The sequence below is a fragment of the Gordionus sp. m RMFG-2023 genome, chromosome 1, assembly GCF_954871325.1.
Source record: "Gordionus sp. m RMFG-2023 chromosome 1, tfGorSpeb1-WG-v2, whole genome shotgun sequence".
Lineage (NCBI taxonomy): Eukaryota > Metazoa > Nematomorpha > Gordioida > Chordodea > Parachordodidae > Gordionus > Gordionus sp. m RMFG-2023.
The window spans coordinates 41,529,953-41,674,131 of record NC_088775.1 but is presented as its reverse complement, the minus strand read 5'-3'; the positions used below and the strand labels follow the sequence as shown (position 1 = coordinate 41,674,131).

Sequence of the window (144,179 nt, the reverse complement as noted above, 5' to 3'; positions counted from 1 at the left end):
CTAATGATATTATTGAAAAAATAAATATGTGTATAAAACAATTTGATTCTGAAATCAAAGTTATGGGTAGAACTCAGTGGGATGTTCTTTTTCATGATATTCGTATAATTTTGGATTTATGGATAGTGGAAAAAAATGTTGAAGCAATTATGGGTTGGGATTGGATTAGCAAACTTGGACCTAGAAATAATTATTGGGATTTATTTATAATTGATAGCGAATTGGCTAAAGATAATGCCGAAAGAAAAATAATGATTAATGAAGTCAGGGAAAAGCTTAAAGAAAGGGAAATGAATAAATTAATGAGTGAAGTGAAAGAATCTATAGTTAATGATAGATTCAAATCAATATAAGATCAATAATGAAATTGATAATGATAAAAAAATTAATAATGAAATTAATGAATTAAATAGAGTTAAAAATGCTATACCTATTTTAGTGGAAAAATATGGTATAATTTTTGAAGACACTGGGATGTCTAAATGATTATCAAGTGGATTTGAAATTAAAAGAGGGATTTTCACCTATTTTCTTAGCGTGTCGTAGAGTTCCTTTTGAGTGGAAAAAGGAAATCAACGAAGAATTAGATAAATGGGTTAATGATGGTATTATTATTCCTGTGGAATATAGTGAATGGCCTTCACCATTAGTACCCGTTAAAAAATCTAATACAAAACTTAGATTATGTGCAGATTTTAGAGTAACACTTAACAAATGGGTTGTGGAAGTGAAATATCCATTACCTCGAATTGAAGAAATTTTGGCAAATTTAAAGGGAGCCAAATATTTTTCAAAAGTTGACTTTTCATCAGCATATTTACAATTGCCTTTGAAAGAAGAAATTCGTAAATTGTTGACAATAACCACGCCTAAAGAATTATTTGCGTTTTGTAGATTACCTTTTGGGTTAAGTGTATCTGCACCAATTTTTCAGAGAACAATGGCATCAGTTTTCCAGGGTTTGGAAGGCGTATTTTATTAATGGATGATGTGTTGATAACTGGAGTGACGGCAGAACAACATAATCAACGTCTTGAAGAGGTTTTCAAGAGAATTCAAGATAAAGGTTTAAAAGCCAGTAAAGAGAAAATTATTCTTGGTGTCACCGAAATAGTGTATTTGGTTCATCAAATTAATGGAATTGAAGTGAAGCCGCTTGATAAAAATTTAAAAAATATTTTAAACATAAATCAGCCTAGTAATAAAGCTGAAGTGCAGTCTTTTATGGGCATGATAAATTATTATCATAGATTTGTGGTTAATTTTGAAAAAATAGCAGCTCCATGATATGACTTATTAAAAAAAGGTGTTAATTTTGAATGGAAAATTGAACAAAGGAATTCTTTTGAAAATTTAAAGAGAAAAATTGGTGAGTGTTTTAACAATGACTTGGAGATAATTCTTGCTGTTGATGCATCAAATAAAGGTGTCGGAAGCTCAATATTACATGTCATTGATGGTTTAGAGAGGCCAATTATTTTTTTACACGAATATTTCATGAAGTGGAAACTAGCTATTCTGTTATAGAACAGGAGGCTTTAGTGATTATTTTTGGGTTGACCAAATGTCGCGAATATTTAATCGGGAAAAGATTTGAGATTTATACAGATCACAAGCCATTAATTCATTTGTTCAAGAAAACAACAAAGAATTAATGATGTCCCCGAGGTTACAACGGTGGTTGTTACTTGTGGGAAGTTTTAATGTGGAAATAAAATATAGGCGAGGAAGAGAAAATCATTTGCCAGATATATTGTCGAGATTAGGGGCAGGTTGTGCTACTCCTGAAATTACTGATAACATGATTATAGATAGAGAAGATGCATTGGTGCGAACTCTATCAAATATCTTAAAAGGAGGTCCCACAGATTGGGAAACTCTTAAAATGAATACTCTAAAAGATAAAGAATTGAGTCAAATAAAATTATTCTTGTTGGGTAAAAAACCGTGGGGTAATAATTATAAAAATTATAAAAAAATTGAAAAAGAATTGTCCGTGGTGGATGATTGTGTAATGCGAGGAAATAGAGCTATAATTCCTTTGAAATTATGCATTAAAATTGTGAATTTATTACATGCCGGACATCAGGGTCGAGATAAAATGAAATCTTGAGCTCGTGAATATGTATAGTGGCCTGGTATGGGTAAGGATATTGAAAAAATTACAAGGAAATGTGTTCCATGTAATACATGTGCAAATATGCCCCGCAAAGAGTTAGGGCAAATATGGCCTAGATCAAAGAAACCGTGGGAACGTATTCATATAGATTTTTTTGATTTGGATAAAAGATCATATTTTTTAGTGGTGGATTCATATTCAAAGTGGATAGAATATGCAGAGGTACATGGTTATACAACTAAAATTGTTAATAATAAATTAAGTGAATTATTTGCAAAATTTGGTTTGCCGGACAAAATAGTGTCTGATGGAGGTCCAGCTTTTATAAGTGAAAATTTTAAACATTCTGTGATAGTACAACACATACTTACTCCACCTTATCATCCTAGCTCGAATGGGTAGGCTGAAAGGATGGTAGCTATTGTAAAAAATTGGATAAAAAGGCTAAACAAGAAAAAAGTGATATTTGGTTAGCACAATTATTTTACAATAATTCAAAAAATAAGGAGGGAGTTACTCCTGTAGAGTTATTTTTGAATAGGAGAACAAGATTTCTTTTGGATTTTTTAACACCAAATGGAAGTAATAAAATATTACCTTGTGAAAAGGCCATTATAAAATTTCCGGTGGGAAAATTAATATGGGGTCGTATTTTTGATAATAAAGATCAGAAATGGGAGAAAGGTATTGTACTCGAAAATTTTGGATTAAAAATGAGTAAGGTTAAATTTTGTGACGGAAATATTGGGATACGCCATAACGACCATATGAAAGTAATATATTGATTGTTATTTTTATTTATTATGAATACCATATAAATGTATATATTGGTTATAAATCATTAATATTTAAAAAATACTCAATTAATTTAGATATATTTATTATAAATTATTAATTATTGGGAGAATATTAGTGAATATAGTTCCAATAAATGCTTAATTATTGAGAAAAATTAATTTTAAATTGATGGGGAATTTAATTAGTGATTTATATATATTGTGCACATATGTATATAAATTATAAAAATTTCTTAAATGTTCTCCATTAATTCTAAATTATTAATTATTGAATATGAGTAGATATAGTTTCAATAAATGCTTAATTATTGAAATTTATATAATGTTTTCCATTAATTATGGAATTATGTTTTTAAATATGTGATTTAAAATTAATTTCGAGAAAAATATGAGTGGATATACAGTGAAACGATACACATGTTTAAATATACTATAAAAGGGGGTAAACAAAATAAGATTTTATTTTTAATAGAATAAAGATTGAAATTAAATATGGACAAGCAATTAATTAAGAAGATTAATATAGTTGATTAATCATTATAAAAAAAATGTGTTAAAATTTAATTCAAAATAAAAAATTAAAATACTTACATATTAATTATTTTTAATTTTTCTTAAATAATAAAAAAAAATGCTTAATATAGAATCTTTATTATCCAATAGTAATACTAATTTTTCCAATTTAAATGAAAACTCCCAATCTTCGTCGAGAATTCAAAGACCAAAAAGAATATACAAATATTGGAATAAAGAAAAATTAGATATAGTTACCAAAATGTTATCAATGCCGGAAAAACAACAAATGTTTGATAAATTATAATTATATTTTTTATGTATTAATTATTTAATCGAAATTATTATAAAAGTTTATAGTGTTATCATATTTTTATCGAAATAAATGGATATACAAAATAGATTACATTTAAGAAATTCTAAAATATTTTCAAATATTAAAAAGACTTTTTACAAAAAATGATTTAGAATTTTAAATGAAATTTAATCAAATATCTTACTTGAGCATTCTCAAAGAAAATAAAAAAAAAATTCATTTTTCATCACAAATTAGATATATGTAACACATTTCTTTTTATAATGATTAATCAACTTAATCTTCTTAATTAATTGCTTGTCCATATTTAATTTCAATCTTTATTCTATTAAAAATAAAATCTTATTTTGTTTACCCCCTTTTATAGTATATTTAAACATGTGTATCGTTTCACTGTATAAAAAATACTTAAAATACAAACTTTTAAATATAATTAAATTAATATTTTTTAAAGTAACATGTGCAAAAATGAGTTAAATAAAAGAAAAATTTTCCAGTGGGAACAGTGAATTTAGTGAGATAAAAATTTATTATTATAATCTTTGATAAAACAGTTATAATAGAAAATAAAAAAAAACTTTAATAAGATAATCGATCTCCAGTGGTGTGAAAAGAAATAAATACGAGTGTATATTATTTTTGTTTTAAAAAAAAAGAAGTTGTGTTCATAATTGGTTTAAAGGACCAAATGTGAAAGAAAAGAAAATATTAAAATGTATTTTATGTTAACAAAATAAGTGTAGTATATATGTCATAGAATTGTATTTTCAAATGTTAACAAAATATTATATATATGTCACAAAATTATATTTACATATTATTATTAAATTGTACAATATTATATTTACATAATTATATTAAATTTTAACAAAATAATAGCGTAGATCACAAATTTATTATAATATGTAGTTAGTATAATTATGTTAACAAATGAAAATTCAAATTTCCTTTGAGACCAAAATATTGAGTAATTATGTTGGGAAAGAAGTTATATTTAGAAGTTTCATATATTTTGATTATAATATTTTGAAAATATATTTATCTTATATGTTACATATAACCCGGATGTGTTGGAATATAAGAAAATGATTGAAATATGGGAGTATAGATGACCAAGAGCTATGACACAAATGTAAGAATTGAGGATTATGAAGGAATGATATCAAATAAATGAAGAGAATTTGGAGATTATGAAAATGAAGCGAATATTATAAATTATATGAAATTATATTTAGGGATAATGAACACGTGGCCTATGAAGGGTGGGCGTGTTGTAGTTTTGTACTATTATGATATATATTTATGCATATATATTATAAAATGTCAATCAAAAATATTATTTTTATTGTTAAAAAAAGAAGAAAAATTATGTAAGATATATATATGAAAAATAGAAATTTTGAAATAAAAAAATTGAAATTAAATAAATTCAATAATATGAGAAATATTTTAATATCTTCAACTGAAATTTTAATTTAACAAGTTAACAATATATATATTTTTACCCATTTGCTTTAAAAAAATTAAAAAATAACCATTATGACAATTATCACTTTCCTATAGTACATCTTCACTGAAATTTTAATTTAACATGTTTACAAATATATATTTTTACCCAATTGTATTAAAAAAATCCAAAAAAGTTAACGATTATGACATTTTAATTTAATATGTTAACAAAATCTATTTTTACCCATTTGCCTTAAAAAATTTTTAAAAAGTTCAAAAATAACGATTATTACAATTATCACCTTCCTATGGTACATTTTCACTGAAATTTTAATTTAATAAGTTTACAATATATATATTTTAACCCATTTACTTTAAAAAATTTAAAAATAACGATTATGACAATAATCATTTTCCTATGGTATATCTTTACTGAAATTTTAATTTAACATGTTTAGAATATATACTTTTACCTATTTGCCTTAAAAAAATTCAAAAAAGTTCAAAAATAACGATTATGACAATTGTTACTTTCTTGTGGTACATTTTCACTTAAATTTTATTTAACATGTTAACAATATATATTTTTACCTATATGCCTGAAAGAAATTCAAAAAAGTTCAAAAATAACAATTATGACAATTGTTACTTTCCTGTGGTACATCTTCACTAAAATTTTATTTAACATATTAACAATATATATTTTTACCTATATGCCTGAAAAAAATTCAAAAAAGTTCAAAAATAACGGTTATGACAATTGTCACTCTGTTGTACATCTTCACTGAAATTTTAATTTAATATGTTAATAATATATATTTTTACCCATTTGCATTAAAAAATTACAAAAGAGTTCAAAAATAACGATTATGACAATTGTCACTTTCCTATGGAACATCTTCATTGAAATTTTAATTTAACATGTTAACAATATCTATTTTTGCCCATTTGTCTTAAAAAATCCAAAAAAGTTCGAAATGTCACTTTCCTGTAGTACATCTTCACTGAAATTTTAATTTAACATGTTAACAATATCTATTTTTACCCATTTGCTATAAAAAATTTCAAAAATAACGATTATGACAATTGTCACTTTTCTGTGGTACATCTTCACTGAAATTTTAATTTAACATTTAACAAAATCTATTTTTAACCATTTGCCTTAAAAAAATTATAAAAAGTTCAAAAATAACGATTATTACAATTGTCACCTTCCTATGGTACATCTTCACTGAAATTATAATTTAATAAGTTTACAATATATATTTTCACCCATTTACTTAAAAATTTTAAAAATAACGATTATGACAATAATCATTTTCCTATGGTATATCTTTACTGAAATTTTAATTTAACATGTTTACAATATATATTTCTACCTATTTGCCTTAAAAAAATTCAAAAAAGTTCAAAAATAAAGATTATGACAATTGTCACTTTCCTGTGGTACATCTTCATTGAAATTTTAATTTTAACATGTTTACAATATATATTTTTACCCAATTGCTTTAAAAAAATTCAAAAAAGTTCAAAAATAACGATTATGACAAATATCACTTTCCTATGGTACATCTTCGATGAAATTTTAATTTAACATGTTAACAATATCTATTTATACTCATTTGCTTTAAAAAAATTCAAAAATAACGATTATGACAATTGTCATTTCTATGGTACATATTCATTAAAATTTTATTTTTACATCTTAATAATATAAATTTTTACCTATTTGCGACACAATAAATCAAAGAAGTCAAAAAATAACGATTGTGACAATTGCCACTTTTCTGTGTTATATTACATCTTCATTGATATTTTAATATAAATTTTTTTTTAAATATAAATTTTTACCTATATATGTCAAAAAAAGTTTAAAAAAAATAACGATTATGAAAATTGTCGGTACATCTTTATTGAATTTTTATTTTAATTTAAATAATATCATAAAAATAATAATTAACTATAACATTATAAAAAATGAAGATATTTATCGTTGATCTAAAATATTTTTAGATCTCTGAAGATTGCTGCTCAAAATTTTAAAAAAATAAAAGATCTTCAAATTTTACGATTTATTTTGAGCAAATATATAACTTTGGAAGGAACTATTCCCTAGCATTTGCGAAGAAATATAAATTCCAGTATACAAGGGGAAAAATGATTCTTTAGATTGCGAGAGCTATTAAACTATTGGAAAATCAATGAAAGTATTTAAGAGGGTGTTAGAGAAGTGGATAAAAGAACCAACCAAAATTGATGAAATGCCGTTTGGTTTTACACTGGAGAAAAGCACAACAGATGCTCTTTGTGATGAGATAAATACAGGAGAAGTCAGCGTCTACATGAGCGGGAGGGGTAGGAACAGTTTGCATCCTATTTTTGAGGGGGGTAGGCTGCTTTAATGTGAGTAAGATAAATTATTTGGGGGGTTATCTATTAAATTTTTTAGATGAAATAGAACAAAATTTATTGCTGAAAAAATTAATACTTTTATCATAGAATTATAGTAATACAATTCATCGACCAAATCTATATATTGCAAACAATCATACACATTGTTTTCCAGGAAATTTTTTTTTTATAGCACATTTATAAAATTGCCAAAGATTGTTACGTTGGGCCCGAATACTCCTAATTTTAATAGGGACCCCGCTAGTAATATGGATCCTGATGTCGACGCTTCTACATGAGCCTTAGGAAGCCAGAGATAAAAAATGTAAATAGGTAATTTTACTAAAAATGCCAAAATGATAAGGATTATTGTCCCTGAGCCTCAACCTCTCAAATTATCAGATATCCCTAGTTCCGATCATGATGATAATTGAGGTTGAGGCTCAAGGACAATAAAAGTAAAAGCAGCGGCGTTCATGCTAAAGATTTGCAGGGCTCCCCATTACACAAGGTACTGGAGAACCCTGAAGTCTTGCAAGACTATTCTTTATTATCTAATAACCATATATAATACATAAATGATATATACTATACAAACAATATATGTTTACATTTTTAATAAAATGGCGGTTATAAAGATGGCTGTTAATAACACACTATGATATAATAATCACTATATCATGTGACAACAATCAATTAGATTTGTTGTATGAAGGCGAACTAGCCTTGCCCAGGAAAAAATCATAGGGGTGAACACCGTCTACGCTAGGGTAATGTTTCTTTAAAATTAATTTAATTAAAATAACAAAAAAGTAAACATTTACCCTAACGTATCCTATTTATAGGCATAGGACATTATTTCTGGAGGTGGTCATGTAGCCCTGTGATATTTTATCCTGGGTGGGGGATATGTATATATATATCCGGAGCAGATAGGGGCCATTATCATGGCGCCCGTCTCCAGTAGACCTATCGGTCTGTATTGACTATTTGTCATGTTAGCGATTAATTTTATAATTTTGGTTTATTAATCGATATAATTACAATATATTTTAAGACATATTTATGGTGAATGTGTGGGAGGGATATGTTCCTTGGGGCCAATCTCAGCTTGTTGATCTTCTTGGATTATTTGTTCCTCGATAGCCGTTAGATCTAGAGTTCTTTCGAATATCGATGGGTCAAAGTCCTCCTCGATATTGTTGAGGTTAGCTGGAATGGGTAGGAAAGTGTCATCTTCTTCCGTCCTAAACGGGGTTGACGCTCTCACCCAAGGTAGTCCCAGTTCGACTGGGGGTAGGCCCTCCACGTCGATATCGTGTAATGTGTCATGGGCTTGTTCATTGAGGATCCAGTCACGGCTTGGCTCGTCCGCCCTGTTATTTTCTGACTCGATTCAGGTTAGGTTACGCGCTAGATGGACGAAACTCTTGAATCCAATGGAGAGCATGATCTTTACTAATACTTCGCAAATCGGGGATCTGGAGCCTCCCTTTTTGATTATAGTATATGCAACTTGGCTATCCGTTACGATGGAGGGGATAGATCCGTATTTATTTAGTCCATACTTACAGCCGACCCATATTGCGAGGTACTCCTTTTGGTTGATGTGGGAAGCTGTGTATTCTGGTATCCCTAAGGATAGCTTGGCCTCACCAAACGTAAAGGATGCTTTATCGTTTAGTCCCTCGGCTACCCTTATATGGGTATCTGAGGCATCCACATAGATGATGGCATTGATAGGGAAGGTAAATGGGAAAGGTTTCATCATTGCTGAGATTGCCGCGACGGCTTTAGGGTACGCCCTAATGTAATCCAAGGGTGGCATTCCTTCTGTGTCTAGCATCGTATGGTAGTATGGTACGAACACTCTTGATAAACCCGTGATAGAGTACGTGTAATGGTTTAATATGCCGAGGACTTCTAAAGCGATGTCTTTTTCGAAAGCCATGGCCTGTAGAGTGTGCTTATATAATATGAGCTGGCAAAAACGTAGTCTCTTTTTGTTCTCCGGGTCTACGGTGGCCGTCTTGTCTTCGATATTAATGTCAATCCCTAAATATCTTATTTTTCCGGTAGGTATGGTGACTGACTTCGTGACACTCACTGTTAATCCCCATGCAGCTGCCATGTCAAGGAGGTTCATCGTGTCTTCGAATACAATCCTCTCATCTGCATGAAAGACTATCACGTCGTCGAGATATACTGAGTAATTAGCTCTTTTGACAGTCTTAGCGCATAGGTCCAGTACTATGTTTTGGAGGGCAAAGGGCGAGAAGCCGGCCCCCATTGGGAGGGTTTTGTATCTGTATATATATTACTATTAGCGAATCCAAAGAACCTCCTTCTTGATTGCGCAAGCGGTATGAAATAAAAGGCCGATTTCAAGTCTATCTTTGTTGCCTTTCTAGCTCCTGCCAGCATGGGCGCGATCATTGGGATGGTTTTTAATTTAAAGGGATACTTAATAAAATTTTTGGATACGTTGGAAAAATCTGAGATGATGCGCGGAGTATTATCATTTTTAGGAATTAAGAATAATGGAGAACAGAATGTAGTGTCGGTTTGCTCTATTACCCCTGCGGTGACCAGCTGATCAATGATGGGCTAGTATTTGGAGGCTAGCCTGATAAACCTGTTCCTAAAGAATCCGCCGTGATCCGTTACCGCTTGATTGTTGAATTTTGGGCAGAATCCTCTAAGGGCGATTCGTCTTGTAAAGGGCGATTGTAGAGGGTGAGGTTTTAGAATAAAAGTTGCCAAGTCTAACGATGCACCTAGATTGATTGGTACCGCGTCCGTTGTATCGATACCCATAAGCCTGAGGAATCTATGGAGCGCAGACGGAGGCAAGACGGCGTTGGCATAAGGGGAAATCCTATCTGTGAAGACGTTCGCCAGGATTATCGGCTCCCCTTCATGCTCAAATTGCTCGGTTATAGGTAGGTCGAATATAGCGTCACTGTCGTCATCGTTGGCTTCTTCCTCTGCTTGATCCTCTTCTGGCACCCCACCTGGGGAATACTTCTGGCGCCTCAGGTCTCTAATCCATTGTCGGATGTGATCCTTGTCCAGGGTAGAGATGCAGGTATCGGCCCAGGGTGCCAGAGCCTCTGAAATACCCAGCTGCTGGGCTGAAGGGGGAAGTGATCGAATAAAAACATTTACGGTTTCTACCGTCACTTCGCTTGCCCTGGATCTTATAGGCTGCGACAAAGGTAGGCTCGTCGTCGTCGGTGGTTCGTGGCTTGTGCCTGGTAGCGGTTCCCTGTTACGTCCACCGCTGTAAACAGGGGGCTGACGAAAGGGTTGCTGTTCAGGAGGGCCTCCGCCGACGAATTTGCATATGGAGTTTTGGGATTCATATTTTATTTTATCCCATCCCCAGGCTACCGACTTTGCATAATTCGTACACATCTCTGCCTTCTAATTGAAAATAAAATTAGGCATGGATTCGGCCAGACAAATAGCATTGAGGACAGTGGCGTAGCTACGGGGGTGGTTTTCGGGTTTGGACCCATCCCAGAGCAAAAATTAATAAATATTAAAGTAAATAAAATATTTAATGAATCTAAATTTATTATCGTGTTGGACCATAAGTTTATGTTTGACAGGGAACCAAAGTTTGCAATACCCCTGTCATTATTGTTAAAATAGGTAGATGTGACAGAAACCCGATAAATGGGGTTATAAAGAGGAGGGATACTATCATTTATAGTGTCTTCATCCTTCCTATATAGGAAGGATGAAGACACTATGAAAAAAGTGGAACTTTTTGATAAGTTAATAAGTATAGTAAGAGATATAGTCGCCTCGATAATTATCATAATTAAAATAAATAAAAGAAAAATAATAGATAAAGAAGTTCCTATATAGTTATTAAAGACTATTAAAATACCTATAATTGATAATATTTCTATAAATAGAAGTATTTTAATGATTAAAGGGAAGCTTATTAAAATTTTAATTATGATTAGTACTGTGATTAATCTAATTATGTGTGGAGTATATCATAGAATAGAATAATATAGAAAATTTTCTATAGATATAAATTAGCAATTTATAGGATAATTATTCTAATATTATTCTTTTAGGGAGAGTCGTCACGTCTTAAGTAACAATTAAGTATTCTGATTTTAAATTACCTAAAACTAAGGACACGTTAAATGTTGTCTGTAAAAGAGTCGAAATCTTAGATCTTAGAATTTTGGAGTATTAGAAATTTTTCTAAAACAATACATGCAAGGTATTATAGTATACCCCAGTTTAATAAGATGTTTACTTATATCAATTAATATTGTGATAGATTCACTCCATAGTAATACCTACAGTTAATACTAAAAGTATTAAAACTAAAAAATTGATCTCATTAAAAGATTTCATTAGTGGTAATAAGACGATAATAGCAATTTCAAGATCAAAAATAATAAATAAATATGTAATATATATAAATTTTAAGGAGTAAGGTATTCGGGATATCCAAAAAGTGTCAATCCCGCATTCAAATGTAGATCTAAAGGAATTAATTTTTAATTTTGTGGGCATAAATAAAATTTTATATAGATTAAACAGAAAGTAAGAGATTAGTAAGGATAAAGAAATTAAAATAGTAGAATGAAACATTGTAGTCTACTATTTTAATTTCTTTCTAATTGGAAATTAGATGTACTTAATTATACTAAAATATTAAAGTGTATAAGACTTTACACGCACGCACGGGCGGGGGGGCGGGTTAATCCCCCCATCAGTACAGACACAGGTATAAAAATAGTCATACCACGTCAACAAAATGTCAGTATCAGGCTGCCAATTCAAAATGGAGCATATCTAGTATGGAGATTAATCCCATTATGATTCGGGGGGTTACAGATAGAAGAAAAAGGGATCCAACAATGATGTGAAACCCATGAAATCCTGTTGCCACGAAAAAAATTCTACCAAAGCAAGAGTCATTAATTGAAAAAGGTGATTGAAAGTACTCTTCAACTTGAAGGTATGTAAAGTATAGCCCTAAAATTACAGTGATGGCAGTGAGGTACAACACTGAGCTGGATTTTTTCACTGAAAAAAATGAGTGATTAGCTCAAGTGATTGAAATTCCTCTTATTAATAAAATAATAGTGTTCAACAGTGGAGTTTCAAAAAAGGGAATAGGTATTACTCCTATAGGAGGCCAGTTATTACCAATCTCAGAATCAGGGCAAGTCTAAAGTGAAAGTAGGCCCAAAAAAAAGAGACAAAAAATATAATCTCTGAAACAATGAATAGTTAGAGATCGTTGATAATATATCCCCTGATATAGAGGATTCACGTTGTAAGTCCCTTCCTCACAGGTAAAAAGTTATTATTATAGTAACAACTGCAAAAAGAACAAAAATAATATTATTAGAAGTTTTTCATATTTCACCCAATAAAGCTGATATTGCTCCTAGCGCTGAAAGTGAGCCTAGTAATGGTCAAAATGATGGATTGATAATATACAAAGGATTTTTTATCATGAGGTAATATATTTAGGAATTAGAAGATTCTCTATTATATAATGAAATAAGAGATATATACACGTATGCTTGAATAAAGGATACTATTAATTCTAATAGATTTAATAGAACTCTAGGGATTAATATTATAAAAGGTTTTATGGAGAATATTCTTATACATAAATATATAAGAATATGTCCTCTTGTAATATTAGCAGATAAACGTAATGATAAAGTTAAAGGACGGATTAATAAAGAAATAAGTTCAATCAGGAATAGGAAGGGAGATAAAAAAAATCGGGGACCCTAAAGGAATTAAGGATCATAAAGATATATTTTTAAAGAAAAAACTAATTGAAATTGTAAATAGTGAAATTGATAATATAAAAATGTTTAAAGTTCTTGAAGTAGGAAAAGTGTATGGAAAAAGTCTAAGAATATTATATGACAGAAGCCGCCAACAGAGTTAAACCCTTCTCGGTAGGTAGATATACAGTGTCAATTTCTATATGTATTTTCTCATCTGTTTTGTCATATAGTAAATAATCATCCAGATATGACAAAACAGATGAGAAAATACATATAGAAATTGACACTGTAAGGATCAAAAGATGAAAATAAATTTATTAACATTTAAATTAGTTATTTATTGGTGAGAACAAATTTTAATGAAGAAAGGACGAGAAATATTATAATAAAAAAGAATGAGATTGATAGCAGATTCGGATAAGAGTGAGGGATATATAGATCTCAGCAGGTAATAAATTGAGTATTATAGAATGACAAACTATAATTAAATATCTATATAATTTAAGTTACTAAAGTTTTAAAGAACATCTTCAACTTAAGAAGTTGATGCTTGATGGGTCGGATAAGCTATTTAGCATAGTTAAAATGTGTTGTAAGATAAAAATATAGTTATTGTTTGTTAATTCAGTTAATAAAGTTCCTAGTTGATACAGCTTCTAGACAAATTGGCATGAATGAGTGGTTTACCCCACAGATTTCAGAGCATTGACCATAGGTAATTAAAGGCTTTTTGGGCAAATAAAAATTTGATTTATACGTCCGGGTACAGCATCTATTTTTACTGAAAATTGGGGTAATGAGAATGAGTGAATTACATCTCTAGATGAAATTATTATTCGAGTTATAATCTTATAAGGGATAATTACATGGTTGTCAGAGTCCAAAAGTCGTTGACTGTTAAGAGTTAAATCTGATTCTTGTGTTATGTAGGAATCAAAATTTAAATTTATAAAGTCTGAATATTCATAATTTCAGTATCATTGAGATCCTATAACTTTAATAGTAAGATCAGGTCAATGGGAATCTTCGTTAGAGTAAAGTACTTTTACTGTGGGTAATGCTATAGCTATTAAAACTACTATAGGGGTGGTGGTTCATAGAAATTCAGTTATATTTATATGCGTAGTTTTGATGACAAAGGTTTTTGAGATTGTTACAGCAACGCATATAAAAAATACTATAATAGTTACTCCCACGATAAATCTTATTGCAAAATGGTGTAAAATAATTAAATGTTCAGAGGATGAAGAGAGCATATCTTGTAAGAATAAAGCACGTCAGGGGTTCATTTTTAACTATAATATTATTTATAAGTTAAATGTTGTTAAAGAGAGATTGAAGATATTTCATTAAAAGTATGTGTAGAAGGAGGAAATCCTATAGAGTACTCAAAACGAGTTGAGTAGGCTGAAGTAATAGAGACCTTTCGGTGGGAAGAAAGAGTGTCCCACAAAATTCAAATAAATATAATTAAGGCTACCTGCTAACCCTAAAAAATGGTGTGGAAAAAAGATTAAATTTACTCCAATAAAGGTTAAGAAAAATTGTGGTAGACTAATTTTTATGGAGGTTAAAACTCCTATTACTAATAGTATAAAGTGTATAACCCCAGCAAAAATAGAAAATACAGCTCCCATAGATAGGACGTAATGAAAATGGGCGACTACGGAATAAGTGTCGCGAAGGGTGATGTCAAGGGAGGAAGATCTCAAAACAATTCCTGTTAAACCACCTACGGTAAATAAAAATAAAAATCCTAATGCTCAAATTTGAGAAATAGAAAAATTATTAGGAGATCCTGATATAATTGCTAATCAACTAAAAATTTTAATTCCTGTGGGGATAGCAATAATTATTGTGGCAGATGTAAAAAAAGCCCGAGTGTCAACATCTAGTCTGACTGTGAATATATGGTGTGCTCATACAATAAACCCTAGCCCACCAATTCCTGCGATAGCATAGATTATTTTAAGATGGCCAAAGGTAAATTTTTTATTGGCGTTATCTGTTAAAATATGAGAGATAAGCCCAAATCCTGGTAAAATTAAAATATAGACTTCTGGGTGCCCAAAAAATCAAAATAAATGTTGAAATAAAATAGGATCACCCCCCCCCCCCCCCACAGGGTCAAAAAAAGAAGTATTAATATTTCGGTCTAAAATTAATATTGTTAACAGCGTCTACATGGCAGAAAATTTGATGGAGGCAAACCCCTCCAAAATCTACCCATACCCACCTAAAAAAAATCCTGCGGCCTTCGGCCGCGAAATTTACAGACCTACGATGGTATAGTGATTTTATTTAAAAAATCTTATCTGCCACCATTTATAACCTTACAACATAATTCTATTTACAATCTTTCAAGCCTATTTAGGGAAAAAAAATTTAAAAATTTGTAAGTGATAATGAACTTTTATTTAAATAATGCAATCTTTTCATAATTTGGTATTCACTTTATTTTCATAAAATATATATAAGTGAATAATGAGATAACATATTAATATTTCTATGAAAAAGATCTAAAATATTGTAAAAAATATAAGACGAATAAATTTAAAGAGGTAAATTTAGCTTGATTCCACATAATTAAAAACATGTATTGTAAATAGAGCTATTATATAAAATATTAGAATAAAATGAATTATAGTATATTTTGCATTGAAATTATAAAATGTTAAATTAAATATACATTATTTAAAAGCCTATATATTCGCTGTGAAAAAGATACATTAATTATTTTATTAATAATTTGAATAACCTTATTGATGTTAAAGCAAATTGTGTTATAATATCATCAATTGTAAATTTTTCAAAAACATCAATTTCGCTGGATATTAACAGTAAATTTTCCAAAAATGGGTCCGAAATTTTATTCCGCATTCGAGTTTTGTTAATTTTTACTTTACTCATGGCTCTTTCGGCTGAACAGGAAGTTGTAGGAAGGGTTAATAAATATTTATATAATAAATTTAAATTTGAATAAGAATTTAATTGATAAAAAAAATTTTTATCCATTTTTTTATTTTGGTCATGATTTCGCTGTTGATATTTTCTTTGGTAATTTGATCGTTTGCAATACCTTTAATTATATACAATTACAAATAAATTATCAATAAATTACTTTCATCAATATATAACGCGTCATTCTTTTTAACTTTTAAAAGATCTTCGCAAAAAATGATTGATTGAGACTCCAAATATAAAGAGCGAAAATCATTATATTCATCAACAATGTTTTGGACATCCAATTGATAAGTATTACAAATTTCGGATATTTGCCATCCTTCTATTTTTTCTATTATCCATAATTCCAGCGGGAGTAAAAATGGATATCTGTGATAAAAAATTTAAACAATCATAATTAAATCGATCATTTAGGTGATTAATTATTGCATTTAGAACAGGGAAAAATATTTCCGTTCTATATCTATAATAATAAATAATAATTTAAATTTTTTTAATTTATTCAACTTGTTTTTTTTTGTTCAACATAATTATTGAATTCTGTTTATCCAATTTGAATATTGATTTCATATTATACAAATCAGTTATTACATTATTCTTTTTCAAAAAACTATTAGATAATGAATGTAATTTTAAAAATATATTGTCTCCATTAGCGATATTTTAAAATTATTTATAGAAATAGTAACTAATATTAACCTTTTAGTTTTTGTAATTTATTTTTTGTATGTTGTATTAATTTGGTTACCAAAGCCAAATCATTACCAACTGCCTGCATTTCAATACAAGCCTCATGTGTACATTTCAATATTTCTTTCAAAATAAAAAGACTTAATATAAAATTTTCATCTTTAATTCTTGATAATAACCCATCGGCAATGGAAGAGGTGCTTGGGTCATTAGAATCTTTTAATTCAACTAATGATGCTAAAATATGTTCATAAACATCTAAAAAGATTTCTAAAGATTTGTAGGATGATGACCAATTTCTGAAAATATATAAGTTTCAAGTTTCATTAAAAATATTTTATTTACCTTGTTGTGTTTTTAATTCTTTTAAGAGATTTCTAGGACTTTCTCATTTGATATTTAACAAACACACCTTGACGTCTAACTCCATTCATAAAATTATATAACTCATCTAATATTCCCATTGCCTTTTTCATTTCAATTTTGCATCCACAAACATGAGCAACTACTAAATTTAGCCGATGTGCATGGCACCAAATATAGATGGCTTTTGGAGCCTCTTTCAATATTAAAGCCTGCATTCCTTTGTATACTCCTCTCATATTCCCTGCACCATCCATACTTTGTCCAACCAAATAATCAAGAGGAAGACCAAGATCATTAAACTTAGAAAAAACATGTTTCTTTATATTTTCCCCAGTGGTTTCTGATGTTGTAAAAACATGTATGATCCTTTCTACAGGATGTGGATGCAGATCATCTTCTATATACCGTACAAGCAAAGCTATGCATTCTTTTTAAGACACATCATATGTTCCATCTAATATGATGCTATAGGCACGATTCTCTTTAATTGTTTGAATAATGCTTTTTGTTATTTTTATCTTAATAATTTCAGTTATTTTTTTCACGTGGCCATATGACAGTAAATTTATATAAGGTCTCGAAATTTTATCTGATTTTTTTCTCCGCAATTTTTCGTTGTTATCCATGTATGCACGTAAAGTTGGAACCGTTTTTGCCATTAATTTTATGAGACACATAAAATTACCTTCATTCGAATTAGAACCCTAAAAGGCTATATTACATTTTATAAGGTACATAATGGCATTGATAATATTATGAACTATATTACGATTTTCCATGATTATATCAAGCTTATTTGATAGCAAATGATCTTGAATGCGTTTATTTGCAAGCCAAGTCATGTTTGCATATTCACAATCTTTATGAAGAGAAGATGCTTCGTGTCTCTCTAAGTCACGCTTTATGTTTTTCCAATTATTTACCCCATGTTGAGTCCAAAAAGTATTGGACTTAGGGCCACCAAACATAATACAATATAGACAAAAGACTTTGTCTAAAGTAGTGCTATAAGATAGCCAATTTCTGGGGTTGAGGGAACCATCTTTATTAACCTTTCTATAATAAGTTATATTCATGCTCCTGTTTAAAAAAAATATATTGGTATAGAAATAATGGATGGGTAAAAATTAATGAAAATAAATATTATTTAAAACCTCTTGTTAGTAACAGGATATTGAAATTTATTTGTACATGGCTGACAAGGGCCTACAGCAATTATGAAATTTATCAAAATATTTGTCATCCTAAATAATATAAAGTGAAAAGGGTCATTTGGTTCCTTTTTTTTGTATAGCTGAATAAGACTTGGACTTTGAATATCCTCATAATTTATTCCCTTCAAAAGTCATTATATAAATTTTATTTAAATATAATGCCTCATGCAAAGTAAGTGCCTCACTAGAACCGGGGATTGGATGAGGAGATAATACAATTTGTGAATCTTCAATATTGGAGATTTGCTATAAATAAAGAGTATAATTTGTTTACTTATGAAAATCTATTTTTAATATAATTTCAGCCAAATGGTCATTTTATTCTTAGCTACATTATAATTAAGTTAATCAATAAATGTTGGAAATATTTAAATGTCCTAATTTATTTTCTTCAAAAGTTATCATATAATTCGTATTTAAATTAAATACCTCATCATGCAAAGTAAGCGCCTCACTGGAACTGGGGATTGGATGAGAAGATAATACAATTTGTGAATCTTCAATATTGGAGATTTGCTATAAAGAGTATAATTTGTTTACTTATGAAAAACTATATTTTTAATAAAATTTTAGTCAAATGGTCATTTTATTCTTAACTACATTATAATTAAATTTTTAATAAAGGTTGGAAATATTTAATTAACCTCATAATCATAATTTATTTCTTTCAAAAGTTATCATATAATTCGTATTTAAATTAAATACCTCATCATACAAAGTAAACACCTCACTGGAACTGGGGATTGGATGAGGAGATAATACAATTTGTGAATCTTCAATAACTGAGATTTTCTATAAATAAAGAGGAGTTTAATTTCTTTCCTTATGATAACTATATTTTTAATAAATTTTTAGGCAAATGATAATTTTTTTTAACTACATTATAATTAAGTTTTTAATAAATGTTTTAATTCTACATGAATACATGATTGAGAAAACAGGTATTAAAAATATTATGAAGTCCAACATAAAGTTATCAGGTTACAATGGAAAGATGATACAAGTAATAGGTAAAGCACAAGTGAATGTAGAATACAAAGGGAATTCACATATTTTGAACGCAATAATCATAAACATCAATATGACTTTGTTAGATCATGTAAAAACATTTTTAAAATATACTTGAAAGATTCATAGGCATGATAGATGCAGATTAATATAAAACTGCAATCACATGAAGAAATCATAAAACAATATTATAATGACTATAAAAATAAAAACAATATTAAGTATAAATAAAATAGTGAAATTCATGATGAAAGTATATTATCTAAAGAAATTCTAATAGCTAAATAAAACAATGATAATAAACATACCTAATATAACACATAATGTAAATAAAGGGGATGAAACTCACACATATAACATTTTGAAAATAGTTGATTCCAAATCATATTTTATAAGATTTATATTTAAAAAAAGTAAAAGAATTTGAAGTCTTAATTCAATTAAAGATGAAAAGATTTAAATTTAAAAATTCCTAGAAATTAACATTACCTTATATTACTACATTATATTAACTTAATAAGTTTTTTTAATACTTTGGTTTTAAATTATTATTATTAACTTATTAAACATATTGTTAAATTGAACTTTATAAAGTATATATAGATATAAAAATAGTGTGATAAACAGTTAAAAAAAAACATTAAATAATAATATATAATTTATTTTCTCTATACCCTGACTACTTTAATATTAATATTATTCTGGTAAAATTTTAAATCAGTTTCTATTAATTCACAAATTTATAGTTACAATAATAAATAAAAATATTACTTTTTGGAAGTAAGATGTTATTGTCTTTTTTTGCAACTGGGTTTCAACTCCATTTGTGATATTATATGGAATATCACAATTTAAAGATACCCAATTATTATTATCTCTTTTGATGGCTACCTTTGTAAATTTCATATCAGCTGGCTTGACATGAGGATGTTTATGTTTATAATGTTCATGTATCTTGTCACTTCTTATTTTAGAAGTTTTGCAATTTTTAATATTGCACTTAACTTTAAATATGGTTTTGTTACTTGGCATCTAGAAAGAAATAATTATTATAATATAATTTTTTACATATTATGTTTTTTATTATTCTTTGCTTGCTGATATATGTTTTTATGCATGACTCAAAAAATTACCTAAAATTTATCCTGCTAAAATCTATAAATTTATTAAAAAACATAATATAAATATATTAACCTCTAAGAAAAGTACCAAATAGGAAATGTGTAAATATTAACTTGATAAAATGCTAAATGAAAATAGTTGACAAAGAAAATTTATATTATTTATTAATTGACAAATATCTTATTGACATTTTTCAGAAAATCAAACGATAGCCATCATAATCGTATCAATTAATGGATTAAAAAAAGATTATAATTCAAATCAAAAATTACCCACCAAAAATCAATACCTACCCCCAAAAAAATAATGCCTACCCCCAAAAAATTAATATCAACCCCTTAAAATCGATACCTACCCCCAAAAATGCTAATATATTTTGGAGGCATTTGTCTCCTACCCCCCCCCCCCCCCCGGCCATGTAGACGCTGATTGTTAATGCTCCGGCTAATACAGGTAAACTTAGTAAAAGAAAAAGGCGGTAATTAATGAAGATCATAAAAATAATGATAGTTTTTCTATAGGTATACCGGTTGGGCGAAGAGTAATGATTGTGGTGATAAAGTTTATAGCTCCTAGTAATGATCTAATTCCTGCGATATGCAGTCTTAGGATTGATAAATCTGTAGATGGTGATGGATGACCAATTAGAGAGGAGAGGGGCGGGTAAAGGGTTCACCCGGTTGAACAACCTGATTCGGTTATACTTCTTGTTAATAGTATAATTATTCTAGGTGGAAGTAATCAAAATGATATATTATTTATTCGTGGAAAGGCTTTATCGGGAGATGAGAGTATTAAAGGAATTAATCAATTACCAAAACCTCCAACTAAAATAGGTATAAAGAAAATTATAACTAGGGCATGAGATGTAACGATTATATTCAGCAAGCTCATAATGCCATAATAATTAATTCATTGTAAATGATGGAGGTTTTAATTGAATTTATTATCTAAAAAATAAATTCTTTATATTCACAAAATATCGATAGTTGGTAGTAGAGATTGATTAATTTAAGATATCCTTTATAAATTCTTTGAAAAGAGTATCAATAAATTAAAAAGGTAAAAATAATAATAAATTAGGGGGGTAGGCAAAGGTTTTTGAAGGTGGCTTGCATCCAGTGAAAATCCTGTCATGTAGACGCGAGGAGAAGTATCTTGCAAAGGAAAAGAAACTGTATTATGCGTTTGTTGATTTGGAGAAGGCATTTGACAGGGTGCCGCGCGAGGTTACTAGATGGGCCTTGAGAAAATCTGGTGTGGAAGAATGGTTGGTTATGGCAGTGATGGCAATATATGTGGGAGTACAAACTGCAGTACGGATGGATGATGGAGATAGTGAAAGCTTTTAAGTGAAGGTAGGACTTCACCAAGGATCCGTGCTGAGTCCTTTATTATTTATCTTGGTAATGGATGTGGTGGCTAGAGAAATGCGTGAAGGACTTCCCTTGGAGCTATTATAAGCAGATGACCTTGTATTAATGGCAAACAGTGAGAGAGAATTGAGGGATAAAATTAGTAGATGGAAGATGGCTATGGAAGCAAAGGGCCTGAAAATGAATGCAGTAAAGACAAAGATGATGATTGGTAGAGATAATCTGAAAATGGAGGAATCCGGCAACTGGATTATGGTGTATAGGAAAGGAGTTGCTAGAGATTTAATCCAAGGATGCCAGAAATGGGTGCATAAAAGATATAGTGGGATAAAAGGAAATCTGATGTTAGCAAGAATGACCTATAGTTGTAGAACGTGCATAAGAGGGGTACATAATACTGATAGAAAATGGTGATTTGGATATTGACAATGGGCTAAATCTGGGAAAAGTTGAAGAGTTTTGCTATTTAGGTTCTATGCTAAGCGTAGATATTGGCGTAGATTCTGCTATTGTAGCAAAGGTCAGATAAGCATAGAAAAAGTTCAGAGAGTTGTCGTCTATTCTGACAAATAATAACGCCTCTCTGAAGTTAAAGGGGAAAGTTTATGTAAGCTATGTGAGGAGTTGCTTAGTTTATGACGGCGAAACATGGGCAATGTAAGCGGCATACGAAGCTAAATTGGAAAGAACAAAAATGAGGTGGATTATATGAATGTGTGGAGTATCTCTGAGAGAGAGAGAAAAATTAACAAGGAATTGTGAGCAAGAATGCATTGAAATGATTGGAGTGGTAATGAGGAAAAATAGAGTAAGATGGTTTGTAAATGTGGAACGTAAGACAAATGATGCCTGGGTAAAGAGATGCACCTTGATGTAAGTAGGAGGATCAAGATCTAGATGAAGGCCCAAGATGACGTGGATAAAGGTGATGACTGCGGATAAGAGAAAGATGAATCTTAAAAATACTGATGCTGAGGACCGTCAAAAATGTAAAAGAAAAATCAGAGGGAAAACTGGCCAATCTGGGTGAACCGGAATTAGCCTTTAAACGGAGAAGAAGAAGAATAATAAATGTTCCCATTTCAAAATTGTCACGATTCCGTGTAATACTGTTGAATGTGAGCACTGTTTTCACTTTATGAATGTTATTATAAAGAATTTGTCATCAAGTCTGATAAAACCTATTTCTAGTTTTTAATGACAAATGTTAACGGGTTTCCTCTCATTTAGTGGAATACTCAATATATTAATAAGTGGCCCACTGGTCACAGGTCTGTATTTTGCAAACGATACCCAATCAGCGAATTGTGTGGAAATTATTGAAAATATTAAAAAAGATTTGCTATGGCGAATATTGTAGTTTTTTTCACCTATTCCGATTTATGCATATTATAATATAATTATTTCTATATAATTATGCATTCTAATACGTCATTTATTATCCAATTTATAATTTTTGCAATATATTTCAATTTTTATCTAACTTTTTAAATGGCTATTTTTTACAATATAATGTGTTTTATATGAAATGCTTCGATATTAATTATTAGGAAAAAAATTTTTTACCTCAAATTCTTGTGAATAAAAAAATTTCGCCTATATTTTTTACCCATTTTAGAGTCCCCTTATTCAATCAAATTGAATGTAAGAATGATAGACTTAATATTTAAAATATATAATACGGAATTATTTATTTTTCAAAAGATGATTTCTCAAATGCATGTCTGCAGCTGCGGGTGAAGGAGGTTGTTACTACACGAAGGGATTGTTTGCAATTTGTAGTTTGCCATTTGGATTTAATGTCTCAGCTCCTATTTTTCAGCGAACAATTGTGGCCGTGTTTCAGAGAATGGAGGGGGCATTCTACAATTTGGACGATGTATTGGTAACGGGAATAACTCCCGAACTGCATGAAGGGAGATTGAAGATATTTCAGCGAATCAAAGAAAAGGAATTATGGGCGAGTGCAGAGAATAGTGTTGAGGGTGACGGAGGTGATATATCTTGGGCAGAAAATTACGGAAAAAGAGGTGAGACCATTGGATAAAAATATGATAGGAATTACCAGTATTGAGACCTAATAATAAATGAGAGCAATCCTTTTGGGGATTGGTCAACTATTATCACCGGTTTATGAAGGGAGTTGTTCAAGTAGCAGCGCCATTATATCAATTACTGAAGAAAGGAGAAATATTTGAATGGAAAGAGGAACAAGAGGATGCTTTTGAGTTGAAATACAGAATTGAAAAACCATTTTAGTGTGCTTTAATAATGATTAGAGGTGCTATTAGCTGTGGGTGCATTTAGGGAACCAACATTAAAAACTCAAGATTAACAAAATATTGGTATTGGTTCAAAATATTATACTGGGTATAAACAATATCTTATATTTCTTGCTTTAGTATAGCTATAGGTTTAAATTCAAATTGTTAATAAATTAAATTAATATATTTTTAAATAAATATATATAAAACAATATTGTTTTAGAGAAATGAACCTAGATATTTTTCCTGATTCTTTTTTAAATGACAATTCTGAAAGATAAGAAATTAAAAAATTATCTTTGACAATTATAATTTCAATTTTTAATGTTTTCCTTGACAATAAGCTTAGTGAGGGATTAAAAATGAGATTAAATTTTTAAAAGATTTATCTTCAATTATTGAAAAAGCTAACTTATTTTTAATAAAAATTTAGGAATTAATATTTTATTAAAAAATAATAGACTGTACATTCCTCAAAAATGAAAGAAATTAATGAACATTTAAATAGTAATAAAAAAAACTGAAGCCAATCAACTCACACTCATTGAGATGCGAATTCATTTACATCAAAGATAAAAATAGCACTTTAATTTTGAAATTGAAGAATTACAACCATTTTCAATTGTAAAAAGGACTGCATTTATTAATATTATTAATTTCAGCCTACTAAAAATGTGATGTCTAGGCTTACCCTTGTATTAAAAATTAACAAAGCATATGACACCATGTCAAAGAAATTAGTGGATATTGTGTATCCCAAAAATTATCTGTACAACGAATTCTTGCTCAGCTTATCATCGGTATATAAAATATATATTTTATAGATTGATAATATTAGGGATTACAGTACAGTACACTAGCTAAACCCAGAGATTCTTGAGCCTGCTTAGCCTGTAAAAGGCTAAACCAAAAATACACATTTGATTATCTAAAAATAAATTTTGAAATTTTTACCACATATAAGATACAAAATAAAGTGACCAAATGCAAAAGCGACAATGCTAGAAATATATTAAATGCTTTCAAGTAAAAAAATTATAATATATTTATTAATATTAGATGAACATGTAGAGGAATCGGATGATAAAATAGTTCCTCTGTCATTATTTGATCAAAATACTAATGATAGTATTGTATCATTCCTGTTCAGCATAAACTTTAAATCTCATTGCAAGTCTTAACATTGATAAGGCAGATAACGATATCCATTTTAAAACCATATCAAAAATTACATTTTCTAAGTATATGCTTGTGGAATAAACATGGGCAATCTTCAAACTGTGCAGCCATTTTTAAGCAAAACATGAAGGAACTCTTATAACTACGTGCAATTAAAAAAATAGTCTTATTAAGAAGAATTGTCAAAAATTTGACGAATTGTGATAATCTGAATTAAAGAGATTTTCAGATAACGACAAGTCGTTCATGAATGAATATTAATTAAGAAATGATATGTATATAAATGATTTTGCAGGTTATGGAACCGATTGCTACGGGTCTTTCAATTTTAGAGAGCAAAGAAATAATACATTTTGGATATCACACTCCCACGATAACTATTAATGGCTTTAAATAATTTTAAATTTTGTAAACCGCTTATTAATTCAATCCTGGAAGGCATAGATAAAAAATATAGTTCAAATATTGCTATAATTTATATTTTGATTATCTTTTATTTTGAATGGATTCAAACACATCTATAGAAATGAATATATACTATCCACAATAATTCACCAGCTATTTAAATTAGATTGGCCCTGGATAAAATTGTAAGTCAACAAAGGAAGAATTATTTCCAGTTTGAGAAAAGATTTTGATAAAGAAAGAGCAGACTTAATTCCTTTATCCAACTCACATACCAGAATATTTTCTGATAGATAAAAAAAATTTTTGATGAGGAAATGAAGATCCTTGTGAAGATAATCTATTAAGTTTTTTCAAAATAAAGATAATTCTTTAAATATTTTTAATAAATTACCCGAATTAAAATGTTTATTTATTAAATATAATACAACTCTCCCATCCTCTGCGCCTAACGTGTGTTTAGCATGACGAAAGCTATGTTGAGCATTAAGCGCTCTTGTTTGTTTGATCAAAATTTTGAAAATCAATTGCTAAAAATAAATAAAAAATTGTTACAGAAAGATGTTATCCTATATTTTGTATAATTTTATTTATATTATAATTATATATATGAAATTTCTTTTTATAAAAAGATCTTATCTTATTATATATTCTTTTTGTACAGATTTGCTGAATGTGACTCGTTAAAAAATTTCTTTTCTTGTTGCAATAATATTTATTTTAAATATATAATTTTAGCTACTCATTCTTTTAAAATAATTCAATTTTTTTAACATTACAAATAAATTGAATTATGTTTTCTTTTATTCATTTATCCATACCAAATAGTAAATATTATATAATTATATTTACAATCATAAAAAAAACAAATATCGAATTAAATCTTTTCAAGATATCGGCCCGATCCGATTTTTTTAAATGATAAATATTGGCCCTGATACGATGATAAACAAAAAAAAAATTTATTTTAAAAAAACATAGCCAATCAACTAAGACTTAAAATAAATGATTTGTCTGAAAGAAAAAAAAACTTTAAAAAAGGAAATTTATTTTGACTCCTAGCAATAATATACAATTTGTTTGGACGATATAATTCAAACATAAAAAAATAACCATTATTTATAAAAAAAATATTATGTTTATATAATATACAATACATTATATAAAATTTATGAACATCATATGAAATAAAAATCAACAAAATAATTAAAAAAAATAAATATGAGATTAAATTTGAAAATGTTTTTTTTAGCATTTTAATCTTAGTATCCAATTTTATGATTAATATGTTCCTTTTAACTTTTAAAAAAATCAGTTACCGTAAAAGAGGATACAATTAGCTCTTTTATACCATATTTGTTTTCACATATATATGTGCAGTGACTATAAAAAAACAACAAAATATTTAATTCTGAATAAAAATTTCATTTAAAAATATTTATCCTTGGAACCAACTGACCCAACTTAAGCTTTTCGATGCTGCGCGTAATACAATTTTTTTAAATGCATTGTGGATTTTTTTTTGTAAATAAGTATAAATACTAAAATTAAAGTTTACAAATTAAAAAAAATCCCGTATGTTTTGTTTTTTTACCTTCTATTATTTATAAAAATACAATTTAATCACATAGAATACAAGAATTCACAAGTAATAAATTTCATACATAGCATTAATATATTTCATTTGTACATAGTATTAATATATTTCATACATAAAATTAACATGACAATGCCCCTCCCCCCTCTCTCTTGCTAGTTGGAAAGTAAATGCTTGTGAAAGACGTTAGGGGTAGCGGATTCTGTCCTCGGGGTGGATAATTTAACGTTAAATAAAAACAAGTGACATTTTACAATTTTTTTTATATAAATGGTATACAACGGGTAATTTGTTTGTGTAAAAACCTAAGAAACAATCATTTAGTAAAACAAGACATATAATGAAAATAAAAGGTTATGTACTTTATATTTAGTAATATAAAATTGCATGCATGAGATCCTACGTTCATATAATTTAAAAAAAAACAAAAATATTGCGGAACTTGGTAAAAAAAATATTTATTTTACTAGCAAGTTTAAAGATCATCACGATTTATGATTATAACGTAGTTAGATGGATTATTTTCCAGGTTCATATTTCTGTGTAAAAATAAATATATATATATTATATATTAAACAAGTTAAAATAAATGTGATAACCAAGCTGCCCAAATTAGACACTATAACTATCAAACATTTATGCCCGGTCCAGATTAAAAATATTTTAGAGTCTTTTATTTTTAGGCCCTACCCGGATTTTTTAAATTCTGATTATTTTTAGGCATGAAAATATAAGAAGCAAATATAATATATGATTTTCCAACTGGGTAATAAATCTCAATTATTATAGGGCTGGTTCGCCGGCGCTAATGGCAGCTTTTTGGCGATAATTATATTTTTAAAAATTAGAAATATAATTATCTAATATATATAATCTTCGTAATCGAAATATGATCGTTTTCCTATCATCCTAATGTATTAAAATTTAACGAGAGTGTGTAAACTAAAGTTAATTTCTCAGACCTGACTAAATCCGATCGGTGATAACGGATTAGATAGAGACCAATTCTAATTCGGAATCGGTTTAAAATGAAAATTGTTTTTAAAAAATTTTAATTTTTTTTTCCAACTGCCAGGTTTGCAATTTACCCATTTTAAAAGTTAGGATGAAAGGTTTTTATTAATTTTTTCAAAATGAATGAAACTTGCTTGATGGGTATCTATGGTGTGAATTTTAATAAAATTTAAATTTCAGAGCTTTAGATTAACCATATCCAAATATAAACCTTTAAAGTTGAAAATCATGCAAATCATGTTATCATCAAATCTCACTTTTTCAAAAATATTCATTCTAATCATAAATTATATATATATAGTATATCATTGTGTAACCTTTAAAATTTTATTTAAGAAAATATTTCTTTAGGTTGAAAACCGTTAATGACTATTACCTTTATATTTAACTGTTTAATTTAAAAAATCGGTAGCAAATTACCGTTTCCTTAAAGTTATATTAAAGTCATTTTTTTAAGTTATTTTAAAAAGTCCTTATAATATAACATACTTTAAAAAATCTATTGTGTAGAGTACTATTGTTAAACGGCCTAGTTTGTATCAATTTTTAAAATTGGCCCGATTAAGATTTTAGCCAAAATAAAATTATATAAGTATTAAGATTTGGCAGAGGTCAAAACATAGGCCATCTATGAGCAAAATCTCCAGGCTTACATAATGTTAGTTTGACTAAAATTTTAATCGTATTTAAAAATCGACCCAAATTGGGCTGTTTAACACTAGAATATAGCCTATATCCGATTTGCAAGTCCGCAGCTCATAAAATCGGCTATGCTAATTATTTGGACACTATTTAAAATATTATTTAATTATTTTATTAACTAACCATTATAAAAAAAAATCATTTGTTTTTATCGCATTCCGTTTTACACAAAGTTATAAAATTTCCGAGGCGATAAATTGTATGTCTTTCGCTGTTATAACTTACACTATCATTATTAATTTATACATTTTTATCAATTATAGGGTATAAGATATAGAGGTCTTCAAAGCCCACCAGCTTTGCCCGTTAAGAATTTTAATACAAGCCTGACCCGCTAAATTTTTTGTACGAATTTTCCTGTCATCACATTTATATTATCTATAAATTTATTCCCAATGCCAATTAAGGCGCTTATATCTCTCCTCAATGGCTATCTATTTCCACAACAACCGTTCTATAAATCAATTGTGTTTGGTATCTGTATTGTGCCTTTGTAATTAGATCCAAACATAAATAAATTGTTTAATTTTTGAGAATTTACTATATCATTTATAGATTTAGTATTTTAGTTAGACAGCTCTTGAAATACAAAGAAATTAGCATATTTTAATCAAAATAATAGCTTGAACTTCAAAAAAATATATCAAATTTTAATGCCCGAGCTAGAGATTTATGAGGTCGTGCCTGATATTTTATTTGAAAATTGTCGGGCCCGGTCCGAAATTTTTTTGTGGACGAATTGCTAGGCCCATTATTCTAAAAATTTTTCCCCGCCCGCCCGGCCGTTTGATTTTATTTTAAAATTTCCCAACCCGGCCCTTAAAGATCCCAATAAGAAACATGTTGTCCATGGGGATATAAAAAAAATATATATCATCGGTAATATTATTCTTCTTGGGTATGGGGCTAATCACCATAAATCACATGACAAATTATTGATATCATCCAAGAGCAAATTATTGACAGTGGGATATTATTAATTTTAAAGTCTTCAGATAGTAATATAATCGATCTAATTCTACTCAAAATCAAAAAAAATACTGCGTGCATTTAAAAAGGTTCTTGATCCGTATGATATAATTACTAAAATAAAACTTTTTTCTTTTATTTATTAACAAAAGGTCTTCCAAAATCCTACCTTAAGCCTCGGCGTGGTGGGTAAGTGGCAACGTCTTTTGGCGCCTAATGGAAATCTTAAAGGTTCTCTGTGGTCTGGGTCTAGAATAGGATCACCGTCCTCAACGAGCTGTAAAAACCACTTAAAGGGGTTGATGTCAGGAATGGCATCCGATTGTAAAAACATTGCTATAAAATTTCATGATTACAAAGCATGGGTGAGGTACAGCCCAAAGTACCTCATGGGCCTCCTCATCCGCCTACGACAAAAAAAGATGGGAACTTGGTGGGACCATCGTGAAACGAACATAATAAGTGAAAAAAGTGAGGAGATGTGTATAAGTGCATACTAAAAAATGTGAAAGCGATATCAGAGGGAAGAATATATTGATTAGCACCGACTAGTTATAAGAGGTCTCACTTTTAAAGGCGCCAGGATCACTAAAAGAAAGTTAGGCCAAGGCTAAAGGTTTGGAAATTGAAGGAGAGTGCTAGACGTCAATTCAATATGTCATTGGCGATAAGAAAGGCGGAGGTGGCACAAGCATCTGTGGTAAATTACAAGTGGGCAGTCATGAAGAAAGCCTGGGTAAGGTCAACTGAGGAGGTATGTAGGGACAAAAGGGCGGCGTAGATATAAGGAGACATAATGGTGGAATCCAGAGGTAGCGAATCGACGAGAAAGGGAGGTGTTTCAAAGAATGGTATAATAGTAAAGAAAATAGTGATAACGATATTTATAAGGTGGCGAAAAGAAATGCCAAGAAATTAATAGCGAAAGGGCTATTTGTTATTCGAAATTCGATTCGTATTTTACGAATACGAATAGCATAATTATTCGATTCGAATGAGGAAAAATATTCGTAGAATAGTAAACTTTTTTTTATTCGAAATTATTGCTTTATAAAATATTTGTAATTTTTCGTAAATATTTTATTTTTTCGTTAATATTCGTAAATTGTTAAATAATAAAAAGAAGTAATTAAATTTTCCTAGTGGATATTATTTCGCTTTACTTTATTTTATTTCCTATTTTTTATATATTCATAAATAAAATCATAAGTTATACTTTTTGATAAGAAGCTTAATGGAAAGGGAAATGCCCCAACAAAATAATAAATATAATTATATTATTTTAATGGTTAGATTTAGAAATTCTAGCTAAATAAAGAATTCCCAATAATGCCTTGAATTCTGTTTCATCAACTTCTTTAGTAAAACTTTCATATTTGTCCGTATAGTTTTTACTTATAATTTAATTTTTTCATTGGTATGATAAATAATCTCTTCAATCATTTTTTTTATAAACAAGTCAAAAATTTTTTCTAGAGTGTCTGCTTCTTTTACTGCAAATGAATAACTAAATTATTCTTTGATTAGGAAAATCCCTTTTCCATTTAGGAACCTTATGGAAAAGGGATTTTAAAGAGAAATATACTATGATAGATTATCACATATTTATCGAAATAATATTTAAGTCTATTGTCTGTTTCAACTAACATATTCTTCATCTATTTCAGATTGTGTATCACGATCACTATCATATACAAAATCTTCATCCTCACTATTACATTGTCATAATCACCTCTAATAAAATGATATTACATCTTAAATAATTTTATATTCAATTTTAAATCACTATAATTTATGTATAAAATTAATATAAAATTGTCAAAATAAGAAAGGATTTATTTAAAAGAATTACTAATGTTCTGAAGGTTTAATTCTACTGTTTCTTAAGTTGTTTTAAATTTTAAATATTGTTTCTTTCAGCTGCTAATGTATGATTGGTCTGAAATTTCAAGATGGTATAGATTTTATAATTAATATAATTTTAAATATATTCAAAGATCAATTTGAAAATCATGGAGAAAGAGGCAATGATGAATAAAACCAATCATCAACTAGTTCTAAATTTATATTCATTCAATCAATATCTGATGAAGCTGAACCTGTTAATGCAAGGTTAAAAAAACCTTTAATATGGATTCATTAACATGATTATAAAACAGAAACTGCTAAATGTAAAATATGTAAGGTAGAGATTGTAAAATATGTAAGGTAGAAATAATGTGTAAAAAAACCACCTCTGCACTAATTAATCACAAAAAAAGATTTCATCAAAAGATTCAAAATAATGATACAATAGAAAACTATTTGAATAATTTAACCAAAACAAATATTGATGATAAACATTATTTATTAAAATTTTTGCTAAGTAAAATATATCATTTAAAATTCTTGCCACAACTGAATTTAAATAATTTGTTAGAGCTTTAAATCTTAATGTAAAAATTTGTTCAATACCCTCAATTAAACTATATATGAATGAAATTTATAATAAAGAATTTAATAGTTAAAATAATTATAAATGATTCAAGTGCCAAATCAACTTTACCACTAACATATGGCCATGCCCTACTAATGTACTATTTTTAGGGTTGACCTGCCACTATATAGATGTAAAATGGGAAATAAAGTAATCGTTATTAGATATAGCACCATTTACTGATTCACATTCTGGTTAAAATATATATGGAGAGTTTTCTCAAATTATAATATCGAACGTACTCAATTTAGTAGTACAAGATATACTCAAGAAAGTAATTATCAAAATTAAGAACAATCATTAAGGCTGTTAATCGAGATTGACTTTTTAAATTTTGTTTAACTTAAATTGTTTTTATTTTTTAGTATCATTTTAGAATAAATTTTTTATAAATAAAAATCACCACCGTTATTTCTATCACCACCGTTTATCTCTATATAACATGGTGCCCGCTTTGTATGATAACTCACGCACAATTATATATAAAAAAAATCTCATATATATTGTGCATATGCCGATAAATATAAAAAATAAAAATTTTTTTTTTGGAATTATGTAATAAATTATAAAAATTATTTATATAAAGGACACACACAAGGTTAAAAAAATTCTTTTTATATGAATTTACAACAATATATATCTTTATGCTAATGTAAATAAAGTTTTAAAATAAAAATTTGCTATTTGGATAAAAAAAAAGTTACATGACTTTATAGTGACAATATATATTTTTATGCTAATTTAAATGAAGTTTGGAAATAAAAATCTACAATATGGATGATAAAATTAGCATATCCTCCAACAGGGAAGTTAAGTTTCCAAAGTTAGAGGGATGCTTGACGGACATATATTTGGAGAGATTTGACGATTATTTCTCTCAAACAATCAAAGATTATAAAATTATTATTAAAAAATTAAAATTTTTATTACCCAGTCAAGATGTTTGGATATGACGGAAGTTTAACCTTGCTTCACAAGGTGTTAATGAATCTTTTTTGGATTGGTTTTTTAGACTGTCTAAATTAAGTAGATAATGTAATTTTATTAATGATGATCGCATAAAAGAAAAATTGAGAACATCTAGTGTAAATGACAATATAAAAAATAAATAAAAATATTAACTACACATTAGATGAAATGATTGAAATAGGAAGAAAATTAGATAGTATTAACATTAAATCAGAAAGTGACAATGTTAATTATGTTTTTAGTAGTTATAAAAAATTTTTAAAAAATAATGACAATAATAGAAATAATGATAAGAATTTAGATATCCAAAGTACTTCTAATAGGAATGAGATTAATAGTAACTATAATAGACCTAATTATTATTCGAGGCAAAATTTTGAGTAGGAATAGAAATTATGGTGATAACAATTTTAGTAATGTTAACGACAACAGGAATAGGTATTTCAGTAACGTTAGAAACAATAACAATTATAATAATAACAACTATAGAAATAAATAATCAGTATAATGATAGTAACTATCAAAATTTTATCGGTATAACAATAGCAACAGAAACTTTCATAATAATAATCATCAATCTTATAACAACAACTATGGTAGGAACAACGCCTGGTTTAATTATAATCAGAGGAGGCAGATTCAATGTGACGATCAAAATCATAATAATTACCGATCTTATAACAACAATTCAAATAATTATGAAGGAAACAACAAGTGGCATAATAAGGATAACCAAAGAAAACAAATCGAATATTACGATCGTAATCGGTGGAAGGATTTTAATCAAAGAAAACAAATCCAGTATGATAATCAAAATTCTACGATAGAAATAATTGTAATATGAACATTGAAGAAGTTGGGGGAAATAAGGTTGGCACTGCCAAAGACAATAATGAGAATGATTTCAATGTCAACAATCTGGCTGAAAATACAGACAAAGGTGATGACAGTGCTTTTATGACTACTTTAAAATTAAATAATGTTACTACTACTATGCAGGTTGACACTGGATCAAAGTATACCATCATACCTCATGATATGGCTAAAAAAATTGGTATAAGAGAAATGAAGAAATCCAGTTTGCAAACTTGATTAAAATCATCGGGACAACTCAAGTTAAAGTAAGTTATGAAGGAATCACTAAATATTTACTAGCAGTAGTTGTAGAGTCGAGAAAGAACGCGTTATTAGGAAGAATCTGGATCAATGACTTTAAAAATATTTTCATAGGAAATGTCGACCAATTATGAAGACGAAATCAATAAACTTATTAAAGATTGTGAATCCAAATTGACTAGCGAACCAATTAACAAATTAAATGTCAAATTACATTTAAGATGTGACGCCCAACCTAAAATAATACCACCAAGACGTATACTGTATTCAAAGATTGACCTTGTGGGCGAAGAACTGAATAGATTGATACACGAAAAAATTATTGAGCCTGTAAATGACGTGCGAGTCCTATAACCGCCGTATACAAAGATGATGGGAGCATCAGGCTTTGCGCAGATTTTAAAGACACTATAAACCCAGCTATGGAAGACTTTAGATGCCCACTTCCACGTATAAATGATCTTATAGCTAAACTTTCAGAAGAAAAAAATTTACCAAAATCGATTTCAAAAATGCTTTTCTACAAGTTCCGATCGATAAAAATAGCAGAAATTTTTTGACTATATCTACACATAAGGGATACTACCAATTTACCAGACTTCCTTTTGGGTTGAAAACTTTGTTACATTTGAATATTTATTATTGTAAGATATATTTTAAAAGGTCATGTTATATATTTTAAAAGGACGTTATTTGTATATTATATTATATTATAACTTTCCGACATGTAATATTATATTATCGAGGTTAATCAAATTGCATATTATTAGAAGTTAAATTGGATAATTATATAAATGTATATATACAAAAGAATTACAAATAAAATTCGTTATCGTTTTTTATTTAATCAATTTAATATTTGGCGACGAGGTAAAAAATCGCGCGGTTTTCGGTCAAGTTAAATATTATATAGAATTATAATTTTTTTTTGTTAAAAAATATAAATAAATTGATTTAGAAATTATGGATAAAAGATGAATGAGATAAATGGGCTACTGACCACTATAGACACATAAAATATCTTCAAAATTTTCTATTGATTTCATTAAGTCGCGGCCCTACTGAATCCATAATAAAGAACTAAAAATTCGCGATCAATTAATCGCCGGAGAACTATGTTTACTAACCAGATACTACCAACCGTTAAAACTTAAACAAAATTATAGAATTTATGATAAAGGCACGATGCAGCCTATTTATGGATTATAGAATTTATGATAAAGGATTAATGCAGCCTATTTAGATTTCCATGGATTATAGAATTTATAATAATGATAAAGGGCACTATCAAAATGATTGATGCAGCCTATTTAGATTTCCATGGATTATAGAATTTATGATAATGATAAAGGGCACTATCAAAATGATTGATGCAGCCCATTTAGATTTCCATGGATTAAAGAATTTATGATAATGATAAAGGGCACTATCAAAATGATTGATGCAGCCTATTTAATTTCCATGGATTATAGAATTTATGATATAACGGGCACTATCAAAATGATTGATACAGCCTATTTGGATTTCCGGGGATTATAGAATCATCCTATTTGGATTTTCAGGGATTATAGAATTTGGCTTATCGTTACCAATATATGTAGAAATTAATATGATCAACAATATAATGATATATTGACAAACTATATAGAGTAACCTGGAGTACTCCAATGGTAGTGGTACATAAAACTTCAGGTGAACTACGATTGAGAATAATTCTACCAACGAATCGCAAAAATCGCTATAGATCTACAGATAAATGATGATAAAATAACAAGCGAAAATAAAACAGCGATGGTGGGAACAATTGGTCGAAAAACTAGAATCGCCATCACAATCCTGGAAAAGGAAAGAAGAAAAAAAAATAAACGTACAAAACCGTATTAAAACATCCCGACCAACTACGAATAAGGGAAGAACCAGACGTAAGCAAATCAATAATAACAATTGAACCAAGTCAAAAAGGAAGGCAAACGGGTTATCCAACAAGGGAACTAAAGACAACAAAAAGATTAATAGATGAACTTGAACTTGGTAAATAAAAAGATTGGTAGACGATCTTAACTTGGTGGAAAGAAGATATGTTACATTTGAATATTTATTATTGTAAGATATATTTTAAAAGGTCACGTTATATATTTTAAAAGGACGTTATTTGTATATTATATTATAACTTTCCGACATGTAATATTATATTATCGAGGTTAATCAAATTGCATATTATTAGAAGTTAAATTGGACAATTATATAAATGTATAATACAAAAGAATTACAAATAAAATTCATTATCGTTTTTTAAACTTTAATCGATTTAATAAACTTCATCTGCTATATTCCAACAAATCATGGATCAGATTTTCGGTGATATGAAAGATGTTATATTTTATATTGATGACTTATTAGTTATTAATAACTGGAAATAACGATGAAGCACATTTAAACAACATCAAAAAGGTGTTTGAGAGAATATTATCGTACGGGTTAGTACCTAACTTCGCCAAAAGTTTATTTTTTAAAAACAAAGTGAGGTTCCTGAGTCATGATATTGACACCAAGGGGATTCATGCTAATCACGAAAAAATTGAAGAATAATTAATATGCCAGTTTCTGGGAATGGCTGGTTATTATAAAATATTTTTGAATAACTTCGCTGATATTGTTGATCCGTTGTACAAAATGGTCAACAAAGAAAGATGGGAATGGAACTTAGAACATTCCAGAAGTTTTTATGATTTAAAGAAGCTAATTAGTCTCCATTACCTATTGGGATTGCGACTGATGCATCCAAATCTGGATCAGGGGCTGCACTATTTCACACTGAGAAAGATGGCAAAGAAAAACCTATTGCTTTTGCGTCTAGAATCTTAGCAAAATCTGAAATAAATTACACCAATATTTAGTGTGAGGCTTTTGCCATAATGTTCGCAATTAAAAGATTTCAAGAATATTTGGTTGGGACTAAATTTACTATCATCACGGACCATAAACCACTAGTCCACATTTTTACCAAGGGACTCATGGACAATAGTACCATGTCCTTAAGGTTACAAAAGTGGAATATCACTTTGGGGGGGGGGGGGGTTACGATTTCAACATAAAGTACAAAGCAGGTAAATACAATGTTGTTCCTGTCTGCCTCTCGAGATTGCCACAAGAATGTCATGATGAAGTTGTTGAAAATATACTATAATAAATGACTATGAAGATTTACCTATCAATTTCAATCAAATTCGTGATGAAACTTTGAAAGATATTGAATTAAAACAAGTCATAAATGATATTAAGAACAACAGGCCTATAAAGAATGATATCTATAAAAACATTAAATTGGAATTAAGTATAATTAAGGATTGTCTTTACAAAAGCAACAAAATCATAATTCCGTCTTCTATGAGAAAAAATGTACTACAATCATTAAATGATGGTCACTTGGGAGCAGGAAGTTCAAATCCTTAGCCAAAGATCACATGTGGTGGTCTGGTATAAATAATGATATAGATATGGAAGTGAAAAGTTGCAACGATTGTAACATATATCATGATAATCCTAAAAAGATACAAAAACCATGGGTTTCGGCAACCAAACCATTTGAAAGAATACACATAGACTATGTGGGTCCGTTCTTCACAAGAAATTGGTTGATAATAGTCGATGCTTACAGTAAGTTTCCAATCATTGTTCCTGTTAAAATTATTACGACCGATGTTATTTTAAAAGAAATTTTTAAAATTATTTCGTTATAAGGAATACCCGAAACTATAGTCACCGATAACGGCACTAACTTCACAAGTAGTGATTTTGAATAATTTTGCAGTGATTATGGTATCAAACATGTGCTCACATCTGCTTATCATCAGCAATCCAATGGCCAGGTAGAACGCATGGTAAGAACGTTCAAAACACATATGAAAAGGATTATCAAAATTGACTTAGACATCGCATTTGACAAATATTTATTTAATTACAGAAATACGCGTAATGACACTACAGGAGTTACACCGTCTAAGAGAATGTTCAACCGTGATATTAGAGTTAAATGGGACTTATTGAGACCGTTGGAGGAGAAGGAGAATAAAATAAACGTTACTTTACCACGAAATAGAACCTTTAATATAGGAGATTTTGTTTGATATAAAGTACAAGGGAATGTGACACGTGGGACAAAGGGACAATTAATTTGAAGGAAAGCGACACTATGCTCCAAGTCTAAACAGAAAAAGGTATTACAAGGAAACCCCTGGACCAATTAAGAAAGAGAGAATGCTATACCATGACTCTCATAAGGACAGAAGTGAGGACAAAAATATTAAAACTAAAGAGTAAACAAAAACCTGTTTATCTAAAAGATTATATAACTTAGAATATTAAACATGTAAAAATAAATTAAATACTAAAACACGAAAAATTAAATTAAATACTAAAACGCAAAAAAAAAATAAATTGGAAAAGGCAAAATAAAAATAAAAACGCTAAAAATATTATCTAACAATCTTGTTGATTTATCATCCTTTTATTATAACATCCAAATTTGATCAATTCTCTGATTATTTATATATCCCAACATCCTATTTGATAATAATAATAATTTTAAAAAATTGATAATAATAACCACTGAGATATGAAGCTTACGATTTAAACAAGTCAACAATTAAGACGACATATGCAACAACTTGACAATCAAAATGATAAATCATTTGGACGACAAGCTTGCTATGACAGCTCAGATGGATTATGGGAAGGCTTTTCAGAAGAAGGGGAATGTTAATCGAGATTGACTTTTTAAATTTTGTTTAACTTAAATTGTTTTTATTTAAAACATGTTAGCCTTTAACTATGTATTTCGTTTGAATTGTTTTTTTATAATACATATATATATATATTCCTTATTTTATATTTATTTTTAGTTTTAAATAAATTTATTATAAATAAAAATCACCACCGGTATCTCTATATAACAAAGGCTATTCGTAATTCTTTTATAAAAACAAATATTATGAAAAATGTATACTCTTGAAAGATCACTTCCACCGATGAAATATCTAAAATCAAAATTAGACACATCTATAAGATGAAATACCTCTTATATAATAGTCGAAAGAGATGAGAAGGGCCATTGATGAAGTTGTGACTCAGATATATGATCTGATACCGAAGAAAAACAAATGAGTGAAGTAATTATATTTTATTTACTAGTTATTTTTTACCAGGATGATTGGAAGATTTTAATAAATATATAAAACAAATTAAAAACCTCTTTTGATTTTACCGAACATACCTGTGGTGACATATATCCTACTTTAAATCTTGTCATCCCATTTTGTTTCTTTAATGGAACATTTAAATTTATTTGACCGCGATTTCATAAACACTATCAGTGCTATTGACAAAATAGAAAATTATAACATAACAAATATTGAAAACATAAATATGAACCATATTAGATCCTAGACTAAAAGTGCAGTTTTTTGAACAATTATCTGCGTCATATAACATAGATACAACAACAGTTAACCCAATAGTACAATCAAATATGGATAGAATCTTTAAACAAAATATCTCATCAATATGTGAGGTTGAAACATATCTTAATGAAAGAATCATTTCTAATGAGCTCGCTAGAATGGTGGAGATTGCATGTGGATCGTTTTCCAGTGTTGTCAAAAATGGCAATTGATATATTGTACATTCAGGGATCTTCGACTTCATGTGAGCGGTTATTCTCAATAGGAACAAATATGATAATGAAGAATAGAATGTCTTTGAAGGAAGAAACTATTAGAAAGACTTTATTCTTACTGGTTATTACCAAATTCGTATGTAACATTGTTATATTTTTTCTGTATTATATTTCGATGTTTATAAAATGAGATCATTGTACATTTTTAGAAAATTCTAATATTAGAATGAAGAAATAATTTAGATATCTTCATAAGCAATTCTATTTCTAGAAATCGGGTATTTTTGGCCAATTTGTTTGGATAACGTTATATGAAATCATTGGGTTTTATTTCGTTTATTTTTTGTAAATTTTGATATGCTAATGTCATTTTTAAACATTCACATCTGTTTATAATTTTTTTATGAGCTATTATTCGATTCGTTTTTTTGTAGGCCCATTGGCAATGGGTTAATCCTGGGAAAAGTGAAAAGTTTTATTATTTGGGTGATATGCTAAAAGCAGATGGTGGTGTAAATTCTGCTGCTGCTGCAAGTGACAGACAAACATGGAAACAGAGAGATGTCGTCTATTCTAACAAATGAAAACGTCTCTCTGAAGTAAAGGGAAAAATTTACGCAAGCTGTGATGAGTTGTTTAGTTTATGGGGCGAAACATGGGCAATGAATGCGGCCCACGAAGTCAAATTCGAAAAAACAGAGATGAGGATGATTAGATTGATGTGTGTGGGGTATTTCTGAGAGAAAGAAAAACTAGCAAGAATGGGTAGAGAAGTGATTAGAGTGGTAAGACGAAGAAATAGACTAAGATGGTCTGGGCATGTGGAACGTAAGAGAAAAGATGACTGGACAAAGAGATGCACCTTGATGGAAAATAGGAGGATTAAGACCTAGAGGAAGGCTCAATAGACGTGGATAAAGTTGATAGTGGCGGATATGAGAAAAATGAATCTTACGAAAGAAAATCAGAGGGAAAACTGGCCAACCTGGAAATCGCCATTAAACGGTGAAGATTTATTAACAAAAGGAGGCAATTTTTAATTTGCATTCCGAACGTATATTTTTTTTCAATGTGGTAAAAATAGTATTAATTCTTTAAAGTATAAAAATAATTTTATTTGAGAATTATTTTATGAATGATTACGAAAAGCAATGTTTCTCTTGCTTCTATGGACGCTTCATCACTGATACAAATACTATTCCAAATGGATTGTGATTTGGACTAAATATACTATTGGCTAGGTATAAAAAATATTTGATTTGAATGATTTGTACTTGTGGATAGACGAATACAAAAATATTAACACATTTGTATTATAAATATATAAATGGTAATGTAGTAAAACAGTCTTGCAAGGGTGGCCTGATTGCCAAATAATTTAATTTCATAAATAACATTATAATGAAAAACGGTATTGAAGAATATTAAATTATATTTTTAGTTTGAATTTGAGATATAATTCCTAATTCTATTTATAAAAATCTCGAGGCTTCAGTAGCGAGCTAAGCCATAGCCAAGGCTGACGATCTACCACCGGGTCATAGGGCTGGCTAATTTAACATACTCTAGAGTGAAATATAACTATAATATTTCATTTTAAAAATTGGAATAATTCCTTTAGATTCGATGAAGAATCTGTAGAATTTTTATTTGATATTTATCTTTTAGATTATTAAAACATCCTTCGTATTATATCTTAATCCACCTTATTGATTGATTTATGACAATCGATACTAAATTATTGAGCTAAACCGAATCATATACTGCCATTGAGTGGGAAGATAATGTCAACTGTGTGTGAGCTACTAGTTGAAGAGTTTATTATGCCACCTTATCGATTTTATACCCTAATGTGCAAAAAGAATTGGAAATTAATTATCTATTTCTATTGTGCCATTCAATGATCAAAAATTATTCCTTTGGCATACTCCTAAAACATAAGCAAAGGTTTCAAACTCGCGATCACAAAGTCTGTAACTATGGTATTTACATTGGAGTGCAACAGAAGAGCTCTTATCGCATTCACAATTCTATTCATATCGATTGTAGCGAATAATTAGCAAATAAAGTACCTCCTTGCTCGAGGTTAGGCAATTTGGTCCACTTTTAGAATTCACGATTCCTTTATGATTAATATCGTCATTGAATGTTTAAATTTTGTGTTATCGTTTTTTTCCTTAAATAACTGCTTATCAAAAAAATTAGTCAGTTTAAACTTATCTATATCAAATTGAAAATACTTATACTTCATAAGATTTTTCTAAAAAATTATTAAATTATATCATTCTATTTTTAAAAAAATGTTTTAACAATATTAATATTAAAACAATGAATCGAAAACTTAATTTAATAATAAGAAAAAGGAATAAAATAAATAAATTTTAAGGAAATATATTTTTGAGATCAAATCATTTTATTAATTTTAAAAAATTTATAAAATTTTAAAAACAAAGGAATATGCTTTGATATTTTTTAAAAAATGTAAAGGATAAAAAGGTCATCAATGAGCTCCGATGAAACCTAGATACTTGTTGGAGCTATTTGGGAAGATTGTAAAATTTTAATATGAACATTTAATCCGAGAATGTTTTTTTTACTTAAAATCTCTTAAAAAAATTGTAGCCTAGAAAGACCTAAGGACCCATTGGTAGAAGTCCTTTACCATCAGACAGGGATTGGTAAACTGGCTCAGGGTTATTTGAATAATTAGTCAAATCCAATTTATTCGAGATTATTAACTCATCTCTGCGGCGACTGACGCCCTTTAGAATATAAGCAAGCTAAGCCATATGTAGTCAGGCTTTTTCCCAAACCCTTTGCATTTATGAGGTAGACATATGTTACAGCTAGTCTCTACACCTTGTTATTCACAACTCCTAATCTGATAGCAACAAGATTGGCCCTTGGAACTTCTAGCCATTCAATGTCCGAGTTTTGTCCCAAATATGAGAATGAGAGTGTTGCACCAATTTCTTTAAGTTAGCCTGAAGGGGATTGAGAAAGTCTCTTACATATTTTTCCTCCATGATTCACAGGCAGTTTCAAATAGACTTTCTTTTCCTCACAAGCTTGCTAATAATCTTCTCTCACTGAAAACGGGATTAAAAGAAGGACAAAGATACTATGAGAGGGAGAAATCCCAAGTTGACTCGTTTGATGGGAAGTTTGACTATGGCTCAATTAAACTTGGAGAAATGTATGTTAAGAAAAACTTTTATGAAGTTTTAGAATTTAACATTTAGGGGGGAAAGAAATGGAAGCATGTAAAATTTTTGCAAACCTTAGCGATTTCATGATCAAATACATTGATTGATGGTCAGAATATTTCATATTATGGCTTCCAATTTGGTGGGCAAAAAGTTGCTTTCATGCAAGTTATTATGGGAATCGCATTATTTAATAGAGACCCTAATAAGAAGATTAACTCCAAAACTTAAAAGCTGTTACATTTGTCAGTTGGGTATCCATTTAAAAAACATAACTCTGTTTTATCTTTATTTAATACAAAGACCTATAGCTTTTCATTTTTAACTATGAAATCGATCGCTTACAGGTCCACCGTCCAACCAAAAGGTTAAGGTCTAAACTTATTAAAAACGATATCATAAATATCTAGGCAAACGAGAAGGTGGCTTAAAGAATCACCTTGTTGAATATCCTCCTTCGAATTCAAAACCTTATCCCCAAATAGTAAAAAGGAACTTGGCCCATAACAAGAATATATATAATTGGAATAGTCAGGAAATCTTTCAAAGAATTTCGAGAAGGCACGTCTATACAATGTATTTTTAAAGTCAATTTCCATAATACTGAATTTGAAGGAGGATTTACAATGTAATTTCGGAGGAAATAGTCAACTGCCTAGCACCCTCTTTGACCCTAACTCTATTGGTAATCTTTGCCTCGAATCTTTATTACCCCACTTTGACCCCAATGCCAACTTGGTAATCTTTGCCTTGAATCTTTATTAGATTCATGATTAACTTGTCTGTTAATTTATGGAAGAAAGAACAACTGCTATAAGCCTCATATTACTATCTGATTTCGATAATGCAATGACCCCTCCCTCGTAGAAGATAGGTGTTATTGGAAGGTTTCATTAATTATTCTATTAAAAAGAGTTAATTGTTTATAAAAGGTTCAAAATTAGGATTTTTAAGGGTAGGTATTGGTAAAAAAAAATTAATAGGGTCGATATGAAGTTAAATCTTTTTTGGCTGCAAAAAATTGACAAAAAATAGCTTAAAAATAAAATTAAATGTTAAAATATATTGCTAATTGGCTCAAAAATGCTATAGTATAAAAAAATCCATACCCATTTTCTCCAAAACAAAGGTTTTAGTTGTTTTAAATAAATTGGACATGCTAGGTGAAAAATCATTTGCCATCAATCGTGCTGTCGTCTTTTCGCATATCGCTGTCGTAATCGTCGTCTATTTTGCTAGTGAAACTTTTCTCGTAATCGCTTAATTCTCGACTACCTTAATAAATTTTTCCGCGATATAATGTATATTATGATTAAACCAGAGTTTTTAATTAAATATAGTTAACGAGATTAATGGTCAGACCTGTTCTAATTAATGAAAATGCCTAATTTTTCCAAATATAATTTTATAGTCAGTCTAACTATGAAATACGCTCTAAAATGCAACCTAAATACAATATCTGAATCGTTGGGTATCTACAGCGTTGACCACTAAGGGCTTACAAATCAGAGGTCTTCAAGTGCTGGGCCAGCGCGCGGTAATATTCTATTTTCTAGCAGGCTAGGTTTTTGAAAATTTTTTAATTGAAATTTAGCTTATTTAAAACAGTTGCTAACTTAAAATTTTCTTCTAATAATAATAAATTCAGTATTGTAAACAAATTGAGTGCCTATATACCAGAGTTGTTAAAAGATACTTTTTAAATGGATCTAGATACAGATACATCGTCTAAAAATTTATCTAGATACAGATACAGCTTCTAAGAAGTTATCTTGATACAGATACTATTTAAAATGTATCTAGGTACAGATACATTTTTTATTATACTCTTAGATAAGGTTTGAATAAACCTAAATTAGGATTCTATTGTGAAAATTCATGAAATGATCTAAAAGATTTATTGACTCGATATCACATTTATCAAAATACGATTTTTAGATATTAATATGATATATGATTAATATAAATAATTATTATATATCTTTAATAAAATAATATAATATATGATTAAAAATAATTATTAGATTTCAGTAATAAAATATTTTCAAAATTTTGGTTTAAAACTTCCTCGTTTATCTGTAAAGACATTTTTAACTATGCTAAAAAGTCTTTCAACAGGGGCGCTGGAAGGGATTGTGGTGTTATATTTAATGAATAACATTTTTATATCAGGATATTGTTTAAAAATATTAAAATCTCGGCATTCATTTTTGAAAAAACTATTTAAAATTTGTTGATTATCAGAATTTAAATCATTAACAATCATATCTCCTGCTGTGGGATACTCAAAAAAATCGGATATTAAATTATGGGTTTTTTTTTCACAGGTTAATTTGCACTCATTTGAAGACTTTGATAATTCCTCAACTAATATTTGTATTGTTTTTTTTATTAAAATTTTCCATTTGCAACTATGTCCAATCTAGTTTAAAAAAAGGATGAAGCATAGTTGCCAAAATATTTTCATCTTCAAAAATTGTCCCAATAAACCTAGAATTATACGTGATAAAAGCGTTTTCGCCCTCTGGTTGTGGATACAACAGAGCTACGCTAGGTTTTCCTCAAAAATCCATCAAACTGGATAGTTAATTAAGGGGAGAAAAAATGAGGAGCCCTTCACACGTTTGTGGGCAAGCCGCACGTACTTGTACGCGCAACAGTCCGAGAACTGTTTCTAAACGTCTATAGGCTAATAGACAAAAAGAAATGGGCAAAACAAAAGCCTATACCCAAGAACTGCAAAAATAACTTAATTACTTTAAGAGAGGGTGGTGGCTAAGTTTAAGTTTAACATCTTTTATGTAAGCCTTGATAACTACTATCAATAATTGAGAATGTGTTCATATCAATTGAAATTAGAATTTATTCATGAAAATAAGAAAAAGCTAATGGGTTTACCGCAAATTGTTTAAACAGGTGAATTATTAAATACTGATTAATTTATTATTAATTTACCTATCTTCAATCCCTTTAAGTAAGGCATTTAAGAGTGGTAAACAAAATTTCAGGTTCATTTGTTTAAAATTTTTCAATTAAATAATGAGCTGGGAAATAGTTGCACAGTAATAAGCTGTGAACATATATTTATCTCCCTGCAGGATATCAAGTGAACTTGCTACCGGTTTCATTATGAACTAAAAATTAACATTTCTTAAAACTGCTCAAATAATTTGTTTGTAATTAAATTATTATACAAATTTAAATGTTAGCTATACCGGCGATTAGGCCTAAAACGAATTATTTGTTATTTGATATTCGATTCGTATTTTATTTGATTCGAAATATCGAATCGAATATGAATAATGAGGAAAATTATTCGTATTATTCGAAATTATTTATATATAAATATTCGTAATTATTCGCAAATATTTTATTGCAAGTAAAATAAAAAGAAGTAATTAAATTTTCCTAGTGGATATCATTTGGTTTTATTTTATTTCCTATTATCAAATCATAACAAGTTATATTTGCTGAAAAAGTTTAATGGAAGAAAGGGAAAAGCTTCAAAGTAAAATATAATTATTTTATTTTGATTGTTTCTCTTTAATCATTTTTGATGTTATGAACAAGTCAAAACATTTTTATAAAGTGTGCCTCTTTCCCATATTCTCGAGCTCCTGGCAAATAAATAACTAAATTTTTTTGACTAGTTCTTATTATTTGATAGGAAAATCCTTTTCCCATTTAGTAACCTTATTTTTGGCAAATTTTAAAGATAATCTAATTCAGATAGTGCATTATAATATCTTCATCCTCTATTACATTGTCATAATCACCTCTAAAAATTATATTAATAATTAAATAAAGGAAATTTATGCTACTAAAGTATTTTAATAAATAAAATCTATAATGAAATACTTTCTAAAATTTTGTTATATTTTATATGCAAAAATGACAATTAGTTTAGAGAATCCTTAAAAGTGTCATCTTTAAACATTTGTAAAATTTTTTTTGCAAAATATTTTATAAGCTTTAGAAATTTTTTTGAATCGAATCGAATATTCGACGAATCGAAACGAATATTGATTTTATTATTCGTACGAATACGAATAGCGCAATTATTCGATTCGTTTTTTTGTAGGCCTACCGGCGATAGGGACTTCAACAATCTGCTGTTGTGCATATTAACGAGGGTTCTATTAGACTTTATATTGATTTCTTTCTTTTTATTCTCCCATCTTTGGGAGATTCTAGCAACCACTGTCTGCCGGCAATTATATTTTTTGTGGAGCTAATGTTTTGATCATTTTTATGAATTTCAACAATTGAAAATGGCCGAATGCTATCTAAAATAAAATCAGTTATTAAATCATCTAAAGTGGTTTGGAAGTCTGAGGTCTCTTGGAAAAAAATCAATGGACGATGAGTCTAGTCCAATATTTTCTTATAGTTTTTTTCTCCTTCCCCTTTTTTATTTGGATTAAGAGTGTTTGATGTTTTCTCTTAAAATTTAAAATTGTAAACATTTATTTAGTATCTATATCCTTAAATATTTTACAATGTTACAAGTTGAGATAATGCTAACTGAAATTTGTATATTTTTTGGTAGACATGGCAAACATTTTACTAACATGTTTTCTTTATTTTGAGATATTATTTTAAAATATGGTCTATAAATTGTCCATAGAAGAATGTCGTCATTTTCGTCATCAATATTAATCTTAAAAATTAATATAATAGAATAAAATTAAATACCAATTCCATTGCTATTAAAAATGGAAAATTCCTTGAGATGAATTGTAATATCAGAATTTGCTTGTTATTGATAACTAGGACATAATATTTAATTAATATTTATATATTCTTTTTATATATAAGTTTGAATATTTTACATATATATAATTTTTTAATATATATATTAATATTAAGTTATATGCTCATATGAAATAAAATAAATTTTACATTCAAGTATTTTTAATTATAGTATGAAAAAGAGATAAATAGAAGTATATCAAAATGTATCTTAAAAAGTATCTAAAAACAGATACCTCTAAAATAATAACTATATACAGATACTTTAATCAAAAATCTATCTAGATACAGATTCCACATTTTTATATCTAGATACTTTAACAACTCTGCTATATACATTAAAATATTGTTTATTTTCATTATACAATAAATTTTTGGATAGGGTTTTGAGAAAATTTTATGAAATTTATTATTGGCTTTGGAATTTTTTTTAATAATAAATATGGGCCGGGTCTGTACCTAAAGATTTATTTACTGCGGGACAGGACCGTGCTGATCAAAAAATTAAGGCCAATTATGGTCTCTGATAAAAATAAGAAATTTGTAAGGAAAAAATCAAAATACGATATAAAATTTCAAAATTTCATGATATTATTACACCTATTAGATACAAACAATGATACTTTTTCCATATTATAATTTTTTTAAACATTCATTATAGATTACACCTAAGAAATAAAATTTGTATTATTGGCATTCGATTCGTATTTTCGAAACGAATAATTGTGTTATTCGTATTAGTATAAAAAATAAAAACAATATTCGATTTGATTGGTCGAATATTTGATTCGAAAATTTATTTCCATAAAAATATTTCCAAAAATTAATACAATTAAAAATAAGTGCTATATAGATGTGGAAAAAAAATAAAATATAAAGTCTTGCAAGGAACATGTCAAATATTTATGAATAATTTCAAATATTTACAATTTCGAATAATACTAATAATCTTAAATTATACAAATAATTTTAAAATAAATGAATAATTTTATTTTATACGAATTAATTTCAAATAATAGATAAAAAAATTATTCGACAAATAATATTCATATTCGATTAGAAAATTCGAATCGAATAAAATTGAATAATTCATTCTAGGTATACAATGAATAACACGTTTGACAAGATGTGTGGCGACGACAAACTTTATACAATTGTCTTATCTATTAGTAATTAAAGCATTTCCAAATGTTTCAATTAGTAAGAAAAGCCAACTATGCGATACTGTAAATGTAACGACTTTCTAAAGGGATTTTTATAAACGTCTTAGTCAGGGCTGTAAACCCGAACTCTCAAATTTTACTGAACCAGAACCCCGAACCTTTTTTTAAATGTAGCAAGGTTCAAGAATTTTTTTAAAATTTTTATTTATTTTATTTTTCTATTAAAAATTTATTTTATTTAATATATTTTTTAAAATTATAAAAAATTTGAACAGTATTATAAAATAAATATTAAAAAATAACATGTAATATCGAATGTTGTTAAACTCGTTTTGATTCAATTTTTAAAAACGGCTGGAATATTTTGCTAATAGATGTCTAGACATTTGTGCCATCTATGAGCAAAATCTACAGGCTTACACGTAATATTTTTCAGGATAAAATATTGTCGCCGTTTTTAAAAATCGGTTCAAATCGAGCAGTTTACCAACACTAAAAATATTTATATAATAAAAAAATATATTAAATATTTAAAACATAATTGTTAACTCGTTGGCATACCCCTAGACGAGTTGCTATTTTTATTATTTTCAATATTAAAAACATTTTTCGTGGAATCGTTTTTTTATATTAGATTATTCATTTTATGTAAACTTACGATTCTAAAATTTTTATGGACATAGAGCCCTGAACCTGGTTTAGAGATTTTTCACTGGACCCAAACCGGAACTTGAATCATTTTTTAGGAGGGTTCACTGCCCTGGTCTTAGTTATCTCCTAAAAAAATTTGAGCAATGACTTCTTATCATCTAAATTAACTCTATTCGATATTTCAAGAATTTATGACAGTGACATTAATAAAATGACTAAAAATGAGTCGCCACCATTTTTTTAACTTATATATTTATTAAAATATACAACCCTGAAAATTATGGATTATGAATTTTGCAATATGTAAAAAAAAATTCTATACAAAATAAAATCTGAAAATAGTTTTTAAAAAAAAATCGAATTATTGGCTTTTCATATTACGAATAAATTTATGAATAGAATACAAATATTTTAGATAATTTTCAGATTATTGTCTATTAAATAGGTGCCAATATTTACCGTTTTTTAGATCGGGCTGATAAGATCCGGTTTGGATTTTGGTTCAGTTAAATATCTCTGAACCAGGTTCAGGCTCAGGGTTTGTGGTCCAGAAATAATAAAAGTAACAGAAACATCAGTTTTTTATCAACTTTATTTTTACTATATTTAGCCCATACCATAAAAATAATTTATTCCTATATGCGAATTATAATTATATCATCTAAAATCGAAATGTTAAAATTAAAATTTGAATTTTTCATACCTAACATTGGCAGTTCACTGTACCTGCATTTAATAAAACTATTTTACTTTGTGATTATGATTTTACTTTGGTCTTACATCTAATTTAATCATCCAAGAAACAATAATAAATATTTAAAAAATATAAATAATAGATTACCTGTTATAAAAAAAGTTAAAATATGCTGGAAAATTTTTACATAAAATGGAGTACTCTAAAAAATAAAAAGGATTTCACCCAAAATAATTTTCACCAAAAAATGTTTTTATAATGAAATAAAAAAATTGTGATAATTTATATGTTTTTTTATAATTGAATTTTAATAGTTTTATATATGTCAGAGACCTGCAGGCCCAGCCCTAAGCCCTGGTACCCAGGCCGAACCGTATTTTAATTTTTAAAATATGACTGGGCCGGGCTTTTTTTAAATACCCGGCCGGGCCTGAAAATTTTTTTTAAAAATACCCGGGCCGGGCCGTAAAATTTAAAAAAATTTTTTATACAACATGAATTATTATATTCGTCAATTAGATATGGTTATAATGATTATATATAGTTATGATTAATATAATGTTGGGTTGCCATGGAATAAACAAGCAAAGGATTAAATACATTATTATATAATATATAATATATTTTATATTTTTTATTAATTAAAATAACATTTTTATTTTTTTTATAAATACATAGTATATTCTCAAAATATTATTTACACAAATTTTTTATAGTATCAATTTGTAATATACTAAATATGTGTTTAGAATAAAAAAAACTATGTAGTGTTGTTAAACGGCTCGTTTAGTATTTTATCCAGAAAAATATTATGCAAGCCTGAAAATTTTGTTCATAGAAGGAGCAAAGGTTTAGACATATAGTATCGAAATTTCGAGGCTTTCTTAATATATTCTTTATAATAAATAAAAATTTAATATTTAAAAAGAGTTATTGAACCCTGAACTATGAATTAAAAAAAGTTCGGGCTCTGCAAAATATTGATGGTTCGAAGGATTCTGGGGTTTAGGTTCACAGTCTTGTTTTGAAGTAAAAAAATTTAAATATAATATATGATTTTTCTTAGACTGATTAATTTAAATATAATATAATATGGCAATAAAATTAATAATTATTTATAAGTAATTGTATAAAATTTTATCAAGTTTTATTCATTATTTTAAAAAGGCCAACAAAAGTTTAAAAAAATTTCTTAGACTCTTTTAAATTTATAAGTTCCTTTTAATTTTGACTAATTTAAAGATAAATGAACGTAAAATAAATTTAAATTATATTTTGCTGAACGAGAATTTGTATTATTTTTCATTCAATGAAATTTTATAAGACGGGTAAAAACTGTTGTTATACGGAAGTTTTTTTTGTTCGCAAAAATTATTTTTAAAAAGAGAAAATATATATTATAATTTTAAAATTGCAAATTTATATTCATAAAATATCAGAGTTGTTAGTTAAAGGATCTAGATACGAGATCTAGATCCTGTATCTAGATATAAAAATATCGCACATGTATCTGTATCTAGATAGATTTTTGATTAAAATATCTGTATCTATGATATTATTTTAGACGATGTATCTGTATCTAGATCCATTTAAAAAGTATCTTTTAACAACTCTGTAAAATATACATAATTTATTTCCGTGATTCACGGGAAATTTATGTTCACGTCTGGTTAAATTTTGGGGAAGCCCGTCACCCTAATAAATTAAAAATTATTCACACACACGATTGTCGTGTCATGGTTAATTTCCCGGTCCGTGCCTATCTCTAGTTCAAAGAAAATAAAGATCAATCTAATTGATTATCGGATCGATTTTACATGAATATATCAGAAAATATCGGTTATTTAATTTATCAATCGGTGCATACTTATAATTTATAAAATGTGTTTTGGTTCGTATAAATTTTAAAATTGGGTTTCGGAATTATTCGACTAGATATCGTATTATTTGATTTAATTTTCAGGAAGCCAAATAATAATTTGGAAAATGTAAAGGATCATTCAGCATTCATGTTTGACTATCTCTTTAAAACAAATTATAAAATAGAGCCAATATATATAAGTAAATTTTCTAAAGCTGAGTAGAGCTTGATGGAATATTTTTTTAAATCCAGACCAAGTCTATGAATTAACTGCTGCAGGTCTTAAAAAATGGGATTCATATATGTGCCATATGGTTATATATAGTAGTTGCTATAATTATTGAGAAACTATTTTTATAGTAAATCTTGGACAAGTGATGTTCCTAATTAAATATTAATTTTTGGAAGTAGAAAAAATGCCCCTGATAGAAGGCATGAATCCAATACCGCTAATTCAAGAATAATTTTCATTACATTGGTCATGATATTACCTGATGCCTCTATATTTCCGTCAGTTTCCGTTAACGACATCTTATTCATTTTTGATGTAGTACTTGAATTGAGGTCGCGGTTGGAGGCCGAGGAGATGGAGAGCAATCGCTTGGTCTGAACTGGTTGTGGGTTTCGTTCGGAGACCCTATCCGAAGGAGTTTTGGTGGGGTCATCACCGCGGCGCGAGAAAAGCCCCCAAAACAGTCTGTCATCTTTGCGGTCTCGCGAGGTGGCAGTGATTGTAGAATTGGATGTAGCCGCATTCAAATCTTTGTTCGTGATAGCTATTGTAGAGGAAGGGAGGATGGGCCAATCGGCGGAGATCTGGCGGAAAATATCGGAGCCAACCGTGTCCGTGTAGTCAGGTCGATCATAGTGGTAGTAAAGATCCTCATTGCGACCAAAACTTTGTGGGTTCAGAGAGGAGGCGGATGATTGTAGAGGTAGTTCCCCGTTAGGTTGGAACGATGAGTCGGGCTGGAGGAATGCATTCATATCCACGGATTTTTTGGCTTTATTGACGGGAGACGGATGAATGGTCGGCTTGTTGAAACGGGTTTTGCTTTTTTAAGGTATATATTTGTATTGTATATAATGAATATGAGTAAAACTTCCATATAAAATGATCTATGAATGATAAATGTTTTTGGTCACCTTAAAGTGGAGATACATTATAGGGAATTTTTGAGAATTAAATTATTTTTCTAATCAGATTCCCAAAAATGATAAAATAGGTATATCCTATTCGCATAGCCTTTAAAACTTAAAATGTTATTTTTTCAATATTGAGTTAATTAACGAAATCTAGAGGTGCACGTAATATTTTTTGGCTAAAATATTGTGTTAGCTGCTTTTAAAATCGAGCCGTTTAACCACACCAGTGAATCCAGTATTTTTAAGTCGTTTTAAAGCTCGTCGCATTGGATGAATATTTCCTGGAGAATTCAGGAATCAAACTGATGCATTCCAATTTTTCTTCTTATAGCATAGTATAAGCATAAGATATTCTATTGATAACATTATTAATTTTCAAAAATATCGTTTGATTTTTTTGGGTGTTAATAAAAAGCGTGCATAATAATATTGCGTGAAAATTTAAATACTTTTGTTAAGAATTTTTGAAAAAGGTGAGAGCGCTATAGTCAAGAATATTGAGTATTTTTTTAATCAAATTTTAACATTTTTGATCTTCCTTTTCTAAAAACCGACTATAATATTATGTTAACTACACACTTTTGATAGGAATATCTCCGGTAAAGCTAATGCTCAATCTATACACGAAGTAGGATTTACCAAAGCCGCAAAAAGATAAAGGACAAAATCATTTCTTGGTAGTCCCGAAGAAAAGGAAAATAGAAGTAAGGGAGCCCGTTTGTATAAAAATCATAATAAAAATATATTTTGAGAAAAAGGCATTATTAAAAAAAGGGAAATGATTTATTGTTTCAAGTAAGGTCAGTGAAAGGTTCCATAAGAATAAACTTGGACCAGATTAGAAAAAAAGACACCAGATTCAATAATGAAGAGAACCAGGTGTAATGGAAATAATAAAAAAGAGGTAGGCAATGAATGACGAACTAAATAACACTATACACCTAAACTAGATAAGAAAAATAAAACATGAAAGCATATATCTAAACTACATATAACAATATAACATGAAAGACAAATATCAATAATAACAAAAACCATTGCGCACACCCAAAATATCAAGCATACAATCATTTTTTTATTCGCTCCACACCCCCTGAAGGAGAGAGATGTTAGATACATTGTCAGGTTCTTTTTATTAAATATTTATGACTAAAGGTCAACATGGATATCATATAAAAATGCGATTTTACTCGTGGACAGTATAGCTAAACAATATCATGTCAACGTAAATAGACATCCGTGTATACAACATCGAAAAATTCGTTTTTGAAGACCAGCTTTACTATATAGAAGTAGTGGTTTTAGATAGGAATCGAACTGATCTTATTTTGAGGACCATAGTTTGGATGGGTCTTTTTATTTTTCACGGTTTGAAAATCGGTCATTTATTAATATTTAAGTTTGTTTTACTTCAATTAATAAAAAATTTTTTTGTATATTTTATTGTTATTCTTTTAGAATAATTATTTTAGTTTTTGTGAATTTTTAGCTCATTTTTATTTTTCAATTAATATAAAAAATTTTTACCTAATTTTTTTGTATATTTTATTGTTATTCTTAGAGTAGTTATTTTAGTTTATGTGAATTTTTAGTTCATTTATATTCTGCAATATCAAAACCATAAGTTTGTCACAGAAGTATTTAACCATTAGTCCCAATAAACAAGTATTAAATTAAGTAAAAAGGACAATATTTTTAAAATAACAAAAAAAATTTATCATGGATATTAAAGATGAGGTATCGCGGTCAAGAAACCCACTACAAAAATAATAACATGGATAATTTTAACAACTTCATCATGTATAGCTTCTGGTACCACTTTTAACAATTGTAGAGAATGCATAAACACATAGATAAGTTTGTACTATCTCTGAAAGATTTGGCCTCCTATACTTAAATACCTGCTTTAAATGAACAATTCTAAACATTTATGCCCCATTATTATAGATAATCTAGAAAATTTAGTTAACTCTTTACCTTGCAGCCGTAATATAATCATTTTAGGTGATTTGAATCACCCCGACCTTCAAAAGGAACAACACAAAATTCCAAATAAACTTCTTTATTTCTAATATCAATGGATGGTTGGTTTAATACCTCAAACCAGCCCATAATCTTCCGAAGAAACCTCAAATACCTATTGTCCTAATTGGCGTTTTTTTATTATTGTATTGGGATATATTTTTTTTTGTAAAATCATTATATGTATTTTTATTACGCTCAATAATCCGGTTTGTTAACCTTAGCGCATTGGTTTTTTGGGGATTGTAAGACTCACAATGAGTCATGTTATTCGGATTTGTAAGAATTATTCTTTTATTTATTTTATTTTCATCAATTTTTTTGTGGAAAATTCAATAAAATTATTATACTCAGAGTTTTGCTTTCTATTCTGACCGGACTTTTTACGGCACAACGTAATAGTTGGTGCCGTGACCAAACAGATAAAAAGTAAGTTTTTTTAAATATTTATATATAAATTTTTTTTAGGTAAAAAAAAATATAAATAAAAAGGAAAAACTTAACATTTGCTAAGGGCACAGTGGGTTAACTGTGATATTGAATTTATATTTTAAAGTCACAGGGGTTCTGTGGAATATTTTTTTTTTTGAGGAAAATTCGGTAGAGTACCGTGGTTGTTGTTAAAGTCACAGGGGTTCTGTGGAATATTATTCTTTTTTGAGGAAAATTCGGTAGAATACCGTGGTTGTTGTTAAAGTCACAGGGGTTCTGTGGAATATTTTTTTTGAGGAAAATTCGGTAGAGTACCGTTGTTGTTTTGTTGTTAAAGTCACAGGGGTTCTGTGGAATATTTTTTTTTTGAGAAAAATTCGGTAGAGTACATACAGGAATTATTAACAGGTATAGGAAAAATTGTAATTTGGGTTACAGTTGAGTTTAAAAGGGTTTAAAGAGTCTGATGTACTGTTGTGTTATTTCGGTATTAATTGTATCATATTGTTTAACTCTTCAGGTAGTTAAGATTTTTTTAGTTAAGTTAATTATTAACTTTTTGTAGGTAATATTTTGAGATATATTTTATTTTGTTAGGATATTAAATATAAATTAATTAATTTAGAAATATTTTTGAGTTAATAGATATATTTTTTTTTCAATAATTTGATTAATAATTTTTTTTTATTAAGTGAAATGAAGGGTTTTAAATTAACTAAATATGTAGAAGTACAGTATAATATATTAGGAGCGATAGTGGTATTGCTGATTTGGTTGGGTAGTTTATATTTCGGCAGGAGAGAACGCCGGAAAAGAAGTATTAAGATACGGGGGCAGACGTTATTGATTGAAGGACATAACGGGGAAGAAGATAGGTATGGAAAAGTTACGTGGTTGCCCGTGCAAGAAATGTTGCAGGGATGGGCGAGTAATGAGGATTTAAAATGGAGCGATAATGAAAAAGGAATTGGAGATGGAAGAATAGGAATATATAGAGGTCGGGAAGAATTGGCAAGGTCGTTTAGGATGGAAGGTCAGAGGAATAGGACTATTGTGTGTTTTAAATGTGGTATAAAAGGGCACAGCGCTGTAGACTGTAGGGATATTAAATGTTTTGAGTGTGGCCATAGTGGTCATACTTCGACGTTTTGTCCTGGTAAGCATAACAGTAAAGGGTGGCGGTTGAGAAAAATGGATCATGGTGCGTTGGGAGGCCGGCTGAGAAAAATGGCTCAATGTGTGTTGGGGGGGGGGCGTTTGAGGAAAATGGCTCAATGTATGTTTGGGGGACCCGGTTAAGGAAAATTGCCAAAATATGATAATTGTTATTTTTTTTTTTTCATTATTAATTTTTATATGAATATATACCTGAAAGTCAAATTTTTAATCACATAAATAAGAAAATGTTTTAGATTGTATCTTATTCTGATTGTCTTAGCCTGATTAGTCAATTCTTAATTTCGCAAAGTAATTTGATCTTATAGTCGAAATTATGTTTTTATTTCGTAAAATGTTATATCGTTTATATTTCAGTGAAGGCTTTATTTTTGTAGAAATGTTATGCAAATCTAAGTCCCGAGTAAAAAGAAAAATTGTTTATTCAAAAGCATGTACCGAAATATATTTGTTTGTAAATTTATAAGGGAAAGGTGAGTAAAATGTTAGGGTTATTAGGTCATTTTTTATAGTTTTTGTCAATTTGTGTAAATTTTTGTAAAAAGGAAAAAATAATAATAAGAGATATAAAATAATCTAATGTTTAATGGGTATATAGGTAATGAAATATAAAATGATAGTTGGTTTACCTTTTTTTGGTTGTTGTAAATAAGGAAAAGAGTATAAAAATGGGATATGATTGTATTTTATATTTTTTTTAAAGAAAAGGAAAATATAAATTGGATCAGATTTTAAAAAGGGGAAAATATATATTTTTATAAAAGATGTTTTCGTTAAAGAAAATTTTTTTTTTGTAATTGATAAAAAAAATATGATTTATAATGGAGGAGTGTTGAGATTGGAAAGGAAATAGTTGTTTTATAATGAAGTTTTGATAAACGGAAAAAGTTGTATATGAAAAATATTATGGATGAAAAGTGTTTAATGAAAATCAAGTTTTATGAGAAAAAAATGTTTTTATTTAAATTAAGTTTTATGTGGGTGCCCTTGATTATTTGTTTTTTTAGGTTAGGTTCATATTTTTTTTGATTTACCCCGTTGACTTTTAGAAGACGAAAGAAGAAAAAGGGTTATAAAAATATTGCGGAACAAAAGAAGAACAAATGTTCCGCTGAAAACAACTACTATGGAAATATATGGCCGGGAATCATGCAGCATTCAACAGTAGGGGCAGCAATTCGGTCGTTTGTAAAAGGGGGAGATGTCCTAATTGGCGTTTTTTTAATTATTACATTGGGATATATTTTTTTTTTTGTAAATACATTATATGTATTTTTATTTCGCGCAATAATCCGGTTTGTTAACCTTAGCGTAATGGTTTGTTTTGGGATTGTAAGACTCACAATGAGTCATTTTATTCGGAAATGATAAGAATTATTCTTTTATTTATTTTATTTTCATCTATAAAATAGCCGTTTGTGGCAAATTAAAGAGAATTATTTTTTTTTGTGGGAAATTCAATAAAATTATTATACTCGGAGTTTTGCTTTCTATTCTGCCCGGACTTTTTACGGCACAACGTAATACCTATAACTACCGGATGAAGTTGCAATTAGATCAAAATTTAAGTGGTAAAGCGGCAAATATTTTGGCAACTTCTTATAGGAATGCTGACCGTCTTTAAATAACGATCTATTCGAGGTGTCATTTACCTTAAGAAATGAATGGTTTAGACTCTTTAGAAGGGACAGTAGGATTTTCACTGCAAAGAAGGTCTTTGAGATAAGTCATGAAAGAAAATAGAAAATCTAACGCTTACAAAAAGTTTAACTACTTCTATAAACCCAATACCTTCAAGAGACTTTCATTTATTATACTAGTATAAAACAATTGCTGACCAAGATGAACATATGGCAGTGTGGTTAGACCATTATATGGGTATTTTTAATTCAAGACCAACTTTAATATCATCCATTAGGCGAAACGCAGGGCAAACTTCTGCAAAGTCTTATCTGAAGAAATAATAGCTGCAATAAAAAAACTTAGGAATAGCAAATCCCCAGGGGCTGGATTACATTACAGGGGAACACCTGAAGGCTGCTTCTACAACGATATCGCAGTTTTCTAGTAATTTTTAATAAAATATGTTTCATCAGGAAAATGCCTACCGGCTAAAACATGTCAATCTTCTATAATTTTCTCAAAAATCATTAAGATGTTTGACTAGGAAGTTACCCTCCCTTCCACAATCAATCTTATCTCAATCCAGCATATTGCATTTCCATTGCTTTCTTTTAAACTAGTTCTTCCCTTGATTTATTTCTAACTAGTGAAGGTCAATGGCTCGGTCTTAGGTCTTACACTGGGGCCGGACTGGACCAATTTTTTTGAGGAACAGTCCGCAACGGTCTTTTTATTTTTTACGGTCCGGACCTATTAATATTTAAGTTTGCTACATTTTTCAATTAATATTATTTTTTTTACCTAATTTTTTGTATATTTTATTTTAGTTTTTTTTAAATTTTTAGTTCATTTTTATTTTTATGAAAACCATAAGTTTTTCAAAGAACATTTTACTTATGACTGTTCTAAATATTAAAAAAAACTATTTATAAATTTAACAAATTAATAAAATTATGAAATATGTCCGAAATCTTATATTTTATAAAAAAGGTTTTGTAAAAAAAAGAAGAAAAACAACCAAAAACAAAAAAAAGCAGAGACCTGCAGGCCCAGCCCGGGCCGGGCCTAAAAATTTTTTTTAAAAATATATCCGGGCCGGGCCTAAGATTGTTAAACCAGGGCCGGGCCTTAATATTTTTTATAAAATTTTTACATTATGAGTTAATGGTTATAAGATTATATTATATTATAGTTATGATTAATATAATATTGGGTGATGGTTAACATTACCTAACACACAAAGATCGATCTAATTCTTAATTTCCTGCAAATTTAATCAAAGTATTAATATATTTTTTTATAATTCATATCTAAATTTTTAGAATATATTTTATAATAACAATCAAATAAAGGAATATCACTTTTTGAAGTTTGTAATACCTTTCAAAGCGAAAAAGGAGAAATAAAATTGATTTTACTTAATATAAAGCATTTTTTAATTGAAAAATTTGTTTTACACAAGTATCATTTTATTTCTCTTTTTCTCTGTCCCAAATTTAAGCAATTACGTATGTAGTCAGGGACAGATCGCAAGATGACGGAAAACTATATAAAAGATTATATTAAATTACAAGAGGCTCAGGAAGTAAATGAAATACCATCGACCAGTCAAATTACGACTGTTGTTAAACAAACTGAATCGTTTTATGACAAATGGGGCGATGGTAATTCTGGTAATATGTCAATACCCGATGATGAATATTATAATTACATAAATAAAAAAATAGATGAAACAATTAAGGTGGATAATTTGTTAGAGTGGTGGGCGGCTCATCAAAGCGAATTTCCAATTTTAGCAAAATTGGCAATTCCTGCTTCAAGTGCAAGCTGTGAGCGGAATTTTTCCACTACTGGGAGAATTCTTGAAGAAAGAAGAAGTAATCTTCAACCTGAAAAGGTAGATATGCTTCTCTTTCTTCATGATAATTTGTGAATTTTTAATATCTTTCTTGAGTATAGGGTTTCCAATCATGCTGGTTTTTTACTTTGCAAACTGTCAAATATTTATTGTATTTATTATATTTACCTTGAGTCATGAAAGTTTTTAATCCAACATTTTTCATAATTTTTTTTTACAATATTATATAATACAATTATCTTCTTTTGTTAAAAATTTATATTATAAAATAAATTATATTAATATTGTGCAATTAGATTATATTTTCAAAATACTATTTATAATAATTTTTTTAAATAGCGATTTATTTTTATTTTATAAATTAAATACAATATATTATATTCTCAAAATATTTTCCATTTTTATAAATTAAATATTAGTTTTATTTTTTTTAAATGCAATATAAAATATAGTATATGCTCAAAATATTATTACCATTTTTATGGATATTAGTTTTATTTTTATAAATGCAATATAAAATATAGTATATGCTCAAAATATTCATTTTTACAAATAACAGTTTTATAATTTTTATAAATTCAATATAATATTCTCAAAATATTCATTTTTACAAATAACAGTTTTATAATTTTTATAAATTCAATATAATATTCTCAAAATATTAGCTTTTTACATGTATTTTTTAAATAATAAGCGATAATACTCGCTGAAAATATGGTAAAATACCTCATAGGTGAATTTTTGTATATACCAGGTCGAATATAATTTTAAAAAATTCCGAGCCGGGCCTGAAATTTTTAAATCCGGGCAGGGCCGTAAAAATTTTTTTTAAAAAATATCCGGGCCGGGCCTAAAAAATATAAAACCGGGCCGGGCTGGGCCGTGCAAATGGTACCTCTGCAGGTCTCTGAAAAAAAGTGAATAAAATACGAAAAATAACCTTGCCACCAAATACTTTAAGATTACCTACTAGTTTTTTTTAAAAAAAATTATATAAATTTCTGTAAATGATGAAGAATGATTTAAGAACACTACTTTATTTTTAGATTAAAAATAGCTTATGTTATTTTTTCCTTCAAAATTATTAAATATATTTATTTATATTTTTGATATTTAGGACGCAGGCTATAGTCTCAATAAACAAGAAATTTAAAAATAGGGCTGTGCTGATATTAAATATCGGATAGGATCGGCACCGGTATTAAGCGTTTTCCAAAAATATCGGATCGGGCTGATACCTATAAAAACCGATTCAATCTTTTTACTTTTTTTGTTATTTAATGTAATATATATTTACATAGTTTATTTTACATTATTATTGATAGAATTTGGCATAATGGTATAATTTATTTAGCATATTTTGACTGTGTTTTAATTTTAAGATTTATTTTAGAGAAAAAAGTGAGAAAATATTTCGAAGTTAAGCTATTTAATAGATTATGTAAGGAAGAATTAGATTAGAGGCGATAACCTTATACATTATGACGAAGTGGAATATTATATATTTATTGATATAATGGATTTGAGAATGAATGTAAGAAAAAGTGATAAAATATTTCAGAAGTTATAAAGGGTTAAATAGATTATTTTAGATAGATGTAGATTAGATGCGATTACCCGAGACCTTAAGACAAAAATCAAATGAGAATAAAGATATCTTAAAACAAAGTCGATATCCTGGCAAGTGCAAACTCTCGTAGAAGACATGGAAATCTAAAGATCGATGCGGTTACAAGAATTAGATAGGAGCTAATCAATTACAAGAGAACTTTGGGAACAAGAGATTAGATAGAACAGATGTTCGAGACGTTCATGCTGCAATCGTTAATCGCGTACCAATATCGCCAATTGTTACGGAAACTTAGTCTAAGATACGAAAGTTGACGCTCATAGAGACCAGAATTCTTGGAAACAATCGTTAATCGCATACAAATTATAGTCAATCGTTTACCGAGATATAGAGCCAATCGGTTAATGTAAGAAAATATTAGAAACAAGTTACTAACTAGAACAAATTGTCAAGAATTTCAAGCTGCAATCGTTAACAAAGGTCATCAATCGGTTACAGAAATAAAGCGTTAATCCTTCACTACCAGAGAACGTTAGAAAAAAGCAAAGACTAGAAGAATTTATCTAGAGAATTCTAAACGCTTTAGAAGAAGCAAAGATGGTAAAGAAAGAATAGTTTCAATCGATAATCGTTGACTAGCAATCGTGGATTGTTTAAAAAGCAAGAGTTAATATGGTTCGTCGATTACTTACTGACATCAATAGCTATAACAGAAGCTAGGATCCCAGAATTTCATGCTGTAATCAGATATAAACGGACGTAGAAGATAAGAATATTAGACAAGGGACAACCATTGTTAGAACTTAGAAGACATTAAGGACTAAGAAAGATAGATTGGTGTAGATGCAAGATCATTAAAGTCGAGATCAAAAGAAAGGAGGTCATTCGCAGAATGGTGGGTCTAATCTTAGTGGATATTGTCATATAAAGAAAATTTTGAAACCTAAAAATAAAATAAAAATATAAAGAAATATAATTAAATACTAAAATATAAAATTCAAGTCTTTATTAATTACTAAATTAATTATAATTAAATATAAAGTGAAAACTTAATCAAAATAAAAGAAAAATAAAAGATTAAAAATTATGTTCGCAAAATAATAATATCGTAACAAGTAAAAATATCCTCAATTATATATCCTTTTCTATATTATTCATTTACATCGTCTGAACTCAAATAATATAATAATTTGTTTCGTTTTTCTTGATTTTGTTTAAAGTAGATTTGAATATTAAAACACATATTATACAACAATTATAATCAAAAAGAACAATTCTAAATAATTTTTTATATGTTTTTAAAACAATAAAAATGCACAACACCCTGAATTTTATTTATAGATTTAAAATATATTACAAGATTTTTTATAAAAATGTAAAGCAACACCCAAAGTTTTATGTTATTTAAATTAGAGATCTGCAAAGTTAGGCCCGGCCCAATTCTATTTAAAATAATCGGGTTCGGGTCGGGTCGGACCTTGGAATTTTTTTAAAATATATCTAAATTTATCAATTTTATATAAATTTTTTATGTAAAATAAAAATATTTGATTTTATTTATTGAAACTAAACGATATATAACATATGTCTCTTATTTTGAGTAATTATAAAGATTAATTTCTATATTTAAATAAATTCGGGCCGGGCTGGGTCGGTAAATTTTTTAAAAAAAATTTCGGATTCGGGCCGGCAAAACTTTTTTAAAAAATTTCGGGTTCGGGCCGAGCCGGCAAAACATTTTTAAAAAAAATTTCAGGCCCGATGCAGATCACTAATTTAAATCTCTTTAAATAACAACGTCAATTTTATTATTTATACTTTAAATACAGGAATTTTTTTAAATATGGCATCTGAATTATGTTAATATTTTACAAAAGACAAAGATAATTTTGCAAAATGCGTCATCTGCGGAATTCTAATTTCATAGATGAATAAAAAAAAATTCATTTAATACTATTAATATCCGTATTTAAAGCGATTCCATCAAACGGCGTTTGAAGAGCTCTGTCAGCCATTCTTAATAAAACTAGTATTTGGAAAGATTCTGCTAAATCCATAATAATTTCTAAATTTATAGGGGAAATGATAGCCTGTGACCACCAGCCGATTTTCATCTTGGAGGATTACGGCTTTAAAAGGCTTTTACATCATTTATGTCCAAATTATAAAATTCCCAATAGAAACTATTTTTCGCAAGGAGTAATATGAAAAACTCTCCAAAAAAATTCGTAAATAAATTTTGGTTGAAGATTCTTATTTTTCCGTTACCAAGATATATGAAATTGAAATTCAGGTGGCGATTCTCATTAGAGATCTCCAAAAGTAGGCCCGGTCAGTACCCGTTACGGCCCGATCGGGCAGTGCCTAATATTTTTTAAGAAAATTCGGGCCTGGTCGGGTCTTAGAAATTTTTTAAAATATATCTAAATTTATCAATTTTATGTTGAATTTTTTATGTAAAATAAAAATATGTGATTATTTATAGAAAGTAGATGCCAAATAACATATATCATTTATTTTGAGTAATTATAAAAAATAATTTCTATATATATATAAATTCGGGCCGGGCAGGCAAAATTTTTTAAAAAAAATTTCGGATTTTGGCCGGATCGGGCAAAACTTTATAAAAAAATATCGGTCTAGGCCGGGCTTGAATAATTAGGCCCGATGCATATCACTAATTCTCATATCTTATTAACATGCCATTATATAAACCAAAACTTTAAACAAACTAATGGAGTTTTATATGTAAAAACATTTAATGAATCGCATACAGCAATAAACATTGTTCAAATTTTAGATGAAATGATTAATTATTGAGGGATAAATAAAAATAAAATATACCTAATCATTAGAGATAATGCACCCAATATAGCTTAGGGTATGGAAAACGGGAAATTTCAAAGCGTTTCCTGTATTGCCCATGGTTTGCAATTAGTTGTTCAGGCAGCAATTTTATCACAAGATCTATCATTTAAATGCTTGTTTGTGTAAGAAAAATAGTAGTCCACTTTAAACTCTTCTATTTTACAAAATAATCTAAAAGAAATCCAAATTCGATTGAGTCTGAAACTAGGCACAAATTAAACCAGGACGCGCCAACCCGTTGGAATTCTACCTATTACATGCTAACGATTGATAGAACAAAAAAGGGGGAGCTGTTCATTATTGATAATCCTAATTTGAGAAATCTCTCATTATATGAGTGGGAATTAGCAGAAAAGGTAATTAATTTTTTGGAACCAATTCAGAGGATAACAAAAAAAATAAGTGCGGAATCATGTTCAATTAGCAATGTTATACCCTTTATAGAAATTCTGAAAAGTGAATTAACGATTAATGGGGACACACTAACCAGTTTCAAGAATGATTGTATCGCGATTAAATAACAACCTTTTTTTTTCTCTTTGTTTCAAAAATTATAAAGGTTGGAAAAATATTTTTTTTCTGCAGATATATTTTTTATGAAAGATTTTTCTTTTTTTGTGAAATTTAAAATACCTTTCTTTTATGAATAATTATTGTGCGTAGTTTTATTATTTTGTGAATTGTGACATTTAAACAATAAAGTAAATTACTAAAATTATCCTGGATGATGACCAAGATAAAAACCGGTCCCAACGTCAACCAACCTGAAAATCCCGGTCCCACGATTTTTTAAATTTACTTTTATTTATAAAATCTTTTTAATATAGCTTACATTTTATTTATTTATTGTGGTTTTCGTTTTCAAAAAAAATTAATGAAAGAAATTAAATGTTTATGAAAAATTAAGCGCGAAAAAAAATAATTCTTAAATATTCTTAAATACATCTAAAAAAGATAAATATTAATAAAAAATATGAAAAAATTACCAATTATTGCATTTTAAATGAATTTTGCTTCAAAAATGCTCAATTCAAAAAGAGTACAAATTAAAAAAGTGGGTACAGATATCTGATTTTGGTATAAATTGATCATAAATGCATAAAATATTACTAAATACAACTAAAAAAGATATATTACCTTAATTTTGCTTTAAAAATGCTTTATGCAGAGATAATTCAATAAAAGTGTACAAATTTAAAAGTTCGAAAATATCTGTACCGACTTTTTTAATTTATAGATTTTGGTTGAATTTTCATGGCATAGAGTACTTTTGAAACATAATTAGAATTAATATATAATCTTGAGCATATTTGAAGCAAAATTATATAAAATTTATCTTCTAAAGTTAATAATTTTGAAAGTAATTTAAATTGAAAACTTAGGACCCCTAAAACGAAATTCTTTACCATTTTTCTCAAAAACCAATCGATAAAAAATTATAAAAAATTAGTAAATTTATAAAGAAATATAAGTTTAACACTATCACCAATTTTCAGAGAATTTTATTCGATACTTTTTAAAATATATAATTTTACCATTTTTGAGATTTCGAAAAGTTGTCTTTATACGATAATATTTTTAAAACTTGACGTGTAGGGAAAATTTGGAAAACGGATTCGAACTCAGCGTCAAATTCTGCACCAAAACTTTTTTTTATTTTCTTCTCCCATTTTTCTTGTCACACACTGTAATTTACAAATAATCGAAAGCGTCCGATAGGTTTTAAAGGTAACTTGCTCATGTCCTCTCTTGACATAAATGGCTTAAGGAGCAAATTAACAATCTTAGACTTATGAAAAATAGATGTAATAGCAGTATAAGAAATCCCCCCCCCCCCGCAATAATAATATATAACCACTTTATCATATATAATTCCGGTACTTCTAATAATTAATCGGGGGTTGCCTTCCTAATCAGTAAGAGAATACATAAACACGTTGATAAGTTTGTACCCATGTCTGAAAGATGTGGTTCTTTTGTACCTAAATACCTGTTTTAAACGTACAATTCTAATAAACGTTTATACCCTTCCAAACAGGAGTGACAGACTTTCATTTATAGATAGCCTCAAATAACTAGATGCAGATTTCGCAACCTAACAGAGATGATAATAGAAAGATCCTGGCATGTGCAGAGCAACCTCAAAATCGGGAACAAAAATCAAATATGATTCCATTTTGGTTTATTTTATAGGTAAGAACCAATAAGATTCACCATTCAAAATTAATAATAGATCGATTAAATTTTCTATTTAATAAAAATAGTGTAATCGTTTTTTAAACTTAGATAAATTAGATATATATTATAACAGTGAAAATAATACCATGACTTTCAAAAGGAACAACACTAAATCACAAATCAATTTCCTCATCTCAAACATTCATGGTTGGTTCACGGAAGTGAAAGCAATACCAAACATAAATATTTCTGATCATAAGTTAGTTAAAGCAAGTATTACGGTAAGAAATATATGGGGGAACTCTCAAAATATCCTAAACCAGTCCATAAACCTCCCCTGGACCAGAAATGCCAAAAACATACAATGACCAGAAATGAAGTTGTAATTAAGGCAAAGTTTAAGCGAAAATGCGGCAATATTCCAAGCGTCATCTGTCAACTTCTGTTGAAAGCTGGATGCCCTTTAAAAACAATTTATTCGAGGGCAAAGACCTCCCCAATAATAACTCTATTCCGAGGGTGAATGGTTATCCGAGGACACGTTTAGTATTATATTTTATATATTAGAAAAGGTTATAATATTCAACGATATTTGAATAATATATTTGTCATACAATAATATAGCATATTTGTATTTAATATTATATAAAAGGTCAGTTAAATTGAATTATAGAAAAGTATATATACATATACAAGAATTGAGAATAAAAAGTTACCATTGACCATATATTATGAGTTTTCTTCAAGATATAAAATTGGCAACGAAATAAAAAAAATGGGTGATATTTCAAAAATTACATTAAACGAATTTCGTAAAGAGGAAGCTTCTTTAGATGATTTTTTGGATTATATTAAATATATTTTGAAAGTAAATAATATTCCTCAAACAGACGCAACTTTTCATAGCATATGGAGGAATAAATATAATAACAGATATAAAAAAATTACTATTTCCAAGGAAAATTGATGATGTTGTATGGGCAGATTTATAAAAAATTGCAAAACAACTTTTTAAAGACGAAAGAACTGTCTTAGCATCAAGAATTGATTTTATTAGATTAAGTCGCGGACCAACAGATTCAGTAATGAGTTATTTAAAAAAATATAAATCTAGCCCGTAGATGTGAATTTGAAGATAATATAGAACTAGGAATTCAAAATCAATTAATCGTTAGATTAAAGATGCCAACTAGATAGAGAACTACAGTTAAGATACCATACTAGAAACAATGAGCACCCGTTAAGTTTAAACAAAGTATAGAAATGGCTTTAGCGATGGAACAGGGGTCGACTTAGAAATAAATAATACTAAAATGGTTTATAAAATCCAAAAGACGACTAAACATATTGATAATAATAAACGATTAAATCAAAATGATAATAATAATCGGCTGTATCAAAATGATAATAAAACATACGTAAAAAACAGTTCAAGGTTATAATAACTACCACACGAATAATAATACAAGAAAACCATGCTATTTTTGTAATCGTTTTCATGCTATTAGGAATTGTCCAGCATACAGAAAAACGTGCAGCAAATTTAAGAGATAAAACCACTTTGCCGTGTGTGGAAAAAATGGAGGAAAAGTTTACGGTATAAATTACAATAGTAACGACAAAGATTCAAATTTCTCGATAAATAAAAGTCTATAAATATGGACAACACCCAACAATTATGGTATTAATAAACAACCAAAATTAAAATAATATGATACAGATTCAACAGTAACCATTAAAAAATGTGGAATAAAATTGGGAGGCCAAAACTTAGAATGGTTAAAGCTCCAATTACATAAGGAAACAGTACAAAAAAATTATGAAAGAAGCTTATGTAAAGGTTCAATTAGATGATAAAATAAAATGGCTTCCGTTATTTATTACAAAAACAAATCATGCAGCGTTATTTGTATTTCCATGGATTATAGAATTTAAATCGTTATCAACAAAGGTAAAAGTCAATATGATCAACAATAAATATAATAATAATGGTAATGGAAACGTGAATATTGAAAAACTATATAAAAAATTTGCTATTGTGTTTGTTAATAAATTAGGAAAATGTAGAACCAGTAAAACTACAATAAGAAGAAAATACAAAAGCAAAACAAAAAGAATACCGTTGCCTTTAAAAGTAGAAATTGAACTGAAACGTTTGGAAGAAAATAACATCAAGAAAATAGATTCATCAGCAGCAAGAATAACCTGAAGTACTCTAATGGTAGTGGTATGTTAAACTTCAGGTGAACTATGATTATTTCAAAGTAACATTAACATTGAATATATTTTTACTAGAAGACTATCACATTCTACGTTTGAAGAATTAATCGCAAAGATCGCTAATGGAAATAAGTATACAACATGATCTAAAAGTATATCTACATATGAGTATTGAAGAATCGCAAGAATTTTTAACTATGGTAACACCAAATGGATATTACCGTTATTACGATTATTTGATTAGCTCACGAATAATATTTCAACGATATATGGACGATTTACTGGGTGACTGTAAAGATACAGCAGTTTATTTAGAAGATGTTATAAGCACAGGAAAAAATGATATAGAACATGCAGAGAATATAAAACAAGTCCTTACAAAATTTCAAAATGCGGGATTAAAAGTCAAAAAAAGCAAAATAAATTTTATGAAAGAAAAAGTATCACATTTTGGATACATAATAGATGAAAATGGAATACACCCAGATAAAAAGAAAATAATAGCAATACAAAAATATCCAACTCCAAAAGATAGACATGACATAAAATCATTTTTAGGTATACTAAACTTTCATACACGGTTCATACCAAATTTGCATGGAATTATCGCCGAATTACATAATAAAACTAGTAAAAATGTTAAATGGAATTGGACTAAAAAAGATGATACATTATTTGGGAAAGCAAAAGGAATTGTAACAGAAAATAGATGTATCTAACCAAGGATTTAGAGCTGTACTCCTGCAAAAATATAAATTTCCAATAGCGTACACCCAAGATTTTACAAGATGCTGAAAAGATTTTTCTACAATTGACAAAGAAGGCAAAGCGATAATAAACGGTGTAGAAAAATTTCATAACTATTTGTATTGACGTAAGACAAACAGACCATAAACCTCTAATAAAGATAAATGGCAATAAAAGATATTTAAGTTTGTTAACAAATCAAAGATTATTTTGTTGGGCCTATAAATTATCCGTGATTAAGATATTATGTACATGAAAGGTGCTAATAATATAATTGCAGATGGTTTATCGCGAAATCCAATAGAGAAAAATGATTATAGAATAACAATTGAAAATAAAACAGTGATTTATATAAGAAATCTTACTTATACTCTATCTAAAAAAAGAACTTAGAAAATAAACCGCAAAAAATCCAATCTTAAGAAGAGTAAAAATATTAATAAATGGTACAAATATACAAAATAAAGCACCAGAATTATAAGCTTTTAGAACAAGAATAGATGAAATATAAAATGACGATGGTACTTTGTTTTTGAATGGCAGATTAATCATTCCGTACTAACTTCAAAAAAGAGTTTTACATATATTGCATACTGAAAAACTAGTTAACAGCTGTATAGGATGTCAAAAACAACGCAGAGATATACCAGGTGTTGCCGTATACCCGTGGAATCCGCCAGCACAATCGTGGGAAAGGGTACATTTAGATTTTGCCAGACCACTAGACGGATTTTATTGGCTAATAGGAATTGATGCATACTAAAATGGATCAAGATCAATAGAATTAAAGACAAGAATTTAATAGATTAGAAAAATCAGTTACTCGATATGGTATTCAACGTCAATAAAACCGACAATGGTTCACAATTTATTTCAAATGAATTTTATAATTGGTGTAAAAACAAGAATATACAACACATAAAAACTACACCGTTTCATCCGAGAAGTAATGGTTTAGTAGATGCATTATCAAAAATCGATATTTCGGAAATAGAGAATAAACGAATGATTGGGAAAAATGCTCAATGAAGTGATATTTACATAGAAATTCAGAACACCCATCAATGGGGCGAATACAAAGAAAACTATTTATGGGGGAGACTAAATACATTATTGGACTGGGTCAAAACCTTATATTATTGAAAAATTAGAAACTACTGTAGTGAAATCTAACCAGTTGGACAAAGGAATACATAAATATTTTGGAGAAAACCATGTTTGGATAAAAAAACCCAATTAAAAAAGGATTGCATGAAGGAAAGATAATATATCAAAAGCTAAATTCTATTATAAGAAGAAAAAAAAATAATAGTATGAAAACATACTGAAAAACTAAACAAGGGAAGATGACAATATAAAGCTAGAAGATAAAATAGTAGAAACAATTAAACCAAGTCAAGAAGTAATTAAAAATCGATATCCAACGAGGGAACGAAAGCAAACAAAAAGATAATAGACGAACTTTAATTTGGTGGTAAATAAGATGTTATAATTTATAAAGGTTATAATATTCAACGTTATTTGAATTAGAGATCTACAAAGTTAGGCTCAGCCCGTATCCGGCCCAAGCCCGTTCGGGCCTAATTCTATTTAAAATAATCGGGTTCGGGCCGGGCCTAATATTTTTAAAAAAATTCGGGCCGGGTCGGGTCGGACCTTAATATTTTTATAAATATATCTAAATTTATCAATTTTATATTGAATTTTTTATGTAAAATAAAAATATTTGATTTTATTTATTGAAACTAAACTACTTATAACATATGTCTTTTATTTTGATAAATTCGGGCCGGGCTGGGTCGGTAAATTTTTTTTAAAAAAATTTCGGGTTCGGGCCAGGCCGGCAAAACTTTTTAAAAAAATTTCGGGTTCGGGCGGGCCGGCAAAACTTTTCTAAAAAAAATTTCGGGCCGGGCTTGAAAAATTAGGCCCGATGCAGATCACTAATTTGAATATATTTGTCATACAATAATATGTATATTTATATTTAATATTATATAAAAGGTCAGTTAAATTGAATATAGAAGTTAAATTGAATAATTATAGAAGTTAAATTGAATAATTATAGAAGTTAAATTGATTAATTTTAGAAGTTAAATTGAATAATTATAGAATAGTATATAATATGGTGAATTCCATATCAAATCAACCAAGATTTCAACCCGACCCCCTTTAATTTTTCTTAAATTTTGTATACTGGTAATATATACTATAACTAAGAAAAAAAATGAAATTTTACCTTCCAACACTGTTTACCCGCTAAGATATGGCCGTTTAAAGCGCGGAAAAATGGTACATTTTTGACAAAATGCACCTCATTTATTTTCAAATATCTCGAGAAATAATTAAGTTAGAAAAATAATTTATATTTTATTTTGTAGCTTAATAGAAGTTCTTTAAAATGACATAAAAATAAATATGATAGACATTTGATTAATATCGAAAACCGGATGTGTAAAACCGGTTATGGCCATAGGAAAAAAAAGGAATTTTTTTCAAAAATTTTTTTCTATAGATAGAATCACACTGCTTTATATTTGTACAAAATCCTAGACTAGGATGAACATGGGTTTAGGAGTTATCACTTTTTATATGGCTAAAATTGAACAAATTTAACATTAATATCATCATATTTTAATTATTTAATATTTTTTAATCAATTTTCCTGATGTCTTAGATCTTCAATCGATTTCTATTTTCATAAGAATATTAACCCAAATCGACCTATTTCTTTCTAAAGAAGAAGTAGAACTAGGAATTGTTAGTCTCTTAATGGGCATGGTGGACAAAGTTTAATCTATTAACTTGAGGTCGGAATTGATTGTTTCTGGAAATTACTACTTTCCACATAGATTGCTATATTAAACATGCTGTTTTTTCTTCTCAAATTAATTATATAACTTAAAATATTTTGGTCATCACTATCTTGTAAAATAGCTAATTCTTGAATTATATCACATACTTCATTAATTTCAATACTAGTGAGTTCTCCTCTTGATATTGTGAACACAAAAAATAAGCAAACATTGTGATCACATGTATTTACATCGTTTTTCCTTTAAATTTTTTAGAGTATTTGACAGGTCAAATACTCCTCTTGTCAATTGACCGACTTGCCAACTCTGTATATAATACAATCAAAAATTTATAATTAAAATATATCATATATTATAATCATCCAAGGAATTTTAATAAATTATGACTTTTGTTTTCGTCTAGGGGAATAAAAGTTTGGAACTTTGTGTTCCAGAAATTCTCTTTGCTCTCAAAAATCTGCTTTCAAGATGACTTTCTATCTTCATATATTCATTATTGCTCACAAATATATAATTTACCCCATAGATATCATTTCTTGCATAGTTAAATAAATCTATTGTTATCAATATGTGATGTTCATATGGACGTTGCAAGTTTGCTCGAGCTGCTAACCGTTTAGTAATGGCCCCCAAAAAGTCGCATGGATTTTTACCTTGTGCGGTTTCAAAAAATGTCACTCAGCCTTTATCCCAAAATCATTTTCATGATTGTAGAGATTAATGAAATCTTTTATTTTTATATTGGTTACTGCTCCATCAGAAAAATAATAAAGGATCAATTTTTAAAATAAATAAAATGAACATGTGTTGTGCTTTAAACAATCTGATATAACCACTAAATTTACATGTTTTATTATGTTGTTCTCACGGTAATAAATTATAAAAGAGTTGATAGTGGCTTGATTATTGGTCTGATTAAATCCTTGTGCATGGTACTGCACTACAAATGCATAGTTTTCTGAATAGTCTGCAATAACTAAGAATTCGCCATCATTTAAAATAAATTTTTAAAAGTTTCGAATTAATGATTATCGTGAAGCTATAAACAAATGAGGAATTAAATTGTCAATTAAATAATCTACAAATTCGTCAGCGGATTTTGTCAGTGTTTCGAGGGTAGTTCGATCAACTGCTATCCATTGTTTGAATGTTTTATAATCTATAGAATTCTCGTCAAATAATATATTAAGCCTTTCTTTTAATTTTGAATATATGGGGGAAAATTTATTGTGGAATTTCAATTTTGGTATATTATTTTATGCTAAATAAAATATTTAAAATTATTTTGTCAAGTAATTTTAATTTCGAGATAAAATTTAACTAAAGTTTTAAACAGCTCATTATCCCAGCCACCTATATCAAATTTTTTTTATAACGATAAAAAAAAAGTAAGGGCCTATCATTTAGACATAATTATTTCATAACTATTCATTAAATTAAAATATGATGATATTAATGTTAAATTTGTTCAATTTTAGCCATATAAAGAGTGATAACTCCTAAACCCATGTTCATCCCAGTCTAGGATTTTGTACAAATATAATGCAGAGAAAAAAAAATTTGAAAAAAAATATCTTTTTTTTCTATGACCATTTCCGGTTTTACACATCCGGTTTTCGATATTAATAAACTGTCCATCATATTTATTTTTATGTCATTTTAAAGAACTTTTATTAAGCTACAAAATAATATTTAAATTATTTTTCTAACATAATTATTTATCGAGATATTTGAAAATAAATGAGGTACAATTTGTCAAAAATGTACCATTTCTCCGCGCTATAAACGGCCATATCTTAGCGGGTAAACAGTGTTGGAAGGTAAAATTTCATTTTTCTTAGTTATAGTATATACTACCAGTTAGGGGTGGGACCAATACCAATATAATATTGGTTTACAATACCAATACCAATATAAACCAATATATATTTAAATATTGGTATTGCTTTTACAACCAATACCAATACCAATTACCTAAATATATTGGTTTTGATATATTGTTTAAATACAATTTTAACCAATACCAATACCAATATTAAAAATATCATAATTATTTGGGTTTATCGTGGATAATTATATCGTGGTATTTTTTTTACTTTCATTGCAAAAACTGATTACATCTGTTATTTCTTCCAAATACTACTGTGATATCAATATTTCTGTTATTTATAATTATAGTTTATTTTTTATTATGGAAGTAAATTTTTTACATGATATCTATCAATTTTATCTATTTATTTAGGATATTATAATAAATGAAGACCAAATAGAGTTAATAAATATAGATGCTGTTGGTACTAATAATAATAGCGATAAGGAACAAGAAGAATTATCAATATCTAATAAAAGACGAAATTCAGCAAAAATCTGGGAATTTTATACTACTTGTGATAATAAAAAAAAGGCAATTTGTAATAAATGTAAAAAAAAATATCACTTCCCAATTTTGGAACCTCAGGATTATGGACACATCTTAAATCCATCCACCCAACATTATATAAGAAATGTGAGCAAATAAATATTGGCAGTAAAAAAATTAAGACAATAAAATCATTTTTACTTAATAATAATAATAAAGCTAATTTAAATAATTTAATTATAAACTTTTTCATTCAAAATAATTTAGCCTTTTCAATAGTTGAGGATATCACTTTTAAAAATTTAATAGCATATTGTAACCCTTCACTAACATTAGTTTCTAGAAAAACACTAAAAATAGAAATTATGAAACATTATCATAGTTCTTTTATCAATTTAAAATCTGTACTTTCTAACATTACATCTAAATTTTCCTTAACAATAAACATTTGGTCCTCTCCAAATAAAATACCCTTTATGGGCATAACAATTCATTATATTGATAATGATTTTAAATTAAATAATCATTTATTAGATTTTGATACAATTTGTAATTATAAAAAATACAATACAATATAAAATGTAAATTTAAAAATATCGATGGCTCTAAAAAGAGCTTATAGTAAAAATGTACCTAAAAACATGTATAATTATGTTTAAAAATTTCTAATTGTATTTTTTGTTTATTCCTTTTAAATCAGCACTTCTATTAATATTTTTAATATTTTTAATTCTGTATTAAAAGTAAAATTTGAAATTGATTTTTTTTGCATTACATTAGACAATGCAATTAATAATTTAGCATTTCTAAAAATTTTAAAACAAAAAGATAATTTTGATAATGTGTGTGTGCAAATGCTTTTGCCATATTATACATTTGGCTGTCATGGCTGCATTGGAACCCTTGAATACAACTTTAAAAAAAATAAGAAATTTTTTAAAAATTTTTAAACTTTCTATATCTAAATTTAATAAACTCGAAAAAATATATCTTGAAAAAAATCCACACTTAAAATTTCCTCAAATTTTGGATATACCAACACGTTGGAATTCAACATACCAAATGCTTGAAAGAGCAATATTGCTCAAACCCTATTTGACAACATATACCAATCATTTACAAAATACCAATCAAGAAAATTATATTAGTGCCTTAGCCTGGAATAATATAGAAATATACCGAGAATTTCTGGAACCATTTAATTTTTCTACAGAGATGGCCTCATGTGCTAATACTCCAACAATTTCAACAATTATTCCTTTATATTCCAGTATTTTTGAGCATGTGGAGAGTTATATCCTAATGCTATTTTAAAATAGCTTCTTTAGCTGCCTTAACAAAACTTAATAAATACTATAATTATAATAAACACCTCTTTATTATTTCAACAATGATTGGCCCAAGATTTAAACTATCAAGTCATTTATTAAAGCATAATAATATGGAAACTCTTATTGGATATCTTACTAATGAATACAATATTTATAAAATAAATAATCAAAAATTGCCAGAGATTATCTAGCAATTCCGGCCACCTCATCTAGCTCTGAAAGGGCTTTTTCAGAAGGACGGTATGTTATAACAGACCAACGTTGTTCACTAGATGAGCATACTATACAAGCTTGCTTGTGCCTAAAAAGTTAGATGCGCATGCAAGATTCTTCTTAAATACATAAAATTATTTCCTTTTCTTATATTAAAATTATATCATTATTTTGCATTATATTTTGTATAAATAGACAGTTATGTTACATTTTTAGTTTACTTATTTTGCTATGTTCTTTGTGATAAATAAAATGGTTCAAAATCAATACGTTTATTATTGTTGATACAAAAAATACAAGAATAAATCAAAATTTTTTATATTCACATCACCTAATAAATTCCTAGTTTAAAAAAAGAATTTGAATTCAGTAAAATTTTGAGAGTTGGTTCTTAGCCCTGATTTTATGGTATCATGATTTTTTTTCCCATGTTTATTTAAAATTAGAAATTAAGGGTTTTATAATCACTATTTCTATTCTTTTAATTAGTAATTTGAATTTAAACCAATACCAATATAAACCAATACCAATAGCAATACCAATACAAGAAATAGAAAATATTGTTTAAACCAATACCAATATTTTAGACCCAATACCAATACAATATTTTGTTAATATTGGGTTTTTACTATTGGTTCCCAGCCCTACTACCAGTATACAAAATTTAAGAAAAATTGAAGGGGGTCGGGTTGAAAATCGACTTTTTTTTGTTGATTTGATATGGAATTCACCATAATATATACAAGAATTGAGAATAAAAATTTACCATTGACCATTTATTATGAGTTTTCTTCAAGATATAAAAGTTCGCAAGATAGCAGAACTCAGATTACACGAAAGATGCGACAGTAGCCACTGGACAACAATACACATACTCCTTAGGAGGGAAAAAGGATCTATAATGCAAAAAAAGATTCTCGAAATAGATAGACATAGAGAAAATGTAATATTTGAGCTCAAATACTTTTGTAAAGCTAATGTCTTCAAGAAACTTCCATCTATAACGCTAGACAACAACAAACCAATTGCTGACACAGATGAACAGATGGCGCTGTGGTTAGACCATTACATTGTTATTTTTGAATCAAGGAGATCAACCTGGCTATAATCCACTAGTCGAGACGCCGAGGAATCTTCTGCGAACTTCTCATCAGTTGAAATAGTTCCCGATAAACAAACTCAGGAATAACAAATCTCCGGGTTTCGATAATATTACTAGGGAACACCTGAAAGCTGATCCCTCAAAAGTATTTCTATTTCACGATTAATTTTTAATAAAATATGACTCACTGGGAAGATGCGGCTAGAACATGTCAAACTTTTACTACTTTCCTAAAATTTTTAAACCAACCAAATACAAGGATTAAAGAGTCATTGTTCTTACGTCGGTCAAATCAAAGGTTTTCATAGTCCGTCTAAAAACCGCATCCTCTCTTCCATACCAAGCCTGTTCTCCAAATTTATCTGCGCCTATCGTTCAGGGAGAAATATAATGGAACCAATTTTAACTTGAATATAATAATGCAAAAAAACGACTAATATAAGTTACTTTCTATTTCACATTCATAGGCTTTAAACGCGCCTTTGACAACGTTAGTCATGACTCTCTTTAGAACATCATAACAGAATGCGGAATTGATAATAACATCGTAAAATCCTCAAAACCTATTACTGCAGTTTTTTGCCGCCTTTAAAATTAATAAAATGCAAAATTTGAGCTCCTCTTTATAACCCCTTTTGTTGTTAAAAGTCTCACCTAGATACCTAGAGGATTTCATCACTTTGACCATTTTATCTCTTACTGCGAAGTTTTCTGGGATGGATGCATGATACGAGGGGCGTATCACTGTTTGTTAAAGTTTGTATCCTGACCGGCTTTAGAAGGAATTTAAAATATAATAAAATTACGAGTTTCTTCCAAACTTTTTTTTATCATTACTATATCCTGCGTAAGATATCATCTTATTTGTAACTGCTAAGCATCAGTGGACCTTAGCTCTAATAAATTTGTAGCCCAACATGTTTTATAATTTTGTTAATAACTAAATTAAACAGCAACGGGGAAATACACACACTTGTCTAATGCCTTTTTTTAATTCTAAAGGATGGGGACACTTTAATATTGATTTTAAAGGCGATAAAAATACAGCAGTATGAGTTTTAGGGGATTTTTATTATATTGTTATAAATGCCGCATTCTGCTGAAATTTTTCAAAAGAAGTCATGGCTAACGTTGTCAAGAGCTCGGTTGAAGTCAATAAAGGTAAAATAAAAAGGCAGCTAATATTTGTCAGATTTGCATTATTATCTTCAGAGCTAAAATCGGTTCACCAATATTTTTTCAAGGAAGATTAGTGTAGATAAATTTGGAGAAGGTTTGGTGTAGAAGAGAGGATACGGTTTTTTTAGAAGGACCATGAAAATTTTTGTTGCGATGGACGTAAGACTGATAGCTTAGTAATCTTTGAATTTAGTTGGGTTAGAAATTTAGAAGAAATTGTAGAATGTTGACATGTTCCAGTCGGTAGCATTAAATCGTTTATTAAAAATTACTAGTAAAAACTGCAATAACGTAGTAGAAGCGGCCTTCAGGTGTTACCCTGTAATGTTATCCAGCCCTGTGGATTTGTTGTTTCTAAGTTTGTTTATTGTAGCTACTATTTTTTCAGACGATAAGTCTGCAGATGTTTGCATGGTGTCTTGTCTAGTGGATAATATCAAGGTTGGACTCCTTGATTCAAAAATATTCATGTAATGGTTTAACCACACTGCCATCTGTTCATCTGAATCAGTTATAATTTTGTTGTTACGTAATAGATGGAAGTTTTTTGAAATTATTGGGTTTACAAAGCTTTATGTAAGCCTCAAATATTCTATTTTCTTTCATATCTTTGCCAATCTCAAAGACCTTCTTTTCAATGGAGATCATTCTGTCCCTTCTAAGGAGTATGTGTATTGTTGTCCAAAAGTTTGTCATATCTCCCTGAATATGATTTCCGCAATCTTATGAAGAGTGTCCTCCGATAACCTTTAATTTCTTGTGCTGAAGGTTTGAGGTCTTTATAAGCTGCGAATAAATCGTTTTTGAAGGACTAGCATTCATCTACAGAAGTTGACTCCAATGTCGTTAGAAAAACTACAGCTTTATCACTTAGACTTTGATCCAACTGTAACTTTACTTCCAATAGTTGTATATTTTTGACGCTCCTTGTCCTAGCGGGGTTTATGGACTGTTTGGGGTATATAACCGTTGGGGGATACCCCATAAATTCATTATAAGGAAAATCGTTAATTTGCTCTTTAGGCCATCATGTAAAGTGAAAACATAAGCAAACCTTCAAACCAATTAGACGCCGATTATTTGTAAATTTTTGTATATTTAATTTTGAGAAAAAGAAAGATGAAGACAAACAGGATAATTAAGAGGGTTTTCCGATGGCCTAGTCATATAATAATGTGTTTAAAAATGTTACAGGGTATAAATTGTACGTATAATTTTGCATGATTAGCTTGTTAATAATGATAACATTTATTTTATTAAAAAGATGATTTAGGTTATCAAGGTACTTAATAGCATGTGTTAATTTATATAGGGATTAGAAGATTAATTCCGTGTTTAGTTTAGAAAAAAATCAAAAGTGAAGGGAAAAGAGAAAGTACCTAATTTAAGAGAAATAAATGATGTGTGTTATTGGGTGGAAAAAATAAGATTGATTAGAGAGAGGAGGGTAACTTCCTAGTAAAAAGCCTTAATGATTGATTTCATGACAAGAGCGATTTCGAGGAAAAGGTTATTTGGAAAAAGATTATATGGGAGGTGGAAATATAGGATGGATAGGGGCAATATGTTAGGAGATAATATACAAATTTAAGAGTTTTCTATCTTAAGTAGTACAGTTCAAAGGAATTTTACAATAATGGCAGTGTCAGTAAATTTTATTATTACATATTTTTAGAGGCTTAGTTTAGTAAGTGTAAACTAGATTAAAGTTTAATAGGAAATAAATTTTATCCCTAATTTAAGATACAGAGAGGATTTCCTGTAGACTTTTATTATGGCGACCAACATGCTAGGTTATTAAATTCTAAAGATATTCGTAGTTTTCTACTGGATTGTGAATATTCTTAACGAGTTAGAGAGGTATGGAGTAAAATTTGAATTTCTTTTTTTATTATTTAAAAATTTATACCTCCATTTAAGTATATCATCTTGAAACCGAATAGTTTAATATAGAAGTGAAGACGTTAGTAGATTATATGTAATTGAATTTAAAGCAAATATTTGAATTTTAAGTTATAATAGAAAAATGATTAAAATTAAAAAATAAATTCAAACTTTTTAAAATAATTATAAGAACTTAGGAGAGGTGTCAATTAGTTATGATATCATACTATTTTCTTTTGTTTTGTTGCTATCTAAAATGGAAGCCGTTTATAGATTTTATTTATTATTGTTATGAATAATATTTTACTTTTTTAAATAATTTCTTTTGGGTGTAAGCCGATATTTTCCTTGTTTTTCATTAATTTCAAAAGGAATTGGAAGTAATAAAAGTGATTGATTAGTTCAGAGGGAAATTATATTTTATTCAAATTTTAGCTTTAAATTACATATAATCTACTAACGCCTTCCGCTATATGATATAAAACGACTCGGCTTGAAGATAGTATACTCAAATGGAGCGTCCTATTGGTAATAAAACAATGGCTTAAAGAGAAAATTAACGATTTTCCATAGACTTGAAAAAATGGACGTAATTGTGGTAAAAAGTATACAATGAACATTCAATAATTATATTTGCTCATATTGTAAAAATTTATAATTTTTTAAATTATTATAATGTGGAATATAATATAGAAAGCCTATAATTTTATATAAAGGGCTCATTGGGCCCCTATGGTAGGTGATGTTAAATTTTTTGCTGGTAAGCTAATGGTTAAATATATTAATATTATCCTCTTTATTTAACACAAATTAGAATGCTCATTATCTGCATGTTATAATCCTTATTTCATCACAATGAATAAATGGCATTTCATAATTTTACTTATACTGAATATATCATAAATGAGGATTAATTTTTATTGTAATTTCCTAGTTAAAAGTTTTTTTAATATGATTTTTTGCAGATATTTAGTATATACACTTAAAATACTTTTTTTTGGAAATGTAATTGTATTATATTCGAATACATTTTTTAAAGTTGCCTACCTAGGCGAGAATAAGGGCGGTGTGGCAGAGTTGGGACGGGTGTCGACCCCGTCCTCCTCGTCCATCATGCGCTCTAGTAGAGCCAAATCATTCTTGTCTATGGGTGCAATCGAAATATCCCTAACGGCCCGGAACTGGCCGCAGTTGTTGAGATGTTCGTTCTCGAGGCGAAAAAAGTTCCATACGAAACGCCTGATTGAAAAATATTTTTGTAATATAGAAAAAAGGAAGAATCAAAAAAAGTCAAAAATTGAACATTATAAATGGTGTTGTCATAGAGGAGATGGGGGTTATAGCGACACCTTAGAGTCCATAAAATTAAAATTATATTAAATTTTTTAAATTTATAAAATGTTTAAAAAAAATTTTTGGCAAAAATTTCTGAGGAGTTAGACACGCTCATAAGATTTAATTAAATTTAGGCGCAAACTTTATTATTTTTATCAATTAGCGTTCCTAAGAATATTCGATATTCAAGTCGGAATCGAATATCGCTTTCATATATTTAAATCAAATAAAAAATTTGATATTCGTCGTCATTCGTATTCCAATAATTTTGTTTTAATACTCATAATTATTAATTTTTTAATGTTAATATTTTCATATAAAATTTTATATTTTTATAAAAAGTATTGAATTTCTTACTATGCTCGTAATCATTTTTTTACTTCATGATTAAAAACATATATAAATTAGAACTAGTAGTAAAATGATTGACTAGTTTACTTATTTAAATTAAAATTACGTTACCCATCCAATTTTTAGCAACTGAATCCCTAATTCAGACGCTATTTTATCCAAATCCCTTTTGATTTTTGTTAGATTGGCTATATAAACTATATATAGTGTCAATAAAGGCTTTAAAATGGGTAACACTTTTTACGGCATAAGACACCGCTAATTCTAAATTATGATTTAAGTAGTTAGTATACACACCCTATTTCTGGTGCCCTCCCTAACCAAAGAACATTTTTTTGCAAAAAAATCTACACCCGACAGATTTAAAAAGATTTAGCAAGATAAGGACTATCTCCTCTAATTCCTTCATTTTCATAAAATCGGTATTTGGATCTTCTTACGGTGATCATATTTTTATATTTCTAGACCTAATTAAACTGGAATCCCGGTTTAGTCAATCGGCTGCTTTTGTTGATATAATTTGTATTTTTTTTTAAACTTTACTAAACACGACTTGTCAAAATTTGATGTGATTAACCAATTTCTCTTCGTTCCTCTGTTAACGAACTAATTAAAATAAGAAAGGGTAAGTTTTTGAAATTAAAAATGTATAATTATATTATTTTATTTATATAATATTTTATGTTTATTTCATGATAAAAAATAATAATATGCTAGAATATCATTATAAAACGTGCCCTTTTAGGAAAAGGGGACGTAAATTTTTGTTCCGATAGCCCTGCATATTTATATAATTACATTACGTTCTTTTTACATACTTACATAAATTAATTTATAGGTTTAAATAAGCTTATAAATATTTTTGCAATGGATTAAATAGTCTATATTATTTTTATTCAAGCAAATAATATTATTTATACTTTATAATTTGATAAACATTATGAAATTATTATAAATTTAAAATCAGAACACTAAACTTATATTATAAATGTAGACAACGATCGATATATTATTTAATCTTTCTAAAGTAATAATTATTGCATCAATATTTTTTTGCGTCAAGAAATACTGTTAAAAAGATTTCCCCGAAAGATCAGATTATTTTTCTAAAGATTCGAGTACTATTAGGTTACTTATTTTAGGAAAAGGTCCGATCTTGGTTCGTGAAAAATAAGACCGAAATAATTAATACAATATTATAAGGAAACCGGAAAAAAAAATAATTAAACATTTTGCCAAGGTCTCCGAGTCTATATGTTAAAATTTTTAAATCAAATTCCAGTATTACTGATTCAGATAAAATGCCTGTCAAGGGTCCGCGCATGGCTCTAGCTTATATCAAAAACATGCTACGAACCCTCCAAATTGTTTAAATTAAAAATAATATAGACCAGGGTTCTTATTATTAAATTATAACAAAAGTTAAAACTAGTAGGTTATGACCAAACTTACTCCTAATGTATTAATATTTAATTTACATATGTTCCAACTTGATTACCGATTTTCAAATTTTTAACCAGTAAAACATTTAGATAAAAAACCTATTGAAAGCTTTTTAAAACTTTTGTCTTTAAGAAACAAACTACTTAGCTTAGTAATTATTTATATACCGGACCTGGACAGAATTTTGTCGAACAAGGTCTATGTTAAGCGTGCCTAGACGGAACCCCATTGTAACTATTTTTTCAAAACTAGACCAGTATCGAACTCGGCAAAAATTTTGCATGAAATAGAACCCTGCTATAAATTTTATAAACTTATTCCTGCCCCATGATCTATTTGACATCATAAAACAAAAATGTAACAAAAATACTTCGTATTTTAATAACAACCAATAACATGTGTTTTTATTTTTGAAATCCAATCATTAAATTTTAGTCAATTGTTAAATTTTGGAACTTTATATCTAATATTTAATTATATCATTCATTATAAGGGGTAAGTGTAATATTATGATGATTTCTTAGTTAAAATTAATTATTTAAATTTATGCTCACATAATAATTTTTAATACTATTTCTCAAAGGCATTTATAAATTTTTAAAAAAATCCATTTTTAAATATGGCTAAAAAAAATTTATAAAATTATTTTTACATATCAATCAATTTTAATGTCTTAAAAAGATTTTTAAATAATCAAATGTCATCTATACGTTTTTTTTATACATCGCGACATTTTTTAAAATAATTACCCAGCCGCGCTAATTATTCAATAAATTATTAGAAAAATGTAAAAGATAGAAATTAAAAATATTGGAGCACATAATATATTCGAAATTTATTGATTTAGTTATTAACATTAGATTCAATATTTAAACTATTTGGTTTTTAATTTAAAAAATAATTATAACAAGAGTAAAAGGTAAAAAAGAAGATTTTTGTACCTTTAATCCCCATTATTCTGATAATATAATTGCTATTGAGCTAAAATTACGTTTTTGATATAACTTTAACAAATATGACGTGCCTACAAATTTTTACCGAAATTAAAATAGGTCGGCCGAAAATTTCGATTTTCTTGCTCATTTGACATGGAAAACCCAAAATAATAAGAGAAAATTAGATATGGAAGAAATCCTATATGTCGTTAAATTTATTATTGCAATGAGACGCAGCTCATTCAAGCAATATATAAAATTAAAACCCAATAAATGAGGTGTCAAAGTTTTTGCTTTCTCCACATTTTGATGAATATTATTTAAAAATTTATGTTGGCAAGCAAACAATTTCTATATCTGTTAAAAATTATTATGGTAGTTATGAGTATGACTATAAATTTTTACATTTTTGCATGAATATGTAGTAATGTATAATTAGCATCTTTACCTGGTATTACATGTAACTGGTCAATCACGTATATTATATATAACATCTGGAATTAGCGTAGATATTACAGAACATTTTTACAAGCTTATTTAGATGGTATTCTCGCTTTCTTTTTTTCAGGTGATAACAGCGTTTTTACTATGTGCGATTTAAATTCTATTAATTTCATATATCTGATCTCCGTGCTTTGCACTAATTACCGGCAACATAGCAAGAATTAATCATGCATACATCTAAGATGAAAAACAATTCCTAGCTAAAACATTTTTCCTTTAATATAAATCAAACCAACCAGCATATAGTGTAAGTCACCCCCTCCTACCAAACATTTATTGTTAATTTTTGATAAACTAGGTTTACTCACTTGTATATATTTTTTTTGTCACTCAATGACCATTTCTTTACTTTTTCTATCGGTTCAACACCAACAAAAGATGGTATAATATGTATAAATTTATTGTCACACCCTTATAATTATATGATCGTTTTTTAAAATGTTTTATAGTTTTTATCCAATATACAGATATCTTCCGCTATCCATTTTATATCTTTTAAGATACGAATACTTCCTTTATCTTTTTGATTATCTCGTTCAATTTGTAAGGAAGTGATGAAGTTAAAATTGTTTCATCAATTTGACAATGACATATTCTCCAATATCCGAGTCATCGAGGTCACCTAATATATCTCCTTCTAATAATTTTATATTGATTGACATCTATAAATTATATAAATAAAATTTTAAGAAAAAGTCAACTGAATCAGAAGTCCGTAGGACCAGGACAAGCTTAAAGTTAAATGACCTGAATTCGAATATATATTTTGGTAAAATATAATTTTATTTCTAAAAATTAAGTATAAATACAAAATATTTGAAAAAAATATCTAAAATTCCAGTTATTTTGGAATTATAAATTTAAAATTGATATAATATAAATAAAGTAAAATAAATTTTAACTAAAATAATAATCATCATAATATTATACTGTTACACCTTATATAATGAATAATAATTAAATAATTCGTAGAAATCTTTATGGTAAATATAAATAATAGTTACAATTTACAAAATTTATCAAAATGGATAAAATTATATGATTGGATTAAATTTAATATATTTGCATTTATTTGTAAATACGAGATCGTTTTCTTATATTTTTATTTTTTGGACTTTTATAATAAAAAAATATATAATTACATTTTATGATATTAAATTAATTCATGGGGGAAGGAAAGAGCTAAGCCGCCTTTTTTTAGGAAAATTAATATTGTGATATAACAAATTTTTTATAAGAACTATCCTTTTTATGGCTGAGCGAGTTGAATAAATTATTATTAATGTGATGTAATATATTTTTTTGGTATTTAGGAATAAAAGGATAAGCGTGTACCAACTCCGGACTCCCCGGCTTATTCCAAAATTCTGAAAGAAATAAAATGCTAGAAAAAAACAAACTCAAAATTATTACCTAAAGACCTCCAAAGGAGCGAGAATAGAAATGAGAATATCCGCTTCGAGCAACTCTTCCTTTCCGACAGATACTGTTAGGGTCCACGCGAATCTAAGAACTAAATCTTCTATCATGGCAAAGTAGTAATAGGACTAATAATATTAGGAGGGAATTTAAAAATATTAATTTTCACGGCAAGATTTATCTTCAAATTTTATGACAATGAAAAGGCAAGAAGAATTCCTTTTCTATAGTGCCATATGCAGTGTAATCAAAATTCTAGACCAAACGATTTTTAAAACTGAAAAGGTCTAGAAGACCGATTACATGAAACCAAACAGCGTTAGGCCGGATTTTGACCATGCATGCCTGATGTATTTCCGCTTCTTAATTTTCATATTCAAACCCTCTTTCTTTACATTTCCTTGTTTATGTTAAATCATCCTATTCATATGGTGTTTGGCTTAAGCCTCTTCTAAACGTTATTTTCTCAATAATTTAGATTTCAATTCATTTTTAATTAGTTCAAGTTTTTCTTGCATTCATAATACTTGTTAATTCGTTTTAAGATAATAACTAAATTTTTAATAAACTTTCGTTAACAATCTTCTGTAAGACCTATTAGATTCATCTGAAGTTTTCTTTCGATTTGTACTTATTTAGCTAAATATGGGTATAATTGAATAACATTTTTTCCAAAAAAAAATTTGTGGCAAATATTTTTTTAAAAACCTTTTTTGAATATACCATCTGCTCCCTCAACAATCTATTCTCCGGTGGTGTGTTAGGCTCTAACAAACCCCAATCTCTCTTGATATCCCAGGCGTAGGCGTAAAGCGAGCTAACTATCGCCGAACCTATCCAAAAGTACAGGGTCAAGTCACTGCTCAGGGATTTTTCTTGGCGTGAGTTGGATTTTTATTAATTTAAAATATAAAAATAAGAATATGGTAGGTCATTCTATAAAATAAAAAGCATATGAATAATTATTTATGAAAAGTTAGAGTTCAACATATTACTAACATTTTTTAGTTTCAATTAATTGCATAAAATAAATTTATTAATCAAACGGCCTTGTCTATTAGTTAAATAAAACAGATACATATGGCTATTTCGAATATGAATTTGATTTTATTGGTGGAAAACTCTGTGTCTCGGTCTGAAACAGATTTTCAAAGACCAAACCGAACCGCAAACCTTAATGTAAAGACCAACTCAAACTGACCACAATATAAAACCCAAACTGGACCATGGTCTGAACGGATTTCTATTTTGAATACCCATAAAAGGCAAAATATAGGTATTATAAAATTGAAAAAATTTATTTGTAAATATCAAAATAATAAATTATGATAATTAACACAACCGTAATCATTAACTTCAGATGGTAAAGTGAAAGGGGAGTGCTCCTCCTAATTTTTTTATTTAAATGAATTTAAGGTTGGGTTGCGTACGACATTTTTTAGCAATAAAACATAAAATTTAACCTTTTTTAATATTTACTTTAATGGGCATCCGATAATTTACAAATAAGCTCCCATAATATAAACAGTGGCGCTTCTGGTCACTATATATTATAATAATAAAATCAGTTTCATTAAGAATAGATTAAAAAATTTCTTCATTCTATATTCTATTTTTAGGTAATAATCATGATGGAATTGTATCATTTAGCCTTATAATTCTATTTATCTTTGTTACTAAATCCTGCTTAGAAAATAGGGGTGTTCCTTAGGTTGTACCTTGGCTACTGGTGTTTATCCATCTCATAAAAAATGAGCCCATATAGATAATCAGGCTCAAAATTTACATAACTATCATATATTTTTATCAAGCTAAATATTAATGAGATTTTATTTCCAAATGATTGAATATTTAATTTTTATAATCCTAGAGTTTTTTTCCACTTACCAATTACACTGACTAAAAATTGAGAAATTTTTATAGGTAAGCTAAGGCGGCGTTTTAAAGTTATTTACAATGAGAAATAAAACCAACACCATTTATAAAGCATGGCCGCTTCATATTATTGAAAATGTCGATTGCTAAAGCAAGTTTAGAATTATACAATACCAAAAAACGTTTTTTGATATTTGTAGAAAAATAATGCCTAGAGAAAAACAAAAATTTAACTTCAAAGAATTGTCTAATTATAAATTATTTACTATGAAAATTTAAAGTAATGTATATTATTTTTTTACATGTTAAATTTATCCAATATTTATGCAATAGCAAATAACTCTTCAAATGAAGTTGTTCTCAAATAAAAAACAAGATTTTATTTTACTAAAATAAGAGTATATAAATAAAATGCAAAAAAATAAGCAAAGACAAAACTAATATCAAAACAATTTTGAATAGTTCGATTTTTGTGTCCTATATGATTATCTCTGGACCGTTCTGGTTGATCTGAGTCTATCTAGTCCAAAATAACCTTTCCGATATACAAGGTTAAGGACCATTTGATCCAAACTTTTGATTATACAAGTATGAAAAATAATACAATGTTTGTTCAAAAAAATATATCACATCGGGTTAAAATGGGTGCTGTATCGAAAATTAGGAACCCATTAGTTAAGTTTTTTTATAGATAAAAATATTTGAAATATAAATATTAAGTAATCTAAATCATTGATTTTACTAGGTTGAAAGGTGTGAAGGGTAGAAAACAAAACCACGAAAAACGTTGTGGAATATTTTCCTGCGTTGACCAGATGAGGGTAGGCTTGTTTGGAATCACGGTAACGCCTGAGGCATTGAAAAAAACGAAACCAAGCTGGAAGCATGGCAATGACTGGCCGAACGCCGTAAGAGTTCGTGAAACAAACGCCCGTTTCTTTCCATTTAATATGGGATCAAAATACAACATTATATAATTAGTGTGCATACAAAGTGAAGAAATCAAAAATAGAAAGAAATACCACTCATTATATCAACGATTACTTTTTTCCGTTTTCTCCACTATATTTCCATCATTTTCCCTTTATTTTATCTACCCCTCCTTTCTCCTTTTCTGCATTATAAATTTTATTTTTCCTTATGTTTTCCTCTCAACTTCAAGTGTTTACTTCTCTCAGGCAACCATTCGACCTCTATAGCGTAAAAACAGAACAAATATTCGAAATCCAGAAACACGGTCACGAGACTGTTGAGTTGATCAGCTAACCAAAAGTCGGCGAATCCCACGTGGTAAAACGGGGCATTGCATATGCGCCACTAAATAAAACAAAGGTCAAGGTTCATAAAGAGAGTCAAGACGAAGAAAGAAAGATAATATTAGAAAATGTTAGAGGGTTACTAATATCCTAAGTAGCCAAAATCGAGATCGATAGTAGAGAGTAGGGGTAGGGTTAAGCAAAAATAGGATGTAAATGGCCACCAGTACAAGCGGACTCAGAAGGGCAGGTATACGCAACGGTTCACTAAAAAGGTACACCAGCACAGCCAGAGCCCATATTACTCCCAAGATACTGGCGATCTGAAAATATTTTTCAATAAAACTAAATTAATAAATAATAACAATCTACTCCTTTTTCTTATTTCTTTTCTTAAAAATCTTGATTCCTTTCTTATATTAATTCACACTTATATCTTTTTTAACTAAAAAAAAATAGGAGGGGAGGAGTTGCTTACTTCGAGTATTTGTTGGTCGGTAAGATGGTTCCGCGGATCTATTTCGAAAATGAGTACATGATTGACACCTGTTATTTTAAAATCATGTCAAAGACAATTTTAATATAAAAACAAATAAATCATTCATGTTTTAAGTGTTGTTAAAATATTTACGAAAATAAAATATATATTTAAGTCAAATCACACATTATCTAAATTTTAATTAGAACTTGCTAAGCCATTTCGGCTTAGCTGTTGTCAATGAAAATTTTTCAGCCCGGTTAAGGCTAATTCGTTTTGAAAGGTTGAGCGAGCTCTGTCTATTCTTTTCTTTTTTTCTAATCTATTACTCATGTTTAAGTTCTTTATTTCTCTCTAATCCTTTTTATAAACAGCTTAATTAGCCTAACTTGTTACATTTCTCTTTCTGAAAACTTAGAAAATGATATGCAAAAATAAATAAAAATTATTTTTATTAAAAATACCTGCACTCTGCCACCCGTAAGTGTTTATGCCGAGGAGATAAGTGAATAGAACGACGAGAAATGCGCCTCGAAAAATTCGGACAGCCGGACGCCAATCATTCTTATGATCTGTGAAGATTGCTGGGAATCACAAAAAAGAACCGGGGTGGGAGTCAAAATTTTTTTTAAAATAATAGTAGGTTGATGAGCCAATTATAAGAAGTTTAATATTTCGAAATTATAGTAACTTGAATATTAGTGATTTATCTGCATTAATAATTTATATAAAAAATTATTAGAAGAAAAACTGACTGATTTTTTGCGAAATTTAATTTAAAATTATTAAAAGAAACAAAATAACAGTATATGCAATAAATCAGTGGATCTCGATATAAAAGGACCTTTTTTTATTTATAAAACTTCCATCCTTATTCCTAATGATTATATTGTTTGGTAAGTAAGTCGCAAATTAGAGCCCAACTTTCATTTTTTTTTCGCCATTTCCTTGTAACTATATATAATTTAATAGTGCTGGAAAGTTATGTCGAAGAATGTAACGTTTTTTGGGGATAAAATAATGTAAAACATATGTTTAAAATCAAGAAGAAAATGTTGTAGTTATGGTCTAATGTTACTCTCAAAATTATTATAAATTATCTTATCTTGATTCATTATCTTGTTTTGATATTTTATCTGATGCTAATATTTTATAAATTATCGTTTGGATTAAAAGGATGATTTTATATTTGCATAACTATAATTACAATATTTTTATTTTGTCAGAGTTTATGCCGATTTTTCGTGGATAATTTTTATTATAAAGATTGAAGTTTGTAAAATTTAAGGAACAATAAAACCAATAGTACAAAGTAATTGAGCGACCCTAAACGCGTTATGTTCATGCGGTGCGCTTAAGCCAAAAAATAGGTATAATTTATTAATAAGGAGCGTTATGCGTTAAGATGATAACGCTCCATTGTTTGCGTTATTTGAAAACATTATGATGATAACGCTCCAATGTTTGCGTTATTTGAAAAAATTTAACGCTCAATGTGTCATCGTTAACGCTATGAAGAATGAGCTGTAATTTCGATGCATAACGCGTTTAGTATAAATTAGGCCTTCGGTTATGCAGATTACAAGATATCTATAAACTCATAAATAATTACTTTAAGTATCCTTTGCATGGATAGAGCAATTAATGGCTAATTTAAATGGAGCCACTATAGTTACGAAAATAGAAATATCTAACGCCTATCTGCAGATTAGTGAATGACAAAGCCAGCGAAATGTTAACAATTAAGATTATGGTTGTTAAACCCGGGTATAATTCCTGGGAATATTATCGTTAACGCAAACGTTACTCATTACTTTAAAAAAAATTCTTAAAAAATATATTATATTATTATTTATAAATAATTTAAGCTGAGTTTTTAATTCCAATCAGCCACCAAGGTTTCTTCATTTATATTATATTATTAAGTTTTTGTTATTGTATTTTATACAAGATTGTTAATCTAATCTCTAATATTATCATTTATTATATGTCAATGCCACTTATTTTTTTCAGTTGATCTCTGCCCTGGCTCAGTATGAAATTTTTTTTAACACAAATAAAGAAAATTAAGAGCACTAAGTCTACACTTTGTATGTGTAGATTGTGTCCTCAAAAATTTCAACAACATGTCCAGCAGCATCTAAAAAACAGAAGGTAAAAATATGAATTCATATTATATTCTGATAAAGATATTTTAAAAAACTGGATGAGGTTCTCAATAAGATTCTTGTGAAGATGATCTAACAAGGTTTTTTGAGAATAAAGATCATCCTTTAAATATTTTTAATAAATTCTTCCAAATAATAATTTTTATGTATTTATAATATAATCCTCCTATCCTCTGCGCCAATTAATCGTGTGTTTAGCATAGCGAAAGTTACATTGCAAGCGCTTTTATTTATTTTATCAAAATTTTGATCACTTGTTAAAAATAAATATATAGTTATTACAAAAATAACTATCTTATAATATATTATTTTTGCATAATTTAATTTTATTATCTATGGGGAAAAATATAGATAAGCAGAAAATGTATATAAATATTTAGTAATTTTTTAAGTAACGTGTTACATTTTTGAACAGCCAATAACTACGCTCCTTTTTTTCACAAGGTAAATAGTAATGGTAATGAGTTCCTTTTTCACGTAACGAGTAACGCGTTTTTTTATTGAAGTAATCTTTACACTAGTTGAACCTCATGGTAATTCCTCATGGAATTCACTTTAAATAAATTATTCAAATCAATAATTTTTTTAAAAAACTTTATTGGAAAGAAAAGTAGATTACATTCTTATGAGGCAGAATTTTGATCAAGAGTCATGAGGAAGCATACCGATCAGTTGGCTATTTAAATCAAATTTATATTTATTTCCACACCTTGAAATATATAGATATGAAATAATAATATTCATAAAACCGAATAGCGATATTTATATCTCTCCATTTCGAGAAAATTGGCAGATTAAATCTTATAGACCATTAGAACGAAAGAAAAAAATAATAAATGGGCTATAAGACAACAAACTATTTAATAGCAAGTCAAGATTTGTGCGGATAGGTCTGCTGTCCTTTTCAAATAACCTCTCTCAATTTTTCACGATCTTAGGCACCCTTAATATTATTATAAGTGGCTGTTAGTTCACATATTGCCAGCGTTGTTTTTCGCCGGATCGAACCAAAAGGCCTGACTAACCTAGTCTTGATGGGGATAATGACAGTTTGGCTCGATCTGGTTATTTAAAAACACCCACTCCAATACTCAAGTCATGAATCATTATGTTTCGTGAAATGGTTTTATGAAATATAACTATAAAATTTATATCAATATGCATTGGAATAGATTTGTGCTCACATTAAAAGGAAATGTTAGCTATTTGTATAATATATATATAATATAAATAACATTAAAATAAATTAAACCCGCTAATATGATAACTATAACCAGGATTCCGAACATCCCCAAGAAAAGACCCAATCTAAAAGAAGTCCACAAAGATTTCTGAGAAATGATAAGGAAATAAATAACATAAAAAATTTATCTCTATTTTTTTATTATTCTAATGATTTCTTTCCTTATTTACGCATATTTTTCATTCCTTCCCTTATTTAATTATATTTTTTCGTTCCCAACAAGCTTATAATTATATTTTCATATTTGCTATATATGAACTTCGCTAATTATAAATATATCATAACTTGTTCGCTGAGTGGTGGAACCCTGAGTCTTTTCATGGCTTTCGTCCTATCACCGGCAACCAAAACATTCGTGTACAGAGTCTGCATTATGAGCGTACAAATTGCAAATATTTTTTTTTTAATATAAAGTGTATTTTATTTTTTTAAAACTTGCCCAATAATTATAAAATATATAAGGGTTCATACTTCGACATCTTGGATGAAGCGGTTTATGTCTTGATTGACGTAGAAAGGTGCATTGTCAACGTTTTGGATTTTCCATTTGTTGCCAGTATCGGTAGAAAACAACTATATATTTTTTAAAAACTCGTTTTAGTTTTTATAGTTATTTTATATAAGATAAAGGTAGTAATAACTCTAAGAGGTTGCGTGCCAGGCAAAAAAATATTTGAACCAGGCTAGGCAAATTGTTATGGGTATATAGTAGGTCCAAAACCTAACCCTTAAAATTGAAAATATTTCCGGATCGGCCTAAAAAAACTTTTTAAATATCGGCCAGCCTTGGCTATCTTTATTACATTTGTCTTTAAAATGTGCATAATTTATATTTTTTAATTACAAAGAATGGGATGGCTGGTTTAAAAATAAGAATTCGTAATGGGTCTAAAAATTTCAAAATATTTTAGACAGGGCTCGAAGCTGTAAAGATTTATCTTGCAAAAAATTTTAAGGCTAAATTAAGATAATTAGTATTTTCCTTCATAAATTATTATGTGCCGGGTCAAACAACTTGTACAAAATATTTTTTACGAGCCGAACAAAAATAATCATGTGCAGGGCCGAAAACTCGATAAAAATTATTTACGGGTTGGTTTGCGCTGGCCATGGTCAACCTATATTCTATGTTTTAAATAATAACTCGTTAACAAATTCAGTAAAAAGCGCTTAGGGGAAAGGGGAATGTAATAAATAAAATAACATTAAAAAGAAAAGAAATAAATAAGTTGGTTAACTAGCATTCTTTTTAAGATAGTTAAAGAACTAATAGTTTAATTTTGAAAGGAAGAATGGGGGTGGGAGATTTTTCGACAGCCTTGTGGATCCGCCGAATTTTTAGAGTAATTTATGTTAAGCCTTCAAATATTATTGATAAAATAATTTATGATTCTTGCCTAAAAAACTTAAATGAAATTTAAAAAATCGGTAATAAATCTTGATGAAGGTGGTTCAAATGCGACTGCGTCAGTAAAATCTCAGGAAGTATTTCATATGCGCAAATTTTTGACACAGTTGCTTAATTAAAAGTTTTAGTATTTTATCTTATTTTATATATTGTGTAATCTTATAAAAAAATATTCAATTTTATTTTTTTTTATTAATACTATTCATATTATTTATTAAGCCATAAAAATAACTAATATCTAGAAATGTATGCCGCCGGTCAAATACACCGCTGCCGGTGATTTTTGACTACGCAGACGTCGCCGCCAAAAAGTGTTAGCGCTCAACACACCCCCGCCGATGTAAAAATTCGGCGGCGTGGAGGCGTGATACATATTTTTTATTATTGACAATAATATTTATTTTATATATTATTTATGAATTGTAATTAGAAGAAATATTATATATTTTTTGATTTATTAAAAAATGCGATTTTATTTTTTAAAATTAATATATATTATTTGCTATAAAAAGATTTGATTTGTAACAATCCATATAAACATATTCGCTCACTTTAAGCAGGTCTGTCACCAACGTGCTAGATAGGTTGAGATAAAATTAGGCAGTAATTTACAGAAAAGGTTATGAAATATTATTATATATTTTATTCTTTTAATTTTTGATGTTTCAAATATTTTGTATAAGACCATCAATTATTATATAAGGAGTAATACAATATTTTCTTAATGCCAACTCATCATATACAATATTTTTTTATCATATAAGGAAATTTTAATTAATGATTTTTATTTTATTGTCAATATAACATATATAAACCAGGACAAAAATAATTATGGAGGTATTGCAATACCATGTAACAAAATACAGTATATCCTTGCAAGTAAAACCTTCTTTTGCATGGAAACATTTTGGATCCTTAATATTAAAAACTTGCACAAATAATAAAAGAACCAGAGTTGCTGCAGATAAGTCTTTTGTAATATATGATTGCAAATTGCACTTGATAAAGATGGTGAGGATGAAAATAATTATTCATTTTCAAAGTAAATTTTTTGATTATTTTTAAATATTTGTGAATTTTTTAATTAGTTATCCAATCAAATCTTTATCAAAAAATATCAGCAAAACAAACATTACTTGACAAACATGACTTATGTAAAGAAGAAATTCTAAACAAATTTAAAATTATTTTTCAAACCCATTGTAAAAGATACAACTGACCCTATAAAAGATAAAAAATAGAAATAATACGGAATGCAAGATTTTCTAAAGGTTATTTGTAAAATCATTATAATTTTTTATAGAGCAATCTTTATTTTTATTTTAACTGTTAAATTATTTAATTATTTTATAATAGAATATTTAAATAATACATCTCATCCCACATTTACAATTTTTTAAGGCATAATGTTTTCATTATTTACTTTTTATTATGAAATATGGTATTATTTCAGATACAAAAGATTTACTAGATAGAACAGCACTTAACCAAAGTGGATTAGATGATATGTATTTATCAATGAAAGCATACATATGTCAGCTATAACATTTGATATGTGGACCGACAAATATCTACAGCGAAATTATATTACCTTTATATTACACGAAATAGATATTAAATTTAGTATTATATTTTATACATTGGCGACACATCATATCCCTCAAAAACATACCGCTGAAACTATTCTTTCCGAGATAAAAAAAGTTGAAAATGAATTTGATTTAGGGTCCAAAAAAATTCAAATGGTTACGGACGCAGGACGTAAAGAAAAGTGTTGGACTAGGAGAATATGACCATTATTTATGTTTGGGGCATGAATTACATAATCTAGACAGTCGATGGAATAAAAAAAAGTTAATAAAATAGAAAATCTCATTAAAAAAGTGAGAGAAATTATAGTTGCCTGATTAAACAGCGGATTTTGAAAATATAAACGAGATCGAAAATAGGAAATGTTTTGAATCGATATCATTTACATCGGATATTTTAGAATTAGATGATAATGATCCTTTTTATGAAGATCGTTTGGGGTTTGATGATGATAGTGCAAATCAAAAATCATATGAGAAAGAACATAAAACCTTAAAATTAAATGTGCCTACACGTTGGTATAGTATTTTAATAATGCTGAAAAGTGTGAGTGGCATTAACAAAAATACTATAAATATTTTATTAAATAGAATGGAGAAACCGGATCTCAAACTATTTAATTGTTGCATGAACTTTTAAATTTTCTTAAAACCATCAAAAAAAATTGTTGCATTTAATTGTAAAAGAGTATAATAGTCCTCCTATAGCATCCCTTAAACAAAATCTGCATACAAAATTTGATCAATAACCGATCATCAGGTAATATTTTAAAATATATAAATTAATTTTTTTTATATTATTTCTCTTTATTTTATTTTTTTACTTAGGTGTTAGGAGGACTTTTGGATTCTCGTTTTCAATCGATAAACATAGTAAAAGAATATTTAAAGGAAAAAATATTACTCCGGAGCAATTTTTATGTCAACACGCTACCTCTATGTTGTCTTCGGACGAATTAACTGAATGTGAAACAATGAAAGTTGCTTCAGAATTCGACTATCAGTCATTGGCTACGAAACATTCATCTACTGATAACAATAACCTGGAAAAACAAGACTATTTAACTAGTCTAGAAAAAAGAGTGTTATTCATTATTTTCGCCTTATAATTTAGAGATAAAAGTTATCTTAGATTTTTGGAAGATAAGAGCATTGGATTTTCCTAAACTTTCAATATTCGCTAGAAAGGTCTTGTGCGTTCCAGCTATGAGCATACCCAGCGAGCATGTATTTTCCATTTCTGAGTTCGCTCTGAACTCTAAAAGATAATTATTATGCCCTATATAAATAAAATAATATTTATACATGATAAACTTAATAAAATCATTAAATTATAGTTATAAACATAATATTATTTTTAAAGTGTTTCCAATGAATTTTTAATTTAAATTAAAACATTTAAGTTAGAAAAATATTTTACGCCGCTGAGCGGCCATCGATTTTTGTGGCGGCGTTTAAAAAAAAGAAACGCCTCCGCCGATACTGTCGGCGCATATGTCTACTTATACCTATTTTATGGAATTTGTTTATTATTTAAAAGTGGAAAAGGGGAATTTATCGGTGTGATCGAAGGGGGGGGGGGAAGCAATTTTTAAAATTTCTGTCATACTAACACAGCAATTCAATGATAATATCAATTTATTTTAAAATATTAATTTAAATTAACATGCGCCTCAATGGTTCCAAATGGGCCTTAGCCCTAGGTGATTGGTATTTCATGCTAATTGCTCAAATGGGTATAAGGGGGTCACTGAAAATTACAGTATGCCATAGAAGAAATCTCATATTAATTATATAGAAATCAAAAGTCTGGACCAGACAACTTACTCACGATCGCGGTATAAGTAGTCATGCAGGCTCGGATCATTATAATAAAGGTCCAGTTCATGGCTCAATAAATAGTAATGTTATCTTTCCTTCATATTCTTCCTTTCTTGCTTGATAGAATAAATATATGAAAAGTTTTTTTTAAATCAGAAGGTGGAAAATAATATTTCCTAATTTCATTTAAAGCTTTTTGCAATCTAGTTAACTTGATTAAGAGTTCACCTGTTTTAAGGACAGTTTAGCTAGACGCCGAGCCACAGGTGGGGTCTACTCTAATTAAAAAAATTACCACCAGGTTTTGGGTGGACGCAGGCCAAAAAAAATCGTTGCAGGTCTCTAGTATAGAGCACGAATAAATGGTAACCTTTCTTCCTCCCCCACATCGTTCTTGTATTACAACTTTTTTTAAGATCCGAACCGATTTTCCCGTTTAATTTACTAAAAAATTCAAAAATAACATGCTATAGCAATGTGCCAAACGAAGTGGAATTCGAAGTCACTACTGCATGAGAAAAATTCGAATAAAAAAATGAAATGACAATTATGTAGAAATATATAGATGTTTATTTTAAATTAAAAATAGTCTCTCTGCACTTTTATAATTTGAAGAGGAAAGATTTTTAAAAATGGTGTATAAAGAAAATATCATTTAATATTTTTTTTATAATTTTTTAATATTCAATTTTAAAGTTTTATACTAAAATAATATTTAATTCAATTTTATAAAATCATTGTTCAATAAAAAAAATGGAGAAGTTATTTCATAATCTGCAAATGAAACATAATTTTATTAAAAAAAATAAAATCACATTTAAATAGTGTTGTAAACGAACGCGTTCAAACGAAGTTCGTTTTTTTGAAAAAAGGTGATGAACGGCGTTCCTTTTTTTTGACGAACTTTGAACGTGAACGCGTTCCTTTTCTTTGATGAACGAGTTCAATTTTACGTTCGTTCAATTTTAAAAACACTTTTTATTTTTATTTATTTGAAAAATAAATATTAATCCGCATTTTTTAACAAAAAAGTCTTATATTTTTATTTATTTAAAAAATTAATATTTAATCCAATTTTTTAACAAGTCATATTTTTTAATCAGCTGTTTTTACTTTTTCCTCTTTCATATTGCAATTAACGTACCATAACGTGCTACTGCTAGAGAAGATAAGATTAAAGTTTATTCATTTGAATATTTTATATTTTAATTTAATAGATTAGCATTTGCATGGATATAAATATTTCATCATCAGATTCTGAAAATCAAAATTCAATATTAGATGAATTAGAATTACAATGGCCCAAATATCAAAAATATTTTACTGTTTTAAAATCAAAAGGTAATTCAATAGTTACCAAATGTAAAATGTGTCCAAAAAGTATTATATCAGTGTCAACATCTTCAAGCTCCAATTTAAAAAGACATCAGATTGTAACATTAATTATTTTATATTATATAATATGTATAACTATATAGCCAGTTAATAATTTATTTTAATTGTTCTAAGTAAAAATAATTACATAATATATATATAGTTAATTATAATAAGGCATTTTAATATTAATATTAGTCCATTCTTAGCATAGATATGAAAGAAACTAGTATTTTTATGGGAGCTAATTTTGTTTGTCAATGTATTTAAAATTGGGGAAAATAAGATATATATTGTGATATGTAAAATTTTAAAAAACATAAATATTAAAAAGAATATATCTTTTGTCAAGAAAATGAAAAAAATTCTTTTCAGACTAGTTAAAAATGTCAAAAAGTACTGAGTACAAGATACAAAAGGATCTTGTATCTTAGATACAAGTATTTGTGGTACTGCCAAACACTGATTTTAGAATTATTTTATAAGTCATAATGCTATTACCAATTTAATAAAATAATATTATCTGTAGCATAATTTATCAAAAATTCCTTAATTTTTACAGAGTTCTCATGATAGTATGATGCAAGAAATTAATGATCATTTAACAAATTATAGTGATACAATTTTAAAAAAAAGTAAAGACTGAGAAATTTAAACAACAGACACTCTTAAATTATAAAAAAAATGCATCAAATGTGATTCAATCACAAATTGATGATGCAATAATTAACTTTATAGAAGAACTAGAGCCTTTTAATATTGTCGAAAAACCTGCTTTTGTAAAAATGATAATCACATTACAACCAAATAGTTATGTCACGCCCGACCCTTGTGTCAAAAATATCAAAAGATTATAATATCATGATAGATAAAATGATAACTTGTTTAGGCAATCAAACAATTCTTTGCATCACAGCAGATTCATGGTCATCATACCATCGGTATTTTGTACATTAAACTTTGAATATATCAATTTGTTTATATTATTAGTTCGTTTTTAGGCATGACTGTACACTGGTTAGATGCTGTCACTTTAGAAATAAAATCGGAATGGTTAGCTTGCCAAAGGCTAACTATCAAACACACATATGATTATTTAGCTGAAACAATTTCAAACCTTCTAAAGAAATTTAAAATACATAATAAGGTAACATTATGTGTCACTGATAATGCAAGAAACTTTTTAAAGGCCTTTAGGTATAAATAAATACTCTATATTTTAATTTTTATATTTAAAAAAAATTATAGATGATTTGAGAAAATATCTGAAGATGAGGAAGATGAAATTGAATCATTATCATTAAATGAGGTGTTTGAAAATCAAAATAGGGAGAAAAACTTTATCTATCTCCCCAAACATCACTCTTGTGCTTGCCACAATCTTAATTTAGTGGCAAGTGTTGATGCTGAAAAAGCATTAGAAGATGTATCTTTTAAAAGAATATTAAATAGTGCATTTGATAAATGCAAAAGTTTATGGAACAAACAAAATCAGTCAACATCATTTGCTGCAGACTTAAAGAGTAATTTTTCAAGATTACTTATTAGGTCTGTTATTACCCGATGGAATTCTTATTATAATTCTTTGGAATTAATAGATTCCTTAGTAAAAGAAAATTCTAGTTTGTTTGACAAAGTCTGTGATATGGGAGGATTAGCTAGACTCTCAAACAATGATAAAAATTTTTTGGAAGAGTACTGTATTGTAAGTCCTAATAAAATTTTTTAGAATAAATATTATAATGAATTTTTTTAAATATTAAAATAGATCATGGAGCCTATTGCAACAGCTCTCACTATTTTAGAAAGTGAGGAAAAGATGCATTTGGGATATTTGACCCCGACAATAACAATAGTTATTATAAAATTAAACAAACTCAGTGGTCTAAAATATGGGCAACCATTGATAGTTGCTGTATTAAATGGGATTAATAAAAGGTATTAAACCTATCACTATCAAATTAATTACATATATTTTATTTTTTTAAAGATTTCAACATATATATGAAGATCAATATCTTCTTTCAGCAATTATACATCCGATATTCAAGCTTCAATGGCCTTGGATAAAGCTTCCACAAAATACCTTTAAAGAATAAACTTATAGCTCTTTTGAAAAAAGGCATTGAAACCCCAAGAATTGATAATGAAAGAAATGTCAATTCCGAGATATCTTTTTTTTGACGAGGAAGAAGAGGGCAGATTGGAGGATGATAACATAGCTCAATTTTTTGAAACAATGGATAAAACATTAAATGTTTTTAATAAATTCCCCCTTTTAAAAGAATTGTTTATCAAGTATAACACCGCAATCCCTTCATCTGCCCCTGTTGAGCGAGTTTTTAAGGCTGTATTAACTGCCAAGCGTTCATGCCTATCAGATGAAAATTTTGAAAAGCAATTATTATTAAAAATTAATAAGAAATTTTTTTTATAAATTTATTTTTTTATCGCTCTATTATATTGTATTTATAATTATATTATCAAAATAAAACTATTATTTTTTATCATGGCTAATATATTGTGTTGAAAAATATAAGGCATTTATTTATATTAAATTTTAAAAAAAATTTATCATAAAATTTTGAACGCGTTCCTTTTTTGAATTTGAACGTGAACGCGTTCGATTTTTGTCAATGAACGTTGAACGCGTTCGATTTTTTTAAAAATGTTTACAGCACTACATTTAAATTATATTAATGTTAAAAGCGGGTAAACTTAAAATTCTAAAAAATTTTTATAATATTTCTGGTCAGGGTGTTATTATAAATATTAATAAATAATTAAATCAGATGTTACTTTTTAAATCATTGATTTAAATAAAAATTTTGAGGTTCTATCATATTATTTTATATAAACAAAACTTAAATTTTGTAAAGCTTATTCATACAATTTTTTGCTAATCTTACCGCTGTAATAAGAGAAAATTGTTTAATATATCTATTTCATCTTTCTTATTTCAGTGTATATAATTGATTTGGATATGGTGTTGGTTATAGTACTTTTTGAATTTATAATTTTATCAATGTTTACACCTTGAAGCGGAACTAATAATCGTACTGGATGAATATGCACTTTTATTATAACAAAGGAACTTTTAAACATTTATCTTGATTTAAAATCAAAATGTAAATCACCAGGAATTTCATCTTTTACCTTTTCAATATTACCATTTGATTCCTTATTTTTATCTGCATAAGATATGATGTTTCTTGAAATAAGTTCTTATAATTTATGATTACATTTTTTTATAAACTGATAGAAACTTCTTTCCTTTCACTAAACCTCATTAAAACAATTCTAAATAATATCCTTTTACGCCCATCTTATAAATAAAAAACATTTTCCACCGATGAATTCATTATAAAATTAATCAATCATACTCATAATATATAATAAAAAAGTTATATTTTACTCATAATCAACTGGTAGGTTAGGTAATAATTACGCTATAAAAAATTAAAATATTATATTTAAAAAAAAATAAAAGTCTGATTTAAATACATCCTATGGGAGTTTAAAATGAAAACCAGCGGGCAATAAAAATATAGTGTTTTTTATGAATCACTTAGAAATTTACATTCCTTCCCTTGAATATTCGCGTGAAAAAGAGAAAATAAAAGATGGGAATAGTGTTACAATTATACACTAATTTATGAGTTTTTACCTTGTCGTGCTTTTTGAGTATCTTTCGAAAGCCTGTATAATTGAGTTGTTGGTAATTCTGTAGCAACACCAGACTGAGGTAGTACTCCGAGAAGGCTAGCTTGAGGTCGTCCGCTTTCTTCTTGTTTTTCCCGTTCCCACTTTCTCCCGAGAGCGCAAGCCAACGGATCCAGCCCTGAGAAGCACGGGCTGCCTCGGCGGTATGACGATTCTTGTCCAATGCGTAGAGGGAGGCGCACAATTTGTGAGCACCTTTAGTGTCCGGAGAAGATTCGGCAAAAACGCTTAGTTCAAATTTCAAGGAGGCCAGCTTGCGAGTAGCTTCTGCCAGCTTCTCTGATTTTTAAAATAATAAATAAATCAATAAGCTAGAAAATTGACCAAGATACAGGGAGGATACTAAGTTTGGCTTAAATGCTATGTAAAAAATCAAAAACTGAAATTACCCGCAAAGAATGTATTAATCTTGGTAAGTTCGGACTCGCAAAAATTAAAAAATTCTTCATCAAAATTGATCTGGAAACGTTCTTGTTCAGCATGGCTAAAACCTAGGTTAATTTTTTGTAAAGAAAAATTAAGTCGGAAAAAAAATTTAACGTGTCAATGTTTTATATTCAATAATATTTATTTAAGTAGAGAATTTATTAGTTTTCTTTCTTTTTTTATTTCTTTCTTTTCATTTCACTCTCTTCTCATTCTATCAATTCTTTCGTTTTTTCCCATATTTATATCTTTTGCCATTGCATAAATTTTCTTTCCAAATCATAAAGAGGGGAGGGGGGATTAAGAGCACCTTAACTTCGTCGTAATTTCAAATCTTCTAGAAGCTTTAGACTAAAAAGACCCGTCTTGTTATTTTTAAAATATTTTCGTTTCTACCTAATTTAATTCTTGTTTTATCATTTTATTGAATATAAAAATATTTTATATTAATAATATTAAATCATCATATGAATAATACAGCTATTTATTATTTAAAAATAAAATGCTTTTTTAACAAACTTTTCGTTTTAATAGTATATTGTAAAATAAAAATGAACTAAAAAAAATAAATAACTCCTCTAGAAAAGTAATATGAAATAAAAATTTAATAATAAATTATAAGGATTGAATAAGGCAAAATTAAATATTAATAAAAAAACCGGCCCGGTGACGGTCTATGACCAATAGGGCCGGAGCGTTTACTTTCACTAAAGTGTATTTTGTTTTTTTATTCCTCAAAAGCTAATCAACTCATTTAAAATATGGATGCTTATAGCTGAAATGTGACTCTTATATTTTTAAATCCCATTTTTTGCAAAGCAATTTTAACTATTTTCTTTTAAAATAATTCAATTTTTTTCAAACATTACAATTACAAATAAATGAAATGTGGTTTCTTATTTATTATTATTAGAAAATTATGTATAAAATCAAAAAAAAATAGGGCTGTGTCGATATTAAATATCGGAACTTATATTTAACGTTCTTAAAGCATATCGAATCGAGTCGATACTTAAAACCGATCCGATCTTTTTATTGTTTTTTGTTATTTTAAAATTTTAAAATTTTTTTATTTATTTATATAAATTATAATTCGCCCATTTCATTATCTAATTTAAGCAATGATCTTTCATTTATTATTATAAATTTTTTTAAGATGGCATATGAATTATGAAAATTTTATACAATAAATATTAGATAATTTTTCAGGGAACGTAAAGAGTCCTCCACATTGTAGAATTTTATAAAGCTCATTTTTATTAAATCAATAAGTTATAGTAATAATATATATTAAATATAACTATTTTGATATTTCTACCAACATATATATACTGTTTAAAATAAAATGCGTAGAGTTACATATATATTTTTGATATATAATATATATAAGCCTTGTCACGCTGTGACAGTCACACTTTCACAATTTATAATATATAATATTTAAAAAATCATTAATTTTGAAAAGTGTCTGTGGCCCAATCGGTCGTCGTTTACAAATCTAATGGACTTAGGTTCGAGCAAAAAAAAATTTCTTAATCATGCAAAATATTTTTTTTCTTCTTAATCTGGATTCAAAGTTTGTGGATAGTTTAAAACTTATACTTTTAAATTTTTAATATTCTTTTAAAAAATATGAGTCCAATAAAAATCACAATAGAATCATATCTTATCAATCCTTCATTCATCTTCCATTACCATAAATCCATTACCATCTTATACATCATCATATATATATATATACTAGAACTAACTGATATATCTATAATATATATAAAAGACGTCAAACTCTCAGTGTCAGTCACATCACAAAAATCGTGAATTTTGAAAAGTGTCTATGGCCTAATCGGTAAGAGTGTCGATTACAAATCTGATAGACTTAGGTTCGAATCTCAACAATGATTATTTTTTTTTCTTAATTCAACTTGGTGGTTCCGTCCTTTGAGATGTTAACAAAATTCTCATTAGACCTGAAAATGTTGTCATTTGCAGACCTCTGGTGGTAAATGCATGGGAAAATAAAAGTGGCAGACGCATATCATTTATAAATGGATTCTTTGGCAGAGGTAAAATCCAATATGATCTGCTGTTTCTGATGTCATCCTGATTAGAGGTCTGCAATGGGCAAGTTTTGGTACATCTGCCTGCTCACTTATTTAAAAATTTTGTTTAACTTGCCTGTCCAATGTATAAAAATTATTATATTGGCTGATTTGGCTCTTTATGTATTATTTAAATGTTTTTTACTTAAACTTATTTTATATAATAAAAAAATACTAATAATATCTATCTATAATAATAATAATATATATGAAAGCCGTGTCACAGTCACAATGTCACTGTATCACAATTTATAATATATATTTAAAAATTCACGATTTTTTAAAAGCGTCTGTGGCCTAATCGACAAGTGCCTCGCTCACAAATTTGAAGGTCATGGTGTTCGAATCCCAGTAAAGATTTTTTTTACTTAATCTGGCAAAATTAATTAAATAGAAGATAAAAGAATTAGTGTTACATATTCACATACGATTCAAAGTTTTTTGCTATAAAATTTAAACTATTAAATAGGTATTCTTATATTTTAAACTTTTTCACAACGTAATAGCCAATAGTATTTTTAAGCATCATACCATATCAAACACTCATTCATCAAAGCATCCATTAAAATAATATCTAACATTACCATCTCACACATCTTATACATCATAAACATATATCTATAATAATATATATATATAAGCGGTGTGATAGTCACAGTGTCACAATTTATCATATATATTTAAAAAATCGTCAACTTTGAAAAGCTGGCCTAATCGGCAAGAGCGTCGCTTACGAATCTGATGGCTTTGGGTTCGAATCCCAGAAATGCATTTTTTTTGTTAATCCAACTTTGTATATTTTTTTTAATTATATTAATTTCCTTATTTTTTAAATTTTTATTATTTATATACTCAATAAAAAAATTAATTTTGCTAGATGAGGGTTTTGTATATTGTTATCATGGAAACAGATTTCGGATTTGGACTTAATAAGAATGAGTCTTTTAAAATTGGCGCATCACATATTGTTCCATCATCAAGATACCAAATATTTATATCCAAATCAAATTTAGATTTAAGATAGACAATGGATGATATAATGAATACCACGGTAATATAAACGAAAACGTTTTCCCCCTGCTGAATCCTTTTGTCAGAATCTATGACAAGTGGGCTGAATAAAGGAGTTTTAATGTTGTATGTCTCTAGGAATTTTGAATAAACAGGAAATAAACAATTTATGAAATGTTAACGAAATTTGCTATTGAAAGCATAGCCATGTTAGGAGGAGGATTTTGGAATACAAATGGCATGCGAAGCTATGCCTTCTCTCTTAACACCAAATCCTAATTGATAAGTATACTTAATAAGTTAAGACTCTGGTTTTTGACCCATGGAATTATTTTTGCTAATAATCTTCTAAATAGCTCATTGCAATGGGGTGGATACCACCACAGTGTTTGTGAGAATCAGGTGCCCCCATAATTGATTCAAATCTATGATGGCAGGTATTTTTTTAAAGAGTATTTAGGAAGGTTTTAAAAGCATTTAAATAATTTTTTGAGAAGAATGTAGATTTTAAACAAAGTGAGAGAGCAAAAACCATTGCTTCTGGATGTGGAAAATTTCCTAAAAGAATTGATAATTATCATAACTCACAAATCATATTTTTTTATTCCATATTTTTCATAATATATTTGGTCTTAAAAATTTATAGAAATCTTGGAAGGATGAATACGGATAATCTATTCCTCTCATTTGACTATTGATTCATCCATCATCAAATGAAGGTAAGATTTATTATTTATCCATACGGAGAAAATTCTGATTACCCGTCATTCTTGACGGGCTATCAGCTATTATATTATAATTAGGGATAATGACAGGGGTAATTTCCCCTATAGTTTCCTCAATATTTATAATGTGTTTTTTGCTTAAATCAACATGATTTTTATAATATTAACATTTTCCCAATTTTTAATAATGGTCTTAAGATAAAATAAATATGATTTTTATTATATTTTATAAAAACATTTTTTCTTGTGGTTCAAATCATAAGTTATAATTGAGTTTTATTTTTGAATATGTTCTTCATTTCCTTATCTCCATTTGCAAAATTCTAGAAGATACTTGTTAAAATTAAATATCTAGTCTAAAAAGATATTTATATTATAAATAAATACAAATGAAATTTATAAATAATATAAGAAATTTTAAAAGTTATTTTTAGTAGAGAATATTTATAGTAATCAATTTCACAGTTTTTAAATCAATGTGTTCAGTTTTTAGTTGAAACTTTTAGTTTTAATTAATTTATTTACAGTCATCAAATCAATATATATAACATATATACTATATTAAAGTTTTTAAATTGCTCATGTTTGACCTTATAGATGCCTAGAAAGTATACAGATGTTTGGTCCTATTTTTATAGATACAAAGCTCAGATAAGAAGGGCTGTATGCAGTGTGCAAATACTGCAATTTAGAATACACTCCCAACTCAACAAAGATGACAATACATATTTCTAAATGCAATAGATATCTTAGAACATTAAGTAATTAACAACTATAGGTCCAGTAGAAGTTCAAATCATAACCCCACCAAATAATAATGTTGCTGATTTCAGTGAAAGACCAACTATATCTTCCAATATTAATTCTAATAAAAATGATAATATAAACAAAAAAATCAGTACTTTCAAACAAATAATTTAATGATAATACATTGATAATAAAACAACAAAAAAACAGTAAACTGGATATTGAATTTGCACAAACCATCTTTATGTCAAATTGTCTATTTTTAATAACCCATTGTTTGTATGGAAGAGACTATTTCAATCCTTAAGACCTGCTTTTAAAATGTCTTCCAGATATTTACTAAGCAAAAATTTATTAGACAGTGAATTTAAAAGGATCAAACATATATTAAATGAAAAATTCGATAAAAGCAAACATTTGACTCTCATTAGTGATGGGTGGACAAATATAAGAGGGGAATGCATTATCAACTTTATTCTGGTAACCCTTTGTCCCATTTTCTATATATCGATTGACACAGGAACAAACATGCATACAGGGGAATACATATCAAATGAATTTACCAAAGTAATTGAAGAGATGGGAATTTCAAAAATCAACACCATAATAACTGACAATATAGGTAATATGAAAAAGCATGGACCCTTGTAAAAATGAAATATCCAACTATTAAATGCATTCGATGTGCCGCTCATGGATTAAATGTACTTCTATAGGATATAGAAAATAAAATATTCTCGATTGAAATTTTAGTCACAAAAACTAAAAATATCATCAAATATGTAAAATCTAACAATATTCTATCAACCTTAAAAGAAAAACAACGCCTAAGAAATAATAATAAAATTGTTTCCCTAAGGTTGCCTAGCCCAACTCGTTGGGCAGGTATAGTTTTGATGATAAATAGCTTGTTAAAAAATAAAGATATTCTACTGGATGGCAATTCTTGATATATTTTCTGATCCTCGATAACGATGGGTTTTTAAATGATCTAATACAAGTATACAATATTATAAAAGTTATATTTACACAAATAGAGATAGTGGAAGTAGATAACCAATTTACCTAATGTCCATCAAGCATTTATTCATACCAAGGAGACATTTAACGATTATAAAACAATATCAAATCTATTGTTACAGAACAAGCTTTCAGAAATTGAGCAGTTTATTAAAAACCGAAAAAAATTTTGTTGCCAGGACATACATTACGCTTCTCATATATTTGACCCAAGGTTTTGCGGATTTAATTTAAGAGACAGGTTGCAAAGGGGTTGGATAATATTAACCGATTTCTGGATATCTAGATTTCGATATTGCGAGAGTAATGGAAAATTTCTGCAAATGACAAATTGTTGGATTCTAGAATTTCAAGCTCTGGTCTGGAATTATTTTCTTCTTCAAACGAAGATAACTATAAATTAGTCAAAATTAGTTTAAATATTGTTTATAGTCAATAAATTTCAAATAAAACATGTAAAGAAATCACAAATTAGTTGAAATTAAATCATATTTGTTTAATTATAATGTTTATAATCTATATATTTTCAATAAAACATGAAAAAAAACAATACTGACCTGTAATAAAGTATTATAAAAAATATAATTTCTCGTTTTTCATCAAATTTCCGCTAAATATAGTTTCCCGGGAATTTACATCCCTAATTATAATATTTATTTTTTTTAAATTTTGGTTTCAATTAGAAATAAAAATATTACGGTTTGACTAAACTACAAATGCCAAGGTAAACTGCAAATGCTTAGGTAAAAATTTCTCTTAATTGGAGCGAGGTTCATTTTCTTATTCAAAATTATATTATTAGATATATTCAATAATAAATGAATAGACATTAATAGTTGTATTTCCTTTTATCTCATAATAAAGAGTTTAAATCCTTTAGTATAATTAAATTAAAATAATTATAATTACATTTTAAATTTCATTAATATTAAATCCGCAAGTTGACGTATTATTATTTCTATCTAATAATATAATTTTTATAAGTTATTCATATCATAAGAAAATGAATCTCACTCCAATTAATAGAGAATATGTCAAAAAATTTTACCTAAGCATTTGCAATTTACTTTGGCATTTGCAGTTTAGTCAAACATGTGAAACATGTCAAACACCTTTTAAATAATAATATATGATTTTAAAATATAATAAAACAAAGAAAATTTGTAATTTTTTTTCTTAAAATAATAATACGCCAACTTGCGGATTTAATATTAATGAAATTTAAAATGTAATTATAATTATTTTTAATTTATTTATATTAAAGGATTTAAACTATTTATTATGAGATAAAAGGAAATATAACTATTAATATCTATTCATTTTTTATTGATTATATCTAATAATATAATTTATATAAGTTATAAATATCATAAGAAAATGAATCTTACTCCAATTAATTATATATCAAAATTTTTTACCTAAGCATTTGCAGTTTACCTTGGCATTTGCAGTGCAGTTTACCTTAGCATTTGCAGTTTATCAAACCCAAAATATTAAATTCATAATTCAATTTTTTGCATGGAAAAAATGGATTTTTATATCAAACTTGGTTGAAAATTAGATAATAATAAATATTGGATAGGTTTTGAACGAATATCGGGAAATATAATGAAAAAGTGAATAGGCATAGCCTTATAAAAAAATATAATATATGATAAAATAACCAAAAAAAATAATATCGGTCCTATTCAATTTTTTAAAAAAAGGTAAATATCGGCATTGCTCAATCCGAATATCGGCACCGCACTAAAATATTTTTAAACTAATTTCGGACTAATGTATTGAAAAAATATTATTTTGTCTATAAAAGGTTGTATTTTTCTTCAAAATTCATAAAACAATTAATCATATTAGATTTATTGCATAAAATTAACAGGGCAAGAAAAGAAAGTCAAAAAATTTCCTTAGGCAATTATATTTCCTTTTAATTCATTGTCATAAAAGGACACTTGTCAATTAAGTTATAGATAAAAAGTTTATATATTTTTCCTTTCTTTTATATACTTCTTTTTTAATCAAGATATATAACATAATGATATATCTAAGAAACTAATTTGGGAAAGGGGTGGGGGGGGGGGGATAATTGGAATATAAGTTAACAAAACTTTAAAATATTTGAACCTCCTTCGGTGTATTCTTTTTCCTTGGCGTACAGCATATGTTTCATGTCCTGTGAAAAGGGGATATAAATATAAATTTTATTAACTCAAGAAAATGCTATATACAAATTGGATCATTAAATCATTATAGTGTTTTAAAATTTTTGTTACAAAATAGCTGGTTATCGCCATATCTGGTGGTCAGCTCTTTCATATTTTTAATTCCAATTTAAAGCTTTCAAAACACCTCTTTATCAATCTTAATCCTGCCCTTTAATTAGATATTCCCATTTTGTAGTTTAGAATCTTCTCTTTTTTTTCATCTAATATTCAAACCACCAATCCTTTAATCTCTTAGATAATTAACCACCAGATGGAATGCCATCTTATTCGACAAATATATTATGGAATAAAACAAACATAGATTGACTTATATTTTCAAACATTAAGTTTTAAGCCATTTATAATTATTAATAGTGGTATTTTTATTTTAAGCATTTTTTCTCTTTAAATATTTTTTACCACTCTGAAAATCTTCATATGAACAGTTTTTGATGCTCCTTACAAAATATCTAAAATTTGTAAAATAAATTTATAGCAACATTTAAAATAATTAAATACAAGTTTTTAGCCACAATTTTAAAAAAATTTATAAATTAAAAATTAATTTTATTGAAAATACATGGAATAGTTTACTTAGGGCTATAAAATGAGCCATGATAGATATATATAGTGCATCTAATATTAAGGTTATCCCAATTTTAAAAAATCATTTTATTAGAAAAATGACCAAACAGAGCCACTTTACCCTATATTTCCGGTTCTAGTAGAGTAAGGGGCTTAAAATTCTGGATTCAATTACAACACTTCAATAACTTATATACCAAAATTTAACAAAATCTGAGATGGCTTGTTGTAAAGTGATTGATTTGATATTTTGATGAGAGGTGATTATGTTTTTTCCGAAGTATAAATTTAATACCTTTAGGCGCGTACGCAGATGGGGGGGGGGAAGGGGAACAAATCCCTCCCCCTAAGCCAAAAAATGCAGATGCCGGATATATTTTTCAAAAATATTATTGTTTATATTAATTTATATTTGTTAATATTTATTCCTATCTCATATTAAATATTTAATTACATTTATTTATCACATTCATCTACTAAGTTATTTTATCAATTAATTTCGATTTCAAGTTTTCCGGCGTGATATTTACTTATTATTTTCAAATTTTTAGTGGCGTAATATTTATCTACCATTTTCAAATTTCTAGTCAAATATTGTTTCTGAAACTCCTTGTCCAACAGGGAGAAAGAAATTGCAAGCTTGTCCAACAAGATAGTCTTCGCCATCAAGCAGTAACAGCTTTTATGGAGTTAGAAGAACCGATTATTTGCTATTACTGAAATATCACAATGGCCTGAAAGAAATATTTACTCAGAAGCAAGAAAATTATTGGATTCAATGCTTATTCCAAATTTTTTTTCTCATTAGAATGTATTATTTAATTATACAACTATATGTAATACTTTTCAAAAACATGACATTGACTTGATTAAGAAAATAAGATTAGCGGAGAGCATTTTATTAGAACTCAAGGAAATTAGGGCTAATGTTGATGAAGAATTTCATATTTTATATGTTATTGTTGAGTCAAAAGCAAAGCTATATGTGTTTAATATCTGTCTCCTTCGACTTGCAGCAAGGCAAGCTCATCGTTAAAACATTAATATATGATGAGTAGAAGAGTATTACAAAACAGATGTCTCCTCTCTTAGATACATTTTTAACCCAAATAAATTAATGGTTTTTAATTCATTATGCAGCACTTATCTGTAGATATTACTTCCAGAAAAGCCTTACCAACCTTTTTCAGATGGTGATCGAAAAAAAAATATTTGTTAAATTTTTATCATAAAGATGTTAAAGTATCTTATGATGTCTTATTAGCTGAATAACTATATTTATAAAATTAACTATGGTTGATATAGTCCCAAAAAATGCTATGGATGCTTTGCATTTCAAACACATTTAAATTATATTCCCAATGTTTTAAAAGGGTTTATATATATTAGCAACTCTTCCCATTAGTAAACTAATGAGAGAATATTCTCATTTTTAAGAAACAGAGCCCTGCAGAGGTATCATTTGCAGGGCATGGCCCGGATTTTTTTTAAAATTTTTTATGGCCCGGTTCGGGTTTTTTTTTAAAAAAATTCAGGCCCTTTCCGGCTTTTTTTAAATAAAATTTTCAGACCCGGCCCGGATTTTTTTAAAATAAATTATATTTCTTTTTGATTTTTATAAATAATAACGATTTCAAATTTAGGCTGTTTTAAAATATATAACCCGGCCCGGATATTTTTTAAAAAAAATTCGGGCCTGGCCCAGGTATATTTAAAAAATTAAAATACGGTCCGGCCCGGGGCCGGGTCTGCAGGTCTCTGAAAAACATACCAAGAAGTACAACTTCTGAAAGTGGATTGAAAGGTTTGAATCTTTTGAATATTCATAGGCATTTGACGACAAGCAAGGATGAGATAATTGAAAAATTAGCTCAATCCCAACGAAGATTGGATTTTACATGTAAATATATAACATACAAAATACAATTATTCCTAAGAAACATTTTGTGTATTAATTTATATTTCCAACATTTAAATTTTTTATGTATAAATTTTAAAGGGTCAAAAAATTCAAATTTCTATTTTGGGTCTTTAAGTGATTCATAAAGTGTATTCACTTTATATTTTATAATTGACATTTATTTTATAGTTTTTCTATACCGCCAGTTATATCCGTTTAATATTTTTTAATTCACATTTATTTTATAGTTTTTTATATGATGACGGTTTATACGTATAATTTTTTTATAATTCACATTAATTTAAAATTGTGTATTAGAAATAGTTATTAGTTCTAATAAATTTATGCTTGGTATTTTTAAAAAACAATAATATTTCTTAAAAAATTTTATTACCCCCTCCCCCAGACCAAATTCCTGCGTATGCGCCTTACCTTCAATGAACAAATAATGAAACATATTTGTAAATATATATTGTTTATAGAATAAATAGATTTCATAATATTTGCAAAATTGTCTTTATGTGCATAATCCTTTTGACTAAATATTAATATATTTATATTTGTAATTTATGACCTAAAAAATTTAATCTTGCTTGATAAAAGTTTGGCTCTATTTGAACCGATTTTTAAAAACGGCGAATTCAATTTATCAAAAAAAAAATAACGTAACCTGAAGATATTGCTCAAAAATGGCATAAAGTTTTTTGAACATTTATTAGTGAAACCTCAAGGCTTTGGCAATATTTTTCTGGCTAAAATCTTGAGATGGTCGTTTTTTTAAATCGGCTCAAATCCAATTTAATAAAACGCTAAACCTTATTTCCTATTTTTTATTGCCACACAAAACCCTCATCTAGCAAGATTAAATTTTTAAGATCATACATTACTATTTAAAAAATTTAGTAATCTAATCAAACTATCTTCTTTTATATAAAGAAAATTTTTTTTATTCATGACATTTTATAAAATTAAACCTACTCGTTTTTAATATTATATATAATAAAAGATATTTTATAATTAAAAAAAGTTTTACCTAAATTAGCCTCTTTTCATTTCATATGAAATAAAATATGCGCATTTTTTGGATAATATGTCTATTCAAATTCTTTTAATTTACTTTTATATGTCAATAAAATAAATATCAGCCCGTATATGTGACTGAGCCCTTTAATTAAGGGCTAGAAATGAGCAAATTTTTAAAGGGCTCAAATTTTAAGAAATTTGGTCTGATCAGGCTCAATTTTTTTTTAAATTGGGTCTGGCCAAAGGTATTTAAAATATTCTAATAATAAATAAAATTTCTCATTAAGATAAAACAATTAGGATTGCTTTTTATTTAAATTCACATAGATATTTATTTCAAATTTTCAATTGAGCCAGGTCAGAGTTAGGTCTAATAAAAAAAATTTGCCAGACTAGGTTCAAGCATTCAGTCAGAGATCTGTATCCAATTTTTCCTAGCCCTGATTTAGAAAACAATTTACTTCAGAACTGCTCAGATTTTTTTTAGATTATATTTGGGCTGGCTTAGCCAAAGTTTCTTTTTAAACTTTTATTAATTTTCCAACCAGCCAACGTTTTTAAAATTTAGTTATTTTCAAGAATTTTACCTGTATTTTGTAAATACAAAAGGGAAAATCAAAGTATAAGAGCAAAATAATATTTATCATGTATTTTTCAACTGAAAATTTTTAAAAATTCAGCATTGGCCTAACTTAGGATTGTAATTAATAGACCTTCCGGTTTGTAAGGAATATTTAATTCTTAAGCATTGGGGTTTGTAAAATTCATTTGGTTCGGCTATAGTGCAGATTTCTGATACATAGACTCATAAAAGCTGGCTAAGAGTTAAATATAATTTATCTCACAAGTCAATGCAGACATTGTGATGATTGGCAAGAGACAAAATTAGGTATATATTACAGTTTGTGAGGAGCCTATAATAGAGCCTTGCAGGTGCAAATTTTTGATCTAAGCCCAACCCTGTCCTAATTATTTAAGCCTTAGTCTGGCCTAAAATTTTTATTTTTAGGCACATTCATAGTCTAAATTAATTTTTTATTTTAGTAAAATAACTAATTGCTTTATCTATCCTAATTCCAGAGAAATTCAAATTATCTTTTTATCTCAAGAATCTATAGCTTAACAAATATCAGTTCAGATTGCAAAATTTTATAAGGGGGAAGAATAAATTTCATGACTAAGTATACTTATATATGAGGGTAGAGACACCATATGCCAATATACATAAAAAAAATTTTAACTGTTCAGATTCAAGTCCTTATTCCATCTTAGAAGCCAAAATATCATTTTCTATATTTATTTTTTAAGCCCAAGATCAGCCCAGTTTATTTTTTAATTTAAGCCCAAACCCAGCATAAATTTTTTTTCCAATTTAAGTTGAGGCCCAGTCTTTTTAAATAAAACATTATTCTATTGGAAGCCATGATACCTTATCCCCTTATACAAGCTTACTATAATAGACAATATGATCATAAACAATTATGATCAAATCAAGGAGAAAGTTTAATTTAATTAGTTAAGAGCAAAAAGGTATATTTAGTTTTCTAGTATAGTGGGTCCTATCAGAAAAACAACCTTCTTTCCTTAAATTTCTAACATGTTGGTTTCTATCTAAAATAATCTATTGTTTAATACCTTGGTACCATAATTTAAATATGAATATTGCTAATTTAAAAATTTAATGGAAGATCTTAAAATAATTCCTGTTAAACCTCCTAATTACAAAAATTTTTTTTGATAAACTTATAGATATACCAAATTGTGTAAATATATTAATATATTTGGAAATGGAATCTGGTGATCAGTTTTTTAACAAAGAGAAAATATGAAAAAGTTTAATTTAATTTAAGAGCAAAAAAAAGTATGAAAATTTAATTTGTCTGTTTTCTAGTATAGTGAGTCAGAATTTTTTATCAGAAAAACAACCTAATTTCTTTGTAAATTTCTGATATATTATTTTTTATCTAAAAAAAAATCCATTTAATTTGATTTGGTACTTTAATTAAATATTAATAATGCTAATTTAGATATTTATAATTAAATAGAAGAAAAATTTTTTGATAAATTTAAAATATGCCTGGCCTGAATTTAAAAAATAAAATCCAATTTCATTCCAGCCTAAATTTTATTTTTTATCATTTTATAGCCTGGCCTGGAATTTTAAAATTTTGCTATTAATAATTTGGGTTGTATTTTGCAAATTATGAACATTATATCCTCCATTTTATTATTTCACAAGATTTTCTAAATGATTGATATAATTTGCAAAAATATTTTAAAAAATAAGTCCTAGATTCATTTTTTTTTAATTTTATGACCCAAATACACATTATGCTTTGATCTAGACCTACAAGTCTCAGATTTAAATTAAGAAAAAGTAGTTGAATGATTTAAAATTTAGTTAGTTTAATATTTTTTTAAATAATTTAAACTATTAATAAAATCCAGGTGTATATTTTTTTCACTGTTTATTAAAAAAATTTATAAAACCTCATTACATTTATAAGATATGGTAAAAAATATATTGTTAAAAATTTTCACAGTATTAAAGTATTTAATAAATTGTGATACAAATAAATACCTCGTATTTAATATACTGCTTACGCCATTCTGGAGTTAAATGAGCCTGTAGATGCTCGGTAAATTTCATAGTTAATTATCGCTCTCCCAAAAACGAATTTAAAATAAGAATTAAAAAAAAGGAACAGAAAATTTATAATTTTAATAATGTTGGGTAGCGATTATTTTATTTTAAAGTTTTTTTTTTATTACTCTAACTTCTTTCTTACTCCAGTTGGTTGAATTAAGAGCAAAAATATTAAATTGGTGGTGATCGGTAATGTATGAGTTAACAATCTATATGTTTAAGATAACAGTGAAAAAATATTAATGGTTCTTTGGTCAAATCATGAAGCATTTATATATGCTACATTCAAGCAGGTTTTCGGATCCCATCCATTAAAAAGATACCCCATAAATAAAAATTGAACGAGAATTTGGAGGACCTAATATATTAGACCCACCATGGAAAGGAAAATTGTTGTCATTAATGGACAAGCAATTGATTTAAATAAAGGGAGATATAACGATTAAGGTCAATTAAATTAATTGCAATATATTATATTGTAGAAAGTGATTTGAACAAATTATTTTCATGTAAATATATTATTATGTATATTATTATTAAAACTTTGCTAATTACCATATTATTATTATAATGTATGAAGAAAAAAGGGTATTTTTTTACAGGGCAAACCTCTTGTTATTATAATTGAATATTCAAATTATTTAATATCTTAAATTTATTTACGCGATACAATAAATATGAAAATAACGTTGAAGTCAATATATACTGTAAATTTAATTTCTTTTTCTTACATTATGCTTGCAGAATTGAGCAGTACCGTAAATATTTTATCTTCTTGTATCTTGTACTTTTTGACATTTTAATAAGTTACGTTACTTGTATTCATATCTATTATACTTTCTTTCAGAAGATTCTTTATCTTTTATATTTTCTTGACAAAAGATAGCGATACATATTGTATTGTTATTTAAAAAATTCAATAATCACCAATGACATATATTATTATTATATGATAATCACATATAAACTTATTTTTCATGGACTATTGTAATATAAAAACTAAAAAATAAATAAGCATACAATACATATATTAATGTAACACATAGGCGTAGCCAGGGGGTGGGGCAAGGGGAAATCCCCCCCTTCATAAATTTATCACTTTTTGTAAATATCATTTTTAGCTAATAAAAAAATATCCCCCTTAGTCCTCCCCCAACTCCGCATATATCTTATATAATAGTTTAAAAGAAAGAATGTAAAAGATGATATTTTTTTATTAAACTATTCATCATAATTTATAGATTTTTGGGAAAATAAATTTATAAATATGTAAAATGAACCAAAAATGTTTTTTAATAAATAGAATATAAGCCAAAGATAAGTCTTAAGACAAAAGTGAAATGTATTATCTTTCTAATAAATCCATAAAATTACTAAATAATATAATATATAAAATATAATTTTTTATAAAGTGAGTAATTTTAATTAATTTATCCCAATAAAAGTAAAATATAATTATAAAATTATTGATAAAATTAAGTCATAAATTAAAAAAATAATAAAGCACAATACAAACAGTGGAATATTATATGTCGTAGATTTACAGTATATCTAATTATCAAATGACAATCAAGTAATTTTTACCAATATAGCGATTTATATATTTTACTGAAAACTATAAAATATTGATAAGGACATCAGAAAATATCTTTTAAAGACATTGTGGGATGAATAATATGAAAATTAAATTTAAAATATTATATATACTTAAAATAAATAGATGGCTTTAATAATTGAATGCAAATTGTTGCTATATTTAATATCAAGAGCATTGATTAGTAAAATTTGTTAAATTATTAACTGTAATATATTCTCTAACTGTCAAATATGTCTGTAAAAGTGGAATTTTACCTAGTATTTTATAACTAATTCTATATAATAGAGTAAAATCAACTATATATCTACTTACTTTTTATAAATAAATTTCTTATAATTGTTTGGAATAAATCAGAGACCTGCAGGCCCGGCCCTAAACCCGGCCCGGGCCGTATTTTAAATTTTTTAAATATACCCGGGCCGAGCCTAAGAAAATATTTTTTAAACATATCCGGGCCGGGCCTAAAAAATTTTTTTTAAATATATCCGGGCCGGGCCAAAGATTGTTAAACCCTGGCCGGGCCTTAATACTTTTTATAAAAATTTTTACATTATGAGTTAATGATTATAAGATTATATTATATTATAGTTATGATTAATATAATATTGGGTGATGGTTAAACTACCTAACACCCACAGATCGATCTAATTATTAATTTCCTGCAAATTTATTCAAAGTATTAATATATTTTTTTATAATTCATATCTAAATTTTTACAACACATTTTACCAAAACAATCAAATAAAGGAATATCTTAAATAAGCCCCAATATTCAAGTATTATTAATATATTTTTTTATAATTCTTATCTAAATTTTTAGAATATATTTTACTAACACAATCAAATAAAGGAATATCACTTCTTGAAGTTTGTAATACCTTTCAAAGCGAAAAAGGAAAAATAAAATTGATTTTACTTAATATAAAGCAATTTTTAATTGAAAAATTTGTTTTACACAAGTATCATTTTATTTCTCTTTTTCTCTGTCCCAAATTCAAGCAATTACGTATGTAGTCAGGGACAGATCGCAAGATGACGGAAAACTATATAAAAGATTATATTAAATTACAAGAGGCTCAGGAAGTAAATGAAATACCATCGACCAGTCAAATTACGACTGTTGTTAAACAAACTGAATCGTTTTATGACATATGGGGTGATGGTAATTCTGGTAATATGTCAATACCCGATGATGAATATTATAATTACATAAATAAAAAAATAGATGAAACATTTAAGGTGGATAATTTGTTAGAGTGGTGGGCGGCTCATCAAAGCGAATTTCCAATTTTAGCAAAATTGGCGATTCCTGCTTCAAGTGCAAGCTGTGAGCGGAATTTTTCCACTACTGGGAGAATTCTTGAAGAAAGAAGAAGTAATCTTCAACCTGAAAAGGTAGATATGCTTCTCTTTCTTCATGATAATTTGTGAATTTTTAATATCTTTCTTGAGTATAGGGTTTCGTCAATCATGCTTGTTTTTTACTTTGCAAACTGTCAAATATTTATTGCATTTATTATATTTACCTTGAGTCATGAAAGTTTTTAATCCAACATTTTTCATTATTTTTTTTTACAATATTATATAATACAATTATCTTCTTTTGTTAAAAATTTATATTATAAAATAAATTATATTAATATTGTGCAATTAGATTATATTTTCAAAATACTATTTATTATACATGCATATTTTTAAATAGCGATTTATTTTTATTTTATAAAATTAAATAGTAAATTAAATACATTATATTATATTCTCAAAATATTTTACATTTTTATAAATTAAATATTAGTTTTACATTTTTATAAATTAAATATTAGTTTTATTTTTTTTAAATGCAATATAAAATAAAGTATATGCTCAAAATATTATTACCATTTTTATGAATATTAGTTTTATTTTTATAAATGCAATATATAATATAGTATATGCTCAAAATATCCATTTTTATAAATAAAAGTTTTATCATTTTTATAAATTCAATATAATATTTTCAAAATATTAGCTTTTTACATGTATTTTTTAAATAATAAGCGATAATACTCGCTGAAAAATATGGTAAAATACCTCATAGGTGAATTTTTGTATATACCAGGTCGAATATAATTTTAAAAAATTCCGAGCCGGGCCTGAAATTTTTAAATCCGGGCCGGGCCGGGCCGTAAAAATTTTTTTTAAAAAATATCCGGGACGGGCCTGGCCTAAAAAATCTAAAACCGGGCCGGGCCCGGCCGTGCAAATGGTACTTCTGCAGGTCTCTGTAATAAATTATTACCATGCTTTTATATTAAGGTATATACAATATAAGTAATTTATTATTTTTATTTTATATAAACTAATAAAAATATATTTCATATTTGTTCCAGGCTTATTTTTTTTATATTTGTAAAAATATTTTATGACTATATATAGACTAAAGTAACCCGGCCAGTAATTTTTTAATTTCGCCCCCCCCCCTTATGAAAATCCTGGCTACGCCTATTATGTAACAGAATAAATATCAACATTATTTTTTAAAAGATTTATTTAATAAAATTTTATGAAAAGGTTCAAATAAAATTTTTGATCAAATTTTTCCTAAAATTCGAAATATTTTTTGTAAAAACTCTTTGCAATAAAATCTTTGTGATTTTTATGTATAAAATATTTTTCATGATGAAATTTCAAATTTTCAAAAAATATTTTTTAATCTTCTTTAAAAATATTCAATTTATATGTTCTTTTAAGATTTATTGGCAAAAAAATATTCAAAAAAAATACTTTTTTTCCTGAATTAATCTTAAAATCATTATTATAATTTTCCGATGTCCTTCACTAGTCATCATTACGTCATGTTATCGCTACTCCGTGTCATCGCTATCAGCGTCTACATGACAGGATTTTCATTGGATGCAAACCCCCTTCAAAAACCTTTGCCTCCCCTATATTATTTTCACCTATTTATTTATTATACTTTTTTCAAAGAATTTATAAAGGATAACTTAAATTAATCTATCTTTACCAACTATCGATATTTTGTGAATATAAAGAATTTATTTTTTAGATAATAAAGAATTTATTTTTTAGATAATAAGAAATTTATTTTTTAGATAATAAAGAATTTCTTTTTTAGATAATAAAGAATTTCTTTTTTAGATAATAAAGAATTTCTTTTTTAGATAATAAAGAATTTCTTTTTTATAAAAAATTTATTTTTTAGATAATAAACAATTTAATTTTTAAGATAATAAAGAATTTCTTTTTCAGATAATAAAGAATTTCTTATTTAGATAATAAATTCAATTAAAACCTCCATTATTTACAATGAATTAATTATTATGGCATTATGATAGTTTATTTGGAAAACAATGTGTATGATTGTTTGCAATATATAGATTTGGTCGATGAATTGTATTAAAATAATACTATAATAAAATTATTAATTTTTAAGCATTAAATTTTGTCCTATTTCATCTGAAAATTTAATAGATATCCCGCCAAAAAATTTATCCTACCCCCATTAAAGCAGCTTAACCCTTTCAAAAAATAGGATGCAAACTGTTCCTAGCCCTCCCGCTCATGTAGACGCTGTCGCTATGCAAGGTCATAGCTACGTCATGTCATAGATACGTATTTATTTTTAATTTTTTTATTTGTTAATTTTTTTATTTGTTAATTTATTTATTTATTAGTTTATTTTTTTTAAATATCTATACTAACAGATGAGCCTATAACTTCAGTTAACCAAGCAACTGTAGGATGCCAAAGTAAAAGCTCAAATATTCTTTTAATTTATCTTTACAAAATTTTACAAATCAATTTAATTTATCTTTACAAAATTTGCATAATATTTTTATTATATCAATTGTAAAGCTGTGCAAGATAATATTACCACTCTCACTCAAGAAGCTGCTATCAGTGAAAACAATAATTCACCTGGTGTTGTTAATTGGTTGGTTGTATAAAACCAAGACCCGGGGTTTTGGTCTAAAAATTGACTAAACCTGCTCTGAGCACGAATCCCGAGCACAGACCCTTGGCTCAGACCCGTGGTCGGACCCTTGGTTTAGACCCGTGGTTCAGACCCTTGGTTAAGATCCGGGGTTGTTTTTATTGTTAGATAATATAGCCCTGCAAGCAAGTCAGTTTCGGGATAAAAAAATTTATATCTGGTCGAGTTATGGTTTAATTTAAAAAATCCAAAATTATAGTTTACTGAGAATAAACGAAGGAAAACAAATACTATAAAATTTAATATAAAAATTAAAATGCTTTTTATTTAAATAAATTTAAATATTTTCAGACTCAGGGCTAAAGAAAGGAGGAAGGTGCTAGTAGTTCCTAAAAATCAATTGGTATATATCAATAACTGAGATAGGGTTTTAGAATAACTTACAATGGGCTGAGGCTAAATAAAAATTTAATTTGCATAGCCTCTACTTGGGTAGAGTAAACATGTTTTTTTAAGTTAGTGTGATTTTGTAGCGAAATATACAAAAATGAAATTTTTATAAGGAAAACTAAGAAAAATTATAAACCTTATTTATTAACCTTATTCTAATTATAAATAAAAAGGCTTTATTATTTTATTCTACATTGTAATAGTGTTGTTAAAAAGCCTGATTTGGGTCGATATTTTAAAACGGCCCGATTAATATTTTAGCTAAAATAATTTTATCTAAGTATTCATATTAGGCAAATTGAGAGCTTTGAGCAAAAGCCTTATATAATTACTAGTTTAGGGTTATTTACGCATATTCAACTAAACTTTTATAGGATACCTATTTTAACTTTACAAAATTCTTGAGTGAGCCGTTATAGCTAAAATTTCAAGCATTAATAACATTGGTGTGAATGTGAATAGCAAAACAATACATGTAGGTTGGTGCTTCAACATATACTATTTTTTTCCCACATAAATTAAAACAACTCAAAACAATTTTTACTGAATTCCCAAAAGTTCATTTTAGGTAAAAATTTTAATTTTCATAATTGTATCGCTCAGATTTCAACTATTTTTATATTATTAAGTGTATAAGGAAGATATTTACAGTATTAAAATTAATCATGAAAGGTAATGAAAATATTTTGTGAATGCTATTATCCATCAAGGTTCTTTGTAGGAAGATTGGGAGGGTAGGGTAACCTCTCTATTGCTAAAGAGTATTAAATTAAAGCTGATTAAATTTTTTTTATTTAATTAAAGTCACTTAAGAACGAGTATAAATATATTTATTTTTAAAATTTGATGAATTAAATAAATATATATATTAATATTACAATAAAATACAAATACAATATTAAAAATTAATATTTTCATTTTTTCTAATATCATAAACAGGATCAGGATTCAAGAATATATCCTGCTTGTTGTGGATATAGATTTCATCATATAATACCATCCCTAAAAAATATTTTATAAAATTATTTTAAAATATATTTAGAAAAATGAATTATTTATTAAAAAATAAATAACAACTATGCATAAAAATTTTTACCATATATCATCATGAAGAGCCATTATATCTATAACCCAGGATGATAATGAAATGCATTGTTTAAGGGTGGAGGGAGCCATCCTGTTCCTCAATTTCGTAATAGTATTTCCGGCAAGAGAAAAGATTCTTTCCGATGCCACGGAAGTTGTTTGTTGGCATAGAAAGTCTTTCGCTATCTTAGCTAAATGAGGAAAAATAATTTATAAAATTTATAAATTTGTCTCTAAGAATTTTTGTTTCTATTGAATAAGATTTATTTTCCCTGCTAGGTAAGAAAGGTCTTGTAGTAATTATTTGTTTTAAATTTAAATTCTTATTATTGATTAAATAAAACTTAACGCATCAATTTAAACATGGCTGCGTTTACGTTTTTTTATATGCGTTTTGAAACGCTGCGTTGCAACGTTCAATTTGTACGCACTATTAATACACTTAAAATATGATAAGGCAAAATATTTTTTAATTTGAAAATGTAAAAAATTTTTTATAACAAGATAAAACTACTACAAAAATTAATAATAAGTAATGTACTTTGTGATGTATTGTAACTATATTTTGTCTGGCAATGTATGCATTTCTTTTGAGATTTCCTTGACGTTAGCAAAAAGAATTTTTTATATCTACTGAATTGGATAATGTATAATCCGTAGAAAATGAAGCCACTAATTCTTGCCCTATTTACTGAGATAATGAAAACTCATCGCTTGGAATGTTGATCGGTGATATCGGTGCAGAGATTGATTGTGTATCATTGAAAAAATAATCAGACTCAGACTCATCGAAATTGTTAAACATGTTTATTATAAAAAATTAAAGTGATATTTAGTTTTGAAAATATTATAAAATAAGAGCTATAAAAATAGTAGAATAAAAATTTTTTAATGAAAAATAATATTTTTATTCCTATATATAGTAGCAGAGAGAAGCTTATGGAAAGGGGGGGGGGGAGTATTTTTCGTAATAAAAAAATTTTTTAAGCAAATATAAAACTTCCGTTTTTTAAAGAAATTGTGTATTATTTAACTCATTTATAAAGTCTTCCAGTTCAAGTTAAAACTATTTATAAATTGCAAATGCTTTCTTTATTTTTATTATTTTTGCAAACAAAATAAAAATATTTTTATATAGATGGGTTTTATTTATCGACAATGTGTTTCATTAAATCATCACAATTCACAATAGTAATTATAAATAAATTCTGTGGCCACTATGGTGAGGGTGAAGAGGGGTATTTTTACAGAATAAAACTTTTTATAAATATTTTTTTTAAAGATATGTATATTATTATTTTATTACATTATGTGATTATTTTTTTACAATCTGTATTTATATAACACACGCTATAAGAAATTATAATAATATTTCAAAAAATTATTTTTTATTTTAATACAAGTATCATATATCTGAAATATGAAAAATATAATATCTTTCATAAAAAAGTTAAAGAATAAAAAAAAATATTTTATTTCCTATATACAAGTGTTGTGTTGTTGTGAAAAACATAAAATTATTTTCTTTGTAAAAATAATTAAAACTTAGATGCTTAACTATTTTTTATAAAAATATATTACATTTTCCAAATTTTGTTGTTGAGTCCGTTTTCAGTACGATTTGTATTTGTACCATCACCATTTTTGAGATATTCAATAAATATATATAACTTAGTTTAAAATATGATTTTCGAAAGAAATAATAAAGATAAAAATTAATTTAGAGAATCATCTTTAAGAAATTTAAAATAAAACTAGATAAATAGAAATTCGATTAAATTATTGTAGAAAATATAAATTATTTACAAAAATATTTTCATTCCCGTTCATGATTAGTTTTAATGCTGTAAAAATCTTCCTACTGCACTTAATAATATAAAAATAGTTGAAATCCGAGCGATTCAATTATTGAAAATTAAAATTTTAACCTAAAATGAACTTTTGGGAATTCAGTAAAAATTGTTTTGATTTGTTTAAATTTATGTGGGAAAAAAATAGTATATGTTGAAGCACCAACCTACATGTATTGTTTTGCTATTCACATTCACACCAATTTTATTAATGCTTGAATTTTTAGCTATAACGGCTCACTCAAGAATTTTGTAAGGTATCCTATAAATCCCATAAAAGTTTAGTTGAAGATGCGTAAGTAACCGTAATAGTAATTATATAAACTCAAAGCTCTCAATTTGCCAAATATGGATACTTATATAAAATTATTTTAGCTAAAATATTAATCGGGCCGTTTTAATATATCGACCCAAATCAGGCTTTTTAACAACACTATTGTGATTAATGTAGAATAAAATAATAAAGCTTTTTTATTTATAATTAGAATAAGATTAATAAATAAGGTTTATAATTTTTCTTAGTTTTCCTTATAAAAATTTCATTTTTGTATATTTCGCTACAAAATCACACTAACTGTGATTAAAAAAACATGTTTACTCTACCCAAGTAGAGGCTATGCAAATTAAATTTTTATTTAGCCTAAGCCCATAGTAACTTATTCTAAAACCCTATCTCAGTTATTGATATATACCAATTGATTTTTAGGCACTACTAGCACCTTCCTCCTTTCTTTAGCCCTGAGTCTGAAAATATTTAAATTTATTTAAATAAAAAGCATTTTAATTTTTATATTAAATTTTATAATATTTGTCTTCTTTCGTTTATTCTCAGTAAACTATAATTTTGGATTTTTTAAATTAAACCATAACTCGACCAGATATAAATTTTTTTATCCAGAAACTGACTTGCTTGCAGGGCTATATTATCTAACAATAAAAACAACCCCGAATCTTAACCAAGGGTCTGAACCACGGGTCTGAACCAAGGGTCCAACCACGGGTCTGAACCAGGGGTCCGATAACGGGTCTGAACCAGGGGTCCGATCACGGGTCTAACCAAGGGTCCGACCACGGGTCTGAACCAAGTGTCTGTGCTCCGAGCAGGCCTGAGCACAAAATTGGTTCGTAAATTTTACAACCAAGCAAATTAACAACACTAAATTCACCTATTCAATTTAAAATACAATATGATACCAATATTCTACTATATCAATTATAAAGCTATTCAAGATTATATTACCACTCTCACTCAAGAAGCTACTATCAGTGAAAACAATTATTTACCAATGTAAAATACAATATGATAAATAATATTTTCATTATATCAATTATATTACAATATTCAAAATTAATTTTCTTATTTATTTTATTTTTAAATAAATGAATCATCATTTAAATTTCAAGATTTGATGCATAATATTTTTATTATATCAATTATAAAGCTATGCAAGACAATGGCGTCACTAGGGAGGGGGCAGGGGCTAGAGCCCCCTGAACAAAAATCTTTTAAATGGAATCTTAACCCCTTCAACTAAAAAAAATTTTTTGATTGCCCCCTGAACGATTTCTTTTATAATTCTATTAAGTAATATATAAATTTAATTTTATTATTTAAAAATTAATAAGACTGTCTAAATATTTACTAAATGAATACTATTTTAAATATTAGATTAGAATAATACATATAAAATATATTTTCACTATGTCAGCTTGCAATTAAATTTTATGTTAGAAATAGAATATCAATTTTTTTTTTCTTTTTAGATTTCACCTTTTCTGGTGGAAAGCTCCTTCACTTATCTATTATAATATTAATCTTGCTATCTATTTTTATCTTTGTATTTCTATCGATTTCATTTGTATCGATCACCGGTGTATCATTTTTGAGGCCAAAATATCTTGAACTCCCACCGGTTTATGAAATCAATATCGACCAGATATCCTACCTGAGTATTCCCAACTGTCGGTGACCGGGGTGGCATTTCTCAGCTCAGAAATTTATCATATCATATGTCTAAAGCCATACACCATCGAAGAAAAACCCGAAAATTTTTAGCTCCTTCCCAGGATTGAACCTGGAACATTCGGTTTACAAGCCTTCATCACACACCACTGCACCACCCCATATTACTCACTAAATATTTTTAGCATTAACAGTTGAAGCTTAATTGACTATTATTATTTAAATTATTATATAACCCTAATTAAATAAATATAATCATTTATTAATTGAAATCTAAAAAATTTAATATTGTAATTAACCGAGTTCAAAATGACTAATCAACTGAATATTTATTTTTAAATTTTATTATCATACCTATTCCTAAAAATATTTTCAAGGTCCAAATACGTCATACGTCATAATAAGCGCAATTACCTTTATCGCTATATGAAACAGCAGAGCTACGCTTGGACTATCTCATCCCATCTAATTGGGTTAAGAAATTTGGGGTAGCCTATGAGATGAGCCCATCCACAGTTTTTGGGCAGGCTGCAGTTACCTGTGCGCGCAAGAGGCGAAACCACTTGCTTAAACGCCTACGGGAGATAAGAAGAGAGAGAAAAGCCCGTACCCGATTAAGTAAAATGTATATTATAGGAAAGGGTACTGGTAAATTTTAAGTTTATGGTCTATATTGAATATGTTTATTTAATATAAATATGATATATATATATATATATATATTTTTTTTTAAATAAATCTGCCTTACTATTTAAGAAAATTAGATTAGTGAGTTAAGTATATTTTGGATAATTATATCAAGGTTAGGTACATGAAGAGTGTTATAAATAAATAAATAAATGTATGTTTACCGTGGCATAGCAGGAGGAAAGTGGTGCTTATGCTACATGGGGGGCTGAGAGATTTGGAGGGTGTAGGTAGCCGGATTTGATTTTTAGAAGCTTTTTTATTGAGCTTTTATTATTGTTTAGACGTATGAATTGTTCCATCGTCAGATTTAGGCTTATGACTTCTTTTATCGTTCTGTATAGCCAATATGACTTGTATTTACCGTATGTTTTACCTTCATGAGACTCGAGCCAGATTATAGCTTCATGAACTATGTTTTGTCTGAAGTTTCTGATGGTGTGACCAAAGAGTTGGATGTGCCTTTTTTTGAGAGTAGTCTCGATCGGGACGTTTTTTGAGATTCGCCATAGGCTGGCATTTAAAATTATTCTTGGATAGAAAATACTGTTGAGCTGGCGCAGACAGCGGTTTACGAAAACCTGTATTTTCTTTGTCTGGGATTTATTTATTTCCCAAGCTTAGGAGGACTGGAATGACTGTAGCGTTAAATATTCGGAGTCTCGTTTTGACTGAGATCTCTCTGGCTGTCCATAGTTTGTAATATTTCATGAAGGTTATTTTGGCATTTTTTAGTCGGGCTTCGATTTCACCGCTGATATTTCCTTTATTATCGATAAGCACGCCAAGATATTTAAAATTGTTAACTATTTTAATTTCATTTCCCTCAAATGTTAAGTTATTTATAGACGCCTCTGGGGATGGCATAATAAAAGTTTTATTAAATGGTTAAACCGACTTTGTTGCTATGGAAGCAGAGACTTGTTAGTAAGTCTATTGTCTCATCTATTGACTTGGTGATTAAAACCAGGTCATCTGCGTATGAGATGATTCTTAGGTGATTGATATTATTATTATTTGATGATAGATCAATTAGGTTCATGGTGCTCGTGGTTTCTTTTATGATTTTGTTTATGATTATATTGAACAGAATAGGTGATAGTACACAGCCTTGTTTCACACCTCTTTTAATCTTGAAGTAAGGTGAGAAAGTTTGGCCTAGCTGTAATTTGGCCCAAGAGTTATTGTAATAGTACTTCAAAATTTTAATTATGTTTGGATCGATATTGCAATCTTCTAGAGCCTCCCAGAGGGCATTGTGTTTCACGTTGTCGAAGGCTTTGCTATAGTCTATGAAAGTAAATATAAAAGGAAGTTTATATCTAAAACACTTCTGTAGATAGATTTTAAGAGCTAGGATGGGTTCATTGATATTCTTATTTGGCCTGTATGCGCAAATATTACTTGACAGGAGATTTTTGGTAGAATCAAGAATTCTGTTCTTCAGGAGCACCATGAACACTTTTGAGACTGTGGAGGTGAGAGCAATGGCCCTGTAGTCTGCGAAAGATGAAGGATGGAGTTTCTTGGGGAAGTTGCAGATTGTGGATTTATTCCAATCATCTGGGGCTTTGCCTGAATGTCATATTTTTGTGAATATGGCTAATAGATATTTAGAAATGCTTTCTGGAGCGGCTTTCATGTGTTCATTTCTGATCCCATCAGAGCCGGGAGCTCTATTGTTTTTTAGTTTGTTTATGGCTCTGTTAATTTCTGTGAGGGAGAAATCTGAGTGGGGTAATGGCAAGATTGTCTGTTGGGGGCTCACTATCTTGGAAGGCATCCTGGACTCAAAGGCTGACATATAGAAGTCTGTCCAGATGGCCATTTGCTCTTCAGGGTCTGTATATTTGTTACCTCCTTGTAAAGTACGTATTGGTAATTTCTTAAAGCATGCTGGTTTGCAGAAGTGTTTGAGCTTTTTGTAGGCGTCATGAGTTTTGTTGTTCCTCATATCCATTTCTATTTCTTCTGCTCTCTTTGCTAAGAAAATCCTACGATCACTACGTAGTAATCTCTGAATGCGTTTCCATAGTTCTAAATTGCGGCTGCTATCGTTTTTTATCGATAAGATTAAGTTTTTTGTATTTACTGAGAGCCATTCTCTTTTTGGTATTTGGCTATGGTTGAGGTTATTGTAGGCGTGGAAAATCGCACTTTTGAAGTCTGAGCAACATTCTTCTAATGGTTTGGTAGGGAAGGACTGAATAATCCTAGCTAGGCCTGAGCATATTGTTTCATTATAGGCTGTTTTGTTTATATTAGTGAAGTGCCATTTGGTAGGTTGTTCTGGCGCTGTGCGTATTGTGCTATGGATGCGCCTGGTATTATTGTTCCTCCATTCATCACTTCGTATTATTATATGTGCTTTGATTAGTTTGTGATCTGATATATTTATGTTTAGGATGGCCTTTACATCTGCAAACCAGCTATGGATATTGGATAGGAAGAGGTCAATTTGGGAGGAGTGGCCACCTTTTGAGAAGGTCATGAGGTGAGGAGGTTTATGTTTGAAGAAGGTGTTTTCGATTTTTAGATTGTTATCGAAACATATTTGGAGTAGTTTTTTTCCATCTTTATCGTTGCTGTTATATACTGTTGTGTGGCCTATAGTTTTGCTTACTTTGTATATAATGTCATGACCAATCTTAGTGTTGAAATCTCCCATTGCTATGATGTTGTATCTTTTTGGTTAGGAGCTTATCACGTTATCTAGGTGTTCTAGGAATAACATTCTTTCTGTAAGTTTAGGGGGGACGTAGACATTGATGAGGATAGTGGGTTTGTAAGCAGTATTCAAGTATAGTACTGCGATTCTTTCAGTTATGGGGACAAATTTTATAATGTATTTTTTGAGCTTATTTTTGATAAGGAAGGCCACACCTGACCATTTGTTGATCGTGGTTCCAGAACTGTAGTATATATATAATTTGTAAATTGGGCCGAATGGTTGTCGGGGGAGTGAGTTTCCTGTAATCCTGTTATGTCGGTGGAGTCATTTGATAACAGCATCATAAGAATTGACATTTTGTCTTTGATGCCATTAACATTTAAGGAGGATAAGAAAAGGGACCCGTTTAGCATAGTTTTAATGGGGGGGGGGGATTAAGATTCATGATGTAAGGTTTGGTAAAAAGATTTTTCTGAACTTGTAATTAGCTATCTTTCTATATTTTGAGGTAGAGAGTTTCGTGAAGGACTAAATACAGTTAAAACTATAGATCTTAAATTAAATCTTTTATAAAATGAATTTGGGTGAAAGCAACAAAGAAAAATTATGGAGAGAAAATAAATAAGCAAAATATTAACCTTTAATCCGGAGTATTTACTAGGATCTGAGTGATTGAGTAAATTACGATAAATATAAAAGTATAGCAATATAAATTAAAATTTAAAATTTATTTTAAGTTTAAATATGTCAGAAAATTTTTTAAATATAAATGGGTGAAAAGAAACTAATAATGTAGAGCTATTCTAGTTGTTTCCGTTTCGATATCTTATTAAATAAAATAATTAAAATAGAAAACATGGAGATCATAATAATTTAGTAATTTGCATGTTATTTATTTATAATATTCAAATTTCTAACAATTATAGATTAAATTAAATTAAAATTATGATGATTTTGGAAACAGACAAAGATAATAAATAAATAAATGATAATAAAAGGTACTCGACCAAATTATAATGCATGAAAAAAATGTTTAAAAATAAAATAAAATGGAGGAGGGGAGGGGGATTAAACAGAAAGTACGATTTAAAATGGAATCTAAAATGGACAACATATATAAGAGGAGGGGAGATAGAAACGGAAAATAAAATGATGAATAACTTAGTTTTAAATTAATCTAAGAGAAGGGGAGATTCAAACATAAAAAAGATTGGTGGATATTTTAGTAAACTTAGTTCCAAAATTTACATAAGGGAAGGGGAGATTAAACAGAAAAGTGAGATGATGAATAACTTAGTTAAATTAGTCCTAAAAAAATATTCTATGCTAAAAAATTATGTATGACCTCATTTACAAGTTATGTTAAGGTTAAGATCTTATCGAGCGAAATATTAACCTTTAATCCAGAGTATTTACTAGGAATCGAGTGATTGGGTACATTACGATAAATATAAAAGTATTGCAATATAAATTAAAATTTAAAATTTATTTTAAGTTTTTAGGTCAGAAAAATTCTTAACTATAAATGGGTGAAAAGGAAACAATTATGTAGAACTATTCTGGTTGTTTCCGTTTCAATAGCTCATTTATTACAGAAAATTAAATAAAATAATTAAAATAAAAAAATCATGGAGATCATAGTAAATTTGTAATTTGCATGTTATTTATTTATAATATTCAAATTTCTAAAAATTAAAGACAACAGACAAAAATCATAAATAAATAAGTAATAATAAAGGAACTCAACCAAATTATAATACATGAATAAATGAAAAATAAGATAAAGTTTAAAAATTCAATAAAATGGAGGAGGGGGAGGATTAAACAGAAAAGTACCATTTAAAATGGAATCTAAAATGGAGGACATATATAAGAGAAGGGGAGATAAAAACGGAAAATAAAATGATGAATAGCTTAGTTTTAAATTAATCTAAGAGAAGGGGAGATTCAGACACAAAAAAGATTGGTGGATAACTTAGTGAACTTAGTTCCAAAATTTACATAAGGGAAGGGGGGATTAAACAGAAAAGTAGATGATGAATAGGGTACATTACGATAAATATAAAAGTATTGCAATATAAATTAAAATTTAAAATTTATTTTAAGTTTTTAGTATGTCAGAAAAATTCTTAACTATAAATGGGTGGAAAGGAAACAATTATGTAGAACTATTCTGGTTGTTTCCGTTTCAATGGCTCATTTATTACAGAAAATTAAATAAAATAATTAAAATAAAAAATCATGGAGATCATAGTAAATTTGTAGTTTGCATGTTATTTATTTGTAATATTTAAATTTCTAAAATTAAAGACAACAGACAAAATAAATAAATAAATAATAATAAAAGGAACTCGACCAAATTATAATATATGAATAAATGAAAAATAAGATGGAGTTTAAAAATTCAATAAAATGGAGGAGGGGGAGGAGTTAAATAGAAAAGTACAATTTAAAATGGAATCTAAAATGGAGGACATATATAAGAGGAGGGGAGATAGAAACAGAAAATAAATGATGAATAATTTAGTTTTAAATTAATCTAAGAGAGGGGAGATTCAAACACAAAAAGATTGGTGGATAACTTAGTGAACTTAGTTCCAAAATTTACATAAGGGAAGGGGAGATTAAATAGAAAGGTAAGATGGTGAATAACTTGGTTAAATTAGTTTTAAAAATATATTCTATACTAAAATTAATTGTATTAGACCTTATTTACAAGTTGTTAAGGTTAAGATCTTACCAAAATATTAAGTAAATGTTTCACATCTTATGCAAAATTTATTTTTGAAGATGCAAATAATAATTTAAGATGGAGGATATATTAAACATAAGAGAAGGGGGGATTAAACAGAAATGTAAAATGGTTCATAACTTAGAATTTAGTCTAAAATTACATTCTATACTTTATTTGATTGTTTTAGAAATTAAGGTCTTAAAGGATTTAAGACTATATTAAATTGATTAAATTAGAAATTAGAAGTCTATATTTAAATTGATTATATTAAAAATTAGGTCATATCTGAAAGAGAAGGTGAATACAGAGTAACCTGGGTACTTTTACAGAATTAATGCTTGTGCTTTGAGACAACAATCGAATTCTTACCAACGAAAAGTTTAGGTTATAATTCATCTTCCATATCATTTCAGCACTAAATCGTCCAGAAACATATGTTGCAAACTACTATACCGCAAGAAAACTATCTGGTCAGGATATTTTGAAAAGCATGCGTCTTTTCTTCTTCATTTTCATTACTCTCCCAAACATTGTCCATTTAGATGAATCATTTGTCCCAGATTTTAACACTTCAAGGTCAAAACACAATTTCTAATTCGTGGGATAATTCCATCATATGTTTTCAAGTCCAAGGTCCAAATAAGAATATGAGATTTCTTTATAAAAAGTAAGTGAGTAGACATTTATAATCTTCTATTATATAGAGTTGTTTATAAAATATTAAATAAAATGCAACTTTTATATACGTATTTGACAGTTATAAAATATATTACAGTTATTAATATAATGTTTTTACTAATAAATGCTTTTGATAATAAATATAGAACAATTTGCATTTAAGTATTTAACGCCATCTATTTAGTTAAAAATATATTTTTTTAAATTTAACATTTTATTATTCATTCTTCATTTTTACATATTTTTAGGAAAGCTATTTTTTTCTTTTTCGAAAAACAATTTTGAGTTAAATTTTAATACAAGTATATTTTTGATATTATTACAAACTACTATTATTTTAGGATATAATATACCAACTAGAGGTGGTGCGACAATATATAAAATCTTAAATGTTTCATAATATCATTCTGGTCATTATTTTATAGTTAGAAAATGTTTTTTCTAATATGGCATCCTTGCCGTGTAAATAACTCCAGGCTTCAATATATTTGCATAAATATTTCTTCCAAAGATTTTTAGTGTTTTTATTTTATCACTGTAAATTAACCAGCATCTATTATTTGTGTTGCTATGTAATTTAAGATTATTACTACAGCTGCTGAGAGAATATGATTGCATATTTTAGATAAACTAGTCATTTATATATGATTTAAAATGTAAGAATATCTTTTAGAAATTTAATATCTCACAAAAATTTTCCCGATTACTTATCTAGCTTCCATCATGGGAAGCTCTAATCACCATATAGTTTTATGATTTGGAATGTTTATACTCTCTTCTTCAAGAATTGTTGATTTTGTTTAGGCCTAATTATTTCATTCTAGATGCCAAGTAACAGAACCTTATTTAAAGTGAAATGTGATTATATTAATTGTAAAACTTCTAAAATAAGAAGTGACAAGATACATGAACATTATAAAGATAAACATCCTCATGTAAAGCCAGCTGATATGAAATTTACAAAGGTAGCCATCAAAAGAGATAATAATAATTGGGTATCCTTAAATTGTGATATTCCATATAATATAACAAATGGAGTTGAAACCCAGTTGCAAAAAAAGACAATAACATATTACTTCCGAAAAGTAATATTTTTAGTTTATTATTGTAACTAAAGACAATAAATATTATTGAAAATATACCTTAAATTTGTGAATTAATAGAAACTAATTTTTTATTTAGAATTTTACCAATATATTAAAATAAAATTAAAGTAGGCAGGGTATAAAGAAAATAAATTATATATTTTTTTATTAAATAATTTTTTTTTAACTGTTTATCACACTATTTTTATATCTATATTTACTTTATAAAGTTCAATTTAACAATATGTTTAATAGGTTAATTAATAATAATAATTTAAAACCAAAGTAATAAAATAACTTATTAAGTTAATATAATGTAGTAAAATAATAAAAGTAAGGTAATGTTAATTTCTAGGAATTTTTAAATTTAAATTTTCATCTTTAATTGAATTAAGATTTCAAAGTTCTTTTACTTTTTTTTTATATAAATTTTTTGGGGGGAATTTGAATTGATTTAATTATCCGATTTTTTATAATTAGTTTATATAAATATAAATTCGGTAACTATTTTTTAAAATAAAAAACATCCTGATTAATTAAAATATATTAATTTTAAAAAAACCAACGATCTTTTTTAAATATAAAAGAATGTAAACAAGATAAAATTTTATAAAAAAAACGATTTTAATTTTACAATTAAAAATATATTTTATGCGAATGCCCCGCAAAACGACCGCAATTGGAAATCTAGCGTGTGTGTATAACATTAAAGTGATAGGCGCTTAATTATCACGTATCACGTTTAAATAGATAATAAGGTATTACAAAAATAAGAAATAATACAGATGCAACTACAGTTGCGGCAATTGTAATCACTTATCTTGTAGTACAACATTCACAGAGATACTTATCATCACAATGTTGGTAGAATCTTTTCCCCATAATATTTAACGACTTAATATAAATAAAATCTATACTTGTAGAACAAAAATGAGCAATCATCAATGTTTTAGGACCTAAATCCAGGAGGTCAATTCTTGACGATTTGAAAGATGGGCATACATATGCAATTCTAACAGATGCATCTAATATGGGAAATATTAAAATATTTCCATTGATCCTCCGCTATTTCAACAAAATTAAGGTCGTTTTAATAAAACTATTAAATTTTTTCCCCTCAAATATGGAAAAATCCAAAGACATAGCTAACCAAATTGCATGTCAGCTTTCTGATCTGATAATGCTTTAGTGAATTTGGTAAAAACAGAGTGTATTTACAGTATTGAGTCAGCACAATGTTGGTTGCGATATGTACCTAATACCCGCCATCGATGGTATTTTAAAATTTTATAAAACTTTAAAAAAATATTTCTTAAATAAAGATTATAAAAGTTGCAGAGTTAAAGTAGCGAGCTGGCAGCTATAGCTAATAGCTGCTACTTTTTTTGTAATTATTTAATTTTTAAGCACGCTACTTTTTTTGAAAAAGTAGCGCGCTACTTAGCTACTTTCAAAAAATATAATGAAGGTAAGTAATCATGAAATTTGAAATATAATATAATTAATTATAATTTTTATGATTTATTATTTAATTTTGAAATTGAAATATATTTTCAATTTGTAATTTATATTTCCATTTGTATTATAAACCTAAATCACGTGTTAATAATTTAAAATGTCAACGCCTATGGATATCCAAATCGTTGAAAGTGATTCAGACAATGATATTAAATGAAATGGAAGATGCCAGAGAAGAAAATGTTCTTAATAACTCTAATACAAATTTCCCATTCCCTAGATTTTTTGAAATTTTTTTAAAATAAATTTATAACCAAAACTTCAAATTTATTTGTTTAAAATGTAAAAAAAATATTTCCTCAAATCAATCCAGTAGCTATAACCTCAAGAAACACCTAAAAGTAAATTGTAATTTTTACATTCTAATAGTAGATTTTTACTATATTTATTTCTTATTGATTAATTGCCATCAATTTATATACAGTACAGGGAATTCAATGTATTCATTTGATAAAATATTTTTGCTTAGTTACATCATAATTCCTGAGGTACAAAATTTAGAATACCTACCAAATGATTTTTCCACTCCATTTTCGATAAATATTACTACACATTTCTATTAAAAACTGGTGAATAGTTTGTCCTATTTAATATGAAATATAGAATATTTGATGAGGATAATGCTGAAGATGAGATACAGAATGATAGTCAACATATATTGGAAGAGGAGGAAAGAGGTGATGATGCCATTGATATTAATAGTTTCACCCCAAACAAAGATGGCCCAATTACAACCATGAAGACTTTCACTAATAAATTTTTTGCATTAAAATATAGTATAATAGAAAATCCACTCGACGGCTTCTTTAAATCAAAAAAATACTCAAATGAGTATTTTTGATAATCTATCTTATTTTAAAAATATGTATATAAGATTAAATACTCCCTTGAACTCAAATGCTAGTGTCGAGAGATTATTTAGTCTTATACTTTCTGATCGTCGCTCTAGACTTGGGGATGATAATATTGAAATGATTTTTTATTGCTACAAATTACCATAAATATTTATTTTTATTACATAAATTTTTTTTATAATCAAAACACTATTTTAATATTTATAAATGTTAATTTTTTATATTTACTATAAAATCTCATTATAAGTAAAAAATAAAACAAATTTGTTTGTAAATTTTTTTATAAAAAGTAGCTTAAAAATAGCTAAAACTACTTTTAAAAAATAGCAGCTAATAGCGCTTTACTTTTTTTGACAAATAGCGATAGAGCGCTACTTTTTTTTAACAAATAGCGATAGCGGTAGCGCGCTACTTTTAAAAGTAGCGTTTAACAACTCTGAAAAGCTGTCCTAACATTTGAAAATTTTTTTCAATAATGAATGGCAGAGGTATATTTAGGAATGATTTTACATGTAGGAAATCTACTACATGCTGTTAATGTGTAGTTGCAATCAGAAGAATCTTAATAAAGGTTCACAAAATTATGCCGAAGATGTGTTTATCTTTACAGTTAATAATTGGCAATAAATTTCATAGCGCCATTGCTAAAACTTAATTATATTATATTTGAGATTTAAATAATAGAACTAAATGTTTATTGTCGTTATTGAGATATTTATAAAATTCCTGGCATGACATATTATATATTTGTTTAACAATTAGCTCGGCCTCTAATGTTGTTAAAGCAATCAGATTTCTCTTTTTCCAGGCAGTCCTTATCAGGCTAAAAAAGTGCTCGGATGAGGCATTAGAATGAGGTAAGGAGAAGACATATTCACATATTTTTTCCCAAGTATGGGAATTTATCGTTATTACGAAAAAATTCTACCCATTTCTCCTCTGTTTAAGACCATCTAACTTTAAGTATTTTGACGAATCATAAAAAATAGAGAGAATTACAATCTACTCAAACAAGCCATCAAAGTTTTTCAGTATTTTTAATATATTTATTAAATTACATAAACCATCAATTGATGGTTTCTGTTCCAATTTCATATTTATACATTTGTAAATAGCTATTAAAATGAAATTTTGATTCTAAATACAGTATTATATGAACATTTTAATATAATATTTTTAACAATAGCGCCATGAAATTTATTATCAATTTTTAACAGAGATGAACAGAGCTGTAGCATGATTTTGTGAATCTTTTTAATAAAGAATATTCTGATTGCAACTGAATATTAACTGCATGAAGTAGATTTCCTACATGTGAAACGAATCCCAAATATGCTTCTGCCATTTCATACTCAAAATTTTTTTTCATTTAAAATCTCTATTTAAGAAGTATTTTTTAAGTTTGTAAAATTTTAAAATTCTATCGTTGGCAGGTATTAATGACAATCACCTAATAGGTATATATCGCAACAACTCACACCATTCCAAGTCAGACCACTTCACCAACTCTTTTAATTCATTAACTCTTTTAGTTGATGAATTAAATTCGTTAAAACATTTCATCACAATTATTTCGACATCCAATAGTACATTCATCGCCTTCTTGCAAGAATTATGAAGTATATGACATATGCAGCCAATTGGTATTAATTCATTATTGTGCTGCCTCAATTCGGTAACTTTGGTTTTTGCCAAAATTTACAGAGGCATTATCAGCGCAGAAAGCTGACATGCAAATCTTTAAATAACCCTGAATTAGCTATATTTACCATTATGTGGCCAGCTACATTGTTGGATTTTTCACTATCCGAGGAAAAAATTTTAACAGTTTTATTGAAATGTTCTTATTTGTTGAAATAGCGAAGGATCAAGGGAAATGTTTTAATATTTCCCTTATTAGATGCATCTGTTAGAATTGCATATGGATGCCCATCTTTCAAATCGTCTAGAATTGACCTCTAGTATTCAGGTAATAAAACACTTGTGATAGCCTTGCTCATTTTTGTTCTGCCACAAGTAAGGTTTGCATTTATTTTGGAGTCTTAAATATCATGAGAAAAAGATTCGACCCACATTGTGATGATATAGCTTGGTGAATGTTGAACTATATGATAGATGTATACGATTTCCGCAAATGTAGTTGCATTTGTATTATTTATTATTTTTGAGAATATTTTTGTATTGCAATCGATATAGATATACTCCCCTGTACTGACTTATATGAATGAAAGATTTATTATAGGATAAAAATATAACAGGATAGAAAGAAATTTACAAACTAGACATGTTTTTCAAATAAATATTTAACATTTATTTTAAAAATATAAAAATAATCAATTAATGTCTCTCAAAATTATTATTTATATATTAAAACGTTGAAATATTTTTTTTTAAATTGCGGGAGAAATTAAAAAATTGCGGTAGTTTTGCGGTAGGGAGATGCCTGCGTGTAAACAAAAAAATTGCGGGAGTCTCCCGCTGATGGGGGGAAACATGGTAACCCTGTTCACGAACAACTCTTCGATGGACGCTACGTCAACTCCCACGACAAACGTTTCGACGAACACTACAACAACTGTAGAGATAAAACGTTTTGATGAATGACGATATTACCGAGGCACACAGCTAAGGCTGTAGAGATAGCCACGACACGCAAGACTGATATGAGGCTCACAGGTTACGACGGAGCGCTATCAAGATTTTAGGTCCAGCTAATGTTAGCGTGATTTTTGAAGGAAATACACAAACGCTGTTGGCCGTAGTGGTGGATTGTGATAAGTACTTTCTGTTAGGACATGTATGGTTCTACGCCTTCAATAATATATTAAAAACATTCATTGTGGGTAATGTAGACGATGATCTCGACAATGGAAAAAGCAGCATGCTCCAAACCCGAAATGATCAGGCAAGTGAAGCTTCATTTGAAGCATGACGCCATGCCTAGAATCATACTCCAGAGTTCCCTATGACAGGATTGACGCAATGACTCGTGAGTTGGCCTAATATCATAGAACCTGTATCTCAAGTCAGACAAACATTTATCCAAACATTTAGAAGACTATATTTTGAACATCAATAGCGTATTGCGTGGCGGCAAACCAATGGGCATAGTACCAGATACACTAATCCAGAGAAATGATAGGAGCTACAATTGGCAAAAAAAGAAAAAAAAGAAGAATTTTTATCAAGGGACTAACATGAATAATGATTTAACTACTTACTCAACATGTCAAGGAGAACCTAGGCGGGATTTCCTTGGAGGGTGAAATGTTAATATATTTCATTTAAATTAATTATTTACCTTAAAGTAACCTGTTACTTTATCGATTGATTTTTGTTATTTCTTTTATAGTATTATATATTAACTTTTTTTTATTTAAATTTATTTAATACTCTATTTTATGTCTTAGGGATACATTATTATCATTCGATTGCTTTTTATGTATCCCGAAGATTTACTTAAATATAATAATGATATTAATGACATTATATATAGTGGGGATAAAAATGAAAATAGAAAAAATGTAATATTTTGATTTAAAATTTTGTCCGATATATTTTTTATTAAAAATAATAAAAAATCCTATTATTTCATTACCAGATCAGGATGCACCAACCTAATAGAAAAAGGCACTTAGATTTGCTAATTTAACTAAGAAAATATTTTGCAAACCTGCTAGTGTTGCTAAAAAAATGCCTGGTGCTAATTTAGCTAGGAAAATATTTTGCAAACCTGCTAGTGTTGCTAAAAAGCCTTGGGTCGATTTTAAAAAAAGACCCAATTAAGATATTAGCCAATATAATGCTGTGCATGTCTCGAGATTTGTCAAATAGAGATCCAAACTTTTCTACTATTTATATATAATAAAAATCTTCAGGTTACATAATATATTGTAACTCTAATCATAATTGGGTGGTTTTTAGAAATCGGCCCAAATCATGCTTTTTAACATTACTTACTCCTGCTGCCAATACCTACCAAAAGAATATTTTACATAGCTGGATTAATACTAAATATCAAAAGAAGCCATACAAACAGCTTATATAATTTAACTAAACTTGAATTCAAAGTTATTTTAATTTTCTATTTTTTATTTTGCTTGCATTACAAATTTATACATAACTAAATTTATTTTAATAAAAATAGATAGAATATTAGTGATGTGATGTATAACAAGCGTCCATGACAGGATATTTATCGGAAGTAAACTCCTACTCAATAACCTATACCTACCGACC

General features: G+C 27.8%; 2 protein-coding genes across 4 annotated transcripts; one reads left to right on the top strand and one right to left on the bottom strand.

Moving 5' to 3' along the window:
• The first annotated feature begins 981 nt into the window (after window positions 1-981).
• LOC135925650 (uncharacterized) lies at window positions 982-1,287 on the top strand. Its single transcript, XM_065461056.1, has one exon. The coding sequence runs from the start codon at window positions 982-984 to the stop codon at window positions 1,285-1,287; it is 306 nt and encodes a 101-aa protein (XP_065317128.1).
• A 25,968-nt stretch (window positions 1,288-27,255) lies between these two features.
• LOC135922693 (solute carrier family 53 member 1-like) lies at window positions 27,256-118,897 on the bottom strand. Of its 3 annotated transcripts, XM_065457128.1 has the most exons (19): window positions 118,768-118,897; window positions 112,599-112,647; window positions 104,839-104,940; window positions 104,394-104,728; window positions 95,006-95,107; window positions 94,820-94,900; window positions 94,544-94,622; window positions 91,588-91,707; window positions 91,124-91,191; window positions 90,789-90,968; window positions 90,559-90,706; window positions 90,132-90,326; window positions 88,223-88,389; window positions 87,509-87,642; window positions 82,575-82,766; window positions 53,295-53,857; window positions 44,792-44,957; window positions 33,648-33,734; window positions 27,256-28,095 (listed from the first exon to the last, which is right to left on the bottom strand). In XM_065457128.1, the coding sequence occupies exons 1-17, from the start codon at window positions 118,834-118,836 to the stop codon at window positions 44,854-44,856; spliced, it is 2,688 nt and encodes an 895-aa protein (XP_065313200.1). In that variant the 5' UTR covers window positions 118,837-118,897; the 3' UTR covers window positions 27,256-28,095; window positions 33,648-33,734; window positions 44,792-44,853. The 3 variants fall into 3 exon arrangements, with proteins under 3 accessions (XP_065313200.1, XP_065313199.1, XP_065313201.1); XM_065457127.1 differs by lacking the exon at window positions 33,648-33,734; XM_065457129.1 differs by lacking the exons at window positions 27,256-28,095; window positions 33,648-33,734 and adding an exon at window positions 40,096-40,176.
• Between the last annotated feature and the right edge of the window lie 25,282 nt (window positions 118,898-144,179).

What these genes read in the sequence shown, in the direction of transcription:
- LOC135922693 (XM_065457128.1), bottom strand. Translation starts at nt 118,836, where the DNA reads ATGAAATTTACCGAGCATCTACAGGCTCATTTAACTCCAGAATGGCGT. An exon ending in CCGACCAACAAATACTCGAA is followed by an intron (nt 90,969 to 91,123) that starts GTAAGCAACTCC and finishes AAATATTTTCAG; the next exon opens with ATCGCCAGTATCTTGGGAGT. An exon ending in CGGAAATATAGAGGCATCAG is followed by an intron (nt 44,958 to 53,294) that starts GTAATATCATGA and finishes AAATTTATTAAG; the next exon opens with GTAGTCGAGAATTAAGCGAT.
- LOC135925650 (XM_065461056.1), top strand. Translation starts at nt 982, where the DNA reads ATGGATGATGTGTTGATAACTGGAGTGACGGCAGAACAACATAATCAA.